General features: G+C 43.1%; 3 protein-coding genes, 1 long non-coding RNA gene, 1 other non-coding gene and 1 pseudogene across 9 annotated transcripts; 3 read left to right on the top strand and 3 right to left on the bottom strand.

Moving 5' to 3' along the window:
• Positions 1-41,140: 41,140 nt before the first annotated feature.
• On the top strand, positions 41,141-44,357 carry CXCR3 (C-X-C motif chemokine receptor 3). The gene is made up of 2 exons (XM_004325425.4): positions 41,141-41,573; positions 42,815-44,357. The coding sequence occupies exons 1-2, from the start codon at positions 41,562-41,564 to the stop codon at positions 43,901-43,903; spliced, it is 1,101 nt and encodes a 366-aa protein (XP_004325473.1). The 5' UTR covers positions 41,141-41,561; the 3' UTR covers positions 43,904-44,357.
• Positions 44,358-46,270: 1,913 nt separating this feature from the next.
• Positions 46,271-68,195, bottom strand: GCNA (germ cell nuclear acidic peptidase). The gene is made up of 10 exons (XM_033849511.2): positions 67,755-68,195; positions 65,639-65,685; positions 65,199-65,235; positions 58,767-58,849; positions 55,069-55,437; positions 53,843-53,918; positions 49,862-50,006; positions 48,527-48,665; positions 47,319-47,523; positions 46,271-47,010 (listed from the first exon to the last, which is right to left on the bottom strand). Exons 1-10 carry the CDS (start codon positions 67,799-67,801, stop codon positions 46,761-46,763), a joined length of 1,398 nt encoding a protein of 465 aa, XP_033705402.1. The 5' UTR covers positions 67,802-68,195; the 3' UTR covers positions 46,271-46,760.
• A 3,802-nt stretch (positions 68,196-71,997) lies between these two features.
• Positions 71,998-109,111, bottom strand: OGT (O-linked N-acetylglucosamine (GlcNAc) transferase). Of its 5 annotated transcripts, XM_073799030.1 has the most exons (23): positions 108,868-109,110; positions 105,857-106,037; positions 104,748-104,991; positions 98,946-99,014; positions 95,553-95,669; positions 93,235-93,314; positions 92,506-92,701; positions 92,106-92,246; positions 91,411-91,511; positions 91,096-91,249; positions 90,896-90,997; positions 90,520-90,699; positions 89,691-89,849; positions 89,453-89,542; positions 84,232-84,357; positions 83,645-83,815; positions 83,415-83,531; positions 83,155-83,325; positions 81,359-81,511; positions 79,228-79,480; positions 78,881-79,004; positions 74,684-74,725; positions 74,085-74,220 (listed from the first exon to the last, which is right to left on the bottom strand). In XM_073799030.1, the coding sequence occupies exons 1-22, from the start codon at positions 108,902-108,904 to the stop codon at positions 74,713-74,715; spliced, it is 2,979 nt and encodes a 992-aa protein (XP_073655131.1). In that variant the 5' UTR covers positions 108,905-109,110; the 3' UTR covers positions 74,085-74,220; positions 74,684-74,712. The 5 variants fall into 5 exon arrangements, 4 of the variants coding, with proteins under 4 accessions (XP_033705825.1, XP_033705826.1, XP_033705827.1 ...); XM_033849934.2 differs by lacking the exon at positions 74,684-74,725 and having other exon boundaries at positions 71,998-74,220; positions 108,868-109,109; XM_033849935.2 differs by lacking the exon at positions 74,684-74,725 and having other exon boundaries at positions 71,998-74,220; positions 105,857-106,007; positions 108,868-109,109.
• TRNAW-CCA (transfer RNA tryptophan (anticodon CCA)) lies at positions 80,080-80,152 on the top strand. Its single transcript has one exon. It is a non-coding gene; the product is annotated as a tRNA-Trp (tRNA).
• A 2,220-nt stretch (positions 109,112-111,331) lies between the features above and the next one.
• On the top strand, positions 111,332-113,563 carry LOC101320964 (suppressor of cytokine signaling 6-like; annotated as a pseudogene).
• A 668-nt stretch (positions 113,564-114,231) lies between these two features.
• LOC141277539 (uncharacterized) lies at positions 114,232-123,005 on the bottom strand. The gene is made up of 4 exons (XR_012329106.1): positions 121,835-123,005; positions 117,887-117,924; positions 116,650-116,855; positions 114,232-114,931 (listed from the first exon to the last, which is right to left on the bottom strand). It is a non-coding gene; the product is annotated as an uncharacterized lncRNA (long non-coding RNA).
• Between the last annotated feature and the right edge of the window lie 21,174 nt (positions 123,006-144,179).

The following is a 144,179-nucleotide window of genomic DNA, read 5'->3' as shown; positions in this document are numbered from 1 at the left end:
TTTTTGATGAGTCTTGCTAATGGTTTATCTATTTTGTTTATCTTCGCAAAGAACCAGCTTGTAGTTTTATTGATCTTTGCTACCGTTTCCCTCATTTCTTTTTCATTTATTTCTGATCTGATTTTTATGATTTCTTTCCTTCTGCTAACTTTGGGGGTTTTTTTGTTCTTCTTTCTCTAATTGCTGTAGGTGCAAGGTTAGGTTGTTTATTCGAGATGTTTCCTGTTTCTTAAGGTAGGATTGTATTGCTATAAACTTCCCTCTTAGAACTGCTTTTGCTGCATCCCATAGCTTTTGGGTCGTCGTGTTTTCATTGTCATTTGTTTCTAAGTATTTTTTGATTTCCTGTTTGATTTCTTCAGTGATCTCTTGGTTATTAAGTAGTGTATTGTTTAGCCTCCATGTGTTTGTATTTTTTACAGGTTTTTTCCTGTAATTGATATCTAGTCTCATAGCATTGTGGTTGGAAGAGATACTTTACACGATTTCAATTTTCTTAAATTTACCAAGGCTTGATTTGTGACCCAAGATATGATCTATCCTGGAGAATGTTCCATGAGCACTTGAAAAGAATGTGTATTCTGTTGTTTTTGGATGGAATGTTCTGTAAGTATCAATTAAGTCCATCCTGTTTAATGTATCATTTAAAGCTTGTGTTTCTTTATTTATTTTCATTTTCGATGATCTGTCCATTGGTGAAAGTGAGGTGTTAAAGTCCCCCACCCTGATTCTGTTACTGTTGATTTCCCCTTTTTTGGCTGTTAGTATTTGCCTTATGTATTGAGGTGCTCCTATGCTGGGTGCATAAATATTTACAATTGTTATATCTCCTTCTTGGATCAATCCCTTGATCATTATGTAGTGTCCTTCTTTGTCTCTTGTAATAGTCTTTGTTTTAAAGTCTATTTTGTCTGATATGAGAATTGCTACTCCAGCTTTCTTTTGATTTCAATTTGTACGGAATATCTCTTTCCATCCCCTCACTTTCAGTCTGTATGTGTCCCTGTATGTGAGATGGGTCTCTTGTAGACAGCATATATATGGGTCTTGGTTTTGTATCCATTCAGCCAGTCTATGTCTTTGGTTGGAGCATTTAATCCATTTACATTTAAGGTAACTATGGATATGTATGTTCCTATTACCATCTTCTTAATTGTTTTGGGTTTGTTATTGTAGGTCTTTTCCTTCTCTTGTGTTTCTTGCCTAGATAAGTTCCTCTAGCATTTGTTGTAAAGCTGGTTTGGTGGTGCTGAACTCTCTCAGCTTTTGCTTGTCTGTAAAGGTTTTAATTTCTCCATGAAATCTGAATGAGATCCTTGCTGGGTAGAGTAATCTTGGTTGTAGGTTTTTCTCCTTCATCACTTTAAATATGTCCTGCTCTCCCCTTCTGGCTTGCAGAGTTTCTGCTGAAAGATCAGCTGTTAACCTTATGGGGATTCCCTTGTGTGTTATTTGTTGGTTTTCCCTTGCTTCTTTTACTATTTTTTTTTGTATTTAATTTTTCATAGTTTGATTAATATGTGTCTTGGCGTGTTTCTCCTTGGTTATCCTGTATGGGACTCTCTGTGCTTCCTGGATTTGATTAACTATTTCCTTTCCCATATTAGGGAAGTTTTCAACTATAATCTCTTCAAATATTTTCTCAGTCCCTTTCTTTTTCTCTTCTTCTTCTTGGACCCCTGTCATTCGAATGTTGGTGCATTTAATGTTGTCCCAGAGGTCTGTGAGACTGTCCTCAATTCTTTTCATTCTTTTTTTCTTTATTCTGCTCTGCAGTAGTTATTTCCACTATTTTATCTTCCAGGTCACTTATTCATTCTTCTGCCTCAGTTATTCTGCTATTGATCCCTTCTAGAGAATTTTTAATTTCATCTATTGTGTTGTTCATCATGGTTTGTTTGCTCTTTAGTTCTTCTAGGTCCTTGTGAAACGTTTCTTGTATTCTCTCCATTCTATTTCCTAGATTTTGCATCATCTTTACTATCATTATTCTGAATTCTTTTTCAGGTAGACTGCCTATTTCATCTTCATTTGTTAGGTCTGGTGGGTTTTTGCCTTTCTCCTTCATTTATTGTGTGTTTCTCTGTCTTCTCATTTTGCTTAACTTACTCTGTTTGGGGTCTCCTTTTCACAGACTGCAGGTTCGTAGTTCTCGTTTTTTTTTGGTGTCTCTCCCCAGTAGCTACGGTTGGTTCAGTGGGTCATGTAGGCTTCCTGGTGGAGGGGACTAGTGCTTGTGTTCTGATGGATGAGGCTGGATCTTGTCTCTCTGGTGCACAGATCCACGTCTGGTGGTGGGTTTTGTGGTGTCTGTGGACTTATTATGACTTTAGGCAGCCTCTCTGCTAATGGATGGGGCTGTGTTCCTGTCTTGCTAGTTATTTGGCATAGGGTGTCCAGCACTGTAACTTTCTGGTCATTGAATGGAGCTGGGTCTTGGCGTTGAGATGGAGATCTCTGGGAGATTTTCACTGTTTGATATTACGTGGATCTGGGAGGTCTCCTGTGGACCAGTGTCCTGAACTTGACTCTCCCACCTCAGGGGCACAGCCCTGATGCCTGGCTGGAGCACCAAGAGCCTGTCATACACATGGCTCAGAATAAAAGGGAGAAAAAAAAGAAAGAAAGAAAGAAGAAGATAAAATAAAATATAATAAAATAAAGTAAAATAAAATAAAGTTATGAAACTAAAAAATAATTATTAAAAAAAATTTTAAGCAATAAAAAAAGAAAGAAAGAAGAGAGCAACCAAACCAAAAAACAAATCCGTCAATGATAAAAAGTGCTAAAAACTATACTTAAAAAAAAAAAAACAGACAGACAGAACCCTAGGACAAATGGTAAAAGCAAACCCTAGGACAAATGGTAAAAGTAAAGCTATACATACAAAATCACACACAGATGCATACACATACACACTCACAAAATGAGAAAAAGGGAAATATATATATATATCATTGCTCCCAAAATCCACCTCCTCAATTTGGGATGATTCATTGTCTATTCAGGTATTCCACAGACGCAGGATACATCAAGTTGACTGTGGAGATTTAATCTGCTCTTCCTGGGGCTGCTGGGAGAGAGTTCCCGTTTTCTTCTTTGTTCGCACAGCTCCTGGGGTTCAGCTTTGGATTTGGCCCCGCCTCTGCGTGTAGGTCGCTTGAGGTCGTTCTTCACTCAGACAGGACGGGGTTAAAGGAGCAGCTGATTTGGGGGCTCTGGCTCACTCAGGCCACGGGGAGGGAGGGGTGCGGAATGCGAGGCAAGCCTGAGGTGGCAGAGGCCAGCATGACGTTGCACCAGCCTGAGGCGCACCGTGCGTTCTCCCGGAGGAGTTGACCCTGGATCACGGGACCCTGGCAGTGGCTGGCTGCACAGGCTCCCCGGAAGGGAGGTGTGGAGAGTGACCTGTGCTCGCACACAGGCTTATTGGTGGCGGCAGCAGCAGCCTTAGCGTCTCATGCCCGTCTCTGGGGTCCACACTGATAGCCGTGGCTCGCGCCCGTCTCTGGAGTTCCTTTAAACGGTGCTCTTAATCCTCTCTCCTCGCACACCAGGAAACAAAGAGGGAAGAAAAAGTCTCTTGCCTCTTCGGCAGCTCCAGACATTTTCCCGGACTAACTCCCAGCTAGCTGTGGCACACTAGCCCCCTTCAGGCTGTGTTCACGCCGCCAACCCCAGTCCTCTCCCTGGGATCTGACCGAAGCCCGAGCCTCATCTGCCAGCCCCCGCCCGCCCCGGCGGGTGAGCAGACAAGTCTCTCGGGCTGCTGAGTGCCGGTCGGCACCGATCCTCTGTGCGGGAATCTCTCTGCTTTGCCCTCCTCACCCCTGTTGCTGTGCTCTCCTCCGCGGCTCCGAAGCTTTCCCCCTCCACCACCCGCAATCTCCGCCCGCGAAGGGGTTTCCTAGTGTGTGGAAACATTTCCTCCTTCACAGCTCCCTTCCACTGGTGCAGGTCCCGTCCCTATTCTTTTGTCTCTGTTTTTTTCTTTTTTCTTTTGCCCTACCCAGGTACGTGGGGGGTTTCTTGCCTTTTGGGAGGTCTGAGGTCTTCTGCCAGCATTCAGTAGGTGTTCTGTAGGAGCTCTTCCACATGTAGATGTATTTCTGATGTATTTGTGGGGAGGAAGGTGATCTCCACGTCTTACTCTTCTGCCATCTTGAAGCTCCGCCCCAGTAAATTTTTTTAGAAGTACATTATGAACAGATATTGACATTTAATATTTATTTTTTCTAAACATGGTTTTCTCCCGTAATCTGATAACGTGGAATGTGATATTACCTTATTTTCTGAAATTAAATCAAGCTTGTATTCCTGGGATGAATCCAGTCACGGCATATTATGTATTTTCCTTTTTTATATCCTGTAGGATTCAGTTTGCTAATATTCTGTTTCTGATTCTTGCTTCTGTGCCGTGAGTGTGTGATTGACCCATGATTTTCCTTTCTCAAACTGTCCTTGACAGGATTTAATATCAAGGTTATTCCATCCTCAGGAAATGAGTTGGGAAGTATCCCACCTTTTTTATTTTTTCTAAGATTTTGTGTCAAGTTGAAAATATTTATGCCTAGGATGTTTATCAGAATTCAGTGGGGAAGCCTGGAGGGTTTTTTGTGAAAGGTGTTTTGACTACTGTTATAATTTCTTTATGGTTACCTGGAACAATTCAGGTTGGCTATTCCTTCTTGAGTCAGTTTTGGCAAGTTATTTTTTTTCTAAAAAGTGGTCACCTTTTCCTAAGTTTTCAAATTGATTGGAATAAAATGGCCCATAATATCCTCTTTTTCCCCTAAATTTTATTTTTGAAAATATCTCTCCTACAGATAGTAGTTGCAAGAAAATTGCACAGAACACCCAAACATCCTTCACCTGGACTCACCTGTTATTAATATTTTGTCACATTTGTCATATTCTCTATTTCTCTCTCTGTCTCTCTGTCTATCTGTCTCTCTCTCTGTGTTTTGTTGAATCATTAGAGTTACTTTAAGACATTGCAGTATATCTTCTCTAAATATTTCAGCATGTATCTCTTAAGAAAAAGGTTAGTCTGCTACAAAATCTTAACGCAATTATCATACTCAGAAAATTTAACTTTGTGACAATACAATTACCTACTATATGATCCTCACTCAAAATGTCCGATTGTCCCAATATTGTTTTTGTACCTGATTTCTTAAATAAATCTTGTTTCCAAATAAAGTTCATGCAGTGCATTTGGTTGTCAATTGTCTTTAGTGTCCTTTAAAGTATAACAATTTCCTAGACATTTTTTGGTCTTGCATGACATTGACATTTTTAAAGATCCAATCCAGGTGTTTTTCAGAAAGCTTCTCGAGTTGGGTTTGTCTGATTTCTGCTTCCTGATTCCATCAGGTTAAACATTTTGGCAGTAATATTACATAGGTGATGTCTTGTCCTTCTCAGTGTGTGGCATCAGGATATTCTTTTTTTTCTTCCAGTTTTACTCAGATATATTTGACATACAGCACTGTATAAGTTTAAGGTGTACAGCATAATGACTTGGCTTACATACATCATGAAATGATTATCACAATAAGTTTAGTGAACATCCATCATCTCATATAGATACAAAATTAACAAAAAAGAAAAAATTTTTCGTATGATGAGAACTCTTAGGATTTACTCTCTTAACCAGTTTCATATATAACATATGACAGTGTTAATTATATTTATCATGTTGTACATTACATCCGTAGTACTTATTTATCTTATAACTGGAAGTTTGCCCCTTTTGCCCACCTTCATCCAATTCCCCTCCGCCACCCCTCGCCTTTGGGAAGGGCAAATCTGATCTCTTTTTCTCCGACTTTGTTTGTTTGTTTTTGAAGTATAGTTGACCTACAACACTATGTTAGTTCCTGTTACACAACATAGTGATTTAGTATTTCTATACATTTCAAAATGGTCAGCATGATAATTGTAGTTACAATATGTCACCATACAAAGATAGTACATAGTTATTGACTACATTCCCTACACTGTGCATATCTCTTTGTATCTATCTGATTATTTTAATAATTTAATAATTTATAAATTATTTTATAATTAAATTATATTTTATAATATATGATTTATAAATAATTAAAATTATTTTAATATTGCTGACCTCTTAAGTTCAAATGCATTTTAACGACCCCGCATTTTTACTCCCCTCCTCATGTTTACTGTTTTTGACATCATATTTTCCATCTTTTTGTTCAGTGTATCCCTTAACTACTTATTGCAGTTATAGATGATTTTACTACTTTTGTCTTTTAACCTTCTGCTTTGTAAGTGATTGATGTACTACCCTTAATGTATATTTGCCTTTATCAGTGAGATTTCATCATTTTCATGTTTCTAGTTGTGTCTTTTCTGTTTTGCTTAGAGAAGTCAGATTTGATGGTAATGAACTCTTTTAGCTTTTGCTTGTCTGTAAAGCTTTTGATCTCTCCTTCAAATCTGAGGGAAAGCCTTGCCAATAGAGTATTCTTGGTTGCAGGTTTTCCCCTTTCACCACTGTTTTTTTTTAACGATTTAATTTTTTTAAATTTTTGGCTGCATTGGGTCTCGTTGCTGCGCGTGGGCTTTCTCTAGTTGTGGCGAGCAGGGCTCCTCTTCATTGCGGCGCATGGGCTTCTCATTGTGGCAGCTTCTCTTGTTGCAGAGCACAGGCTCTAGGGGCCTGGGCTTCAGTAGTTGTGGCACACAGGCTCAGTAGTTGTGGCACATGGGCTTAGTTGCTCCACGGCATGTGGGAACTTCCCAGACCAGGGCTCGAACCCATGTCCCCTGCATTGGCAGGTGGATTCTTAACCACTGCACCACCAGGGAAGTCTGTCCTTTCATCACTTTAAATGTATTGTGCCACTCCCTTCTGGCCTGCAGAGTTTCTGCTGAGAAGTCCCTTGTTTGTAACTTGTTGCTTTTCCCTTGCTGCTTTTAATACTCTCTGTTTTCTTTAATTTTTGCCATTTTATTTACAATGTGTCTTGGTGTGGTCCTCTTTTTGTTTGGGACTCTCTGTGTTCCTGTACCTGGATGTCCATTTCCTTTCCCAGGTTAGGGGAGTGTTCAGCTATTATTTCTTCAAATATGTCTGCCCTTTTCTCTCTTTCTTCTCCTGCTGGGACCCCTAGAATCCCAATGTTTCTATGCTTGATGTTGTCCCAAATGTCTCTTAAACTGTCCTTATTTCTTTTTATTCTTTTTTCTTTTTTCTGTTCAGCTTCAGTGATTTCTGCTACTGTCTTCCAACTTGTTGATCCACTCCTCTGTATCATCCAACCTACCATTGAAGTGTATTTTTCATTTCACTTATTGTACTCTTCATCTCTATTTGGTTGTTCTTTATATGTTCTACGTTTCTCTTAAAAACTTCTAACTTCTCAATTTGTTCATCCAATCTTCTCCTGAGTTCTTTGATCATCTTTATGATCATTACCTTGAGTTCTCTATTGGGTAGATTGCTTATCTCTTCTTCACTTAGTTCTTCTGGGGTTTTATCTTGTTCCTTCATTTGGAACATGTTCCTCTGTCACCTCATTCTGCCTAATTTGCTTTTTTATTCCTATGCATTTGGTAGGTTAACTATGTTTCCCAACCTTGGAGAAGTGCCTTTTTTGTAGGAGACATCCTGTGTGTCTCAGCAGCACACTACCCTTTGGTCACCAGAGCTATGTGCTTTAGGGGTGCCCCCTATGTAGGCCACATGGGTGCTTCTGTTGTGACAGGCTAACTGCTATAAGTGGTCTGGTAGTGGTGGCTGACCCCCAGTCTCACTGGTTGCCAGGCTCTGCCTTGTGCAGAGGCTGCCATCCACTGGTGGGCAAGGTTGGGTCACATGGGGCCCTGAGGCTGTTGCTGGCCCACTGGTGTGTGGAGCCATGTTCTGGAGTGGGTGAGTGCCAGGTCCAGGGTGTCTCAAAGCTGGTGTTTTCCTGCTGGTGAGTGGGGCTGGATCTTGGGGCAGCTGGCTGAGGCATCCAAATTTCTTGGAGCTGGTCTGGGCCTGCTGGTGCACAAACCCTGGTCACAGGGTCTCTGACTGCAGTGCCCTGGTCGTCCCGGGGCTGAAACCAAGCAGGACCCTTTGGGGCTCCTAGGCATGGAAACTTTTCCATGTCTGCCGTTCCTTTTTTGTAGGGAACAAACTCCAACCTCCATGACCTTCCCTGAGTCCCAAAGGACAGATTCAAACAGTTGCTAATCAGGGAAGGGAGGGGATACAGAGACAAGGGAGGAGCAGCCAAGAGACAATAGTGCAGCCTTGGGGCAAGTCCTGGTTCTGCCTCAGGGATACACATAATATCTTTTGAGCTCTTTATAGAACTAAAACCCCCAACAAATGGAAGATGCCAGCATTCTTCACACCAGAGAAAACCACCTGAGGCCAGACTAAAGGAACCAGAGAAGCCCATCAAGATATTACCTGAGACCAGATTAAAGGAGTGCAGGCGAGGCACACACCCTAATCTTGTCAGCAACCCCACCCTTGAACTATTACTATAAAACTCCTCACCAAATCCTCCTGGGTTGGGACACACAATTTTGAGAAGGATGAGCCCACTGTGTAACCCTTTGCCTGGCAAAGCAATAAAGCTATTCTTTTCTACTTCACCCAAAACTCTATCTCTGAGATTCGATTCAGCACTGGTGCACAGAGGCCAAGTTTTCAGAATCAGGGCTAGGGTTGGCACACTGTAATTGGGGGCCAGATCCTGGGCCCTCTACTGGACAGGACTGAGTCCTGGGGACCTATGGGCTCAGGAAGTCTTTAGTCACCTGGCCTGCTGGTGGATGGGGCTATGTTCCCGCCCAGCTAGCTGCTTGGCCTGAGGCATCCCAGTAGTTGTGCCTAAAAGTTGATGGGCAGGTCTGGGCACTGGTGCTAATAAGCTAGAAGGAGGATTCCAAAGTGGTGCTTGCCAGCACCCAGTGTCCACGTGGCAGAATGAGCTCCCCAAAATGGCTGCCTCCAGTGTCTATGTCCCAGGGTGAGCTACAGTTGTTCCCTGCCTCTCTGGGAGTCTCTCCAAGATCATCAGGTGGGTCTGACCCAGGCTTCTTTCAAATAACTGCTTCAGCCCCGGCTCCTGGAGTGTGTGAGATTTTGTGTGCATCCTTTAAGAGTGGAATCTCTATTTCCCACAGCCCTCTGGCTCTCCCATAAGTAATCCACGCTGGCCTTCAAAGCCAAATGTTCTGGGGGATCATCTTCCCTGTGCGGGACCCCTGGGCTAGGGAGCCTGATGTGGGGCTCAGACCCCTCACTCCTTGGGAAGAACCTCTGCAAGTGTAATTATCCTCCCATTTGTGTGTTGCCTACCTGGGGGGTATGAGTCTTGACTATACTACATCTCTGCTCCTCCTACCCATCTCGTTGTGGTTCCTTCTTTATATTTTGATTGTGTAAGATATTTTCTCCTAGTCTTCCAGTCTTTCTCATCAATAGTTGCTCTGTAAATAGTGTAATTTTTGTGTGCCCATGGGAAGAGGTGAGCTCAGGGTCTTCCTACTCTGCCATCTTGGCCACTCCTCCCTGACATCAGGATATTCTTTTATACATATATATATAATTTTTTAAATTTATTTATTTTTTATTTATTTTTGGCTGCACTGGCCTTTCTTGCTGAGTGTGGACTTTCTCTAGTTGAGGTTATCAGGGGCTACTCTTTGTTGCAGTGCGCGGGCTTCTCATTGCCATGGCTTCTCTTGTTGTGGAGCACGGGCTCCAGGAGAGTGGGCTTCAGTAGTTGTGGCATGTGGACTCAGTAGTTGTGGCTCGTGGGCTCTAGAGCACAGGCTCAGTAGTTGTGGCGCACAGGCTTAGTTGCTCCACGGCATGTGGGATCTTCCCAGACCAGGGCTCGAACCCATGTCCCCTGCATTGGCAGGCAGATTCTTAACAACTGCATCACCAGGGAAGTCCCCATCTGGATATTCTTGATGTCAGTTTGTCCCACAACTGGTGATGTTCACTTTGACTGCTCAGGGCTCTGCTCCAAATGACTCCATTGTTATATTAACATGTCCCTTTTTTGTAGTAAACAATTTATTTCTGTGTCATAACTTTGATACTATGAATATTCAGTTGCCTCATAATATCCTCTTACTATCTTTTAAATTTACTTCAATGCATTTTTTGGATGTACAAAAAAGTTTGTATTATATATGCAAGTTTTTGAGTCTTAAGATAAGTATACATCTGTAAGACCATCACCACAGTCTATGCCATTAACCTATACATCACCTCCAAAATGTTCCTCCTTCCATGTTATTTATTACTGCATTTTTTTGTGATAAGAACTCTTAACCTAAGATCTACCATTTTACCAAATATGGAAACAACACAAATTTCCACTTTCATGCACTGGATCAATAAATTGTGGCATATTCATATGAAGAAATATTATTTTATCAGCAAAAATGTACAAATTTCCACTACAAAGAATAGGCATGAATCTTACAAATTTAACACTGAGTGAAAGAAGCAAGAAACAACACAGATATATTTAATACTTCCATTCATATAACTGTAAATAACTGGCAACACTTACCCATACCATTTAAAGACACATATATAGGATATAAAACCTTGAAGGAAAAGGGAAGAAAGGGAGGTCACAAAAGTAGGAGTGTGGATATTTTCTTCGGAGAAGGAATGGGACTAAGATAAGACAGGGAAACTTCAGGAGCCTTGGGGGAAGCTGACAGTATCCTCTTCTGTGACTTGGGGGTGTACACTCAATAACCATTTATTAAACTACGCATATATATTATGACCTTTTCTCTATCTATGTTAACTTTCACTACAAATGGAGAAAAAATAATGCTAAGGGAAATAACATCCCAGTATAAACATATTGTAATTACGTTCTAACCAGAAGTAGAACCAAAATTATTTCCTTTATTTATAACATATCTCATTGAGATTAGTAATCTTATTTCATTTATATTAATAGTCTTATTTTCAAGAACTCACAGATTTTACTAAAAATAATAAGAATGATGCTTACATACTTATAATATCAATCTCAATTTTTAATAAATATTCCATATTTGGGTAGTACATTTTCATTCAGAATTTAATTGTGAATTTGTGCTGAAACCCACAGAGGTGTTGCACTTTGGTTACAATTTCTCAGAGATTTCTCCCCTCCCCATCCACTTCCTCTCAGAGGTGGAGCACCAAGAGCCTGAGAAAAAGAAACGAAGGCAAAAAAAACCAGGGCAATGTGTCTGCATTGTAATACCCCTATTTGACCAGCAGAGGGAAGTAGTGTTTAAGGCTGTTTGTAGGGAAGGGCCAGATGCCATGCCTTTGGAGTTCTCCTGTTCTTCGTGATTAGCCAATTAACCCCTGGGACTGAGGTAGTTATTTGTACCCATAAAGGTGGTGGTGATGGTGGTGGCGGTTTTGATGGGCTGCATCTCCTTTGCCTGTTTGACGCTTCTATCTTAACACCAACCTTCACCCCTGCTCCCCCAGCAGCAACTCTTTTCTTCCTCTTTCTCCTCAGACAGAAACTGAGACCATTGATGTGCTAGACTAGGTGTGCTACACACACACACACACACACACACACACACACACACACACACACACACACACACACACACACTGGCAGAGAAGCAGCAGGCAGTTGTGCGCAAGCCCTTCCCCTGTTCTTTGTGGGAAGCAAAGCTAAAAGAATTTTCCTGAAATGTTAGCTTCCACCCCACAGTGAGTGCCCCTGCTTTTGTTTCTAGTCTTGTATTCCCCCAAGGGAAGGCTCCACACTGGTTTGTGGCATTGACAGGGTCAATAGGAAGAATGTCATTTTTTTAAATCTCGCTGATTGATGAAATGAAACAAAAATGATTCTCTGGGACCAGCCCTCTGCCTAAAGATAAATAGCATTTCCATTACAAATACTGCCCCATCCTCTAACCTCATTGTTTAAAACTTCAGCTATCATAATTCACCTCCCTTACTTAAAGATGGGCCTGCAGCAGAAATTAAGGAAGCATTTACGTTGAAACTTAAATATTTAAAGGATCTTCTCAGATTCTTTTTTTTTTTTTTTTGGCCCGGCCATGCAGCATGCAGGATCTTAGTTCCCCAACCAGGGATTGAACCCGCACCCTCTGCAGTGGAAGTGCGGAGTCTTAACCACTAGACCACCAGAGAAGTCCCCTTCTCAGATTCTTGTTGGGGATTTTTCATCTCTTTAAGCTACATTTGCTTTATTGCTAATTCTATTATACCATTAGAAGACATTTTGAAAAAACAATTATTTTGACCATAATTCTAGAACCCAAATGCCTCAACTGATCTTTCCCCCCATGGTTCCTGCCCCAGAATCATAGAAGTACAGAATGGTAGAGTTAGAAGATCTCACGGAGAAATCTAATAGGTCTACTCCTGAGCAGTGTACAAATGAGGAATCTGAGAGTAGAGGGACAGTGCCACGTGCAGGCCACCAGACAGTTCAACTGTACCTCTTCGGTCCCCGCTTTTTCCTTTATCAGAACAGAAGTGCCTCCGTCTCCTCACACTCAGACCTCTTGTGGACATATGTCGAAGTTGGTGCAGTTTCTTCCCAACCTCCCGACTAGTTCGAAGCACTGAAATCTGTCCCATTTGCTGTCAGTTACAGCTAGAGGCTTGTTAACTCACGTGAGCATTCCAGGTGAAGTGACTATCCCCGTCACTGTGTCCACAGGATCTGTGGTGTGCTGGTGCTGGGGTCACCACGGATTGTTGACCTAACAGGCTTAACAGAAGTCAGAGTAAGGTAGGGCAAGCACTAGATGAGGAATCAGGAGACCTGGCTCCCTCCTAACCTGCTGAAAAGCACTTCCCCTTTCTGAACCCTGTTTCTCCATCTGTGAAAAGAGGAAGGTGGCCTAGAACAGTGGTTCTCAACCTGGGATCCAAGAACTTCCTGAACTTGTGTGCAGAATTATGGGAGACAATGTATACAGTCTTCTTGGGAGGGTGTACAGAGGTTTCATCAGATTCTCAAACAAGTCCTGCTATGGACTGAATTGTGTTGCCCCAAAATTCCTGTCTTGAAGCCCTAACCCTCAGTGTGACTTATTTTGGAGATGGAGCCTTGAGGGGGGTAATTAAGGTTAAATGATGTTATAAGATTGGGGCCCTAATCCCACAGGACTGATATCCTTATAAGAGGAAGAGATACCAGAGCTCTCTCTCTCTCTTTCTCCCTACACACACAAAGGAAATGTCATGTGAGGAAACAGTGAGGTGGCCATCTGCAATATAAGAAGAGAGCTCTCACCAGGAATTGAATTTCCTGGCACCCTGATCTTGGACTTCCAGTATCCAGAACCATGAGAAACTAAATGTCTGTTGTTTAGGCCACCCAGCCTGTGTTGTTTTGGCAACTCGAACAGACTAACACAGGTCTCATAACCCAAAAAAGATTCAGAGCCACTGGACCCACTTGTCCCCAGAAACCCATCCTGGACATTCATTTATTAATACAACATGTTTTTAGATATTTTGAAGACTTCTTGAGTTTCTGCTCAGAACTGTGCATCTTTTTTATTGCAACATACTTCATTTTCAATAGTTGCATAACATAGGTTTAGATCTGTATAAACCCAGAGACCAGAGTTTAAATCCTGATTCCACCACCTACTAGCTGTCTGACCTCGGACAAGTTATCACATGTTTGTGCCTCATATATAAAATAGGGATAAGGTTATTATCTACCTCACATGGCTGTTGTGAGAATCAAATGAGATAATGTATATAGAGGGCCTGGCACATAGTAAACTTTCAACAGGTATTAGTGGCTCTTGTGGTTGTCATTGTTGAACATTTAAGTTGCTATCGGGGTTTTTTGCCCTTATAAATAACACTGCTGTGAACAAACTTCCTTATACATAGAGAATTTTTTTCTTTAAATGATTTCCTCAGGCTAAATTCCTGAGAGTGTTGTAACAGGGTCAATAGTTAGGGTTTTTTTTTCCTTATCATTTAGATTTTTTTAATCTTGTTCTTATTGAAAGATCTCATTTACATTTATTTAGGTGTAAATCTCTTGAAAATACACAGAAAAGCAAAATAAATCAGTTATTTATTTGTAACATTTCTGGAAGTTCTTTATATTTAGTATAGAACTTTTATGAGTCCTTTTTCAACTCAGAGTACTCTGTGTTGCTGGTTTTGCACGTCTATGCAATTCTTTGGTGGGACAGCATTTATAAAGAGCTACTGAGATCCCATCTGCACCCTTTCAATGGAGACTCTTTCTAAGGGGGTTTCATGTATGTACAAGCAATGACAACTACATCATAAAACTGCCAGATGGCCAAAAGACATCACTGACTATCAAAAGTATGCTGATTTCAGAGACATGAAAATGTAAAAAAAAAATGCCTGTGTTAGAATCAATGAAATATGCTTACTCACCACTACTGTGAATCCCATCTTCTTCAGATAATTTTCTTAAACTACATTTCCCAACATCCATTGCACGCCTGTGATCTGGTTCTCACCAATAAGGTACATCCGTGGAAGGCTTTGATTTGGAAATGACATGAGAAAACAGCTGGGCAGAGGTCATCGGTTTCCCTGGCATGGATGGCAACAGAGGCAGTGTTTCTGAGGTTAATCAGACAAATTAAGCAGCAATGTTTCTGAGAGCTTTGCCTAGAGCTTCTTCTATAGCCCTTCTAACAATTCTGCAGGGGATAAATTCCTTTCTGCCCCAACTAGTTAGAGTTGCCCATGAGATCTTTTCTTTCCTTCTTCCTCGTTAACAAACCCTGATTTTGTTGGGGGCAGCAATATGTTCCAGCTAAAAAGCTACATTTCCCAGGCTTCCTCAAAGAGGGATAAGCACATGACTAAATTCTGGCTAATGAGACATAAGTGGAAGTTAGTACATAGAGGTTTTGGGAAAATTCCTCAGGAAGCAGGGTGATCTCAGTATGTCCCACAAAGTAATGTCCCGCAGGTGGGGTGGTGTGTGTCAGCTCCTCAAAGCTAGAGGGTTTTTTTTTTTTTTTGGCTATGTTGGGTCTTCGTTGCTGCGTGCGGGCTTTCCCTAGTTGCAGCAAGAGGAGGCTACTCCTCATTACGGTGGCTTCTCCTGTTGTGGAGCATAGGCTCTAGGTTTGCGGGCTTCAGTAGTTGTGGCACGTGGGCTCAGTAGCTGCGGCTCGTGGGCTACAGAGTGCAGGCTCAGTAGTTGTGGCACACGGGCCTAGCTGCTCTGCAGCATGTGGGATCTCCCCGGACCAGGGCTCGAACCCGTGTCCCCTGCATTGTCAGGCGGATCCCCAACCACTGTGCCACCAGGAAAGTCCCCAAAGCTAGAGTTTTATTTTATCATTGTTGTTAAGTGTAAGCCTAGGGCACATATTCATTTTGCAAAATAAAAATCACGCCCAGAAATGCATTTGGATTATGATAAAGAAACAAAGATATGAAACCTAGACCTCCATTGTATACTGATAATTCCCACAGGATGGAGAATGCTCTTTCAGCTCTGTACACAGCATGTACATAGCGTCATTTTACCTGAACCCCATTCAACATGCACAAGGAGTCACTAGGTAAAAATTGGCCAGATCCTTCTGTAGATAATGTTAGTGCAGGAAATATTTGACAAGCCAGAACGAGAATCTATCACTTTGCCTTCATTTCAGGTAAAATTTTTATTACATGACCAAAGATTTGGATTTTATTTTGTATTTACAAGGTTTGCCACTGAATAATAATTAATGTCCATCTTATGATAAGCTCATACTTATAACTCAACAGATGTTAATTTTCTTCTTGTTTGCCCTACATTCTTTTTCTTACCCTCAGAAGTTGATTTTGTTTTTCATCATGGTCTTATTTCTTAGTGTTTTCAATTGGAATGATCCTAGTTCATGAAGCTTTAAATTATTATTATAAATTCCTTTGCAGATTGAGTGTTCTTTGTTTAACATTTGTTTCGATGTACCACTGCCTATTCCACACTGGATATATCATTCTTTGACATTATACTCTGCTGAACCTAGCAGTGAAACCTGAGTATCATCTTTCCTACCTAAAAGTACCTAAAAGATTATACAAATATATTTTATGGCAAAGAAACATGGGTGGGGGAGTTAAATCAACTGACCAATCTCCTTTTGCCCTTACCTTCTCTTCCTCTCTGCTGCCTTGAAGGCAGATGTGAAAGCTGAAGCTCAGGCAGCCATCTCGTGAAGGCTAAATGACCATATTCTAAATTTGAGCAGAAATACAAAAGGAGTCTGAATTTCTGAAAACATCATGAAGTACCATTTCAGCACTTGATTGCCCATCTTCAGACTTTAGCTTAAGCGGAAAAAAATTTTTTTAACTTAATTTGCTTAAGCCACTGTTTTTGGAGTCCCAGTTACTGGAGCTAAATTCAGATTCTAATTGATTTAGAATTTGGTACCTCAAAGTGCAAGCTGCAAGTTACAGAATCTAAAGTTTTAGAATCGGCTGACTAGAAAGGGTTGGGCTTGGAGCCATAATGGTAAAGCTATGGCAGGCTGAAAAGTTGTCACTCTTAGGTATGTGGTAGTGAAACATTTGGTCAAATTATTGTCTGTGGTACTTTAGAAAGTGGGTTCTGTGCCAACCAAAACTGTAGGTTAGGGCAGTTAGGTTATTTTTAAACTTGTATGTGCTTTTTAATCTTTCTTCATAGAAAGGTTTATCATCCAAGAGGATACAAGGAAGAGAGGCAGAGACAGAGACAGAGATGAAGGGAAGATACCCTCACCCACACAGCTGCCCACTATTGCCCTTGCACAGCCATCTCAGGTACTGGGCCCCACTTCAACAAGACTGGAAGACTTTCCCAGATAAGCAAAAGCTGAGGGAGTTCTTTACTGCTAGACCTGCTCCATGAGATGGGCTAAAGGAAGTCCTTCAAATTGAAACAAAGGGATGGTAAACAGCAATGTGAAGCCATGTCAAAATATGATTCTCTGGTAAAGGCAAATACATGCACGAAACACTATGGTAATTTGGGTACACAGAATTAAATGAAAAAACATAAAAATAATTATAAACCTGTGTTAATGGGTATACAATATATAAAGACGTATGTTATTAATACCATAAAGGGGGGTGGAGCTGTGAAGGAGTACAGTTTTTATATATAATTGAAGTTGTTTTTATCCATCTAAAGTAGAATGTTATAACTTTAAGATGTTTTATGTAATTGCAATGGTAACCACAAGGAAAATATCTATAGAATATACACACGAGGAAATGAAAAAGGGATTAAAACATATCACTACAAAAAATAAAGCCAACAAAACAGGAGGGAAAGCAATAAGAGAGGAAAGGAGAGACCAAAAAAAATACTACAAGACATATGGAAAACAATTGACAAAATGGCAATAGTAAGTCCTTCCTATAAATAATTACTTTAAATGTAAATTGATTAAACTTCCCAAGATACATAGATTTGCTGAATGGATTAGGAAAAGAAACAGGATCCATAGACACTGTCTACAGGAAATTCATGTTAGATTTAAGAACACACATAGGCTGAAAATGAAAGAATGGAAACAGATTTTCCATGCAAACAGAGAACAGGAATGGCTATACTAATATCAGATAAAATGGGCTTGAAATCAAAAACAGTAACGAGAGACCAAGGACATTATATAATGTTAAAAGGGTAAATTCATCAACAAGATCTAACAACTATACAAACGTATGCACCAAACCTTGGAACTCCCAAATATAGGAAGGAAATTTTGACATAACTGAAGGGAGAAATAAATTGCAACACAATATTAGTAGGAGACTGCAATATCTCACTTTCAATAATGGATAAAATAACCAGACAGAAGATCAACAAGGAAATAGAGGACCCAACAATGCTATAGACCAGTTGGACTTAGCAACATATGCAGAGCACTCCACCCAACAACAGTGGAATATATTCCCATGTGTAAATGGAACATTCTCCAGGATAGACTACATGTTAACCCACAAAACAAGTCTTAAGAAATCCAAGAAAAGTGAAATCACACAAAGTATCTTTTCTGATCATAGTGGAATGAAACCATAAAGCAATAGTACAAGGAAGACTGGAAAATCCACAAATATGTGGAAATTTAACAACACACTCTTAAACAACAAATGGGTCAAAAAAGAAGTCACAAGGGAAGTTAGAAAATACCTTGAGACAGAAGAAAATGGAAACAAAACATACCAAAAGTTATGGGGTACAATGAGAGCAATGCTGGGAGTTATAACTGTAAATGCGTACATTAAAAAGGAAGAAAGATCTCAAATCAACTACGTAATTTTACACCTCGAGGAGCTAGAAAAAGAAGAACAAACTAAACCCAAATCTAGCAGAGGAAGGAAATAATAAAGATTAAAGCAGAGATAAAAGAAATATAGAATAGAAAAGACAACAGAAAAAATCAACAAAACTAAGATTCGGTTTTTTAAAGATCAAAAAAACTGACAAATACTTAGCTAGATTAACTAAGAAAAAAAAAGAAGACTAAAATAACTAAAATCAGAAATAAAAGAGGGGGTATTACAACCAATGCCACAGAAAACAAACAGGATTTATAAGGGAATATTATGAATAATTGAGTGGCAAGAAATTGGACAACCTAGGAGAAATGAATAAATTCCTAGAAACACACAATCTACCAAACTGAATCAAGAAGAAATAGAAAGCCTGACAGACCAATAAAAACTAATGAGATTGAATCAGTAATCACAAACCTCCCTGCAAAAAGACCAGGAACAGATAGCTTCACTAGAGAATTCTACCAAACATTTAAAGAATTAATACCAATCTTTCTCAAATGCTTCCAAAAAACTGAAGAGGAGGGGGAACACTTCCAAACTCATTTTATGAGGCCAGCATTACCCTGATATCAAAGGCACCAAAAGAAAAGAAAACTACAGACCAGTTTCCCAGATGAATACAGATGCAAAAATCCTCAACAAAATACTAGCAAAATGAATTCAACAGCACATTAAAAGGAGTATGTGTCATCGCCAAATGGGATTTATCCCTTGGATGCAAGGATAGTTTAACATACAAAAATCAATCAATGTAATAAAACACATTAACAGAATTAAGGATAAAAATCACATGATCATCTCAATAGATGCGTAAAAAGCACTTGAAAAATTCAACACTCTTTCATGATAAAAACACTCAACAAACTAGGAGTAGAAGGAAATTACCTCAACATAATAAAGGCCATATATGAAAAGTCCACAGCTAACATCATACTCAATGGTGAAAAACTGAAAGCTCTTCTTCTAAGATAAGGAACAAAGCAAGGATGCCCACTCTCACCACTTATATTCAACACACTGGAAGTCGTAGCCAGAGCAGTTAGGCAAGAAAAAGAAATAAAAGGCATCCAAGTCAGAAAGAAGTAAAATTATCTCTGTTTGCAGATAGCATGATTTTGTACATGGAAAACCCAAAAGATTACACACACACACACACACACACACACACACACACACAAACCTGTTAGAACTAATAAATTCAACAAAGTTATAGGACACAAAATCAACAAACAAAAATCAGTTATATTTCTATACACTGTCAATGAACAATCTGCAAAGGAAATTAAGAAAACAATTCCGTTGACAATAGCATCAAAAAGAATAAAATACTGAGGAATAAACTTAAGCAAGGAGTTGAAAGACTTGTACACTGAGACTTCCCTGGTGGTGCAGTGGTTAAGAATCCACCTGCCAATGCAGGGGACACAGGTTCGAGCTCTGGTCCTGGAAGATCCCGCATGCCACAGAGCAGCTAAGCCCATGCACCACAACTACTGAGCCTGCGCTCTAGAGCCTGCGAGCCACAACTACTGAGCCTGCACACCACAACTACTTAAACCTATCTCCCTAGAGCCCGTGCTCCACAACAAGAGAAGTCACTGCAATGAGAAGCCCGTGCACCACAACAAAGAGTAGGCCCCACTTTCAAAATGATTTGAAAGCAGAGTCTCAAAAAGATATTTGCACACCAATGTTCATGGTTGCACTATTCACAATAGCTATGAGTTGGAAGCAACCCAAGTGTCCATTGATGAATGAATGGATTAAAAAACTGTTGTAAATACATACAGTGGAACATTATTCAGCTTTTAAAAAGAAGAAAATCTTGTTATATGCTACAACATGGATGAACTTTGGGGTCATTGTGCTAAGTGAAATAAGCCAGTAACAAAAAGACAATTACTGCATGATTCCACTTATATGAGGTATCTAAAGTAGTCAAATTCATAGAAACAGAAAGTAGAATGGTGGCTACCAGAGGCTGTGGAAAAGGGGAAAAGGGGGGCTGCTGTTTAAAGGGTATAGTGTTTCAGATTTGCAAGGTGAAAATTTCTGGAGATGTTTCACAACACTGTCAATATATTTAACACTACTGAACTGTACACTTAAGAACTCATGGTAAATCTTACGTTTTATGTTACGTGTTTTTTACCATAATACAAAAATGACCTAAAAAAGAAAATCCCAGACTGCATCATGGAGCCTGCCTTGGATGGACACAGAGACTGGAGACAGGGATTCCAGTGAGGGGGCTGTGACAATTGTCCACAGAAAAGATGTTAAGGGTTTGGACCAGGACAAATTAAATGGAATGGAGAAGAGATGAGGTTTTCAAGAGGTGGTTAGGAAGTAACACTGCCAGTAGTTTAGCAAGGGAGGAAAAAGTGAGAGGTGGCTGAGATTTTGAACTGGGTGACTGAGAGAATCATGACACCATTAACAAAAATAGGGGATTCAGGAAAAAGGAAGTGATTTGAGGGAGATGAATTTTGTTGCGAACACATTGAATTTGAGGTGTGTGTGGCATAGCAAAGTATAGGTGTTCGGTAGGTAATTGGAAGCACAAGTCTGGAACTCTGGAGAGTTCCCTCCAGAGAGGTGGGAGCTGGAGGTATTGACTGGAGAGTTTTCTGCTCAGAGATGGTGATTGAAGCCAAGGGTTAGCTATAGCCCACAGACCAAATCAAACCCACAACCTGTTTTTGTACAGCTTGTGAACTAAAAACAATTTTTACATTTTAAATGTTTATGTAAGTACCCACATAATCGCTTTGATTTTTCCCTTTGGCCCACTAAGCTGAAAATATTTACTCTCTGACCTTTAAGAAAAAGTTTGCCAGGGCTTCCCTGGTGGCGCAGTGGTTAAGAATCCGCCTGCCAATGCAGGGGACACGGGTTCAAGCCCTGGTCCGGGAAGACCCTACATGCCACGGAGCAACTAAGCCCTTGCGCCACAACTACTGAGCCCGCATGCCACAACTACTGAAGCCCGCATGCCTAGACCCCGTGCTCTGCAACAAGAGAAGCCACCGCAATGAGAAGCCCGCACACCACAACGAAGAGTAGCCCCCGCTCGCTGCAACTAGAGAAAGCCCGCACGCAGCAACAAAGACTCAACACAGCCAAAAATAAATTTTAAAAAAAGAAAAGAAAAAGTTTGCCAATGGCCGGTTGAAACCATAAGAGTTCAGGTGCTCACCAAGCGAGTGGTGTCAAGGGAAGAGCATCATGGGTAAGGAAGAGAATAGACAGAGGGAAAACCATAATAAAGCAGCAATGAAGATCAGTGAAGGAGAGTGCTTCAGAAAAAGACAGCTAGGCCAGAGTGTCATGTGCTGTACGGAGAGTGACAACTGCCATCTGAGTTTGGCAGCTAGGAGACTATTAGTGGTCGTTAGGTTGGCAACCAAATAGAGCGGCGGAAACAGAAGTCAGATTGTAAGGGGTTAACAAGTGAGTAGGTGATGAGCAGGTAGGGAGCTTGCATAGACTATCATTTGAAGACGTTTAATGTTGGGAGGGACTGGCGTAGGGTGGTATCTGGCATGGAGGGCGAGAAGATGGTTTTAGAATGGAGGATATCCAAGTGTATTAGATGCTGAAGGGGAGATGTAGAAATGCAGAGGTAAATGAATGATACAGGGGATCATTATTGGAGCAAGGTCTGGAGGAGACGATATGGGGTAGGAGCCAGAGTACCCGTCAGAGGAGACTGTTGGCAAGGAAGGAGACGATTCTTCCCCAGCCATGGCAAGAGATCAGGGAGAAGCAGACAGACTTCCCGGTGATGAGTCTTCTAGTCCCATAGCATAGGATTAGAAGACTCTTTCTCCTGCAAATTTGGACATTTGTAAGCTACAACAGTAAGCAGACAGTTACCCAGGGCCCAGAGGTCAACCAGAGGAAGGAGTGTGGAAATGCAAGGTGGAGGTGAAAGCATGGTGATATGGCTAGCCATGGGGGTCTGGCTTGGCAGAGAGGTGACTGAGACCGGACCAAAGTGGCCTGGGAGAATTAGGCTGGCTTGAGGGGCTAGAAGCCGAAATGAAGACAGACTGACTCTGGTACAAGAAAGAGAACTGAAAGAAACAGAGGTTATACTCAGAAAAGTGGATTTTCAAGTTTAAAATCTTGAAAATGAAACTCTGGTAGAAGGCATCCTAGGTGTGATTAAATGTGTGGGAGGCTGAATAAGAGTAGAGATGGAGATTACTGAAAACGAAAGGAACAGTTACATGGTCTTATTTATTCCTCATCACATACTTAGCAAATAGAAGATGAAGAAACTGAGGCACTGAGAGCTTAAGTAGCCAGCCCCCAAAACATGCAACTAGGAAATGGCAGAGTTGAGATTTGAATACAGATCTGTGACTCTACTATCCAGTTGACCATGTCATGGGAGAGACATGATGCTTTTCTGTCACTGGGGATAGAGTAAAAAAGATGGCATGGAGAGAGGAAGACAATGCCCTACGGGTGAAGGCAGAATTAAGCACGTACTTAGTTTGAGCAGTGGCAATGGAATAAGGAGGGTTTCATATGTATGAACCAGGTGCCTAAATTAGGGACGTAATTTTTTATATCTCTTTTTTTCTGTGCCACTTTGAACTAAAGTGGTCCTTTGGGAGTTATTAGCACATGACTTCATCCCTCAGTACCTTCATGACAGTCTCTGAGGGTAGCTATTATTATTATTATGTCCATTTTACTGAGAAGAAACAGGCTGGAAAGGTACGATTTGCCCATGATCACATAGACAGTGACAGATACAGGCATGCAGTCCAGATATTGGCTTCTTTTGTTGAGCCATCAAGGTGAAAGTAGGATTTACTGCCCCCCACCATCTCACTGGTATTGAGGAAATCTCTAGCTCCAGCACCTCCAGCCTGAGGTGGCCTTGGAGAATGAGGAACCCCGCGTGCCTGAAACCATATCCTCAGAGAGAACTACTGAGAATCTTACTAAATGTCAGAAATATCGAGATAACAGGCATCCGTGGAGGGGAAAGAATTGTTTCTAAAATAACAATCCAATATACTAATTTACGTTCCATCCTGATGCACACTGTACCGTGGGAGCCCAAGGGAGAAGCAACTACTATTACATAGGGCATTCAAGGCCAGCTTCTGAAAGGAAGAGCTTCCCGATTGGTAAGGAGGCAATTGAGTTAGGGCAGAGCAGATAGGAACAGCATGCACAGAGACACAGAGAAGGGCCCGTTGACCCATTTGGTGAATGAACTTTGCAGCATGATTGGAAAGTGGGGTCGCTGTTAAGGAGCCAGGTCATGGGGCCTTGCGTGGCAAGCTCGGAGCATCGGCCTGTATACAGAGGGCAATGGAGAAGACCATCGTGCAGTTTTCAACAGAGAAGTAATATGATTAGGTTTGACTTCTGAGCAGTCTTTCCATAGAGAGGCAGGACTGGGCACAGGAAAATCAGATAGGAGGCTGTCACAGTGGGCCAGGTGAGAGATGCCAGCTTGAGCCCTGGGAAGAAGGCTAGAGAAAAGGAAACCTATTTGAGAACACCTTCGTGCGTAGATTTCTGAGCACTTGTGCTTCTGGGGTTGCTGATTCATAGAAGATGCACCTGTTTTCTGGATACTGCCCAATTGCTCTCCAAAAAGACTAGAAAATTTTATGTAGGCGATGTTCGTTAGAGTACCCCAAACATTTTCCATTTTCTCAGTCTTCCTATAACGCTATTTCATATAAAATGCTCCATACAGGAGATTGTATTCTCTGATTGTGGATAAAACCTTCATTTTAAGCAAAACCTTCATTTTAAGCATGTGATTTCCGAAGCAATCGCGTGGCTCCCTTCTGCCTTCACTCCCACCACGCCCAAGCTGCTCAGCAGATTGAAAGCTGTGTTTCTTTCTTGTTATCAGTCCCAAGCCATAATTGTAGGTATGCAAGAAATAGTGCCTCTCTTTAGTGTTTTTCTAAATCAACTTAATTTCGATTCTTCACCCCATCTCAGCAGAGGGTTGGGAAATTCTACCTGAGTCATTCTTGCAGTTCCTGCCTCCCTGAGATCAAAACAAGATCTTGGAACTTTCCACAGTGTGAGACATCTGACAGAGCCCCATCTGGTCATCGATTATCTGTAGTATGTAAGCTGCCAACAAGCCACCCATTGTCCCCTTTCCATTGCTGCTTCTGTAGGAAGCTGAGGAAATCTGCCAGACGGCTGGGAGCCCTGGTGTTTCTGGATGAACCAGGATTGGTGGGGGCACTCCACTTTGGGGAATTACCAGCTCCTCAGAGCACTACTAAGAAGCAGGGTCTAGGGATTCCCTGGTGGCGCAGTGGTTGAGAGTCCGCCTGCCGATGCAGGGGACACGGGTTCGTGCCCCGGTCCGGGAAGATCCCACGTGCCGCCGAGCGGCTGGGCCCGTAAGCCATGGCCGCTGAGCCTGCGCGTCCGGAGCCTGTGCTCCGCAACGGGAGAGGCCACAACAGTGAGAGGCCCGCGTACCGCAAAAAAAAAAAAAAAAGAAGCAGGATCTACCGACCCACAGTCCTCTCTCTCCTCCCTCTACCAGGCTATTACCTCCCCCGAGGCAGTAAAGTGCAGAGTTGGCTTCGTTTGGGTCAGATGTGGGGAGAAAGGGGAAAATACAAGAAGGAAAAATACAGCCTTCAGCCTATAGCACCTAAAGGGATGAGCTGCTGAGCTAATGATCTACTGAGTAGGTTTATTAAAACTGACATAATATCAGAGTAAAGCAATCTTAGAGCTTACGGTTAAAAAATAATTTGGAAATGGCAACATCCAATCTAACTTTAAAACACTTAAATGGGGCCACAGCCCCGCATCGTGCATTCACGGGGCATCTCCCAGGTGATGTTGACACTTTTGTTCCTAGGATGGAGACTCTTTTCCTCCTAGGCCTGTGCGGTGGGCAGAATGATTCCCCCACCACCAAAGATGTCCACGTCCTAATCCCGGAAATTGTGAATATGTTATATTATATGTCAAAGGGTAATTAAGGTTTGGAGATGGAATTACAGTTGCTGTTCAGCTGGCTTTGAGATAGGGAGATTCTCTTGGACTACCTGGGTGGGCCAGTATAATCACAAGGGCCTTTGTAAGTGGAAGAGGGAGCCAGAGTGAAAGAACCAGAGAGATGGCAACCTGCGAAGGACTCAGCCTGACATTGCCAGCTTTGAAGATGGAGGAAGGGATCATGAACCAAGGAACGCAGGCAGTGTCTAGAAGGTGGAAAAGTCAAGGAAACTGACTCTTCCCTAGAGCTTCCAGAAGGAGTGCAATCCTGCCAATACCTTGATTTTAGTCCAGTGAGACCCATTTCAGACTTCTGATCTCCAGAAATGTAAGTTAAGCCACTAAGTTTGTAATAATTTGTTACAGCAGCAATAGGGAATGAATACAGCCTGACAGAGGAAAACAATGCTTTTGAATGTCCTGGCATTGTTTCCAGTGTAACTGTTTCCATCCCAGGGCTCGAAGGTAGCACTGGGCAAGACTAGAATCATGTTTGCTGCTATACTTGGATGGTAGAGGGTGAGTAGAACAGATGACCCACCTCTGGCCCTGGCCACGTGGGTCCTGAGAGATCAATATCTTCCCCTTGCCCTCCAACCCATCTAAAAGCCAAGTCTTGACTAGAGATGAGTGCTGAAAGCTGCTGGGTCTACAAATGGGTCCTCCTTCAGTCACATGGCCAAACTGCACTTCTCATCCCCATTGAAGTTATACGTGGCCATGTTGCTTGCCTTGGCCAGTGAAGCTTTAGGACACAGTGTGCAATTCATCTTGTTCTCATCCCACGGCTGTGGTGACCATGAGAGCGTGTGCTGAGATGGGGCCACCATCAGCCTTGGTCCTCGAGTGACTACAGTGAGCCAAGCCCTTGCCAACCCATGTTGCATGTCTAACGTGAGTGGGAAATAAATAAAGTTCTGTTTGGTTAACCTCTGAAGTTTGGACATTTTTGCTGTCGCCAACACATAGCTTAGTCTAGCCTGCACTGACAAACCTGGGTCCTGTCCGTAGCTCTCTCTCCTAGTCAATCTCTTACTCAAGTGGCCACAAGAGAGGTGGAGCCTTAGCCTTCTTCACTTCAGGCATGAACTTGTGCAACATGGACTCTGGCCCCAGCCTCATGCCCTTTGTCTCACTTGACACTAACTGATCTCTGCTTTCCCGTGGTCTACTCTGGGATACCGCATCAGTGAGGAAGCTTTTGGCTGCAAACAAAACAAGATAGGGATTTTTTTCATCTCACTTCATAAATCCAGAGCGGTCCCGGGGATTATTCAGGAGCACAAAGACTTCTCATCAAGGACCCCAGACATTTTCTATCCTTCCGGTTTGCTAAGCATGTTGACATTTGTCCTCAGGTTTGTCACATCATAACCATAAGATGGCTGCTTCACACAGCCATGTCCAAAGACAAGAAGCTACAGGAGGAACACTCCTCACCAATTTCTTTTTTTATGACAGGGAACCCTTTCCCTGAAACCTTCTAGCTGATTTCCCCTTACGTATCGTGGTTCAGAACTCAGCCATCATACACGACTACTCCTACCTGTAAGGGAGGCTGAGAAACTGAGTCCCTGGCATTTCCAACCTCTTTTGTGGGAGAAAGGCTCTTCCCGTGGGAAAGAAGGGGAGGGGCATGGCTGTCAGGCAGACAACCAACAGAGGCTGCCAGAACAACTGTCTGCCCAAGCTTCAGCCTGCCTCTCACCCGCACCAGCGCTGACACTTGGATTCACTGGGTTGTGGGTTTGCCCCTTCCGCTCCTTCCCAACACTCCTGGTGAGATGACTGCCTGGGTTACGGCATAGCTGAAACACAAAATGGAGTGTGACTTGTGGCTGAAAGACCACTTGAAGGTTTAATACCCGTCCTTAGGGAATTTTGATTCCTCTAACTTTCGTGCTTATTGAAGGGGCTGGCTTTCCTTAGAAGCAGGCAAGAAAGATAGGGTTACCTTCAGGGGTTTTCCCACATGCTTAGATGCAAAGGAGTTTTCAAAAGTGTCATGTAAAGCTTTGATGAGGTATTTGCTTTCTAAATGTCTGACAGCAGCTGGGGGGATGAAAGAAGTGAAGGCCATACAGCTTGTAAGAAACTTGCTTCTCAGACCTAGCCTGGGCAGAAAATTGCAGGCAGGAACTTGCCTGTCTCTTTCTCTCTCCAGCTCCTCCTGGGGACTTAGTGGTGATGCTTATTCAAGAATAAACGTGCCCTGTTGGAGGCCAGGGTGTCAGGAAGCCCTAGAAGGCAGGACACAGACTAGGAGAGGAGAGAGCCCAACATCTTCCTTTTGGTAAGAAACAGGCACAAATGTCACCCAAGCAGAGGAATCTAGCCATCTGGCCCCTGGGGCTTGTGCAAGGTAAAGAAAGGGCCTTCTCCGTGAGAGTCATTACTACGGGGGCCCGTTCCAAGCTCCCAGGGAGTGTGAATGGCCAGCTCCCAGGGTAGCAAGGGCTCTTGGAAGGGTGGAGAGCAGGGCAACAGTCTCTTTGGAGCCTGCCTAGCCCAGCCAATGAATAGGATTTGGGCCAAGCCAGCATTTGAATCCTGGCCCTGCCACTTATTTGCTGAATGATCCTTTCTGAACCTCACTTTCCTCTCCTGCAAAATAATAATCCCTGTTCATAGCGGCATTATTCACAATAGCCAAAGGGTGGCAACAACACAAACATCCACTGATGGGTGAATGGATAAATAAAACGTGGTATATCTGTGCAACGGAATAGCATCCAGCCTTAAAAAGGAAGAAAGTCCTACAACAGTTATAACATGAATGAACCTTGAAGACATTATGCCAAGTGAAATAAACCAGTCAAGAAAGGACAATACTGTATAACTCCACTTACATGAGGTACCTAGAGTAGTCAAAGGCATAGAAACAGAAAGTAGAGTGGTAGTTGCCAGGAGCTAGGGGGAAAGGGAATGGGAGTTAGTGTTTAATGGGTACAGTTTCAGTTGAGAAAGGTGAAAAGAGTTGTAGAGATGGATGGTGGTGATGGTTGCACAAAACTTCAAATATACTGAATGCCACTGAACTGTAGACAAAAATAATTAAGAGGGTAAACCTTAAGTTATGTGTATTTTGCCACAGTTTTTAAAAACTGCATGCCAGCTGCCAAACTAAAAGCACTTACGTTTAAAATAATGTGTCTAAATTAAATGAGTCAAAACAAAGAGTCTGAGTCCACACTGACATACCGTTCTTACTCCATCCCATTACTGTGGGGGGAGAAGGCTGAGAGTCAGACATAAAATGCAGTAAACACTGTATTCTTCCTGATACTTAGAATTATTCAGAATAAGTTAGAACTTTAAAGTTTACAAAAGGCAGCTTCAAAACCACCATCTCATTTTATCCTTTCAGTAGACTGAAACAATTTGGAATTTTGAGGCTAAATATGATAGTCTATATGTGAAGAATCCATCGCCTATCATAAAAATGTATCTGTGATTCCTTGTCCCCAGCAATGGTTAAAATGGTAAGCTTTATGTGATGTCCATTTTAGCACCATTTTTAAAATGAGAAAAAATTAGCAGTAATGCCTGCCTGGCTCACCTCCCCAGAGAGCTAGGGGGGGTTAAGGAGATAGTGGACAGAAAAGCTCTGGATAAGACCCCATGGAGTGCTAATCAACTATACTCCAATGTAAAATTTTAAAAAAAAATTTTTTCAGAAAAGACCCCGTGGAGAAAGGAGGTATTCCTTTTTGGAAGCCGCAACCTCAGAAAGGTTTAGTCCATCATCGTGAGGCCTCATACCAGGTGGCTTGAACCTCAAGAGCCATCAGGGCTGCTGAAAGACTGCCCCCCGCCCACCTTGGCCTCCGCAGTCATGGCAAGATTGCCCCCTCCAGCTGGGCCAGAAGGGAGTAGAGGCTGGGTCCAGACCAAGGGCTTTCCCTTTTTTTCATTAAATAAACACCACCTGGGCTTCCCTGGTGGCGCAGTGGTTGAGAGTCCGCCTGCCGATACAGGGGACACGGGTTCGTGCCCCGGTCCGGGAAGATCCCACATGCCACAGAGCGGCTGGGCCCGTGAGCCATGGCCGCTGAGCCTGCGCGTCCGGAGCCCGTGCTCCGCAACGGGAGAGGCCACAACAGTGAGGGGTCCGCGGACTGCAAAAATAAATAAATAAATAAACACCACCTTCTCTTTCTTCCCGGCAACTCTTGGCAGCTCTCTGCTGGGTCCCTATGTCCGGCCAGCCCCGGCACTGTAGACTCTGGCTAGGCGCTGAGGCTCTCAAACATCGGTGGCTCCAGCGACGATTTCTGCTTTCTATCTGCACCTCACACTTGCTGAGCATCTCCCCACCCTCCCCGCACAGAGGCAGCCAGTGTTCCCAGCCGTTATTATCTCCCTGAAAAGTTCAAGAGGATTAATTATGGATATAAACATTATGAACCTTGTAACTACTCTTAAAGATAATGTTCACCAACAGCTGTATTTTGACATTCTCACCGCCTCGACACTATTGTCCAAGTGGTTTTCCACTCTTGCTATGCATTACAGTTACCTGGAGAGCTCTTGAAAACCACCCATATCCAGACACCCTCCCCAGCCTAATTAAATGAGAAGTACAGCGGCACTCATTACTCTCCATCAGGGGTAATTACCTCTCCATGTCTTTGTATGCAGTGGGTCCTAGTCCTTGACACACAAAAAGAATCAGCAGGAGAGCTTAGTCAATAGCCAGCCCCATTCCTCCCACCCTGAGGAGGGCCTGACAATTATAGCATCCTTTCACATTTTCAAGAAGTTTTTTCTTTCTGTACTCTACTCCCATCTCCATCCCCATCCTTTCTAAAAACCCATTTGTCTCAAGTCACCATTTCTCAAAATAGTAGGGGAGTTGTGGGAAATAGGAAAGATAGTGACTGTGGTTGGCCGATAACGGCCCCCAAAGATCTGTCCATTCCTAGACCCCAGAACCTGTAAATGTTATCTTGTTTGGAAACAAGGTCTTTACATATATGATTAGGTTAAAGATCTTGAGATGAAGAGACAATCCTGGATTATGTGGGTGGACCCTAAATGCCATCGCAATTGCCCTTATAAGAGAGAGATAGAGGGAGATTAGACACACAGAAGAGGGGGAGGCCACATAAAGATGGAGGCACAGATTGGAGTGATGGTCACAAGCCAAGGCATGTGAGCCAGCAGCAAAAAGATGCAAAGAATAGATTCTCCCCTAGAGCCTCTGGAGGGAGTGTGGCCCTGCCAACAGCTCGATTTTGGACTGCTGGCCTTCAGAACTATGATGGAATACATTTCTGGTGTTTTAAGCCACCCAGTTTGTGGCAATTTGTTACGGCAGCCTTACGAACGGAATATGGTAACCAAATGAGTTTGGCTACTCTTGTCTTTACAGCAGGACTTCCCAAAAGCTTTATGCTAATAGGCATTGTTTCCCAAACACAGGCCCTAGAAAAGTACTCCCCAGAACACACATTGTGCTAGGTCACATGCTTGACAGCAGCAATACCCCAGACTTACAGCGTTACAGGTCGTATGCATGAGAGAGAGTTACAGCCATACGTATGTATCCGTTGGGTATCTACCCTTTCAGAACCCACTAGCCATTCATTTATAACTCAGTAAATATTTATGAGCACCTACTATGAGTCAGAAACCATTCAAGGCACTGAGGATATAGTAATTAAGAAAAGAAAATTATATCTCTAGTGAAAAGTATATTCTAATGGAGTGATCGGTCAGTAAACAAATAAGCAAGTAAATAGCAGGTGGTGATGAATATAAAATGAGCTAAAGGGATAGAGAGGGATGGGGGGTGGCTACTTTAGAGTGGGTGTCAAAGAAGGTCAGGTATTTCACCAGGTGATTTTCCTAAATTCGTTTCATGTAATCCTGTCAACAATCATTTCATCCTTGTCATATGAGGTAGGTATTATCTCCACTTTGCAGATGAGGAAACTAAGGCTCAGGGAAGTGAAGTGATTTGCCCAAATCATACAGCTGTTGAATGGCCAATACGAGATTGAAACCCAGGCCTGTCGGACACCAAACAAAGCTCATTTGCTACCACCATGCTGCACGGTTCCTGTCTTCAGTAGGACTCCCACTGAGATCCTCCAGAGCCTGTCTTGGCCTGTCTATACTTGTTCAATGATCCCCAGTGGAGTGAGTGGTTCTAAGGGGAAGAAGGCTGAAGGCGAGAGATCAGATGGCAAAGGATACTTCTAGTCAGAGACTTGCCCCGCAGAATAACTTCAACCCATTTCTATCTTTGGAAGGTAGTCAGAGGGTACTGAAACTTCCTGCTTCCTCCCCTGGGTCTTCTCACCTCTCCTTTCTGTCTGCCTCATTGGCTAGGGCCCTCAGGGCAGAACCATGGGGTCCAGATAAAGGGACTTTGTAATGCCTTCATGGCTCTGAGCTGTACCTCTGAGTCCTAGACAGTGGGCAGGACTCAGGTAGAGACCAGCCAAGCACTGAAAACTTGGGGTATGCTTGCAACAGTGTGAGGCTCAGTTTGGCTACCATACAGGATGCACAAAGCAGAGAGGAGAATCAGGCTGGGCAGGAGGCTGGGGCCAGATCACGGAAGGCCTTGAAGGCCAGGCCAGGAGAATAGCCTCCATCTCTGGGCTGGTGTTTGCCAAAGTGTGCCCTGCAGACAGCTCATGTTTGGAGCTAATAATAGCGGGCACAAGAAGGGGTGTTATGGGAGAATGTGAAGTTTCCTTGTCACTAATTTGGAGTTCAGAGGCTAAACAGACCCCTTTTATGCCAAACTTCCCAGACCTGACATGAGGGCAGAGGACAAACTGAGGGGCCGCAGTGGATGCCATCCTCATGGCAAAGATGGATGGAAACCCATGAGAGGCAGACTGGGCTGGGGGTGGCCAATCAGTGCTGTGGATTCCAGCTCTGAATCAACTTCTCTCTCCCCTCCCTGCCGCCCCTGCTACCCACACTTCAGTGAACACTCTCCCTCCCTTTAACTTGTCTCCTTACGCCTACCTGCCCCAAACTCTCTCCCCTCTTCCAGTTCTTTCCCTCACCGCACCACCCCCTTCCTCCTCAACCATCCTATGCCTCTTCACACGCAAGCACTTCTCTAGCTGTACTGTACACTACAGTAATTTATAAATCCTCTGGGTAGTTATGTGAAAGACTGCTACTCACTAGCAAATAGGCTAAAAATTCATCTGAGTTCCACAGAGGGTTTGTCCTAAGCCGTTCTCCAAAAAATATAGAATTTTTAAAAATATCATTTGCTTTTTTTTTTTTTTTCTTAAGACCCAGACAGGCTCGGCTTGGAGCTTTACCACACTGTTGGTTCCCATGGTAACCACCGCGCGTTCCTAACTCCCGTCCTTCACTTCCGTCCTGGCACCACCGGCTGTGAAATATGCCTGAGGAGCACCTCAGGCATTGTCGGGCACCTCAGGCGTTGTCGCAGGGCCGGCCTTGCTTTGGTTTCCACCGCAGCCCCCCCACCCCACCCCGCACTGGCCCAGACGCTCTGGAATCTCCGTTGGGGTTGGGGATTTGCATAAAGAGCAGCGCATCCATCCCGGGCCCAGAGGCAGCTCACCTTCAGGCGCCTCTGCTTCTCTTTAAAATCACATAATGGCCTTTTCAGACTCAAGACAGTAGAGCAGGGTGGTTAAGAGTGTGGATTTCGAAGCCAGACCGCTTGGTTTGAAAGCCAGGCTCCATCACTAATCAGCTGTTTCACCGGGCGAGTTACTTGACCTGAGTCTGTTCCCTCATCTTCAAAACAGGAATAAAAATAGAACCTCTCAAAGACTTGTTAGGAGGATATGTATGTGTAAAGGTGCTTCAAATGGCATGGTAAGTGCTACATAAGCGTTACTGACTAAGTGTTATTGTTGTTATTGTTTTCTGTCAGTCCCATCATCATTTTGGCTGAGTCAGCAATTAAAGTGGTATTCTGTGAGTGAGGAACTTGTGGCTATCACAGGGGAAAGCATGTTTTCAATTTGGTGTGTCCTCAAACTCCTTTTAAGTCTTGAGCCCCAGAAGCAAGGCTCAACTTCTAGACCCAGTCCCCTCTGTAGCCGCAGGACAGAGCAGACAGCCCACCCAGCCGGGCTCTGCGTCTGGAAGGGACCTCTCACCCCATCACCCATGAAGACCTGGGCACAGGGATAAAACTGTCGTACAGGACCCACAGCCAAAGGCATCAGCACTTTGACCAGTTCGGCAATTCAGGACCAAGGCTTAGGCTTTCCAGTTTGGGGTGTGCAGTACCTCAATGCAAATGAAGCTGCCCCTGGACATAGAAAACAAACTTATGGTTACCAAAGGGGAAAATGGGGTGGGGCGGGGTGGAGGGAGTTTGGTATTAGCAGATACAAACTACTATATATAAAATAAACAACAAGGTCCTACTGTATAGCGCAGGGAAATATATTTAACATCTTGTAATAAACCATAATGGAAAAGAATAAGAATAGTTATATGTGTATAACTGAATCACATTGCTGTACGCTAGAAACTAACAACATTGTAAATCAACTATACTTTTATTTATTTATAAAAACGAAAATAAATAAAAACTTTTAAAAATGAAGCTACCCCCGGGGGTGTGCCCAGTCCTGGGAGGATCTCGGCAGCCACAGGGATGAGGGTAGCTAACGATTCAGATATAGCATTGACCACGTACCATGCCTTGTCTGGAGCATCTCGACATATACAGCATACTGACTCTGTTCATCCGGAGAGGGAAACCAAAGCACAGAGAGGTGAAGTAACCAGTGCAAGGTCACACAGCTAGTAAATGGCAGAGCCAGGAATCCAGTTCAGACAGCCTGAACAGCAGGCTGCTCCAGAGTCCGCGTGCTGACCTGCTCTGCCTGACTGCCTGGCATGGGGCCAGTTCGGCTCTGGCCAGACGAGCCCCAATGCCTGTGCCTGTGCACATGACTTAGTGCCTAGTTGGAGAAATATGGGCCCAACAATAATGGAAGGCAAGGCCAGGGCTATGGCAGCACAGGACATGTAGACACAGCCCCCCAGGCCACCGCCATACCCTGCTGGGATTTGGGGAAATTCGTTTAGCTGGCTGAGGAATTTTCCAGAAGGCCAGAGAGTCCAGGCAGGAAGAGTTCAGACCAGAGTCAGACCCATCAGCAAGGGGCCTTGTGCAGGGTCCTGGGAGGCCAGTTTAACGCACAACTGGGTTCCCTTCGAGGTAAGCACGCAGGGAGGGACACCATCACTCAGCAGCTCCTGCTCACTGGAGCACCTTAGCGGCAGGCAACGTGGTTTCCAGCATGTGCCTTTTCCTCTTCGTGGGATCCCAGAAGCAGCCAAGAACCCCTGCCCAGACTGCCGGCTCTTCAGGGAGAGCGGCCTCCCAGACAGGGACCTCACCCAACTTGGCAGGTCCACTTCCATTTGGAAACAAGAACTCCAGGCCCTCAGCTGGTGACACACTCTGAAGGACGCAAGCCCCAATCCCTTCTCTTCAGCCAGTCTGAGGCAAGAATGGGGTCACCCTGAGAGCCTCAGGCACGGCTTGTATTCTTTGAGGGGCCCTGAGGGGCTTGGAGAAGGAGTGCTTGGGCTGCCTGTGCCTTCCATCTGGGAAGCAGGCAGCGCTTCCCTTCCTGCTTCAAAAGGCAGAGGGGAAAGTTGGGAGGAACTCCAGGCCAAGAGGCTGGAGGTAGCCAGACTGTGGGAAAAGGGAAGAAGCCAAGAGTCCAGAAGTAAAGTGAGGCTGGAGGGGAGAAGGGGAAGGGACTGAGTCATGGGAGGGAGCTTCCTGGGGACGAGGCCAGAGGACACAGCCAGTGAGCATTTGTTTCCAGACCACCTTGGTCCCATCTTCTTCTCACAAGACCTCTAAGCTGGTCCTGGGAATAGCGTCTGACACCAAACCCATCCTGCGTGAGAGAGATCCTTTCAGTAACTTTTGTTTTGATATAGTTTCAAACTTACAGAAAAGTTGCAAGAATAGTACAAAGACCTCCTTTATACCTTTTCCCGGTATCACCTAACTGGAAGGGATAGCATGCTGCCCCATTGCCTTTATCCTTTGTGCATCCTCTCTCACTCTGCGTATCTCTTTTCCAACTCATATGAAAGAAAGCCGCAGATGTGATAGGCTTTTACCCATAAATTCCTGAATCATAATTTCTACAAACAAAGACATTCATTAGAAAAATAGCATGGATATAAGGTTTTTATCTCATCTCCAGGCCATGTTCAAATTTCAGCGATTGTCCCAGGTTTTTAGCTTAATTTTATTTTCCTTCTGGATGTTTTTTTTTTTAATCACAGCAAATACGTGAATCCAATCTCCTTGTAAAACATTACAAAGAAGGCCAAAGCCATCCTCTTTGAACACCACGCTCAGTCCCAGTCCCTCTCACCTTAAAAGTCATGATAGCATAATAGGTGAGAGCAGGAGGTCTCTGCCACTTGCTGGCTACGTGGCTTTGAGCAAGTTCCTTAAACTTTCTGTGTTTCTGCCATCTGATAATAGTAACGATGTCATAGTTACTACATAGTTGTGAGTATTAAATGAGTTCATCCCAGTAAAGCTCTTAGAATAGTGCCTGGCGCATAGTTAAGTAATCAATAGATGTCAGCTATTCTTATTGTCCCATTTGACCTCACTCTGTGGGGATGACCCAAGGAAGTGCAAGAAGCAAACGCTGGGCCTGCCAATGACTTCCACGGGGCAGCCCAGCCGAGCAGCGCAGGGGGACATCCTCCCCCTGTTAACTGAGGGAGTGATGGGGACTCAAGAATCCATCAAGGTTACATGCACCCCAATGTTCATAGCAGCACTGTTTCCAATAGCCAAGACATGGAAGCAGCCATCAACAGATGAATGGATAAAGAAGATGTGGCACATATATACAATGGAATACTACTCAGCCATAAAAAGGAATGAAATAATGCCATTTGCAGCAACATGGATGGGCCTAGAGATGATCATACTAAGTGAAGTAAGTCAGACAGAGAAAGACAAATACCATATGATATCACTTATGTATGGAATCTAAAATATGATACAAATGAACTTATTTACGAAACAGAAACAGACTCAGACATAGAAAACAAACTTAGGTTGCCAAAGGGGAAAGGGGTGGGGGAGGGATAAATTCAGGAGTTTGGGATTAGCAGATACACACTGCTACATATAAAATAGATAACAAGGTCCTACTGGTATAGCACAAGGAACTATATTCAATATCTTGTAATAAGCCGTAATGGAAAAGAATATTTTTAAAAGAATATATATATGTGTGTGTGTGTGTGTGTGTGTGTGTGAATCACTTTGCTGTGCACCAGAAACTAACACAACATTATAAATCAACTATACTTCAATTAAAAAAAAAAGAATTCATCAAGGTCAGGCTTCCATGATAGAACTTTTGTGCGTTGCCAGTGTTGCCACCTGCACCTCTGGAGAGTCTGGACAGGCCCGAGAGCAGAGGTGGTGTCCCAGGGACCGGGGGGTGGGGGATGAGAACAGATGCACACCAACCGCAGAGGTGGGGAATTTTCCAAGCCAGGTCTTCAGGAGCCTGTGGTGGGAGGGAGACTTCTGGAAGCACCACAGATCCTCCTGGAGGCATCGCAAAAGGGGTCTGGCACTCGGCGGAGTTTTGCTTGGTCCTCCAGGCTCCTCGTCCTGGTGATTCTGACATTTCTTCTCCCTAGTAAGTGAGGAGGAGCACGGCAGAAGAATGGGGATGTGGTGAGGTCTACCAGAGCTCCCTCTAGGGCACAATCCCCGCCAGGTGAGCACCTGCCCTCACACAAGATGCCTGCTTGGGGCGGCATGGTGAGTAAGGTGTGGCTCCTGAAAGATCAAGTCCTTGGGTGGCAGCATGATTGCGGGGGTTGGGAGAGCACATTAGAAAGCAGCCTGGGTAGGAATGTTGTCACAAACCCTGCTGGCTGACTAGCCTAGGACAGGTCACTTCACCTCTCTGAACCTCTGCTCCATTCTACAAAATGCGTACAGCAACCTCTGGCTCCCCGGGAGGCTTAAAGGTTTAAAGAAGATTGTGTGTACGAAAGCAAGGGCTTGCCAAGTGGAAGCTATTGTTATTTACTGGTTCCCAGGCACTGCTGCGGACAGGATGACAGGAAGGTCATTGTGTTTGGTGGCAGGGCTTGGGTCCTGAACTACTCTCCAGCCCACTCCATCCCCCTGCTTTCATACGTACCCTCTTTTCCAACCAGACTGCCTGCTCCTGGGCTGACAAGCTCTTCCTCGCTACCTGGCCTTGGCACCTGCTGGTCCCATGGCCTGACTTGCCTTGTCTCCCTTCGCCACCTGACAGATGGCAGCAACATCCTCCTTCCCTGGTCCCCAAAAGAATGAGCACGCCCATAGCTTGGGGGCTCAGTCCCACGGGCCTGGACTTCTGAGGTCCCAGCCCATGGCCCCAGCACTTGGAAAGGACTTGCCTCCCTGTAGGGCTCAGAGCTGCAGGGAAAAGGACAGAGGAAGGGGCACTTCCCAGTCCCTGGGCATCCCTGTGACTTAAGCTCTCCTTCTCTTGTGAAATCCACAGCCGACAGAAGGAAGCACAGAGTCCCAGCAGTGTCTGGGGCAGACGCACACCCCCTTCGTGGGGTTAGGACTCTTCATTTTGTGTAAGAAAGGCTCTGTCCCAGTCTGGACCACCACCTGAGACCCACGGAAAGCTTGGGCCTCGCTGAGCCTGCCCCCCTGACAGCTGGGGGCTAGCAGCCTAGTCTAAGGGGCTTTGGGAGCAGGGCTCCCGGGGGCATTCGGAGAAGCTGCGAGAGAGGCTGTGAAACACTGAGAGGATGGAAGAAGAGGAAGTGGCCCCTTCCCTGCTGGCCTGACAGACAGCTGTGGAGGCCCTCCTTCCTGTGAGGGACCGGGCCCAGGGCTCAGACCTTCAAGCCTCCCATCTCCCCAAACCACAGCCCAGAGGTGTGAAAGACAGAAAAAAAACAGGGGGAGGGGTGGCAGAGAAGAGACAGGTGCACATTTCACACCTTGACCACAGGTGGGGCTCGGAGCAGCTTCACTCTGACTAACTTCCTTCTGAAGCTTCCCCACTTGGTGTCTCGGGAGGCCAGAAGCAGAAGGGTACAGCTACCAGAACTTAGGGTGCAGGCTCCTGGCTAGGTGGGTCTTCCCCAGGGCTGGGCCTGCTTGGAAGCTGGTCTGGGGGCTGCTTGGGATAGGAGAGGGCCGAGTTAGTGGGCCAAACAAGGTTCTTGTCTCGGCACCTTCTGAGGCATGTGAGCTGTGAAAGACAGCAGTGGCCAACTGCAGACCTGACCTTCTGTGGCCTTGGGAGGGGCTGGTCTGGAAAGTTACTAGAAGGGGAGGAAACTGCTGCTAGCTGGGTTCTTTACCCTGTGCCATATATATCGTTTACAGTTCACAGAGCAGCCCTGACACAGGTGGACTAGCTTTATCCCTACTTTTCAAATGAGAGAACCAAGGCAGAGAGGTAAAATGATTCGCCTAAGGTGACACAGTGGGGCAGCCAGAGGATTCGGCGAGGACTGGCCAAACCCTCCCAGCTAAGGCATGGCAGCCTTCCCGAAAGATCCGTCCTCCAGCCACGTCCACAGGGCAGCACACTCCGTCCCAGGGCTCCCCTGACATGGAAGAGCTCCCAGGGACTCTGGGTTTGTGGCCAGTATCCCTCACACTCAGCATTCTCAGATATGCTTCTACTAAGGGCTGAGCCCTGTGTGGAGACCTCACAGCCCTGGTCATCTCAGATGACCTGTTTTACAAATTTATTTATTTTTGGCTGCGTTGGGTCTTTGTTGCTGCGCGCGGGCTTTCTCTAGTTGCGGCAGGCGGGGTCTACTCTTCGTTGCGGTGCATGGGCTTCTCATTGCAGTGGCTTCTCTTGTTGCGAAGCATGGACTCTAGGCGCACGGGCTTCAGTAGTTGCGGTGCGTGGGCTCAGTACTCGTGGCGCACGGGCTTAGTTGCTCCGCGGCATGTGGGATCTTCCCAGACCAGGGCTCGAACCACTGGTGGCGCAGTGGTTGAGAATCTGCCTGCCAATGCAGGGGATTCTCAACTACTGTGCCACCAGGGAAGCCCTCAGATCATCTTATAACACCCCTGCTGAGACCAGCTCAAAAACGGTTATGTCATAGGTCCAAGGTCACACATCTCGAACAGGGTGGAGTCAGGGCTGGAGCCAGACAAATTCAGCATTTTTCCCATTCTTCCCACTGCAGCATGGCCACACCGGGAGCAGCAGGAACAGTCCACCCCACAGCCCAGGCTGGCCTCTCAGGATATGGCCCAATGCAGAAAGGAAAGCTCTCTGCACCTTTCCAACACTCTTAGCTGACCTCCTCTCATTTCTCCTTTCCAGCAACCCAGGAAGGTGGGGATCTTGGTCCCCATGTGGCAAATGAGGAGACTTGGACACAGGAAGGAGACCGGAGGTCCCTAAACTTAGAAATTTCACATGTATCTGGAGGACCCACACTGGGTTGTCAACTCCTGCTAACACAAGATGCTATCGTCACCAACATTTCATAAAGAGAAGATCCTTTTAATACCAAAAAGGGGATAAAGGCCATAACTGCAGAATACAAGAACCTCCTTTAAGTTGAACAAATAGAGCTTTTTGTTTTCCTCCTTTCTCTCACAGGTAGAAGCCCAGTGAATGGAAACTCTTCACGGACCAGCATCGGAAGCTGTGCTCCTGGCTCCCACCTGTCTTCCTCCACCTGCAGGCAAGTCACCTGCCAAGTCCTACCTATCCTAACTGCTGTGGCTTCTGGAATCCCCCCAGGCCCCTCCACTTGTGCTGCTCCTGACCTCCTCCAAGCCCTTAGTTCCCTCTGGCCTGGATTCTGCAGGTGACAAACTGCTTAGAGCAAGGACAGTCACATCTTCTGGCCACAGGAGGCGGGGAAGGACCTCGCTGCCTCACAAGTGTGTGTTTTGTCCATTAAGTTTGAGCTGAATTCAAGACCCAAGCCTGGAGGCTCAGGTGACGCATTCTGGCTGAAAACTGGACCCCAATGCCATAGCCTCAGTCTCTCTCTCTCTCTCTCTCTCTCTCTCTCTCTCTCTCTCTGCTTTTCACCTATGAGGAGAGAGGGAAACTGCTTGGGAGAGGCAAGGGGCTGCCTTTTCCCTCTGATAATAAGAGCAGGGCAATAGGGAGATCCCCATGTAGTCTTCCCCAACCCTATTCCCCTTCTCCTCACCCCAGAAGCAACTGCTCTCATGGATGTGTGGTGTGTCCAGTCCCTACTTTAAACTTCTAGGACAAATAGCTGTATCCAAAACAACATGGTATTGTTTTGTGTGTGTGTTTTTTCTAATTTACCTAAGTGGTGTCAAACTATACACAGTATTCCCTAACTTGCCTCTTCCACCATTGGTCATTGGCTTTTCTAGATGTGTCCATGTTAAAATATATAGCTTTTAGTTCATTTGTTTTTAACTGTGTGAATATATCATTGTTTATCCATTAGAAAGCAACTGAAGGCAGTGTGAGGAGTGGTAAAAGGAGAGTCAGACAGCTGTGGGTTCAATCGTAGCACCTACCCTTGCTTGTTATGTCTGGCGAAGGCCTTTCCCCTTTCTGGATTAGCCATGGGGATGCCGCCCACCCCCCGCCCCTACAAGGGACTTGTGTGGTTGGAATGAAGCAGTGTCAGAGAAAACGCCTAAAGCAACACCCAGCACACAGCAAGTTCATTACTAGCAGTTCCCTTTCCTTGCCCCTGTTGCTTAGCAGGGAGGGGCAATAGTAAAGGACTAGAATTAGTGTGATGGATTGCTTTCAAATATTTTCATTTTTTAAGAAGGTTCATCTCCTTTATAGAGTCAACACGTTTAGCTATCCAGTCCACAATCGTGTGAGAGCAACTCCAGCCCAGGACGGATGAGCAGCAGTTCTTACCCCTGCCCTTGCCAGCTGCCCTGCTTCTCCTTCAGACCTCTCCCCTCAAAGCACCTGCTCCTGCCCTTCCCTCGGCCCCAGGCTTTCTGGTCCCAGGCTTGTGTTCAACTCCCAGAGCAGCTTCGCCGGGCCAGCGGGATGTTGGGGTAGGAACCCCGTGGCCTTGGGTCTAGGGAGTTCTGGTATAGATCACCCCTTGGAAGAGGTTGCTGCCGAAAACCGCGTGAAACCCTGACTTCCTCTGTGTAGCGCAGGTTCCCGACCACAAGCACCAAAGCAGAGGGGCAGGCAGCACACGGCCAGGCAGCCAGAGTACCAGCCCAGCCATGGTCCCCGAGGTAAGTGCCGCTGTCCAGCCAGGCCAGACCACAGCTCCAAGTGGAGAGCCTAGGACACTAGGGGAACGTCAGGACTGGCCCACAAGCCAGGGCCACCAGAGGGTTGGGTGAATAGGTAGAGAATGCAGGGGTTGTGTAGAAGGAGCACTCTGGACTCCGGGAGCACTCCGGGAATTGGGAAACCACCTTGGCCACTGACTTGTGAATGACCACAGGCGAGACCCCTCCCCTTTCTGGCTTTGGTGCCTCATCTGCGAAACGCATGAGCTTGAGGCTCACCCCTCACGGTCCCCAAGGCTCCCTTCAGCTCTGACTTGGAACTTTGATCTTCCATGCCGGACTGAATTGGCCCCTGGGAGGCCCTCAGCTATGGGGTGGTTTGCAGGGGAAGGGGGTAAGGAATGTTTCTAATAGAGCTTGCTGGGCAAGTCCCCGGCGGGTGGCAGGCTTCAGTGTAGGGGAGGGGAAGGACAGGGGCAGAAAGCATGTGTTTGGGGGCTGCAGTGATTTGTAGAGGGGCCCCATGGGGTGGGGGGCAGGAAGTTGGAGTCCCCAGACAAGGGCTGAGGAGGGAAGAGGAGGGCCAGTGACTAGGAGAGGGGACGGCGAATAGGCGCCAGGGGACGAAGGTGGTGGAACTAGGCGTGGCCAGGACACTGAGGACCATAAGCCATGAAGGAAGGGCAAGGAGAGAGGAGAGGGGGCCGGGAGGGCTCTGGGCACAAGATGGAAGCTCTCCCTCCAGTCCACAGTCCCTGGGCCGATGGGATGACCCAGAAGGGAGAGAGAGAAGCAGCCTTCGAGAAGGGAAGTTACCAGCCCAGCACCCAGGGCGGGCACCTGGAGCTCAGAGGGCGTGGTTTAAGAAGAAAGGCAGGACAGTTACAGGGTACAGCCCAGGCCTCCGGGCCTGCCTTACAGAGGAGTTGCTTCGAGAAAGCCTCCTCAGACTAAATCTTGAAGGAGTGATGTTTTTTAATTGAAGTATAGTTGATTTACAATGTTTCAGGTGTACAGCAAAGTGATTCAGTTATGCTTACATATATATCTATTCTTTTTCAGATTCTTTTCCATTATAGATAACCTACAAGATATTGAATATAGTTCCCTGTGCCCTACAATAGGCCCTTGCTGTTTATCTATTTTACATGTCGTAGTGTGTATCTGTTAATCTCAAATTCCTAATCGAAGGAGTGACTTTTAAGGCCTTCACAGGCTCTGTGCCCTCCCTCCCTCCACAGATGAGTGAACGCCAAGAGTTCCAAGTCTCGGAGCTTGACTTCCTCCTGGAAAACTCTTCCTATGACTATGGAGAAAACGACAGTGACCCCTGCTGTGCCTCCCCACCCTGCCCGCAGGACTTCAGCCTCAACTTCGACCGGGCCTTCCTGCCCGTCCTCTACAGCCTCCTCTTCATGCTGGGGCTGCTGGGCAATGGCGCCGTGGCGGCCGTGCTGCTGAGCCAGCGGGCGGTCCTGAGCAGCACCGACACCTTCCTGCTGCACTTGGCCGTGGCTGACGCACTGCTGGTGCTGACGCTCCCGCTCTGGGCGGTGGACGCAGCCGTCGAGTGGGTCTTCGGCTCTGGCCTCTGCAAAGTGGCGGGTGCCCTCTTCAACATCAACTTCTACGCAGGGGCCCTCCTGCTGGCCTGCATCAGCTTCGATCGGTACCTGAGCATCGTGCACGCCACCCAGCTCTACCGCCGGGGTCCCCCGACCCGCGTGGCCATCACCTGTGTGGCGGTCTGGGGGCTCTGTCTGCTCTTTGCACTCCCGGACTTCATCTTCCTGTCCGCCCACCACGACAAGCGCCTCAACGCCACCCACTGCCAGTACAGCTTCCCGCAGGTGGGCCGCACGGCCCTGCGCATTCTGCAGCTGGTCGCCGGTTTCCTGCTGCCGCTGCTGGTCATGGCCTATTGCTATGCCCGCATCCTGGCTGTGCTGCTGGTCTCCAGGGGCCAGCGGCGGCTCAGAGCCATGAGGCTGGTGGTGGTGGTGGTGGTGGCCTTTGCCCTCTGCTGGACCCCCTACCACCTGGTGGTGCTGGTGGACACCCTCATGGAGCTGGGGGCCGTGGCCCGCAACTGTGGCCGAGAAAGCAGTGTGGACGTGGCCAAGTCGGTCACATCGGGCATGGGCTACATGCACTGCTGCCTCAACCCTCTGCTCTATGCCTTTGTGGGTGTCAAGTTCCGAGAGCGGATGTGGATGCTACTCATGCGCCTGGGCTGCCCCAACCAGAGGGGCCACCAGCGGCAGCCTCCGGCTTCCCGCCGGGATTCATCCTGGTCTGAGACCACAGAGGCCTCCTACTCAGGCTTGTGAGGCTTGGGATGGGGGATCCCCCTTTCCCACGCAGCCCAACTCCCCCATTCCAGGCTCCTCCCTTGCTCACTCCCCAGACACACACTCCTTGGAGTCCCCGATGGCCCTGGTACTGCCGGGTCTCCCAGGGAGCCGCCCTCCTGGCTCTGGGGGCTGCCCCATCACTGCTCCTTAGCTGCACAGCCCCCATCCCGCCGCTTCAGAGGTGGCTGCCTTCAGGCCCTTCTTACCTTGGCCGCTCGGAACCCCACCACCCTCCTAATTCAGTAACTAGGCCTCAGCCTTCCCCGTATGCAGGGAGCATGAGGCAAACAGCATAATGGCAGCGGCCTTGGCCGGGCCTCCTGTTCCGCAGTGACTATGGCTGTGGTTCCCGAGACCTCTGTGTTTGCTCACTTTGATTTTTATGTCTAAAACTCTGCTTCAAACTTTTCAATAAACAAGCTAATCAGGACCAGGGTGTGTTAGTGCATCATTGCAGCCAGCCCTGCCCAGGCTCTGGGGATGCACTTCCTGCTTCTCCTTGTCTGGCCCTGGTCTGTGCCAAACAATGCTGCCTCTGTCTCTGTCTCCCCTCCTCTCTGCCCTCCTGGGCACACCTGTCCCTCACAGGGAAGCACCCAGGGACATGGGTGCAGGGTAGGCAGTTAGCCAACCCGCTGGCTAGACACTGTCTAGGCATAATTTGGGGAAGGGGCCTTCAGACATAAATAAGACATAGTCCCTGCACTACAGAAGCTTAGGCCAGCAAGGAAAATGTATAGGTGACAATACCAAGCAGTCTATGCCACGAGGCAAATGTGCAGCACATGTTCAGAGCACTGCGGCTGGAGCCATTTGGGAAGCCTTCTTAAAGACAGAGAAATGAGTAAGAACTTAAGGGGCAAGTAGTATTTCCAAGGGCAAAGAGAAGGAAAGATGGTATTTCCAGGCAGATGGGAGGGCAGCAGCAAAGGCGGGAAGGCTGGAAACAGCAATGCTTATTGGAGGAATGATAACTGGTCCCAACTGGCTAGAATTAAGGGTTCAGGTAGAGAAAGGGTGTAAAAGACTGAACGTTAAGTTTGGGATCAGGTGAGGGTATCATAGGTTACAAGGCTGTAGTGGTTATTCATGTTAGAGGTGACGCAGGCTCTTACTAAGGAGATACAAGTAGGACTGGAAAAAAAGGAGATCGGACGACTTGGCAGTCATTAGCACATAGGCCACCTGGAGGCATGTGTGGGCTGCAGGGAGCATCTTCCCATGGCTATAGCTGGGGTGGAAGTGAGTGGGGGAAGTGACCAGGGCTACTGAGGTAAGGCAGAGGGCTGGACCCTCCCTTTGCAGGGGTGGAACCACTGCATTGTCAGTTCTCCCTAATGAAGTCAGCAATGGGCCATGATCCAGTTTCACAGGCCAGCTGGGCTTTGCTAAGATTGCAGATGTGGCTGGAGGTGGGACTGGAGAAGAGGGACCCAAGGATTTAGCTGCGGGAGCGCATACCACCCTGTGTACATACCCGATCCCATCTATACTTGTGCTTAGGCTTCAGTTTGTGGCCACTGAAAGAACACTCTCAGCATCTGCAAAATGAAGGAAAGATGGAAGGCAGATGACAGAATAACACATCCTGCCTATAAAAAAGTATCAGTGATGCTAGACTAGTAAAGATGTTTGAGGCAGGCTGAATAACAAGTCCCCAAATGTCCACACTCTAATCCCTAGAACTTGTGAATATGTTAATGTTACCTCACATGGCAAAAGGGAATTGAGGTTGCTAATTAGCTGACTTTAAAATAAGATTTTCCTGGATTATCTGGGTGAGCCCAGTGTTATCACAAGGGTCCTTAAAAGTAAAAGAGGGAGGCAGAAGGGGAGATAGTCAGAGAAAAGAGATGTCACTGGCTTTGAAGATGGAGGAAGGGGGCCACAAACCAAGGAATGCAAGCAGCCCCTAGAAGGTGGAAAGAGAAGGAAATTGATTCCCCCGCCCAGGGCCTCCAGAGAGGAATGCGGCCCTGCCCACTCCTTGATTTTAGACTTATGAGGTCTGCGCCAGACTTCTGACCTCCCGAGCTGTAAGATAATACATTTGTGTTGTTTTAAGTCACTAAACTTGTGGTAATCTGCTTTGGCAGACTGTTTTGGCAGAAACAGAAAACAAATACAACGTTGATTCCAGTCTACATCCCAGACAGCTCCCAAAAGTGGGGAGGTTGTTGAAGTGCTTATGGGCAGTCACAAAAATCCAAGAGAAACCCTAAACGGAGGCTGTTCTTCCAGACACATCCTGGAGAGCCTGAGAGGTCCGGGGGCTTAGACAAAGACCCAAGGGTTTGTTCTGCTCTGGACATGGGTTGTCAATGAACAGACTTTGCTAACAAGTGAGCTGCAGAAAACATTTGTTTATTTTTATTTTATGAACAGTCACATTGTTCAGGTGGCTTCATACAATGTCAAGAGCAACTAAACTCATGAAACATGTCTGTATTTCACTTCCAGGTAGGTGTAACAGGTTACATCTGACAGCAGCTCTGGTTTTGAAGTACTGTCTTTAAAACTTGTTCTCTTCTCAGCATGCCTCATTCTCTCAACGTGCCACTCTCCAGACATCATTTCTCTTTTGCATTTTGCTCTACATGTTAAAACTACAGCATCTAAATAAGACCCAAGGTAGATCAAAAGTGCTTTTGGGTATCAGCACAAAATGGTTAGCAACAGAACTCTTAGTGAAGAACAAACATCATTAACAAAAGGAAACTTTTAAAGAAGGATTTAAATTCTAATATTCATAACTTCACAGCATCAAAGATATCTTTCTAAAACTCCTTACCAATAGATGATTCACCTCACACAAATACATTCTCAGATAACCTCAACGAACCTGGCTTTGTTTTTTGGCAGTAAAATCCTTGCTGAGCTTTCTCATCACATCCCCATGACCTATCCCTGCCGTCTCCTTCCTGACTATTCTGTAATTCTCCTGCACATACTTGGCAAATGGTCTCACATGGGGCTCAATGGGGGTTCCATCTTTACGAGTTAATGGCAGAAGGACCAGAGAGCCGCGGCACCTGGCACAGATGAAGCGCTCGGTGTCCAGTGATCTGGTGTAGCGGCCGACCCTAAGGAGGAAAGAGACACCACACAGCAAACAAATCAGTCACTGTACGTCCGCATCTTCTCAGAGCTGCTGCCCCTGAGCCCACAGCCAGACTTCTTCTGTGGGATCTCAGCAAGTGGGGCACCAGGCAGTGGCCGTGGTCAGGCTGGCTCAAAGCAGAAGAGAATGGAGAAAGAAGACATGGAAAGGAGTAGAGAAGTTTTACTCCTCAAGTCAGATAGCCATGTACTTCCTGATAAAACCACTGAAGACTACGTGGAGGCCATAGTAAAAACGTAACTGGAAAAAGTCTGAGGAGAAGGGTCTTACCTGAATTTGCACCGAGTACACTCATAATGAATCCTGTAGTTAATCTTGTAGTTATGGCAACGGGTGACCTTGGGCAGCTCCGGGTGCACCATATTCAATTTTCGGGCATAATACTTCCATGCATCACCATGAGAATCACGGACGCCATCGAGCAGCCAGGAGGCTGCGTGGCATATCTCATGGACCAAAGTATCCCGGAGTCGGTCTTAGAAGAGGAATGAAATGATATCATGAGGCTTAAACCGATTCCCTTCTGGTCTGTTACCCAACCACCCCTAGACTCTCCACCCCATCAGACACATAAGCATATGTGGGCAGGCAGGAGTGTTATCGCCCCAGGATTCTGAAGGTGAAATTTCTACTGAATTCAACCCGATTTTATTAATGGCAGAGAGCCTCAGCGGAGCAAGTGTTTTTGGAAAAGCTCCAATGTGCTCTTTTTGTGGGACACTGCTAGAAATACATCCAGCTGAGACCCGGTCGCCGCCCTCCAGGAGCATAAAGTGGGGTTTGGTCAGGAGAAGCTCCGTGGAGAAGCTGGGATCTGAGCTGGGCTCAGATCAATTGACTAGACTGGCAAAATTATCAAGGTCTTTCTAGGTGTGGTAGAGAAGGTGAGCCAAGGTTGGGGTCAAGAAAGCATGTGGTCCATTTTGAAAGCCAGCGTGAAGAAAGCCTGGCTGGAGCACAGGTGGAGTAGTGAGAGACAAGACTGGCCACATGGAGGGGGGCAAAGTACGATGGCCTCGAAAGCCACACTCGAGGCACTGGCAAGCCCAAGGTTTCCTAGCAAGAAACTGCATGGAGCAGGGAGAGAAGTGAGGTGATGAGGGTCCATAGCTAGGCAGAGGCAAAGACAGAGAAGGAATGATGATAATAGGAGAGTCATTATGAACATCCAGTGATTGGCTAGATATAGGGGACCTTGAACCTCGGTTACTGGGAGGATGGAGATGCTGCCGCTGGCAGTGGGGAGCTGCAGAGAGAAAGTTAGGCCCGGAAGAAATATGGACGAACTGGATTCTTGGTGGTGGTGAGACATCCAATAATAATGTCCTCTAAGCAACACACAGTAGGCCTGTCCACCCAGGAGTGACAGGGAAAGCTGTGACACAGGCGGCCAGAGAACACCAGCACCCAAGAGTAACCTCCCAGGCGCCATATCGGATGTAAGTGCAGCAGGGGAGCTGCCCAGCTCCTGCCATCACCTGCAGAATCGCAGACTTTCTGAGAAATCTCAATCTTAGCATAACGCTGCCTCTTCGGGTATCGAGTCTCGCCAGTGGTGCATAAACCAGCAGTTCTCAGCATCTTTTTATTCCAGCCGATGTCAATTTTCTCCGGCATCTGAGAACAAAAAGCAAACAAGAGCGAATCAGAAAGTGGTTCTAAGCAGACCAGAAAATATCAACTCAAGAGTTTTGCAAATACTAACATTCTGGGGAGAATAAAACCTAAGCTGAAGCCCACGTAAAGATGAGACTGTTGCAAGCACGTGAATGCAGGCTCTGTGCTCCCCTGTATGGAGACAAAAGTCAGGGGCAGCCAAGGAGAGAAGGACACTTCTGCTGGGCTAGGAGATGGAGCCCGCGCATGAGAGCCATGAGGCACAACTAAAACTGCAACTCAGAACACTTAAGGTTCCACTCATCAGAGTTATCTGATGTAACACCACTGTCATCAGAAAGGGCACCAAAGGCTGGGGAACCTTTAGAAAGATCTAAGAACATTCCCTGCAGGAAGTTTTGTCACCAGAGTCAATAAACTCTGGAAAACCTCATGACCGCAGGTCTCTCTGCCTCCAAATTCTCTCCGATCCAGTCCACACCACAGGCTACTGACAGAACAACTTCTTTCAGCAGGCACTCCACGTTACATCCCATCCCTGGGCAGTGGTGCCTACTGATTTCAATTTAAGTTCCTCCAACCCGACTCCCAAGGCCCTCCATTAACCAGCCCTACACTAGTTAACATGTACTGCTCACTGTGTCATAGGCCCTGTTCTAGGCACTTCAGGGGCATTCACCTATCCAGGCCTAATGGTAATTCTGTGAAGTAGTAGGTGGTAGGGACTAGGGTACTAGGACTGCCCCTATTTTACAGATGAGCAAACAGGGGCTCAGTAACTTGCCTAAGGTCCCACAGCTCTTTCCTAGTATCCTTCAACACGAACCCTCTCTTCCAGATAGTCAAGCTTCAACACTTGCCCTCTCCTCCTCCACTGTTGTTCTCGCCCCTTACCATCCTTCAAGACCCAGAAGAAGTCTCACTCCCTCCAGGCAATCCTATTTCCCAACCGCTCAGGCTCTCAGTGATTTCTCCCTCTGCTGATCACCTGTGGTAGTAACAGTCTGGACCATATACTGTAACCCACAAAACATTCTGTGTCTTTCACGTATGCATGTCTCAACTCCCCTCCCCATCTAAACTGACACTTCTCAAGGGAAGGAAATATACAGTTAGTACATCTGCACACCTTCCAGCTCCCAAGAGAGCTGGGCATACAGCAGGTGCTCAGTAAGTGCTTATTTCATCGAGTCTACCTTTTTATCAAAGACAGAGCTGTTACACAGAGCGTAGATTTTCTGAACCAGTTCATCCTTATTTTGCTTGAAATTCTTTCCAGAATACTGCTTTAAGTTCTCAATGCCACGCAAGAAACACCCAGGTATTTTGCACTCAGAATGCCTGCAAAGGTAAATTCAACTGAGTTTTGTAGAGGGAAAGAAATCAGTAGAAGAAATGCATACATACAGGTCATGTCAAGAGAGACTTAGGGAAGACTTGCTGGTCCCGCTTCCTTCCAGCTCCTGCTACAAGGGCATCTCCTATAAGATTCCATTCATAGCCTTTTTCTCGTCACTCCCCGCACACTGTCAGAGACATGAAGCCCATGGTTCCAACCTCAACAGGGGTGATCCCACATCTGGATCTGCAGTCTCCACCTCTTTCCTAAGATCTGCGTTTACAACTGCCCAGTGCAAATTTCCAACTTACTAACCGGAGTATGTCTCCTGCTAAATGTGTTTAATGGTTCAACTTCTGTTATAACAGGCTAAAAACCTCAGAGACTTTTTAAATTCATTTTTCCCTCACCCCACATTCAACTAGGCACAAAGACAGACCACTGTCTCCTTCACATCATCTCTTCCAGCCAGCCCCTCCTTTCCACCCTGCTGTCACCATTCTAGGTCAAGTTCCTGTCCTCCCCTCTATGCCTTGCTACTACAGCATCCCGCTGTGTTCCTCACCTCCAGGCTCTTTTTCTTCTAATCCAACCACACACACACACACACACACACACCTCTGCAGATTAATTTTCCTAGGCCATGTTCCAATGATGTCCCTCCCTGGCTTTTCACTGACTGTCTGGCCTAACATTCAAGGCCCAGGTCAACCTGGTTCCAACCTCTGTTTCCAGCTATCATTTCCACTCTGGCCAAACTGGGCAACCTAAATGTTCCCTGGACATGAACCGATTTGTCCATGGCCTAGAATGGCCACACCTCCACCTCTACTGAGACCCACCCTCTGTGGAGCACTTCATCATTTGCTAAGAACTTCCTTTTGCATCATCGTATTTAATCCTCACGACCACCCTCCAAAGAAGCTACTACTATTCTTACCATCTCCACTTTGCACATGACGAAACTTAAGTTCAGAGGTTAAATGACTTGCCCAAATTTCACAGACACTGAATCTTTTGACCCAAATCTCACGGTATTTCCATTAGACCACTATTGCTGCCCCATCTTTCAAGGCCTAATTCAGATGCACAAAGAACACTGCCGAGCCCATAAAAAAACTCACACATGTAATATCTATTTATTTAAACGGAAACTTTTTTTTTTAAAGAAGATGTTGGGGGTAGGAGTTTATTAATTAATTTATTTTTGGCTGTGTTGGGTTTTCCTTTCTGTGCGAGGGCTTTCTCTAGTTGTGGCGAGTGGGGGCCACTCTTCATCGCAGTGCACGGGCCTCTCACTGTCGTGGCCTCTCTTGTTGCAGAGCACAGACGCGCAGGCTCAGTAGTTGTGGCTCACGGGCCTGCTGCTCCACGGCATGTGGGATCCTCCCAGACCAGGGCTTGAACCCGTGTCCCCTGCATTAGCAGGCAGATTCTCAACACTGCACCACCAGGGAAGCGCCTAAACTGAAACGTTTTTATCTTGGCTGGAACAATCCACGAGTCCAAAGAGATGAGCCCACAGAGCTGAAAAGATGATAAACCAGTAGCAAACAGAGGGAAGTGTTTCTGACCTGAAACCCTGAGACTGAGATTTTGCCAAGACGCTCATTAACCCTTAAGTCACAAAATAAAACCCTATGAGAGTTGCCCAGGGTGGAGACAGAGGGAAAGTACCAGAGAAGATATAGGCAGCTAAAGTAACGGACTTCTGCCCCACAGTCTGATAAGGGTGACTAATATTTCTGCCTCCAATTATTTAGTCCTGAAAGCAAATTTGCATCAGAAAAGGTGGCAGATAAAAACCTAAACCATCTGCAGACCTCAGCAGAGAGCGTGATGCCTGCGTGTGTCTATACTCACATCAAGCAGCTTGTGGCTTAGCAAGCCTTCACTTCAGTGGTAATGCTGCTTTACTGCAAACTGAGTATCTCCACATCAGAGGAACCAACAAGACCCCAGACGCATGCATCAGACACCATGACCAGCAAGCAGCCTGCACAGGAACAATGCTGAGCACAACAGGAAGCCTACAGACTGAAACAGGAAGCAGCAAGGCAACAGAGAAGAGCCCAAACAGGCCAGCCTCCTGATATGAGGCAGAGGACAATGACACAAAGGAGCAGCTTCTTCCTTCATTTGTCACACTCTACCCAAGACACATGTCCCTTAGAGGCAAAGCAGCTTAAATATGGATCTAGGAATCCAGAGAACAAGCTTTGCTGCAAGGGGACGCATCTAAGACATGACACGCCGAACCAAAGAGAAATGCAGAAACAGAGAGCCTCTCTGCTCAAGTCCAAGTTTCTCTGTTGCCCCTACGCCTGACACATCATTCTTCTTCTCCCCTTAAGATGCAATTATTGGAGTTCCCTGGTGGTACAGTGGCTAAGAATCCGCCTGCCAATGCAGGGGACACGGGTTCAAGCCCAGGTCCAGGAAGATCCCACAGGCCACGGAGCAACTAAGCCCGTGCGCCACTACTACTGAGCCTGCACTCTAGAGCCCGCGAGCCACAACTACTGAAGCCCGTGTGCCTAGAGCCCGTGCTTCACAGAAAGAGAAGCCACCGCAGTGAGAAGCCCGCGCACGGCAACGAAGAGTAGCCCCCGCCCGCAGCAACTAGAGGAAGGCTGTGCGCAGCAACGAAGACCCAACGCAGCCAAAAATAAATAAATAAATAAATTTCTTAAAAGGAAAACACCATATGTTTAAAAATAGATGCATTTATTGCCCCAAAATACAGGTAAAAAAAGAAACGTACAGTCCTTCAAATATATCCCTTCTTTTGTAAGATAACTCAGATATAAGTATAAATTACTCCTGAATGCACAGAAAAACAAAGAAAAGTATGCTCACTATATCATATTTTTAAGAGAAAAAGTGAGAAGTTCCTGGAACCTAAGTGAGAAAATCCATTTTTTTTTTGCTTCCTTTGAGCATTAACATGTCTGTGGTCTAAATGACCTGTTGTTTTCAGTATCAATATAATATCTAACATATAGCTTAATAAAGATAAAGAGACTATTTATTTCACCTTAACGTTTAAGCTTTAAAAATTTGCAAGAAGGAGCTTCCCTGGTGGCGCAGTGGTTGAGAGTCCACCTGCCGATGCAGGGGACACGGGTTCGTGCCCCGGTCCAGGAAGATCCCACATGCCGCGGAGCGGCTGGGCTTGTGAGCCATGGCCGCTGAGTCTGCGCGTCCAGAGCCTGTGCTCCACAACGGGAGAGGCCACAACAGTGAGAGGCCCGTGTACCGCCAAAAAAAAAAAAAAAAGAATAAGGGTCCATCCAGAACACTAGAAAACCCTGGAAGACAATCTTGACTGCCTCCCCCCAATTCCAATGGATGGGAACACATCTGTTCTGCCTTCTCACCATTCCCACCGCCTTTGCTTTTAGTTCAGTGCAAACTGGTGGCCATGAGGCTGTATCTGGCCTGAAAAAAAGGATCTTTAGCTACACATCATTGTTTAATCTGAGTGGAAGGACAAAGGAAACCTCAGGGGCCAGAGCTCCTGTGGCGAGGGGAGGGTAAAAAGGCTCCAGTCTGCCCGGAATCGCTGAAATCTGTGCAGAGTGCCCACGCCCCGGCTCTGTTGGGGGAGGGGGAGGGAGGGCACCGAGGCTCCTCCCCCCCCTTCCTCCTCTCCTCCTCCTGCCGCTTCTGCCCTCCCCATTCAGGGAGGTAAAACTTGTGCCGCCCCCCCCCCTCCCCGCCCCAGCAGACTTCTTCATCCCCTTGAAAACCCCCACACGTGACCAGTGGACAGCTTTGCACGTGACAACTATGCAGTCAACTCCTGTGCCGTTGACCGTGAGCAGTACATACATACCCAGGCTCGCATTTTTCAAATTCTGCTGCTCCGGGTTTCTTCTTTAAAGTCCCATGCTTCTTTGCTCTTTTAACAACTGAAAAGAGAGTAGTTTGTTTGTACCCTGAAAACTGGTACCAACCAGCAACTCACAGAAAGGTAATCTCAGGAGGAGCCCTCACAGCCAAGCCCAGAGCAGCACATATACACTCAACGCCTCTCTCGGAAGTGGGCACCCTCCTCCGTTAGTCTGCATGAAAGATTTCACCTACGCGAGTAAGCAGAGTAAGCGGGATAGGATTCTGTCCTAGGCGCTGAGGACTATTATGAGGCTACATGAATATGCCTTTGGAGGTTAGACTGTGGGGGCGACTGAGGCACGTGCAGTACCAGGAATGGTGTGGCATAACTCACGCACTCACTCTGAGGAAAAGGCCCCCATCCTAGGTGGCACCTTCATCCAATGTGCAAGCCAAATCTTTCCCCTTTTGTCTAGCACCCATACTGCCGGTTGCTCTAGCCAGAAATTCACGTATCAGGAGTTAGTGCCCTTCATTCATTTATCTAAAAAACTTATTAAACGTCTAGTACGTGCCAAGTACCAGGCTAGACTCCAGGAGAGACTAAAGGATGAGTGAGAGCCCTCCCATCAAGAGGCTCACCATCAGGACTTCCCTGGCGGTCCAGTGGTTAAGACTCTGTGCTTCCACTGCAGGGGGCACGGGTTCGATCCCTGGTCAGGGAACTAAGATTCCGCATGCCATGTGATGTGGCCAAGAAAAAGAAAAGGCTCACTATCTACTGGGAGGACAGATTCAGAAACGTACTTAACACAGTTGTGTAAGTGCTTTACTAGTGACAGGGCCTAGGAACTTTGGGAACCTGGGAGGGAGGAGCACCTCGGACTTACGGCTTTCTACAGCAAGTGGCAATTGGGCTGGATCCTAAGAAAAATGGGATATCCTCAGGACAAAAAATTGCAGGGAAAAAGCACTGCCAATGGATGGAACGGCAGATACTAAGACACTGGAGCATGAGGACGACACAGGTGTTCCTCGCCCTTCCCCAGAAAGAGCCTTCTCACTGGGATGGCTGCCTCCCTCGGCCACTAGGAAGCTGCTGAAACATAGCGGAGGGTTAGTAGACAGGACAAGCAGACTCGACAAGACAGACGTATACGGGGGAAAGGGCACCCACTTGTGGCGCTAGCCTTAGTGGGACAGGCATACTTGGTTTGATTGGCTTACCAGGTGTCACAGGTATGTGTCTGGTTTTATTTTTCCTTTTCCTTGGTTTTGCCACCAAACGTACAGGCTCTTCATCACTTGACAACTTTCCAACTGAAATCTCTAGCTCAGCCTTAGGATCATCACTTGGTGGCTGGCAGACATTTTCCCCAAGATCCTGCTTACCAACATCATAAGATGGTTTGTGTAGGGAGATAGCAAACTCATTCTTCTTTTTCTCATTTGAGGGAGTTTGGTCCTCATCACACGAATCATCTTCTATTAGCACAGGGCCCTCCAAATCATCATGATCATCATCATCATCAGTGATAAGTATTGGAGACTCCTGGGATGGCTGCTCATCGGTATCAGACACTTCCAGAATCTCATCTGAAATTCAAGAGACACAATGATGTATAAACATACTCCCTCCACCCCCACACCCTCAACTCAAGTTCAGATTATTGAGCACAAATTAAACAAGTCAGGGGCTTCCCTGGTGGCACAGCAGTTGAGAGTCCGCCTGCCGGTGCAGGGGACACGGGTTCGTGCTCCGGTCCAGGAGGATCCCACATGCCGCAGAGCGGCTGGGCCTGTGAGCCACGGCCACTGGGCCTGCGCTCTAGAGCCCGCGAGCCACAACTACTGAGCCCACGTGCCACAACTACTGAAGCCTGAGCCCGTGCTCCACAAGAGAAGCCACCACACTGAGAAGCCCACACGCCACAATGAAGAGTAGCCCCCACTTGCCGCAACTAGAGAAAGCCTACACACAGCAACGAAGACCAAGTGCAGCCAAAAATAAATAAATAAATTTTTTAAAAAATTAAACAAGTCAGGAACTGTGATATAATGAATCCTAGGTAAGAATCAGTTATTTAGACGATTTTACCTCTATTACTTTTTTATTTTACTGAGAACAGTGACAGATAAAATAGCAATCCAAACCCAGAGGCAATTTTCAAATCACATTTCTCTGTAGGTGCTCAGGGGTTCCCACAGGTCCGAAACTTGTATATTTTCACTGGGCCAGAGCAAAATATGAGAAATCAGAATAATAAAGTGGGTTTGTTTTTCTTTTTCCCCTATCAAGCTAGCTTTCTATAATTTAAAGGACTGTCCTTTATTTTGAGATTATGTCCTGACTAAACTTTTGGTGCTCTTTACCTTATGAAATTATGGTGATAGATGGTAGTTGGAGTTTATTTCCATCATTAGACAAATTAAAAATTGGCAACTCTATGTTAGTCACCAAAATTTCATTTTTTAACTAGTCCATAAGTCTGAAGCTCTCAAAACCACTGATGTGAGAGTAAGGAGTTAAGTTCTGATGCCAGCACTGAAAGGCCTTGGGAACACTGAGACTGTCCCTGCCCTCACTGAGGATCCATCCCTTTATCTGGATACCAGGGGCAACGTGCCTAAGACTCAAGCTCTCTGCAGTCTGCTCAGGGTTCAACTTCTAGGTTTCTATGATTCTGGATGTAAAAAATATAAACCACAGCATGAGCAAGTTGTGAAAATATCTTTATGGTGCAAAAAACTCTGTATCCTAAAATTGCAGATTTGGGATAATATATTTTGAGTCTCATCTATGATTTAAATTAATTATCAAAAAATTTCAGATATGCAATAAGGAAAGAGAAAGCAGTGGGTGTTCCTATGGTAAAAAGTCATCCTTCCTAGAAGAGTTAAAGTTTTCCCACCTGCAGCTGAAATTCTAAGCAGTAGGGACACAAATGAACTCATTTACTAAACAGAAACAGACTCACAGACCTGGAAAACAAACTTCTGTTTACCAAAGGGGAAAGGTGTTGGGGGGAGGGATAAATTAGGAGTTTGGGATTAACGTATACACACTACTATATATAAAATAGCTAAACAACAAGAACCTACTGTATAGCACAGGGAACTATATTCAATACCTTGTAATAAACTATAATGGAAAAGAACAGAAGAAAGGAATATATATATATATATATATATATATATGCATGTGTGTATAACTGAATCGCTTTGCTGTGAAACTAACACACCTGAAACTAACACAATATTGTAAATCAACTCTACTTCAATAAAATATAAATAAATAAAAAGTAGGGACACACTGCTTACAATCTGTAAAAAATGACTCTGTACATTGACAAAGGTTTCAAGTGAGGTTGGAAGTATGTGTTTAAGCTTCTTGGGCCTTTTTTCCTGTAAAACTGCCTAAATTCACTACCATAACAAAAGAAATGGCATGTGGAGAACAGTAAAGAAACATACAAAGACAGTCCTGTTGAAGCATTCTTCATCCCACTACTGGGATGGATGCTACCGGTCAGAGCAGCCTTAGTTGAAAGTTCATCCTCAAAAGACGATGGATCTTCTGATTCAAGGAGTTAGCAACTGGTGGCCTATGGTGATAAACTGGCCTCTGGCTTTGTCACTCAGGCCCCTACTCTAAAGCTACCTCCCTCGGGGCTCCCTCTGCATTACAGTAGCTTGTCATGTTATACCCCCTACTCTGCACCTGGACCTCTGTCCTGCTCAGGCAATCCACTCAGAGCTAGAGAGGAGGGAAAAAGGAAATGAGAGGGGACAGGTGGTGAAACAGTAGGAAATGCAGGTTCCAAGCCACCTCTCCTTTCCCTTCTCTGATATCAGTGGTATATCTGAGGTAGTTATCAAATAAGTAGCCAGTATTTTTAAGGGTGCCAGTACTTTAAGTAGGTGCCTGTGTCTCATGCCCTACACCAGGTACTTAGCAAACAGAGATCAATAAAATACTATCCCGGGCTTCCCTGGTGGCGCAGTAGTTGAGAGTCCGCCTGCCAATGCAGGGGACACGGGTTCGTGCTCCAGTCCAGGAAGATCCTACATGCCGCGGAGCGGCTGGGCCCGTGAGCCATGGCCGCTGAGCCTGCGCGTCCGGAGCCTGTGCTCCGCAACGGGAGAGGCCGCAATAGTGAGAGGCCCGCGTACCGCAAAAAAATAATAATAATAAAGAAAGAAAGAAAGAAAAATAATAAAGAAAAATAAAATACTATCCCAAAGGCTTAAGAAGCTCCTAGTCTTCCTATGTCTCACACCCACTGAGCAGGTTCTGAACTGCGAGTAAAACTCCGTGCCTCCCGAAAGGTGATGAGGGCCTCTGACTCCTAAGAGGCAAGGACCTGCTATGGGAAACAGGCTCTAAGAAAAACAGGACTCTCTAGAAAATATAAAGGGGGTAGCAAAAGGCAAAGACAAACAGCTAGACAGAGAAAACAAGCATTCCTCTGAGAAGTCACTGCCAGCTGGCCCATAAGCCTCACACATGAGCCTCCATCAGGCTGGAAAGAATGCGCCCCTGTCTCTTACTCCTCCTTCCTCCTCTCTGTCATCCCCACATACAGGGAAAGAGGAAAAGAGCGGAAGGCAGAGGAGCAGGGCAACCTTCACGCTAATCAGGCTGAGTTCCTGACTTCCCTCTGCTCCCGCGATGTAACGCTGGGTAGCTAAGAACTCTACTGAGGGCGATGCCTGGGGTCTAAGGCAGCAAGAACAGTTGCTGCTATGTTAGGAAATTGACCAGGCGGTGCGGGGAACCCAGCCATATCCACATCCAGCACATAGGAGGAAAAAACAGTGGCACTCACTACGAAATTATTCAGCATAGAACATTTGCTGACTTTCATCCTGAGATGACTGTGCATGGTGAGGCTGCATCTTCTCTAAGTTAGTAGTATACTTGCCTTTGCAATGTATTTCAGCTATCTTAGCTCTCTTTTGCTCACAGAGGTTTTCATCGTCAGAGTCTGAGTTGATCACCACGTAGCTGAGTGATGAGACAGGGAAAAACAAAAGAGAAGCATGAATGCAACATTCTTCTTTTCATGGCATTTTCTACCTTTGTTCCAATGAGCATAATCACTTTGAAATGACTTGTTGGTTTCCCACAGTAACTCTGTTCCCCTTCTCCGGAACTCCTCAATTGTTATTCCTGATTTTCCATCTTTCCTATCTTCATACCAAATCTTTCCATCCGTCTCAATCCTTTCAAAAGGAGGAATGTGTCAAGTACTGAGAGACTGAAGTGGGCTGTCAGACGGTATGTGTTCAAATAGTTTTGGCGCAGGGGGAAATTGATTAAGGAAAGGTTTATTTAATTGCCATTTCTCTTTATCCACGTTGAGATCCCCCTGCCACAGATACAGAGAGGCAGCCTCGGCAGGGAGATTTCTCCTGGGCGCCACTCTTTGCAGCCTGAAGCCAGCACCGCCCTCTCTAATTGATGGATTGCTTTGGCAGGAGTCCAACTCAGCAGTATCCCTGTGCCACCCAGGATGCCGGTGGTGAGCACGCCTCTGGGACCGTCGTTCTCAGCTGGCCCAGGTATTTGGGTCAGAGGTTCCAGAAGGCTGAAATTCTCCACCTTTCTGTATTTCCCAAACAGTGTACAATAAGTGTGATATACCTTTATGATGAGACAGAAAACTACTTAAAACACTGCTAGAGGACTTGTCTGTACCAGTTACAGGCACAAATCTATTCATCCATTTCCACCATATTCACCACTTTTTTTTTTTACATCTTTATTGGAGTATAATTGCTCTACAATGGTGTTAGTTTCTGCTTTATAACAAAGTGAATCAGTTATACATATACATATGTTCCCATATCTCTTCCCTCTTGCATCTCCCTCCCTCCCACCCTCCCTATCCCACCCCTCCAGGCGGTCACAAAGCACCAAGCTGATCTCCCTGTGCTATGCGGCTGCTTCCCACTAGCTACCTATTTTACGTGTCCTAGTGTATATATGTCCATGCCTCTCTCTCGCTTTGTCACAGCTTAAGCTGCCAAGTTGATGGGCCTTTGCTCTCCTGTTGACCATTCATTCCATCCTTAAAATTCTCTCTTTTCTTGATCTCTGGGATACTGTTTGGTTTTGGTTCTCTTCTCACCTTTTTTGCCCACTCCTTCTCACTCAATTCTCTTCCTCACTCGTTCCCAGGCTTTATCCACACCCCTTTCATGCCAATCCAATTAATTCCTAAGGATTGGGTAAACATTATCCATCCGCCAGCCCAACTTTGCTTCTAACTTCTCGCTCCACAGTGCCAGCTTCCTACCTGGATATCCTGTGGGGAGGGCCGATTTTTAGTCAGTCTCCACAGGTACAGCCTCACCAACTGTTTTACTGATGGTGTCTATTCGAACCAGTCAGGCAGCCATCCTGACTAATCCCTGTTTGTATCTATTGACTGTAAATGTTTTGAATATCAGCCCTGCCTATAGGCCCCTCAATTTCAGCATACCCAAAACCGAACTCATCACCTCCTCCCCAAATTCACCCTTCCTACAATATCCCATATACAGAAGCCTCCTGGGTCTGGACCAAGATCTGTGGGCACTCCTGGCAGACCCATTGAAATGGATTTTCTTTACATATTTGTTCAACATCTACCTAGTGGAGGAAGGAAGAAACCAATTTTTCTACTTAAAAATTGGATACTTTTAAATTTATTATTAAACAAGGGCTCTATAATGTATAATATTGTAAACCAGAGTATTTCTAAGGATCCATGACATACCATTTAAAATGTAAGGGGTGGATCGTAAAGAAGATGGCAGAAGAGTAAGATGTGGAGATCACCTTCCTCCCCACAGATACACCAGAAATACATCTATACGTGGAACAACTCCTACAGAACACCTACTGAACGCTGGCAGAACACCTCAGACCTCCCAAAAGGCAAGAAAGTCCCCACATACCTGGGTAGGGCAAAAGAAAAAATAATAAACAGAGACAAAAGGATAGGGACGGGACTTGCACCAGTGGGAGGGAGCTGTGAAGGAGGAAAGGTTTCCACACACTAGGAAGCCCCTTCGCGGGCGGAGACTGAGGGTGGCGGAGGGGAAAAGTTTCGGAGCCGCGGAGGAGAGCACAGCAACAGGGGTGCGGAGGGCAAAGAGGAGAGATTCCCGCAGAGGATCGGTGCCGAACGGCACTCACCAGCCCGAGAGGCCTGTCTGCTCACCCGCCGTGGTGGGCGGGGCTGGGAGCTGAGGCTTGGGCTTCGGTCGGAGAGCAGGGAGAGGACTGGGGTTGGCAGCGTGAACACAGCCTGCAGGGGGTTAGTGCACCACGGCTAGCCGGGAGGGAGTCCGGGGAAAAGTCTGGACCTGCCGAAGAGGCAAGAGACTTTTTCTTCCCTCTGTTTCCTGGTGCGCGAGGAGAGGGGATTAAGAGCGCTGCTTAAAGGAGCTCCTGAGACGGGGGCGCGAGCCGCGGCTAAAAGCGCGGACCCCAGAGATGGGCATGAGACACTAAGGCTGCTGCTGCCGCCACCAAGAAGCCTGTGTGCGAGCACAGGTCACTATCCACACCCCCGCTGCGGGGAGCTTGTGCAGCCCGCCACTGTCAGGGTCCCGGCATCCAGGGACAACTTCCCCGGGAGAACGCGCGGCGCGCCTCAGGCTGGTACAACTTCACCCCAGCCTGTGCCACCGCAGGCACGCCCCCCACTCCGTACCCCTCCCTTCCCCCGGCCTGAGTGAGCCAGAATCCCCGAAGCAGCTGCTCCTTTAACCCCGTGCGAAGAACAGACGCCCTCCAGCGACCTACACACAGAGGCGGGACCAAATCCAAAGCTGAGCCCCAGGAGCTGTGAGAACAAAGAAGAGAAAGGGAAATCTCTCCCAGCAGCCTCAGAAGCAGCGGATTAAAGTTCCACAATCAACTTGATGTACCCTGCATCTGTGGAATACATGAATAGACAACGAATCATCCCAAATTGAGGAGGTGGACTTTGAGAACAAGATCTATGATTTTTTCCCCCTTTTCCTCTTTTCGTGAGTGTGTATGTGTATGCTTCTGTGTGAAATTTTGTCTGTATAGCTTTGCTTCCACCATTTGTCCTAGGGTTCTATCCATCCGTTTTTTTTGGTTTGTTTTTCTTTAAAAAAATTCTTTTTTCTTAATAATTATTTTTTATTTTAATAACTTTATTTTATTTTACCTTACGTTATTTTATTTTACTTTATCTTCTTTCCTTCTTTCTTTCCTTCCTTCCCTCCCTCCCTGCTTTCTTTCTTGCTTTCTTACTTACTTACTTACTACTTTTTCTCACTTTTATTCTGAGCCGAGTGGATGAAACGCTCTTGGTGCTGCAGCCAGGAGTCAGTGCTGTGCCTCTGAGGTGGGAGAGCCACCTTCAGGACACTGGTCCACAAGAGACCTCCCAGCTCCACATTATATCAAATGGCGGAAATCTCCCAGAGATCTCCATCTCAACACCAGCACCCAGCTTCAATCACTGACCAGCAAGCTACAGTGCTGGACACCCTATGTCAAACAACTAGCAAGACAGGAACACAACCCCACCCATTAGCAGAGAGGCTGTCTAAAATCATAAGTCCACAGGCACCCCAAAACACACCACCAGACGTGGACCTGCCCACCAGAAAGACAAGATCCAGCCTCATCCAACAGACACTCGTCCCCTCCACCAGGAAGCCTACACAACCCACTGAACCAACTTTAGCCACTGGGGACAGACACCAAAAACAATGGGAACTACGAACTTGCAGCCTGCAAAAAGGAGACCCCAAACACAGTAAGATAAGCAAAATGAGAAGACAGAAAAACACACAGCAGATGAAGGAGCAAGATAAAAACCCACCAGACCTAACAAATGAAGAGGAAATAGGCAGTCTACCCGAAAAAGAATTCAGAATAATGATAGTAAAGATGATCCAAAATCTTGGAAATAGAATGTACAAAATGTAAGAAACATTTAACAAGGACCTAGAAGAACTAAAGATGAAACAAGCAACCATGAACAACACAATAAATGAAATGAAAAATACTCTAGATGGGATCAATAGCAGAATAACTGAGGCAGAAGAACGGATAAGTGACCTGGAAGATAAAATAGTGGAAATAACTACTGCAGAGCAGAATAAAGAAAAAAGAATGAAAAGAACTGAGGACAGTCTCAGAGACCTCTGGGACAACATTAAACGCACCAACATTCAAATTATAGGGGTTCCAGAAGAAGAAGAGAAAAAGAAAGGGACTGAGAAAATATTTGAAGAGATTATAGTTGAAAACTTCCCTAATATGGGAAAGGAAATAGTTAATCAAGTCCAGGAAGCACAGAGAGTCCCATACAGGATAAATCCAAGGAGAAATACGCCAAGACACATATTAATCAAACTGTCAAAAATTAAACAGAAAGAAAACACATTAAAAGCAGCAAGGGCTAGTGCGAAGCAGCCGCATGGCACAGGGATATCGGCTCAGTGCTTTGTTACCGCCTGGACTTGAGGATATGGGGAGGGGGAAGGGTGAGCTGTGACAAAGCGAGAGAGTAGCACGGACATATGTACACTACCAAACGTAAAATAGCTAGCTAGTGGGAAGAAGCCGCATAGCACGGGGAGATCAACTCGGTGCTTTGTGACCACCTAGAGGGGTGGGTTAGGGAGGGTGGGAGAGAGGGAGACGCAAGAGGGAAGAGATATGGGAACATATATATAACTGATTCACTTTGTTATAAAGCAGAAACTAACACACCATTGTAAAGCAATTATACTCCAATAAAGATGTAAAAAATAAATAAATAAAAATAAAATGTAAGGGGCAGTGATGGAAATTCTGCATCTTTGACTGTGGTAATGGTTACACTACCACATACGTTTGTCAAAACTCATCAAACTGTATACCCAAAAAGGGCTAATTTTTCTGTATGTTAAGTCATTCCTCAATAGACCTAACTTTAAAAGTATAAATAATAAAACTGATCGTTTCCAATAGATAGCTTTATACAATGCATTATTCAGTTCCGGTATTTCAGCTGACTGCAACTGCTGACTTTAAATCACTTTCACACATTGGTGTCAAGCTTGGTGGCTTGCATGTTGCAAAAATAATCAACAGAGGTAAATCAGAACTAGCTAGAAAAACATTTTCCCACTTGACAGCACTATTTCGCCTTGGGTGGGTGGGTGGGGGACAGGAATGGTCAATTCATATTTCTACAGGAATTCAAGGAGTTGATGTGGAAACCACAGTTATTACAGTTTTATTCCAGGAATTTTTTTTTTCTTAGCACTTCCTATAGTTTGGCACCTGGGCAACACCCCTTCATCTAGCAGAGGGCTCCTAAATAGGAAAAGTAGTAGATAATGCTGACAGTTAGGTTAGAGCCGGATCACAGAGGACTTTACCTAGTGGGTTTACCAGTTTGATTTCCCTATGATAAGCAACTTGAATAGAGAATTAGTATGATCAAAGCAGTGACTCAGGAGATTAATCTGGAAGTGCGATACAGACTGGATCAGAGAAGGAAGAAATCAGGGTGAGGAGCCCACTTAAAAAGCTCTTGCACGGGAGCTTCCCTGGTGGCACAGTGGTTAAGAATCCGCCTGCCAATGTACGGGACATGGGTTTGAGCCCTGGTCCAGGAAGATCCCACATGCTGTGGAGCAACTAAGCCCGTGCGCCACAACTACTGAGCCTGTGCTCTAGAGCCTGTGAGTCACAACTGTTGAAGCCCGCACACCTAGAGCCCATGCTCCGCAACAAGAGAAGCCACCGCCACGAGAAGCTCGCGCACAGCAACGAAGACCCAAGGCGGCCAAAAATAAATAAATAAAATAAATAAATTTATTAAAAAAAAAAAAAGCTCCGCACAGATACAAGAGTAAAAACTGATAAAGGCCTTATAGTAGAGACTGGAAGTTAAGGGATGGTTCAGAGAGACTTTTTTTTTTTTTTTTTTTTGGCGGTATGCAGGCCTCTCACTGTTGTGGCCTCTCCCGTTGCGGAGCACAGGCTCCGGACGCGCAGGCTCAGTGGCCATGGCTCATGGGCCCAGCCACTGTGCGGCATGTGGGATCCTCCCAGACCGGGGCACAAACCCGCGTCCCCTGCATCGGCAGGCGGACTCTCAACCACTGCGCCACCATGGAAGCCCCCCAGAGAGACATTCTGAAGAAACTGCCCAATTAAATAATGGGCCATGGATAAGAAATATATTTTGAACCCAGTTGTGAGACCAAACACCCATTATGACCATGAACATAGGATTCACAGAGAAAATGTGATGTTTATTCTTAAGTCATCTTACCAGGAACATTGTTCCTTAAAAAAGTCAAATTTCACTAATTCTCCTACTCACCTGATGTTCCTTTTCTGCAGGTTCATTCCAGATACAACTGACACAGAGAAAGAAACAGGGCATCAGAAAGCATTTGAAGCATAATCAAATCTGGTTACCCATGTCTTTAACTCCCTAAAACCAAAGTCCATAAATTACAGCTAGTCAAAATTTATGGTGGACTCTTACATCTCCCATGAGAGAGAAGAAATAAATGTAAGGAGACCTTGAATGAAAAAAGTAAAGGAAGCAAATTGGAAAAGAAGCACAAAGAACTTCCTCTGCTCCTCATAGTAGGAAAATAAACTTTGCTTTGCCAATCTAGAACCAACCCTAGAGGAGACAAACCTAGGACAGCTTACATCAAATGTCCCAAATCACATTTTAGTCATCTCTACGGAGACATGGCTAAATTATGCTTTAAATTGTAAATTACTGCTCTTTGAGGGGACTCTACTTACAGTAATCAAGTTCTTCATCACTGCTTGAGTCCACAGTAAGAATGCAACTGCAAAATAAAATACATTCTGTTTTAAAGAAAGGCTACTAACGTCATAAGCAACCAAATGTCAAAAATCTCAAATGGAAAGAACCATCAATCAGAGTTTCTGAAATGCAAAAAGGTTTTAAGGGCTTATGAAATGAAGATCACAATAGGGTAGGAGAAGAAAAATTAGAAGGCACAAGCTGCTCAGTCCGTACTGCACAAAGACCGGACAAGAATGTTAGTTGAGTATCATTAGCTATCAGTGAGAAGCCTGTTTTTTGCCAAGTGGTATATTTCTATTTAAAGATATGAAAGTGAATTCTGAGAAAGGGACCACAGGGGAAAGGACTTGAGGATGCAGAGTTTACAGTTAAAAATCAAAAGGGCAGGGCTTCCCTGGTGGCGCAGTGGTTGAGAATCCGCCTGCCAATGCAGGGGACATGGGTTCGTGCCCCAGTCCGGGAAGATCCCACATGCTGCGGAGTGGCTGGGCCCGTGAGCCATGGCCGCTGAGCCTGCGCGTCCGGAGCCTGTGCTCCGCAACGGGAGAGGCCACAACAGTGAGAGGTCCGCGTACCGCAAAAAAAAAAAAAAAAAAAAAAAAAAAAGAACATGTACGATGCAACCACATTTTTGCACTTACGTATATGTATACAGAAATTAAATAAAATTGTCCTAAAAATGAAAGAAAAAGTCCTAGTAGTGAAATTACTGGGCCAAAGGACATGGGCATTTAAAATTTTGACATTGCCAGATTGCCCTCCAAAAAAGGTTGCACCAATTTATAGTCCCACCATGACTGTATGAAATTTCCCTACAAATTTGCCAACACTGGGTATTATCAAAAATTTTTTTTAATCTTTGCCAATCTGATATATGAAAAATGGTATCTCACTCATTTAAAATTCTTTCATTTCTTTAAGTAAAATAAAATTAAAAGTTGAATAAATTTTAATGTCTGTGGGCCATTTGTATTTTTTTCCCTGAGAACTACCTTCTAAAACTTTTGCTCATTTTCTGTTTGTTCACCTTTTTAAATTGTTGCTTTTATTTATTTATCTTTTGGCTACACCACGTGGTTTGTGGGATCTCAGTTCCCCGATCAGGGATTGAACCCCAGCCATGGCAGTGAAAGCCCGGAATCCTAACCACTAGGCCACCTGGGAACTCCATAATTGTTCCTTTTAAAAGTTCTTTGTAGATTAAGGAAGATAGCCTTTTATCATAAGTAATAAAAATATTTTTCCAGTTTGTTGTCATTTTTATGCTTTTGTTAGATATCAAATTTAGAAAGACCTTCCCCACTCCAAAATTACTGGAAACAAAATCCAGCTATATTTTCTAGCATTTTTAATGGTTTCATTTTTTATTTTTAAATATTTTATCCAAGTGTAATTTATTTTGGTATAAGGAGTGATGAGGTAAGAATCCAATTCTTATTGTTTTCCAAATGGTCAACCAATTATCTTCGAATTATTTGTCAATGAATCCATCTTTTCCCCAGTGATTTGAAATGTCATTTTTTTCATCATGAACTAAATTTTCATATGTATTTGGGTCTATTTCCAGACTCTCTAGTCTATGGTCTCTACTTTCTCCCATACCAGACACTTATCTGTATGCTTATCTTACCTGTGAAGGAGGAAAACAGAGCAGTGTTCTGGGAGAATGAAGACTTAGAGGAGATGAGGCAACTATCCTAAAATACCTATCCCAGAGAAGAAAAATACTTCACCTGCATACCTCAAGAGGGCAGCACTGCGAACACTGGGAGTAACAAAAGGACAGATTTGAAGTTCACCAGAATGAAGAACTTTCTAGAAATTACACATATTCAACACTGCATTGTGTTGCTTCATGAAGTTGTACACTCCTGGCCACTAAAAGAGCTGTTATACAGAGGATTCATGCATTGGATAGAAACTGGACTCCCATGATTCTAAGCTCTCTTTTCACAATTCTCATTTTATGACTAACCAAATTATACACTCTGTAGACTCTAAGTGACATAAACATATACTTTTTGAGAAAGTCGTTTTGCCAACAGAGTAAGACTAAACTAAGAGAAAAGAGAATTTTTCAAATCTCACCAATCATCATCCTGGTTCTTCCAACGCCCATCCTCTGCTTTGGACATGTCCACGTCTGTAGTCAGGACAAGGATATACGTTTGAAAGGAAACCAGAACCAGTTAGATGTTTCTACGTTCTGCATTTACCTTTGAGCAGCTTCTTCACCCCAACTTAAAGCCAAAACTTTGCTCTATGAAATGAGAAGTATTTAAATTTGTTTATTGCTGACCTTTCTCCCACCTTGCCCCACCAAGGTTCTTCGTTGATCCATTAGAAAGCCCAAAGCCCATAGCGGCCCCTGATGTTAAGCCGCCTCAACCACCACCTGTTATAGAGATGTGCAGGGAGGACAATCGTTCATTTATCAACCCCCAGATCAATTTTCTCCCCACTGTAAGGCTTTTAGCATGTACTACTCTGTCCCCGGCCCAATGCTCTTCTGACCCTAAATGTATTCCCACCACCCCCTACATCACCACCGGCGCTCCCCTCTCCCCACATCTTCATTCCCCCTACTTCCGCCTCATGCCCCAAGGAAGTCTTCCATCAGGCTTTCACACGCTCCCACCCCCCACACCCCGCCACCCCCGTACCCTCCACCACCTCCCTACTCCTGCTCATAGCCAGGCTTACACAGACCAGGCCACACCCTGACACACACCTCAATCCAACTCACACTCTCCCCACCCCCCTACTCGCACGGGGAATCAGGTCACCTTCCCCCCACGCCTCCACGCCTCCACCAACTTCCAACTTCCGCCCCAACGGGGCCTCAAACTCTCCTCCTCACTCCGCCTCACCACCCCTCCGCTCCACCTCCTCTCTAAGCCCCCTCCACCTCTCCACCTCTTCCCTGCCCCCAACCCCCCGCCCCCCACCAGCTTTGCACCAATCAAGCCTAGACCCCTCCCCCCTCTTGCTCAGACCTCAGACACCTCCACTCACCCCCCCCACACACACACCCCTCCATCCCCTTGCTCCCGTCTCCTCTCCCCAGGAGGTCTTACACCAACAGGCCTAGGCCCTTCCCCCACTCCGGCCTGGAGCCGGTTTTGCACCATTGGGCCTAGGCCCCTCCCCCATCTCAGCACCCCCAGCCAGCCTTGCACCAATCAAGTCTCGACTCCTCTACTCCTCCCCCCACTCTCGCCTTCTCTCCCCAGGAGGTCTTACACCAACAGGCCTGGACCCCTCCCCCCTCCTGGCAGCTTTGCACCATCGGTCCTAGACCCATCCCCCCATCTCGCCTCCCAGCGCCCCCAGCCGGCCTTGCACCAATTGGGCCTTGACTCCTCCGCTCCCCGCTCCCACGCCCGTCTCTTGCCCCTAGCTGATCAGGCATCGACCGCCCCCATGCACACCCCTACCCATCCTCCACCTGCCCCTACTTCCACACATTACTCCAACCTCTATCAGCCTGCTGGCCTTCCACCACTCAGGCCTAGAGTCCCCCCTACAACTGTACGCCACCTCCCAGGCCTCTACTCCCTAATGCACCAACTGGTTACCTCTGCCCCCCATCCCCCGGAGTTAATATCACTAACACACACAAAAAAATTCCTTCTTCCAAAAGCTTAAAGTGGAAACGGGCAAAATATTTTGCCAAAATCTCAGTCTCAAGGCTCACGGACAGTGTCCAGGGCTTATGGTGGTCCTGACTTTAAGTCAGCTCAACTAGGACGAGCGTGAAGATTGTTTCTGCTTCGGTACTCTCCCTTCACCTACCTGCTTCTGCTGCCTCTGGCCCAATCGAATCGCCGCCGCTCTCCTCTGGGAGTGGAAGGTGTGCAACGCCCCGAGCAACTGTGAAACACGCTGCTTTTATAGAGCCCAGGCTCAGCGGGAGATAGGAACTGACGTATTCCCGCCCTCCCTGTACCCACCTATCACAGTGCGGTAAACCAGGCAATTTTCGCGGTTATGAACTCAAACTTGGCGCCCATTTATAGTGCTTCCGGAATCAAGCTTATCACTTCCACGAGGTATCCCTAATTTTACCGGAACGTACCATTTCACGCACAGGGTACAAGCCCATTTTTGTAGTTTGGCAATTCCTAAATTAATTTTTGGGGCGACAGGGAAAAACCGAGTCGAATCCTCCCGAACAAAGTTTCATCCTTGTGAGAACTTGGATAAGCGAGCCCCATTCCTTGCTTGAACTGCCCAACTAAGTCCATTAGCCCCCCTCCAAACAAAGCGGAGGCGCAGGGAGGCGCAGGGAGGCGCGGGGAGGCGCGGCGAGGCGCGGGGAGGCGCGGGGAGGCGCGGGGAGGCACGGAGAGGGGGGTGGAGGGAGGGGTGGGGGAGGGGTCAGACCCCCTTAATAAGAGGGAGGCAGCAACTCAGAAGTGCCAGGCAACACTGAACTATGATGTTTGCTTCCAGACCCCTCCGAACTCCGGAGATAAAGAGAAATTAGTTACTTAAAGCTTTCTGGCACTCACTCCCGACACACCAAGAATAACAAACGGGGGCAGCAAAGGCTTTCTAGATTGTGCCCGTTTCTCTGGCAAAAACCCATACATCTCATAATTTAAGCATTTGGCCAACAGAATACATATAAAACGTCCCTGCATTTAAAAACATTAATGACACTGAGCTTATTTCATGCTAGGTTCTGTTCCAAGTGTTTTTATATGAATTTAATCCTTACGACACTTTAAAAAAGTAGGCAGTGTTAGCACTCTCATTTTACAGAGATCACATGGCTAAAAAATGACAGGGAGCTAGAATGCAAATTCCAGCAGCACTAGTTAGTCTTAAGCACCAAACTGCCTACATATAAAAAGGTACTTTCTGGGGCTTCCCTGGTGGCGTAGTGGTTGAGAGTCCGCCTGCCGACGCAGGGAGCATGGGCTCGTGCCCCGGTCCGGGAGGATCCCACATGCCACAGAGCGGCTGGGCCCGTGAGCCATGGCCGCTGAGCCTGCGCGTCCGGAGCCTGTGCTCTGCAACGGGAGAGGCCACAGCAGTGAGAGGCCCGAGTACCGAAAAAAAAAAGGTACTTTCTGAGTTGATGGGGAATGGGATAAGGGCTTATCATTATAACCTTATCACTTACAACAAACTTGCAAGTTTACCTCTACAAGCCTATTCCATAAAAATGGGACTTACATAACTGTGTGCCTCAGAGGTTTGGGCAAAGAATCTGAACATTAGCTGTAGTTAATACTGTTAAGAGGCATGTGCTTCAAGTAAAGAGTGGGTTTAGGACTGGAATCAAATGGTAAGTTACACAAGTTTATTCAAGGTGCACAAGCAACTCCTTTAGACCGAAGGCAGGAGGAGCTGAAGTAGACTGGAAATAACTGATGCACATTCCTAATAGACAGAAGAGGGTGGGGGTAAGAACTTATTTATGGGGACTTCCCTGGTGGTCCAGTGGTTAAGAATCCACCTTCCAATGCAGAGGACGCATGTTCGATCCCTGATAGGGGAACTAAGATCCCACATGCTGTGGGGCAACTAAACCTGCACGCCGCAACTACTGAGCCCACGCACTCTAAAGCCCGTGCACCACAACTAGAGAAGCCCATGCGCCACAACGAAAAGACCCTGCGCGCCACAAGGAGAAGACCCCACATGCCGCAACTAAGATCCGATGCAGTCAAATAAACAAACAGATATTAGAAAAAAAAAAGAACTTATGACTAATCTATTGGACATCTTTCTTGCCCCATCTTCCAAGAAACAAACACTAACCCACATTAGGGCTTTGAGGGTCTCAATCCACAGAACTTGGGAGGTAAATTACCTAACATTTTATTGAAAAAAAATTGGTTCTCTCTCTGAGAAAACAGGCAGCTAAACAGCCTGTTCTGGTCCCTGATGCATGGATATCCTCCTCCCTCATACTGGTGGTTGAGTTCAATCACCATACAGAGTGGGAAGGAATAGTCCACATAAAGAATGAGACTACAAGGGTAGATGAAGAAGCCAGAATGGTTATAAGCTGAACAGGAACAAACACAAATGCGTGTGCTGGGAGTCTCAGGCTTTGTTAAGTCTTAATGGATCATACACCAACCTGACCCATGCTCCACCACACTTGGCTGAGAAAACAAAATAATTCTTACTATCATAGCTGCACTGTAGGGAAATCTGGTCCTTCTGTTGTTTGGAGCTGTTCAAATATAGATTTCATAACTGGAGGACCCTATTGTTCCATCCAATGCTCAATTTAACAGAACACAAAATACATCAGCCATATTAAGGGCAAATCATTCATTTATTGTTTAAAGATTGCAAGACAACATCTGAATTTCTGTAGCACAATTTAAATGTTTTACTTTTTTGATAAAGCAGAGTATAATAGAAAAAACAATTAGTTTCCAGTAATATCTATATCTCTATTCAGAATTAAGTCTTCCACAGACATGTTACCTGGAAACAAAAGCCTGTTACAATAAGCAAAGCTTCAACCAGAGCGGCTACTTTTCGGGCCAGGGAAAGGTTCACCCCTATAGGAGGATGATGTGCTATGTAAAATGGCTGCAAGGTCACAGCCTTGAGGGCGCTGGAAGTCTATTATCCTATTCCACATTAAGTAGTTTGGTGAACTTCAAACGTCCGTTCATCTGCAACCAAGCTGGCAACCTTTAACTGATATTTCAAGCAGGTAAAAAATAAATTAAAAGAAATCCCTACACTGATGTTCCTTGATTTACACTGTTAAATGTTTCATTAACATGTAATTCTGGCTAAGAATTACATTTGAGACTCCTTGCTCAGATTTTGGTTAACAGTACAAATCTTTCAGAAATTCAAGTTCTTATTAATCAATTTGTCAGCTAGGATACATTCAGGCATCAGCTGCAACTACAGAATAGGTGCACTGCCTCAGCACTTTGGAAAGACATAATCTAGAACACTACTAGCAGACAAAATATCTGTTACTAGACAGCATATGTGCAGTACAGCAAGACAAAAACATATATTCATATGTTGGCTTGTTTAAGCCTCAAGCCCTCGATCCTTTGTTGAAATACAATAATTTTATTCCTATGGTTTTCAATACCAAAAACTCAACCTCCAGGAGGGCTAAAGTCTAATTTGTACTCCAAACCAAGTAGCAGTGCAGTTCGCTACTACTGAGGCTGAATCCATAAAGACTTCAAGACCACGTCCAGAAGACAAGTTATTATATATAATACCCTGGAAGGTCTGAAACATAATTATCATATACATAGCTGGTCCTTCAGAGCTTTTTACCTATAAAATGTTTTTTGATGAAAGTTATTTAATGTACTGGAGATAACTGTGACTTACTGATCAAATATTTGAATACTTATACTTACCTGGGATTTCATTTCTGCTGAAAGAAAAAGGAAGAACAGGACTCACTTAAAAAAAAACAAACTTTAGAAATGAAAGTAAAAATCGTATCACACACTATCACTGTTGGAAGCAGCATAGAGGGGCAGTCAACGGTAAAACACTGGTGAAATAGGTCAAAACTCTAGGCCAAAAATCCATTATTATTATCATCAGTGACAGTACCACAACTGTGCCCTTCAGAATTAATAATCACTCCTAAGAATCTTCATTTGGCACCAGATGATGTGTTTAAGAGAAACACTCTGGGAGGTTTTGAATCAGACTTGGGTTTTTGTTAGCCAAGTTACAGGAGAATTTTTAAAGTGAGGGGAAGGGAAGAAGGAAACGGACCAGAAAAAGAATTTAAGCCATCATCTATAAACCAACAAAGCACTGATAGTTCCAAACATTATGTCAGACACTAAAATGACTGATATAGGCTCAAGTGGTTTATAAAACCTATAAAAAGACTACACCAGCAAAGTCCCCATTTATCTGTAGAGTTCAGAAACTAAAACAAGGAATATTTTAGCTTAAAACCTTATCTCAAGAGAATTATATATACTTCACATGAATAAAAATACCTGAAACCAAACATTTTTAAAAGCTCCAATACCCAAAATATAAAGAAAAAAATTCAGAAGACTCAATCAATCCATGACAATCACAAAACGGCTGGGCAATCTCTATCTCCCTTCCACACTAACCATCCATCCCATGGAAGACCAAGGGAGATCAGACCTTCCAGACTTATGCAACACCTGGCTGCTGCAAAATTCTATGGAGACTCCTTGTGGAACAGCAGTTTCCCATCTCTTGTGTCTCTCCCTATCAGGATCATGCAGGAAGCAAGTCTGGCTGTGCTATTTCTTATCATTGTCTGTCACCCATCTGCAACATGATATTGTACAGATAAGTAAAAAGTAGTTCCCTTTCCCCCAGAAGGTTGAGGCTCAGGTACAGGGGTAATTCTCCTGTGCACACAGTCATTATTTAGGCCGACTCAGTGACTTCAACAGGCTTAATCATGTGATCAGGTTTGTTGCCAGCTGCATAATGCTCCCACATCTGTAGATAGAGCCGCTCTAGTTCCATTGTGTATTGTTTGGTGTTGAACAGAGGGCTAGATATTCTCTGCTTCCAGACTTTGCCACGAATTTTCTTCAGGCTGAATAATAAAAAGAGATCCAAGTTTACAAATCAGAGCAGAAACTCAGAACTAGCCCCCATAAACACCTAGACACCTTTATGGTAAATTACATAACCAAACTTTCTCTTCTGATTGGCCCTCCCTTACCTCAATGCTAAAAAAGTGAAAGGTCACAGCTAACATAATGTTAAACACTTATAATGGAGTTCATCTCCACATCCCCTGAAAACACTGTTCTTTCCTAAATAAGCATATCCAAGAGACACCATGCTTTCTCCACTTCATCTTATTTCTACCTTTAAAATAAAAATAACACTTGGCAATGACACGTCTATTCCTACGTACTACTGGTTAGAACATAAACTGTTTACCCTTTTAATACGCAACTTAGCAATGTGTCTATTAGAACCATAAATGTTCATAACCCTATGACCTATCAATAACTTTTAAATCTATTCAACAGAAATAATCTCAGACATACCTGACCATGCAAAGATGTTCACTGAAGCATCATTTACAATAGCTAAGGCACAAACATAAGATGGAAGTATTCATTTTATGAATGTTTTAATGAAATAGGAAAACACTCAAGGGGAAAAAATACAGTACGTCTACTGCTTTAATTTTCCCCTTGTACATGAACTGAGTTGTTTATTTAGATATAAAAAAAAAAGTGTTCCTAATATCACCAAGACTATGGTTCTGTTCAGAAACAGGAAAAAAAAAGCAATCAATTCTTCTGGGGAAAGAAGATAGAATTCTCTCTCTCCTCCTGTTGTGAATATATCATTTGTCATGAGACTATTCTTATACAGAGAGAGTTATTACTTTAGAACCAGAAGCTGGAATACTCTTGTGCATTTTAAAAAACAATTAATAGAAAGGTTGTTTTAATGTTTTTTTTGTGCCAGAACTAGTAAAACAGCTATGCATATCTGTTGGCCTCAACCCAACCATGATCATATTAATGTTACCTTCCAAATAAAAATACCTTTGTGTTATTTTTAAAGTTCTGTATGTCAGCTTCCCTGGTGGTGCAGTGGTTAAGAATCTGCCTGCCAATGCAGGGGACACAGGTTCGAACCCTGGTCTGGGAAGATCCCACATGCCGCGGAGCAACTAAGCCTGTGCGCCACAACTACTGAGCCTGTGCTCCAAAGCCTACGAGCCACAACTACTGAGCCCGTGTGTCACAACTACTGAAGCCCGTGCACGTAGAGTCCGTGCTCCGCAACAAGAGAAGCCACCACAATGAGGAGCCCGCGCACCACAACGAAGAGCAGCCCCCGCTCGCCGCAACTAGAGAAAGCCCGCGCGCAGCAATGAAGACCCAAAGCGGCCAAAAATAACTAAAATAAAATAAATTTAAAACTAAATAAATAAAGTTCTGTACGTCAATAGAATGGTTAAACTGTGGTACATCCATACACTGAAATACCACTCAGCAATAAAAGGGAATGAACTACTGATATGAGCCAACAACACGGATGAATCTCAAAACATTATCCTGATTGAAAGAAGCCTTCAGAGTACATGCTGTATGGTTCTATTTGTATAAGGTTCTAGAAAGGCAAGACTAAATAAATTATGGTGGAAAAAAAATTCAGAACAGTGGTTGTCTCTGAGGGTTGGTGAGGAGGACCAACTGAGAAGGGGTGTGAAGGAACTTTCTGGAGTGATGGTAATGTTCTACATGCTGTTGGAGGCCTGGGTTATAAAGGTATTTCTCAAAACTCACTTAAGATTTGTGTATTCCAATTTGGGATTAGCAGGTACAAACTACCGTAGATAAAGTAAACAACAAGGTCCTACTGTACAGCACAGAGAACTATATTCAATATCCTATAATAAACCATAATGGAAAAGAATATGAAAAAGAATATACATGTGTATATAATATATATATATAACTGAATCAACTTTGCTGTACCCCAGAAACAACACTGTAAACCAACTATACTTCAACTAAAAAAGTAAAATTAAATTAATTTAAAAAAAGATTTGTGTATACACTGTATATAAATTCTGCCTCAAAAGACAAAAGAAACAAGTATTAAACTCTAGTTAATGATGGCCATTCTGAAGTATTTAGGGAGAATACTGATATCTGCAGTTTACTTCAAATAAGATGGATTTCTAAATGGATATAGGAATAAACAGATGGAATGTGATAAAAGTACAGTAAAATTATCAGTGGCAGAAGCTAGGTGGTAGGTATATAAGTGTTTATTATAAAATTGAACTTTTTCATAATAAAATGTTGGGAAAAAGTAGTGTATGAAGTCAACTAAGTTCCAAAAAGAAAATACACTAAATTATTTACTGTAGTTATCTCTGGGATGATGGACATGTAAATTAATTTTTTAATGCCTGGGCTCAAAGTTTTCACTAGTTTTTCTTAGCTGTATATGATGTTCAGGGGAGAAAATTTTGAAAATGATAAATAAATGCTTAACATACATCTGTTGAATGCTTACTATGTACCAAGAACTGTTGTTAAGTGCTTTACGTGGAACACTTTTTCTCTTTTTTTAAACATCTTTATTGGAGTATAATTGCTTTACAATGTTGTGTTAGTTTCTGCTGTATAACAAAGTGAATCAGCTATGTGTATACATATATCCCCATATCCCCTCCCTCTTGCGTTTCCCTCCCACCCTCCCTATCCCACCCCTCTAGGTGGTCACAAAGCATCGAGCTGATCTCCCCCTGTGCTATGCGGCTGCTTCCCACTAGCTATCTATCTTACATTTGGTAGTGCATCCATGTCAATGCTACTCTCTCACTTCGTCCCAGCTTACCCTTCCTTCCCCCTCCCCGTGTCCTCTAGTTCACTCTCTACGTCTGCATCTTTATTCCTGTCCTGTTCCCTAGGTTCTTCAGAACCTTCTTTTTTTTTTTTTTAGATTCCATATGTGTGTTAGCATACGGTATTTGTTTTTCTCTTTCTGACTTCACTCTTTATGACAGTCTCTAGGTCCATCCACCTCACTACAAATAACTCAATTTTGTTTCTTTTCATAGCTGAGTAATATTCCATTGTATATATGTGCCACATCTTCTTTACCCATTCATCTGTCAATGGACACTTAGGTTGCTTCCATGTCCTGGCTATTGTACATAGAGCTGCAGTGAACACTGTGGTACATGTCTCTTTTTGAATTATGGTTTTCTCAGGGTATATGCCCAGGAGTGGAATTGCTGGGTCATATGGTAGTTCTATTTTTAGTTTTTTAAGGAACCACCATACTGTTCTCCATAGTGGCTGTATCAATTTACATTCCCACCAACAGTGCAAGAGGGTTCCCTTTTGTCCACACCCTCTCCAGCATTTACTGTTTGTAGATTTTTTGATGATGGCCATTCTGACCGGTAACACTTTTTTTTAATCCTCACATCTCTGCAAGGTAGGTACTATCATTCATCCCCATTTTGCAGATGGAAAAACCAAGGCACATAGAGACTAACTTGTCCAAAGTCACAAAGCTTGTGAGAGAGCCTGGATTCAAACCCAGGAAGTCTGACTCAAAGAGGGTGCTTCTTTAAACTTCTACATAATATGCTACTTGTCAGAAAACACAAAGAAAAAAAAAATCACATGTAATACCCAAAGAAAAATCTCATTTAAGAGATAAACACTATTTTATTGTATGGATAAAGCATCATTTATTTAAGCATCATCTCTCTAATTCCCACCCATTTGGGGGCATTTAAGTCATGCCCAAATATTATCACAAGGATATTCTTAGGGTCAAAGGTCTAGCTTTTTTTTTTTTTTTTAAGGGCTCTGAAAAGACTACCAATTTACTCACCAATGTATGAAAAGGTCAGCACCTCAGTGCTCCCTCATCATTGGTATCATATTAAAAATCTTTTATTTTATAGGTAAATAATGGGTGTACCTCAATGTTATTTTATTTCTACTAGGGAATTCTCTGGTGGTCCAGTGGTTAGGACTCCACGCTTTCACTGCCAAGGGCGTGGGTTCAATCCCTGATCAGGGAACTAAAATCCCACAAGGCAGGTGGCAAGGCCAATAAATTAAAAAATAAATATTTATTTCTACTACAGAGGTTGAAACTTTCTTGTTAACCATTTGTATTTCTACTTTAGTCAGTTGTCATTTCTTTGCTTACTTTCCTATTAAGGGATTTAAAATGTAAATATTCTTCAGTCTTTATATAGCCAGGCTATTAATATTTGACATTAAGGAACAGATTTTTTTCCCTCGTTTGCCTTTTAATTTTCTTTTTTTTATTGAAATATAGCTAGTTTACATCTTTTAATTCTCTTGACTTACTTTTATTCAGCATTTACTCTACATAGTGAAACCTAATGATCACTTTATTTATGGAAGTTTAAAAAGTTCTTCTCAGGACTCCCCTGGCGGTCCAGTGGTTAAGACTCCATGCTTCCACTGCAGGGAGCACAGGTTCGATCCCTGGCCGGGGAAATAAGATCCCGCACGCCGCATGGTGCGGCCACAAAAATAAATAACAAGTTAAATTAAATTAAAATAATAAAAAGTCCTTCTCCCATCCAGAGAGCATACAACTAATTCATTTATTTTATATTACCCTTATTTTATGATTTCACTTCATAACACCTATATTCTCTCTAAATTTTTCTTGTTTCCTTCACCTCACCATATAATTTGTTCATGGAAAAGTTTACTTACTATTCTAGATCAGTTCCCAGTTTCACAGCTATGTCTTCATATTCTTGTCTATTTTTAGCAATAAGCTCAAGACAGCCTAAACAAGTGAGCTGGGAAGCTGCAACTCGGGAAGCAAGAGTCTCTCCTGCAATAAGAAAGATAACAACTGCACATCTGAGAATGCAAATAGCACACAGTTATTAATGTTATTTATGTTAAATATCCACACGATGCAGATGAAGAGTGTTCAGACTTGAACAAGTCTCATTTTCTATCATCTTGCCCTAAATGTTGCTTCTAGTACATATGATTTCACCTGGAAGTGTCTCTCCCAAGGAGATTTTAAAAAGAACAAGGAAGCAGCTCACCTGGCATAGTCACCATGGGTGTCCCTGCCCAAAGGACATCCATCCCTGTGGTGTGTCCATTACAGAGTGGAGTGTCCAAGCAGACATCAGCCAGCTGGCCTCTCCGAACATGTTCCTCTTTAGGAGCAACAGGTGAAAAAATGATACGGTTCTGGGGAAGGCCCATATTTTGTGCGTACTGTTGAATGTTAGGTTCTCCTACTGCTGGAAAACGCAACAGCCACAGTACACTATTGGGAACACGCTTCAGAATCTAAAATAGGGAAAACAAGAGCAAGTATTAATAGCAGCTCTGCCCTTCTCAAGAAAGGCTCCCATAAATTTCTAGTAATTCTACCATACTCTATTCTTTTCACCCAGATAGCAGCCTACCGTGAACTTAAGTCTTTCTTTCACATAGATGAATTAGATCAACTGAGCTATAGGTTCCTGTTCTGCTTAGCTGTCCCCAAAGACAGTTCAAAGAAAGAGGAGACTGATGCAAGAAGACAAACAAGTTACTAATTGGCAAAATCTGAGGCAGCTATGTCCTGTGGGAATTGATACTAGGAGTGATTTTTGTCCATGAGATAGGAATTTTCCATTTCAAATTTTAAATCCCCCACCATGGTACAACAAATAAAGTTAGTTCACACCTGCCAAACTTTATTTGCCTAATCTAGATCAGGGGTCAGCAGACATTTTCTGTAAAGGACCAGAGAGCAAATACTGTTGCTTTTGATGGCCAACATGGACTGTGTCATAACTATTCAATTCTGCCCTTGTCACTGGAAAGCCATAGACAATATGTAAGTAAGTAGGCATGGCTGTGTGTCAATAAAATTTTATTTACAAAAACAAGCAGCTGGGACTTCCCTGGTGGTCCAGTGGTTAGGACTCCATGCTTCCACTGCAGGGGGCTCAGGTTCGATCCCTGGTCAGGGAACTAAGATTCCGCATGCCACACTGCCAAAATAAAAAAACAAACAAAAAAACAAGCAGCGGACTGGATTTGGCTCATCGGCCATAGTTCGCCAACCCGATTTAGACCTACATCTACTCAATGTATCATACAAGTTCACCATCCCATCTCTGAAAGCCATGAGAACAGATGGATTTCAGAATTTAGAATATTTCAGATTTTTAAGAAGTAGTACAGTATATATAAATTACATAACACTCTCAGCGGCAACTCCCTGCAAACCAACATATTAGTATCTCTGCATCAAGATGTAGGAATATTCATACTAAATGGAATAAATAAAGAATCATAAATAGCCTAACATCAGTTCAGGCAGTGTGGCTGCCAACCAAATAAATGTACCACAAACTTATGAAGATGCTTTTGGTTTTCAGGTTTTTTGAAATGGGGAAGTGAAGATTCAGGGATAGTAAACCTGTACTCATCTGCTTCCTCTTCTCCACCCTCCCTCGTCCTTTAAAAAAAGAAAACAGACCAAAAAACCCAGATATTAATCAGAAAAAAAGTCAACCAAGAACTATCTCCATTTTAGGCTCTATGGAAAAAGAGGCAGATATGGATAGCAAAGTTTAGAAGCTTCAGAGGTCCTGCTTATGCAAACTGGTATGATGAAATGACTGAGAAGTAACGGCATAAGCCAATTCCTTCCTGGTTCTAACTCTACAATATTGCAAGAATGATGTAAAATGTGGATGAGTATACGTAACAGCTTTGCTATCAGCTTAGACCATGGGTTGGCAAACTATAGCCTATGAGCCAAATCTGGCATATTGCCTGTTTTTGTAAATAAAAACTTATTGGAACATACCTATACTCATTCATTTATATAATGAGTATGGTGTTTTCTTGCTACAATGGCAGAATTGAGTAGGTGTGACAGAGAGTATAGACTGCAAAACCAAAAATATTTACCACCTGGCCTTTTAAGAAAAAGTTTGCTGATCCCTGCGTTTGAACACATAAATTTTAAAAGTTCATTATATGATATTTAGACACTTGAAGGACAAATCAAAAATTGCTGAAATCTACAGCTCTTTTGAAGATTATCACAATAATCTAGCACAACAGCTCCTGAATGGGAGGATGGGGTGGCAGCCTCAGCAAGACGACCTATATACAGAATCTTTACGAGAATCTCTGGACATTAATAATGAATCTACACACACTCACATTTGCCCACATCTGCAAAGTAGATGGGTCAATTTTATATAACTGATTAAAGTTACAGTACACAATGGCATCTTCTGGTAACCCGTACTGAGAACGTGTGGTTACAATAATGGTACGGGGAACCTCCTCTCCAGTGGCAGCCTTATTGTTGATCTAGAACAAGAAAAAATATATGATTATATTTAAAGTAAACATGGTCCGATATTTTTCTTTTCTTTTCAATATTTGTTTATTTATTTATTTGGCTGCTTCAGGTCTTAGTTGTGGCACGCAGGATCTTCGTTGCACCATTGCAGCATGTGGGGTCTTTAGTTGCGGCATGCGGGATCTAGTTCCCTGACCAGGGATCGAACCCAGGTCCCCTGCATTGGGAGCACGGAGTCTTAACCACTGGACCACCAGGGAAGTCCCCAGTCTGATTATTTTTCAATCAATAAACAATCCTTACGATGCAAACTGGTATAACCATTAAAAGTAATGTCGTTGAACTATAATGAGAATATATTCATGACACATTAAGTTAAAGGAAAAAAGTTAGAGCATTATCTTAATTTGGGAGGGACTGCACTATGAAACATCTCACTCTAGCCAAAAAGTTCTCTTCAAAACCCTATTAGTCCAACAGCAAGCTTTTGCTCACTCTTTTCTCCATGTACGAAATATCCTTTTCTAAATCACACCCACCTTTCAAGACTAAACTTAAATTACTGAAAAATCTCTACTAAAACTGCCTCTCCTCATTGTTCAGCTCTATTTCTGAGCATCTACATACACAATTACAGTCTTATCTTGCAATTCCCACACATCTGGGTAGTGCCTTACCTTGTTATGTAACTATTCCAGGTGTGATAGACATCTCATACATTACGGGCATTGTGTTGTTCTACACTCAAAATTCTTTGTACCTGTGCAGTTCAAGAAGTATACTTTTTTTTCCTTGAGTCAAGCATGTCTGCCCTATTGTTTCAAAGGACAGTTCAGGCCTAATACACATTACGGGTGATTAATTCCTTTACCTTAATTCATTTCAAGCATTCTTTGTATAAACTGCTATACCACTAAAACTGTTAACTCCTAAAGAGGTCAGAGATCCTTGCCTTATGATCTCTTGACAGAGTTACATATTCACTTATTCAAGTATGCAATATATAATATTGGGTTGGCCAAAAAGTTCATTCGGATTTTTCATACAAGCTTATAAAAAAACCTGAACGAGCTTTTTGGCCAACCCAATATTTACTCAGCACGTATTTCATTATTGTGGCTAAGACACGGACCCTAAAGTAATTCAATTCAGTGGAGAATACATACAAACCCAGGGAATTATAATGTGTTGTGCTGGATGTAAAGATATATCCCAAATACTACAAGAACAGAGAATACAGGTACCAATGGAGCAGGGAAGGAGAGGTCAGGGATATGGACAGAAACAGATTCCTGGCGGAGTTGTCTGAACTGAAAGTCTTAAAGATGAGTAAGATTTAACTGGGGAAAGGATGAGTTACAGAAGCAAGACACTGTATGATGCCTACAGACAGTTCACCGTTGGTAAGAGTAAAGCCACAGGCAGAGAATAACAAGGTATTAACACAGAAGACTCTCATTAAGTAACCTGCTGGCTGAATCCAAGAGACTTTTAAAATCAAACAAACCTATATAAGATGCCAGTTTCCACTGAATTCATTTCCTCATCTATAAAACGGAAGTAATGATGCTTACCTCCTAGAGTTATGAGATGTAAAGAAGATAAATGTATACTTGGTGGTAGATAGTATGTTCTATTATTCTCTTCTCACCTGGGTAGTTGCCAGTCCATTGCTAATACTGAATCCATTAATTGTTATCTGAATTTGTCCTCTGTTAATCATTTCAATAACTGCTTCTGCAATAGTATTCATAGGAATGACAGGCATATTAAGAGCTGTATTACTGCTGTCTGCGTTGTCTCCTCCATCAGGACATTTCATCTTAAAATAATTACACAAAATACATCATTAGGGAAAGATCCCAAATGCAGATAACTTAATTTCAATGACAGTATTGACCAGGTTCTGACCTTGACAATTTTCACATCTGGTAGACTATCAAGAAATGCTTTGAGGTCGATGCCATTCAGCACAATCCGATTGTCATAAATGTGCCCATTGGACTTAAAATCGATGACTGCTTTTTTCTAATTGAAAAAAAAGTTTCAGACATATCTTTTAGGATGCACAGGAACAGCAGCAAGGAAATAAATGACTACAGTTCTTTGCAATTCCCCTATAGCACTGTTTTTCTACCTACCTTCAGGTGAGGGAACATATTAGCATGATCACCAATAAAGAAAGTATGGGGCATATAAGCCAGTTTCTCAGAATACTGCTCAGCAACTTCAGCAGGTGAAGTTTCCTGATCAGTGATGATATAATCCATGAAAAGCGCGCCACTAGTCCCAGGGTACCCCAGCCACATTGCCTAAAAGAAAAAAAAAAAAATCAGACCAAAAACTGACTAAGAACCTTCAGCAAATAGCTTAAAATTAAATAAGTAAACAAACAACCAAGGAGGGTGGACTTCCTTAGCCAAGAGCAATCAAGTAATATTTTAGACTAAACTTCTAAGTGCTAAACCGTTTTTCCAATTTACAAGACAGAACAACGGTTTACATCCAACTACAAATTGCATGTCTCCATATACATGTTCCTGTGGGCACTGTGTTCTCACTCAAAATTCTTTGTCCCTGTTCATTTTCAAGAACTACACTTTTTTTTCATAAGTCAAGCATGTCTGTCCTATTGTTTCAAAGGACAGTTAACCAAAGAGGGGAAAAAACCTATCACTGTCTTCTTAGCCCAATAAACACTGTGAGTAATTATCATTATTTCCTTTACCTGAATAGGAGCTGGCCTGAGAGCAAAGAGTTCATTTCGAGCACCCTTGGTATAACCATTCATATTTACAAGGATGTGTATACCATCTTGATGAATGCGATCAGCTGCTTTTCCATTGCATGGAATCTATGGAATAAAAAAATAAGAACTTATACTATGTATAATCTAAAACTGATTCAATTAGTGTTAATGGCATTGAACAGAATTCAAATTCCCAGATGCAAAAGTGGTAACAACACAAATTACATTAATGCAGGGTAAAAACATGGTTAAGTACCATTAAAATGGGCCCACAGCATTATACAAACAGGATACAGAGGAAGGAGAGTTTACCTCTAGACTGAACGTATGAACAACTAGGCTTGGGACTTGCCTGGTGGGTCAGTGGTTAAGAAACCGCCTGCCAATGCAGGGGACACGGGTTCGAGCCCTGGTCCGGGAAGATCCCACACACTGCGGGGCAACTAAGCCCGTGTGCCACAACTACTGGAGCCTACATGCCTACAGCCTGCGCTTTGCAACAAGAGAAGCCACTGCAATGAGAAGCCCGTGCACTGCAACAAAGAGTAGCCCTCGCTCGCCAAAACTAGAGAAAGCCCGCACACACCAACAAAGACCCAACGCAACCAAAAAAAAAAAACTAGGCTTCATAGAGGAGTTGATATTTGAAATGGGCCTTCAAAGATGGATAGGAGGACTTCCCTGGTGGCGCAAGTCATTAAGAATCCACGTGCCAATGCAAGGGACACGGGTTCGAGCCCTGGTCCGGGAAGATCCCACACACTATGGGGCAACTAAGCCCATGTGCCACAACTACTGAAGCCCGCGTGCCTAGAGCCCATGCTCGACAACAAGAGAAGCCACCACAATGAGAAGCCCACGCACCCCAACAAAGAGTAGCCCCCGCTCGCCACAACTAGAGAAAGCACACGCACACCAACAAAGACCCAATGCAGCCAAAAATAAATAAATAAATAAAAATTTTAAAAAGATGGACAGGAGTTTGAGGAAGCTGGACAGAATACAATCTCAACAGAGAACTGTATGAATAAAGAACCAGAGTAAAGTGCATGGTAGGTTTAAAAAATGGGTAGATCACTTCTATTTGATATAGGGTATAACTGAGGGCTAATGATGGGTGAAAAGCTCTGGCAAACAAGGTTGTTTGTTTAGAAAGGTTGCGAAGGCCACACTGAAGAGCTTGGACTTCATACAGGCACACCAATGTTCACTGCAGCACTATTTACAATTGTCAAGATATGGAAGTAACCTAAGTGTCCATCAATGGATGAATGGAAAAAGAAGATGTGGTATATATACACAGTGGAATATTCCTCAGCCATTTAAAAGTTGCCAGAGGGAAGGGAGGGAGGGGGCAAAATAGGTGAACAGGATTAAGTAGTACAAACCTCCAGATATAAAACAAGCAAGCCACAGGGATACAACATACAACATGAGAAATATGGTCAATAATACTGCAATAACTTTGTATGGGGACAGGTGGTTACTAGACTTATCATGGTGATTTCATAATGTATGCAAATAACTATGTAGTACACCTGAAACTAACGTAACACTATACGTCAACTACATTTCAATTTATATATATATATATATATATATATATATATAAAATTAATAAATATATATTTTAAAGAGTTTAGACTTCAGTCAATAAGCAGTGAATCCTAAAAGGTGTCAGAGGTGGAGGGCCATATGCTTCTTGGTCAGAGTCCAACCCTACATCAAAAATGGTCAGGTATATTTCCAAAGCAACAGCCATAACACAAAAGACGTTGGTAGAAATTATTTATGAAATGACAAGAGGCTCACAATCCTTCTGCTAGGACTTCAATGATTCATATATATGAATTACTGGGTATACCATACATACCTCTGTTAGTCACCAAAGTGGCCAACAGCGTCTATAAGAAAAAACTCTAGTCCATACCTGCAGCAAATTCATTCCCTCACAGGTTTCAATATTAATTTATCATAAAACTTTTGCTCCTAGAGGAAACAGCAATGGAGCAAGTATAAGAAATAAAGAAAACCAAAGGCAAAGGCCCTTTTTTTTTCCCCCTCTCCCGTCGCGGAGCACAGGCTCCGGACGCGCAGGCCCAGCGGCCATGGCTCATGGGCCCAGCCGCTACGCAGCATGTGGGATCTTCCCGGACCGGGGCGCGAACCCATGTCCCCTGCATCGGCAGGCGGACTCTCAACCACTGCGCCACCAGGGAAGCCCGGCAAAGGCCCTTTAAATGACTTTTTTGTTCTTCTTCCAAGCCACCATTTTGTTCAATTTATTCAGGTAATATTAGGTATCTACTGTCACAAGTGCTAGCTCAATCCGCAGAGAAGTTTTACGACCACACACAAATACACCATATTTCTATTTCATTTGCAAACTCAGCAAAAATCCATGCTGATTATAAATGCAATGTAATAAATGTAAACAATCAAGGAAATAAGATCGAAGCAATTGCCCACAGGTATGTAGTAGCTGATGTTAAATATCTGTCATGGAAAATACTGAGGATATGGGCTTCTCTGGTGGCGCAGTGGTTAAGAATCTGCCTGTCAATGCAGGGGACACAGGTTTGAGCCCTGGTCCGGGAAGATCCCACATGCCATGGAGCAACTAAGCCCGTGTGCCACAACTACTGAGCCTGCGCTCTAGAGCTCACGAGCCACAACTACTGCGCCCACGTGCCACAACTACTGAAGCCCACGCGCCTAGAGCCTGTGCTCCACAACAAGAGAAGCCACCGCAATGAGAAGCCTGTGCACCGCAATGAACAGCAGACCCCACTCACCACAACTAGAGAAAGCCCATGGGCAGCAATGAAGACCCAAAGCGGCCAAAAATAAATTAATTAAATTTAAAAAAGAAAATTGAGGATACAAGCTACGCACCAACAGTTTTATTCACTATTTGCTCAAAATAAAAAGTTGGAAGTACAAGCCTCTAAGATAGCCTCAACCACCAGAGGGCAGACAGCAGAAGCAAGAATCCTGCAGCCTGTGGAACAAAAACCACATTCACAGAAAGATACACAAGATGAAAAGGCAGAGGGCTATGTACCAGATGAAGGAACAAGATAAAACGCCAGAAAAACAACTAAATGAAGTGGAAATAGGCAACCTTCCAGAAAAAGAATTCAGAATAATGACAGTGAAGATGATCCAGGACCTCGGAAAAAGAATGGAGGCAAAGATCGAGAAGATGCAAGAAATGTTTAACAAAGGCCTAGAAGAATTAAAGAACAAACAAACAGAGATGAACAATACAATAATTGAAATGAAAACTACACTAGAAGGAATCAATAGCAGAATAACTGAGGCAGAAGAACAGATAAGTGACCTGGAAGACAGAATGGTAGAATTCACTGCTGTGGAACAGACTAAAGAAAAAAGAATGAAAACAAATGACAGCCTAAGAGACGTCTGGGACAACATTAAACGCAACAACATTCGTATTATAGGGGTCCCAGAAGGAGAAGAGAGAGAGAAAGGACCAGAGAAAATATTTGAAGAGATTATAGTCAAACACTTCCCTAACATGGGAAAGGAAATAACCACCCAAGTCCAGGAAGCACAGAGAGTCCCATACAGGATAAACCCAAGGAGAAACATGCTGAGACACACAGTAATCAAACTGGCAAAAATTAAAGACAAAGAAAAATTATTGAAAGCAACAAGGGAAAAACGACAAATAACATACAAGGGAACTCCCATAAGGTTAACAGCTGCTTTCTCAGCAGAAACTCTACAAGCCAGAAGGGAATGGCATGACATACTTAAAGTGATGAAAGGGAAGAACTGACAACCAAGATTACTCTACCTGGCAAGGATCTCATTCAGATTTGATGGAGAAATCAAAGGCTTTACAGACAAGCAAAAGCTAAGAGAATTCAGCACCACCAAACCAGCTCTACAACAACTGCTAAAGGAACTTCTCCGAGTGGGAAACACAAAGGAAAAGGACCTACAGAAACAAACCCAAAATAATTAAGAAGATGGTCACAGGAACATACATATCGATAATTACCTTAAACGTGAATGGATTAAATGCTCCAACCAAAAGACACAGGCTCGCTGAGTGGATACAAAAACAAGACCCATATATATGCTGTCTAGAAGAGACCCACTTCAGACCTAGGGACACATAGAGACTGCAAGTGAGGGGATGGAAAAAGATATTCCATGCAAATGGAAATCAAAAGAAAGCTGGAGTAGCAATACTCATATCAGATAAAATAGACTTTAAAATGAAGAACGTTACAAGAGACAAGGAAGGACACTACAAAATGATCAAGGGACCAATCCAAGAAGAAGATATAACGATTATAAATATATATGCACCCAACATAGGAGCACCTCAATACATAAGGCAACTGCTAACAGCTATAAAAGAGGAAATCGACAGTAACACAATAAGAGTGGGGGACTTTAACACCTCACTTACACCAATGGACAGATCATCCTAACAGAAAATTAATAAGGAAACACAAGCTTTACATGACACAATAGACCAGATAGATTTAATTGATATTTATAGGACATTCCATCCCAAAACAGCAGATAACACTTTCTTCTCAAGTGCACATGGAACATTCTCCAGGATAGATCACATCTTGGGTCACAAATCAAGCCTCAGTAACTTTAAGAAAATTGAAATCACATCAAGCATCTTTTCCGACCGCAACGCTATGAGATTAGAAATCAATTACAGGGGAAAAAATGTAAAAAACACAAACACATGGAGGCTAAACAATACGTTACTAAATAACCAAGAGATCACTGAACAAATCAAAGAGGAAATCAAAAAATACCTAGAGACAAATGATAATGAAAACACGATGATCCAAAACCTATGGGATGCAGCAAAAGCAGTTCTAAGAGGGAAGTTTATAGCTACAATCCTACCTCAAGAAACAAGAAAAACCTCAAATAAATAATCAAACCTTACACCTAAAGGAACTAGAGAAAGAAGAACAAACAAAACCCGAAGTTAGCAGAAGGAAAGAAATCATAAAGAGCAGAGCAGAAATAAATGAAACAGAAACAAAGAAAACAATAGCAAAGATCAATAAAACTAAAAGCTGGTTCCTGGAGAAGATAAACAAAATTGATAAACATTAGCCAGACTCATCAAGAAAAAGAGGGAAAGGACTCAAAACAAAAAAAAGAAAGTTGTAAGTATAAGAGTTTCACATACCTGAGAAAGATCAATGAAATGATTGGCTTCTGCCATCACCTTCACTCGGAAGTTTGTGCCATCATCTGGGCTCAGGGCATAACAGAATACCTGAAAGGCAGCACATAGTATATTTAATAACCTTGGCTCAAATCTTTCCAAAAGACACTGGGCTTAACACCTAAAGGTGACTATAAAGCTACCACTGTGGGTTTGTTTGGTTTTATAAATAGCGACTCTAGAGCAACACTAGTCTTACCTCAAATTTATCAGGATTGTGCATGCCTGGAATAGACTGCATAAGATGAGAAGTAGGATGATTCCCAAAGTCAGAACTCACGTATCCTACACGCAGTCGACCATCACTGAGCTTCAAGTCTTTCGGATGTTCATATGGTGGTTTATGAAGGACATTTATCTACCAATGGAATTCAGTGCTTGTTAGTAAAGTTGAGTCTATATGTAAATTTTCATCTAGGAAAACTGACTAAAAGCATACCTGTTAGGAATGGTATGCCCAGAATACTTCTTTAATTCATATAACCAGTCTAATACAACCCTAGCAATTTGTATAATATGCTTCATACTTTGACCTGTTCCTGAGGCCTATGAAGTAGCCCAAGCAAGTTAAAGTTGTAGGAAGGAAGCAGAGTGGGAAGAGCATGACAAACCCTGCATTTTAGAAAATTCTGTAGGGAAGCATTTTTTAAAAACACAATTACACCTAGCACTCTGCTCTATTCTGCTGAGAAAATTCCCACCTTTGATCAAGTACTGCTCTAATTCCCAAAGGTGAGTAGAAAATACCAAACACTTTATAAAAACTATGGTTTCAAAATTAAAGGAAAACACCATCAGCCTACTGTTAAGTATTTCAGTTAAGGATTCCACCTTATAGAATGGAAGGGGTTATGATCAAGACAGGACACAATGGGAGGGGGGCTTCTGGACTGGCTCACGAAGCTTCATTTCTCAACTTGGGTGGTAAACACCTTATGATAACTCATTAAGCCATAAATTTGATTCATGTAGTTTTCTGTATCTGTGTTTTACTTTACGACGAAAAGATTAAAATGAAAGACTCGCACCTTATCCAAGCAGAGGTTCCCATGCCTCTCAGCAATAGCCTTCCTGAAGCCATGAGAAAGAGGATATAGCATACTATGATGAGGATGCACAGAAGGCAACCTATTCTTCTCTAACTGGTCAGCCACAATGCTGACCAATTTCTTCATTCGCTCATCATAGTCTGTCCAATCACAGACAATCTAGAGGAGGCAAAAAGAAGTTATTATCCAGAAAACCTTACTCCAAGACTTAACATCCTATGTGTCTTTGGCCTAAAGTAATGTCAGATAACCCATTAAAAAACAGTGTCTCCAGCCAAGCTTGGATTAATATGGCACATACAATTAAAAAGTGATTACAACCCTGAAAGCCAATTACTGGCCCATTATTCTTTACCTGCAGGCAATGAGCCAAATTACAATAGGCGTCAGGAAAATCAGGTTTAAGCTTCAGAGCAGTGCGATAAGAAGCAATTGCTTCTGGAATATTCCCTGAATCCTGGAAATAAAGTGGGATGGTTAAATTTTTTCCTAAAATTAAAAACATTAGGTGCTAAGATGCATATATTGTAATAAAATATATATAAAAAATAGTACCTTGTGAATGGAAGCCAGATTGCTGTGGGCATCCGCAAATGCAGGGTTAATCTGAATAGCACGAGTATAACACTGCAAGGCTCCCTGAACATCCTGCATCTCCTTTAGAGTGTTTCCCATATTAGAGTAGGCATCAGCAAAGGTAGGACTGATTCTAAAGGAGAGGACAAAGATTTTATTTCTCTAGTACAAAAACCTTTAACCCCCTGTAATATTAATTTAGTCTGCTATTATTAAAAGTCCCACATACCAAATGTGCCAAATGCCAAACATTTTAAAACTCAGAAGAAAAAAATAAGGCTGTGAGTCTCTTACCGAATAGCCTCCTTATAATGCATCAGAGCTTCCTGCAGTTTTCCCTGCTGCTGCAATACACTTGCTAAATTTGAATGGGCAGCAGCAAACTCTGGGAAGACCTATAAAGATTCAAGATGATAACTGAGGTTTAAAAAAAAAAATAACTGCTAAAAACAGCAGTAATAACTTACCACAACAAGAACTTCGCTCAAGCACCTTTATATCCCTACACTTCTCTCCACCTTCTCCAAGTCTACTCATTCTTCAAAGCCAAGTAGTTCAAATTCTACCTCTTCCTTTCTTTTATACCTCTCCGTGTTTCAAAACATAATGAGGTAGACCTCTCCTCATCTTAGTTTATGCTGGTAACTCTAGCATCTCTCTTCAAAACTCCTACCACACCTACCAACCAACATTACAGCCATCAGGTACTGAAATTATATATTTACTGGTAACGCTTCTTGAACTCTAGCTTACTGTTTAAATTTTTTTGTGCCAATCTTATCTACCCATAAAATAACAAACTCAATGTTAAGGATTTTCTTGAATGTCACACAGGACCTCACTCATACCTTAGGTACTCAATTACTGGTTCAACGAATGATTTGCCCACTATCTACTTTTACAAAAGAGGTGGATGACATGGCAAACTTAACTGCCTTCCCTCTACTATCACACAGACAAAATACCCAGCCACACCACCCTCAACATACTTCTAATGCTTTACGATACAAGCGAACTGCCTCTTCAATGTTTCCCTGTTCTCGTTTGATATTGGCTAGGTTATTCAGAGAGTCTGCATGGGTGGGACACAGCCGGAGAGCTGTATTGTAACAATCTTCTGCTTCGGCAACCTAAAAAACAAAACAAACTATTCAAAAACCTACACAGAGGAATCACAGAGTCGCCACTGATATTATTCTAACAATTGCTTAGTTAAGCCTAATGGCTGGTAATATTCCAGAAAACAGGTATTTTTGCTATTCTTCCTCTCACCTATAATTCCAAAATTAAACAATTTACCACCTCAATATTTAATGACAATATGTACAAAAATGACTTTTTTTTAATGCCATCAGGTAACAAAGAAAGAGACTGAATAAAAATCCTTACACTGCCCTTCTCTTTGAGAGCGTTGGCTAGGTTGCAGTAAGCATCAGGGAAATGTGGTTGCAATTCAATAGCTCGCCTGTAGGTGTCTATTGCCAGATCTATCAGGCCTTGCTCATAGTATACACAAGCCAGGTTGCCATGTACCACTGCATGATTTGGGCTCAAGCTTAGGGCACGAAGGTAAGCTGCCACAGCTCTATAAACAGAAACACACACACACACAATGCAACTAACTTTTAATGGATGCTTTGTTACAATTATTTCATTCTATCAAAGTATATCAATTATAACTAATTACAATTAATTCATGCCATACTATACTTAACCTCAAAAATCAAAGTTGCACCTTTATAAAACGTATTTTTACACTGAAAAATTTTCTATACCCCCATAAGAAACAGACTTTCCTTTGACAACAGCAACAAAAAGTTAAAAGTCAGGATTTACTTAGCTTTCTGAATCAGACAGAAGGAATAATTTAGTCTAAAAGATAACCATTTCAATAGTTTTACAATAAAGGAAATTTCAACTAAACTCCTAGTGAGAAGGATAATGGCTTCGTGAAAAGCCAACAATGAAGTCAGGCAACAATAAACCTATAATAAAAGGTAATACAGCAGACCTGAGCCGGGAAAGTAACAAAAGGAAAGTGTATTTCAATGACCCACTGTGATAATTTCAGTCCAAACTCTCAAGTGTTGATACAACAAAAACTCCAAATAACCTCACCTGTCAAAAATCCGTGCCTCTTTCAAGACATTTCCTAAATTGATATAAGCATCCAGAAAATTGGGGTCAAGGGTGACAGCCTAAAAATTGCAAGACAGTTACTTAGAGCAAGTTAGGATTTCAGATTAACTTCCCAATTACAAGTTTTTAGTCTGAGATAATTTTAGACCTCCAATTACATTTTCTAGTATAATTAAATCTTATTTCTTTCATTTTTAAAACCCAATTATTTTAGTACCCACTCATTATTCACAAATCTCAATGTTACCAAAATAACTTCCCATGTAATGTAAGAGCAAAATGTGTCCTGAAGGGAAAAATTTTAAATTGGGTCTGCTCCAATTTTATTGAGCTGAACACTTCTCATGGTTGGCCCCATTTTATTCTCAATTAATCAGCCTAGCTCTTCTAAAAAAATAATGGCAGGAAGAAGCAGCAAGCTCTAACTGAATAAGGAAATACATACCTCAGTAACTACAACTGTATACTCAGACCTTAGTAAGATATGTAATTAGAGCTGTATACTCAGTAAGATACATTACTTCAAGGGGATACTAACCATTAAATGGTTCATTCAGATAGTTCTGAAGCTGTCTTAAAATATGACCAGATATATCTACAGCAGTAATTCTCAACACTGGCAGTATATTAGAATTCACCTCCTAAATGGAGCCTGGGTTCCATCACAGGCCAGTTAAATCAGACCCTCTGAAAACGGGGCCAGGATATCCATATCTTTTACAAGCTCCTCATGTGCAACCAAGGAGAACCACAGAGCAAGAGAGTAGGTACTCCTATAGTGTAATGAATGGAAACCTGAACTGAAATACTGAAAGGTAAAGGTAATGAGTAACTGTGAATATATTTAAGACTCATTAAGAACATTCCTCTTCACTTAGATGGCAACTCTGTTGCACTTAACTTACTTAGATTGTCTATAGTAATAGATGTCCACCCCCAAATTTTTTTATTATGGAAAATTTCAAATATATACCAAAGCAGAGGAGTATAACCTCCAAGTCTCCATTACCCAGTTTCAACAATTAAAAAATCATATTCAATTTTATTTAATCTATATTCCAACCTAACTCGCCCTCTTCCCAGATCATTCTGAAGCTAATCCCAGACATATCAGTTCATTTGAAAATTTTTAGGGACAATACAGGAATACTTTTTCCTCCTAACATAACTACAATACCAATATCACACCTAAAAAAGTGACAGCAATTCCTTAGTATCATATATCCATTCAGTGGTCCAATTTCTGATTAACTTTGATTGAGGATCCAAATAAGACCCATACAATTAACATGTCTTTGTGAGTTTCTTTAAATCTTTTAAATTAGAAGTTTAATTTAAATCTTCATTTTTATTCCTGTAATTTGTTGAAGAAATCAGATCACTGTCCTATACAGCTTCCCATAGTTTGAATTTGCTGACTGCACCCCTATGGTGTCCTTTAATGTGCTTATTATGTTTCCCTGTCCCATGTATTTCCTGTAAATTGGTAGAACTACAAGCATAATCAGATTTGGGTTCTTTGCTCTTTTTGCAAGGCTACTTCACTGGTGGAAGTACTTACTTCTATCACAAGGTACAAAATGTCTGGTTGTGTCTCTTTTTTTTTGCCACTGATAAATGCCTAAATTTATTATTGGTTATACTCTGATTCTATCATTCCTACTTCATTTATTAGCTGGAACACTTGTATAAAGAGAAACTTCCCCCATCAACTACTGGGTTACCCTGATGTCCAGTTCATACAGGAGAGAGAGGACAACTGTTTAACCAGTTCTCAAAATGAGTTGCTCCTTATCTTCCAAAGATGACCCATGAATTTCTTCTTAGTATAATTATACTCATGAACTTAAACGTATTTGATAAGTTTCAATATATTTCAGTTATTATTCCCATTGATGCTCAACTCCCATCTTTAGCCAGTAGGAGCCTCTTCCAGTTGCCTCCTGAGTCCTTTTGACATAAATATATCAAAACTTCCTTGCTTTCTGGCACAACAAGGCACTCCAGATTATTTTTGTACATTTCCTGCCCCAGATCTGGAATCAGTCTTTTCACCAAGAAACTCTGCTTCTTTACAGTAAAGCTGCCCGTTTAAAAAAAGAATTTTTAATTACTAAAGTACATTTTCAATGCTAAACTGGAAACTGCCATATACCATCCAGCAAATGCTGCAATACTGTCAGAGAAACAAAGATATTATGTGACTGATTAAGTAAAGGCCTATTATTTAGTTCTAGTAGAAACACCCTGCATACATAAGCACTTCAAAAATACCAATTATTAATTTAACGACTAACCTTTTCAAAGTGATGAATTGCAAGCCAAATCTCCCCTTGTGCATTGAAAACACAGCCAAGATTACTCCAAGCTACTGCAAAGTTCGGTTGCGTCTCAATTGCTTTCAAATAACATGCCTTAGGAGGGGTTAATGAAAGAAGATGGGAGGGGAAGGAGGTAAAGGGAAAGGGGAAAATTTATAAAGGGGAAAAAAAAAGATTGGGGGAGGGGGGAAGAAGGTGATATCATTATTCCTTCTCTGACCAGCCAAAAGTGACCCTGCAGCATAGGCTCGCTTGCGCCAAAACTAATGCGCTGCCACAGCTGGCTGCTCCTGCGCCTGCGCCACCAGAACCCAGGTGCAAACCACCATGTTCAGTTCTGCCAACCAATGACCAACCCTTACACTGGGACTTAACCGGGAAGTCAGTTGCCTTAAGACTCTATGCTGGACTTCTCTTATCTGAACACCTAAGGGCTCTTGCTCTTGTTTTCAAGTGTTATCTGGAAGGTGCCACTTAAGGCTAAGTTCCTCCCCCACCCAAGTTTCCCAAAGTCTGTTCTACGATGTGTTAATAGTTATCACTGGAAAAAAAGATTTCACGATCAAATAAATTAGGAAAACAGAAAACAGGTTTCTTGACTACAGGACTTCCCTAAGCCTTTAATAGTATATACACGGTTCCCTGAACTTAGTTGACCATGGACCTCTTCTTTCATTGGACATTTTATGAGAATACCTATAAAACACATTTGGGAAATGCTGCTCTAAATAAACAATAATGTTCCTCACTAACATCAAAACTATGCTACTGAGGAGGAAAATGTTTTTCTGACAAGCCAGATATCATAAGGCCAGGCTATAAGTCACATCCTCACAATGCCCGTCTCCCAAGGAGGACTGAAGCTGAAACCTCATATGACAGGACTGCACCTAGGTTGAGGTCCCTGTAATGCGAGCGCAAACATCGCTTGCGCAACCTAACAGCATCGCACTGCGCAATCGCTGCGAACTGCTGCGCTACATAGAACACCCCTAGACGCAGCAAACGGCCAACCAGATCCATTAATCTACTAGACAGGCCCATAGAGAATATTTGTTTAATGAGATTAGTTGGACTCGAGGTATGTTAAAACCCAATTTTATCCAAAAAGGCTACAAAATAGGACTGAGGGAGCCAGTCAATCAGATTACTCATCTAGTCAACCGTTCACAGGGGCTCATTCGCACGCATTGCGCATTAACGCTGCGCAGCCTTTGCGCTACTGCAGGGTCACAGCGCATCATCAGAAGAGCAGAATGCTGCAATCCAAACAAAGAAGAAAAAAGGAAAAAATGAACAACAAGAAGAGTTAGAAGCTTTTACTAGTAAATTATCTCTAATAATTTTTAATATCAATTAACTTTTACTTATCTTTGACAGAATTGTGGCTATAGTATAAAACATTCTCTTACATAACTTGCTTGTAAATAAAATTATTTTAAGCTGTTTCTGAAGCCACAAGACAGAAGATTCAGGCATGGAGGCAAATTGTTTTGCTGTGGCAGTTACAAACCCGTTACCATATTTCTCATCATGTGACTTTTCGGTGCGTTCCTTGCTGGAAGAGGAGGAGGTGTGTGTCTGCCCTAGATCCAGGCCTCGAGCTCCCTTCAGCGAGGCACCTTACGCATGGAATAGGAGGTTTCACCCACCTGAAACCTTCTAAATACAATATCAATGGTGAAAAACCAAAAACAAGAGAGAAAATAAAAACAAGATCATTAGTAAAAGTTCAACAAAGCAATTGAAATTCTTTGGATGTCTATTACAAATGGGAATGAGGACAGTCTCAAGTCTGTAATATGGGAAACATGCAGAAGGGAGAGGGTTAATCAGGGCTATTGCATACAGCAGGGATTTTTGCTGGAAGAAAGGCTCTTCATTTTCTACAAAGACAACTTAATTTTGCTTCCATCTACTAGGAATATGCTGGCTTGAATTTTCAAATGCACTGATTACAAAAGAAATACATTGCATTTCACTCAAGAGTATTTTCTTGTTCACTAAGTTCTCACAAAAACAGAATAACATTTTTCAAACTAGGTGTCTCCAGAGCTCTGAAATAAAGAAGTCAGCAACCTAAGGCAGGCGCAATGTCTCAGCCTAAACCGATCTCTAAAGCTGCAGTGAAGTGCAATTCATGTTAGCTGTCCGCTTGGTGGGGTGACAATTAATAGAAGCTTATCAAATATTTGTTCTATAAATTACCAATTAGATTTATCAGCTAAGACTGAAATCAATTACAATCCATTAGCTGGAAACCTACATAAGGTTAATCCAAAGTGTCAGTAGAATTTATGAGCTATGCACTTAAAACTAGTGCCTTTTAACATCAGATGGTGCTGAAAAGCCTTCTCCCTCCCTGGATGAAGCAGTCAAACAGACAGCTACGCTGCGCATACACTCCACGTATTAGCATGCGCGTGGGGCTCAGAGCAACAGGTGGGAGTTTCAGAAGCATTCTGGTTTCTCCCCACTCCTCACCCCTGCAGCGCGGTTGCGTAAGGTGGCTTGTAACAAGACAATTTCATTTATAAATTTAATTTAAAATTATACCAAAAGCTTTAATAACCCAACCTGGTGTTCAAATTCTTTATTTGGAAACACAGAATGCTAAAAGCCACCTTTCCACTTGGGCAAGTTTTCTTTCGATCAGTCCATTTCCCAAACAAACCAGCTTTGTCCTTCTGACTTTTTTTTTTTAAAGGAGGTGGGATGGGGAGGAATAAAAGAAGGAAGTAAGAAGAAAAGAAGGTAGACAACTAGGATTGGAAAAGAGGAAAAGGAACTTGGGGAAGGGAGTGAGGACAAGAAGGGGCAGGATGTTCCAATTATTAATTTGCAATCATTTAACAGCCTTTCTTCCACTGTAAAAAGGGTGAGGAAGATGAAGGGAGGAAGGTTAAATAAGAATTTTAAATGCCAGTATTACAGGGTAACATTTGGATGAAATTCTTCTCCACTTACAAGCCACAAAGGACTTAGAAGAGCAGCATTTTCAATGGCACCTGCATCATATAGGAGTCTTGAGCCAAATCACAGGCGCTCTGCTTGTCACCAGCAGGCAAGCCTCAGATTTGAAGGAATGTTATTTATTCCCACATAAGATCATGACGGAGCCCACTGTTATAAAGATGATCTAGCTCAGCAGAAAGGCTCCAAAATGTTCAGGTTCTTGCTTTACCCCCAGATTTAGAACAGATATGCCAAATCCTGGCCCTGCTCTAGTCTGAGGCGATTCATGCCGTCAGTTTTCCTCAGTTTCATAGGACTGTTTTGTGAAGATAGCTCAATGAAGAGTTGAAGACTTGGCAAAAAGTACAAGTATCCGTAACACTGATGTTTAAATGTGTTCTATCAAACACCTACCTTGGCTTCTTCCAAGCGACCCAGGGCTTTGAGCAGGTTCCCCAGGTCACTGCGAACACAGTACAAATCCTAGAAACCCAGAGATACTCTGTCATTAATTATACTCTGCTTTGTCAACCAAAGATATCTTGAAATTACTTTTACGCATCTAGCTCCATCATTTTATTGTCAACTAGAGAGACTGCTTGACAATTTAAGAACAGGAACACAATCCCCTCCATCCTCAATTCCAAATTCCAAAAAATTTTAAAAACTCATTTGATGATTAAATCTGACTTGAACTGGCATGAAGTTATTTACAGAATTTATTGATCCCACTTAATGTGAATATGCATACCTTCTGCTGCAGAAATATAAATGTGTTTTACTAGAAGGTGCGGCTCCAGACACACCTGGGAGTCATATATGGTATTATCATCTTTCTAATATCCTAAAAACTCTGAATTTTATGATGCATTTGATCCCACCAGTTTCAGATAAAAGACTATGGGCCTTGCTATAGCTTCTCCTCTCCCCAAATGTTAGTCACGTTAAAAAAAAAAAAAAAAGCATCAAATGTTTGTTCAAGGTTATGAACCACTACTATATCGAGGGTCAAAAATTTTCCATAGTGGAAAAAAGGATTTAGCTGTGATTAGTTATTGGCAAACCTACCCTTAGGCTGTCAGACGTATAGTAGAAAACTTGACTTCATTTCACTATTAGACAAAAGGATTACCATCCAACCAAAGCTTTAATCCTGGCACCTGGCACTAGATTACTCATTAGTATTAACTGCCATTAGAGTTGAGTGGGCGAATAATGAAAAGCAGTCGACTCGGCTTTTTATTAGCAGCACAATTGTGTTGCTAGTCATCTGACTCACCAGTCCGTTCATCAGTATGAAAGACACATCAGAACAGTGAGCTTAAATTTTTATTTGTCCTTGGTTTGCCTTGTCAGTCAACAAGCAAAGACAATGGCAATAAGGAGTAAGCTTATCATTCCAAACTGTTCCACGTGTGGAAGAGCCTTACACTAAGTCCTAGAAAGTGAAATTTTGTCAACTGTGCCAAAGTATCATCATATATACTATTCTATGTGCAACTGTATTATGGTTTCCACAATCAGGTGATTACTGATAAACAGCTTTTGTGATTGTATATTATCATCCATCCAAGTGAACAAAAAGTCAGCCAGCAAAGAATAGGCTGCCACAGAACACCCTTACGGTTGGCCATACTGAGTCAGTTCCATGAGCTACCTGATCTGTCTGTCCATGGAGCAATGACTAGTGTTTTGGGAGAAAGTGGTGGTCTCCTGTGACCTCAAGCACAAAAGGCTAATACTAATCCTCATAGGTATCATTAATCTTATTACAGACTTAGCATCCTCTAATGAGTCTAAGTATTTTTCAACCCTATTTATACTCTCAGAAGTAATGAATTCTATAATCTTGCTATCTACTTTGTATGATTTTTTTCCCCTAAACTTTAAGGGCTACCGTTATGTTTTGGCAGACCATGACTGAACAATCCAATCTGTTCAAACAAACTCCTTCTACTATATCTCATTATCGTGGTTATACATCTTTGGACTTTTACCAGTTCCTATGCCTTTTCTGAGCCATAATAATCAGAAGTCTTGCAATAATTCTCCAACAATGACCCTAATGGGTTATACATCTTAGCCAACTGTTGCATAATTTTACCCTCTAGTTTCTATAAACTCTTGGATGCATGCCATCCAAGTACTGACAGTGTATATATCTATATTTAGTTATATCATCTAGACCCATTACAGCATACTAAATCAAGTTAACACAATGCCCACAGTTAAAAATAGATTATCTTCAAGATCACTATAAAATAATCAATAAGGCAGTTTTAGAAAAAGGTAAAACATATCATATTAAATATAATAGTGAAATCCAATTCTCCCACTGGAAATCCAAACCTTCATGCATGAATAACTAATTTCCAGAAAATTCAAGGATACCACTATTCTCCCCAAAGTTCAAAACCTGAGACATCAGTTCTGCTTCAGTAGTCACATCTAAACAACATCTGCTAAGAGAATCACAATTCTCAAACCCGGCCCATGTACCCATTCCTAGGTTAATATCTTCTATGCAAACCTTTATTCAATTCAACAATATGCCTGGAACTGTAGGGAAATAAATTAATAGAATCCTCATCTTCAAAGGGCTTACAACCTATGTGGAAAGACAAAACACATACATACTAAATAGCCACATAGTGGTAAAGAAATGAACTCAAGGAAGAAATTTTAAGCCGGGCCTTAAAGGATGAGTATGGTTTTAACAGACAAAGGAGGCGGACATTGCAGACAAGGGAAAATAGTATGAATAAAGGTAAGGAGATGCAAATGAGTAAGAATCTGCTGTATAACAACCCTTCCTGAAATAGCATTTATTCCCGCCTTTCCTCCTAGAGTCCCCCCACCCCCACCCACAACATCTACATACACACACGAAATAAAATCAGGTTGATTAAAGCCTACAGTAGTTCTCAATTGCCTCTCAAATTAAATTCAAACTCCTCAGCCTCTATTCTTTCTCAATCTTCCAATTGACTCTCCTCTACTACGCTCACTTCTTGTTACTACTTGACTCACCACTTCAGCCAAGGAAGTCTACTTGCTATTTACCTTCCTACAGAATGCTTAGGTTATAAGCATCCACTCGAGAAAATCTTCTGATTAATACTCCCTAAGAATAATCATCTGAGGAGCTTACACCTTTTTTCCTTTATGGGTCAGGTCCTGTCTCATATTATAATCCACAGCTGCCCCCACAACACATCTCCCCAATTCCTAACAAAGCACTGTACACACAATAAGCACTCAAGTATTTAAATGTGACATTTGCACAGCAAACTTACAAAAAGCAGAGCAGAGAGGGACAGAAATACAGTTGACCCTCTGCATCTGCAGATGCAGAAACTGTGGACTCTGAGGGCCAACTGTACTACACCACTGTTTATAAGGGGCTTGAGCACCCACAGATTTTGGTATCCGTGGGGGGGTCCTAGAACCAATTCCCCACAGATACCTAGGGATGACTGTATAAGGTTTTCTACAGTTTAGCTGTATGACTGAGACTCATTAACAGTAACAAATAACATGACAGTAACACGTGATGGTCAGGATGCCAGTAGCTCTCAGTGCTATGCATCCACAATCAAAACAGAAGCAATGGTTCAAAAACCTATAGACTCAGAAACAGAGTTCCTTAGAGCAACTCAGTATTATAGCCATCTTACAAAGAACATTTTATACATAATTCATAAAAGGGATTGCCAAGCATGGGCAACTCTAGTGAGTTATCATGTGAAAGATTACCAGCTGCAACAGCACCTTCAAATACAATGGACTAATATTTTAGTGAAATTATTAAATCACCCAATATTACAGAAGCCAATTCAGAATGTAAAAATATGAAACAGCTCTACTTCTTAAAAGTAATTTCTATAATCAAGTGACAGAATAACTTCTCAACTGACATACCATTAACTTAAAAAGACAAACACTATTGAAAACAGGTTGCCAAGACTACCACCTTAACATTTTACTTTTTCACTACTGCAAAACCAAACTAACCTGAGTTTCTTTAACTATTTTTCATAGAATGCCAACTACATCTGTGATTCAGGCCAGCAATGCACTGCCAACAAGAGCACAATCTAGGAACAGACTCAAGATTCTCTGTCAGTACTGAATTGACACAGGCATTTGACAGTAAGCTTAAATCTAGTTAAGACTAGATACCCTGAAATGAATTAAAACATGATCACTACGGTATATTTAGGTGAAATCAAGGCAGTAGGCACAGTCCCTTTTTCATTCTTACTGATAAAGACAGAGAAATACAGCAGCACCTTCCACTAGAAGAAACAGAACCAGATGGGAATGCACAGATGTTCAATGCCTTCAAGGGGTAGTCCCATGATTTATTTTAGTATTATCTTACTTCTTTGGTAGGGCACAATGATAAGCTTCCTCTTAACAGGTTAGATATTGAAAAGCATGGTTCTGTCTCCCACTTTAGCTTTCCCTTCTCATCATACTCCTACAGTTTGGTATACTGTCAGCAGCAATGACTGCTCTGCGATACATGTAGGCAACTGGAAACCTGAGCAAAGGGGATCAGAGTTCCAAGATGTTTGGGCCCACGGCTGTGTAAGAGGGCACAAGTGAATGTATACGTAATCAACAAGTGAAGGATGGAACCAACCTTAATTAATAAAGGGAAAGAATTTACTGTGACAATTAGGTACACAAGTGAGCCCTGAGCCTTGGCAAGAACAAGGTCCAAGCCCCAGTGGCAGCACATACAGGGTTCCCTAAAACTTTCTGTAACTAGCTAGATGGTACTGCAATAAAAATTACAAAAAGTCACTCAAATTTACATATATATGCATTGAGTATCTCCAAAAGGATACATAAGAAATTAGTTTCATCAGCTACCTCCAAGAAGGGTAGCTGGGAGACTTTTCACTGTATCCATACAAAAAGCAATAAATAAAATTTAACAATCAAAATTAATGGAAAAAATAACTGTTAATAGATATGATAAAAAGTGATTTCAGATCTTTGCATAAACTACTATATTAAGCTTCAGTTTCCCATCTGTAAAATAACGATAAGGGACAGCAGAATGGTTTTCAAACTGTGCTCAAGGGCTGCGTTGAGGGGTGGATGCCCTCTGGGTACCCAGATAAAAAGGGCTTCCTTTATTTCTTCTCTCTACAATGTTTGCTTTCAAGATATTCAGACTCAGGTTTTAACATCCACTTCACCATTACTAGCTGTTTGATCCCAAGAAAGTTAACATAACCCCCCTGAGTCTGTTTTTAAGTGGTAAAATTGGAACAGATACCATCTACTTTGAAGGATCACTGTGAGCATTAAGAAAGACCAACGTCTGATTGGCACAATGTCTGAGCACATAGTAGACTTTCAATAAATGGTAGCTATAAAAGTTAATTATTAACCACTTCAAGGGTTGGTGCAAAGCTAAATGTTGACGACGTAGCTCAAAAACATATTCTTAAATTTTTTCTGGATTCCTATAATCTCCCTTTTATCACTTTCCTGTTATGTCTATCTTATTTCCCTAACTACATCAAAAGTTCTAAGGGCAAGTCTTACTTTTTCTGTGTACCTTTCAGAAACCCTAACACATGGTGAACTTAATGTCTGCCAACTGGGCCTCACTTGTTCCCAGGAAAACATCTGCAATTTAGACAAAAAAATTTTTAGAACTAATCAAAAGCCTGGTGTGCATACTATCACCTCTATTCTACCACTTCTAATTATGTAGAAAGAAAAGAGAATAGAATATTGAGGAAAAAAATTTGCAGCCTAGTTTTCATGTCACGGATCCATACATTGACATCTTAACTATTCTATATTACAGATTAACGCCCTTCTTCCACTATTCCTTGAAAATCAATTAACCGTTGCAAACATGTTATAGCAGAAATTATCCAAATTTAATCAAAAGAGCCCAAAGAAACAATGTCATGTGTTCTGTACTTTTACAGGCATTATAAAGATAGATGTAGAGTTTCTTGCAATAAGGATAATTTTTATACTCTCAAATAACTTGCTAGATAAAATAAATTTTTTTTAAATATAACACAGACCTGAGTCAAAGCAATTTCACCATTTTAAGTAGACAAAACATTGCCAAACTCTTGACTTTTTTCCATGCAAAAACCTATTTGTGTCTAAAGTATCAAACTGTTTCTTTCTAGGCTTTTGTGAAGGGAAAATAATAACAATTAAAATTATACTCACAGGATTGTACTGAAGAGCAGAGACGTAAGCTTGTACTGCCCCTTCCATGTCTCCTGCTGCTACCAAAGCGGCTGCCAGGTTAATATAACCATCGATGAAATCTGGTTTCAGACGCAATGCATGCCGATAATGCTCAATTGCTTCCTGCAACTGCCCTCTTTCCTTGTACACATTCCCCAAATTCGAATAGGCTTCTGCCAGAAGAGGGTTCTGTTTAATTGCCAGAGTACTAAAGTGGGCAGATCTGGAAAAGGGGGAAAGTATTCCTGCATGGGTATGCATGTTACAGAAAGAAGGTATGGCCCATATGCAACTCAGTTTCTGAAGATCCTGTGTATTGCTCATTATATAATAATACATTATCTTTTAACTAGCGCATAGTAGGAAAAATTTTGGAAATCAAAGTTTTTCAGAAGTGGAGGCATTCCAGATTTCAAATTGGAACACTCTTTTTTCTTATGAGATAAAATTCTTAACTAGAGTCTCATTACCAAACTGCCTCATTGTAAACCATGATCGTTAAGATGAAGAATAAAAATGCTATGTGCGTGAGTCTCATTTTCCATTTCTTGAAAAGATTCAATTACGCACACCTTTAAATGTCTAAATAAGCCAAAATGACAATTTATTAAAAGGATAAGAACACAGATTCTTCCCTTTTGATTAATTCAATTGATTAGCTAAAAGTAGCACATCATAATGACTTGATGGCATCTGCAACTTGAACCACATATGCACCTCCTACCACAGCATATACACCATCACCTCTGAGCATTTCTGTCCCTCAAGCTGACAAATCTTACAAAGGTGAGAGTGGATGCTCAGATGTATACTAAGAATAATTACCTGAACAGAGTTTTAAAAAAGCAGCAGACGTAGGTGGAAAGAACTAGAAAAGGTCCCTAGTCATACTGATAATATAACCACAAAAGGAGGGAAGAAAAACTGGCAGCTGGGCATGTCACAAGTGGGCAAGAGAGCAGATGTGCGTTGGTGGCTCCAGGTGAAACCCAGTACTGGAAAAATTTCAAGTTCAAATATTTAAGTATCATTTTTCAAGCTTAGCACCCAGAGGCAGCAATCACCAGCATCACCCCCACATCTCCTACCTGTCCAGCCTTCGACACTGGAAGTGTATAGATGAAAGTAATAAAAGTACACCAGTATTGTCTGGCTCTTGTCTCCAGAGCTGCATGCAGTGTCTCTCAGCTGCCTCAAAATCTCCTGCCTGATATTCTCGATGTGCCAACTCAGCTAACCCTTGGAAGGAAAGCATACGTTTCGTTGGTTCTGGAGAATCATCAAAACATTTGAGGGAAGGGGGGGGGGGGGAAAAAAAAAGTTAGAAATGCAAACAAAAAAATGTAAAAATATGGTATATTAAACTTAAAGATGAAAATGCTTGAAACTATGTAAAGCACTAGAGTGTTCTGCACGTTACTGATACCCCCAAGTTAATATCAAGTGCAGAACTGGCATCTTTAGAATTCGCCCATTAACTTTCTTTCCCAGACCAGACAGAAATATTTACTTAAAAAGGAGATTACATAATGACAAAAAATACTTTGTATCTTTAAATTACAAATCGTAAGTAGCATCTAAAGATTTACGAAACATTATTCCTCATACCTTAGGTAACACAGAAAAACAAAATATAAAACATGTGATTTGCAAGGTCACATAGATTTAATAATGTCAGAATAACCTGGGAAACTTAATACTTTGTCCCATGTTTTAGGTTGGATCTGTGGGGGGTGGGGTACTGGTAACTATCTCTTAACCTGGGTTGGGGGCACCATATGCGTAGTGAACTCAATTATATTGTTTTGTATATTTCACAACTTAATTTTTTAATTACTTTAAGGGCAACACTAGAAACAAGCATACGGGAAACAAAACTAAAAGTCAAGGTGCTATTTTTAAAACAGCTGGTAAACAAGATGAATTCATCTGTCAAGAGCCAAAATATTTAAAGGGATCATCAAACATTTTAAATAAAGACCCAAGATTACATTGCTCCTCTACCATCCCAAACTCACATTGAGACCAAATTAGCTAAACCCCACCTACGCTGGTTTAACACTAGCATTTTCCAAAGACCTCGGATACTGACTAAAGGATTAAGACACTGCAAACAACCCTGTGTAAACCAAGCAGTTACCTACAACTGCAATGATTTTTTAAAATGGGAAAACACTAAAATATAAAACCATTCGATAAAGCGCAACAGAATAACAAATGAAAGCACTTTGCTGTGTGTAAGTGACTTCATTCAGATACATAAAGATAAAGGGTATACATCTAAAGCCCAGAGAGGGAAAACAACAACAAGCTACCTAAGTATCAATTGTAAATACTTACTTAATAATACATTACTGGGAATTTGACCACACCACTTTAACTAGATAGCGTGGGAAACCTTGTACAAATTACTTAAATTCTACCAAGGTCAGAGTGACAAGCTCAAATTTGAGCCTTAGACCCTCAATCATTAGAGCTGGCAAGCGAACTGTATTCACAGGAACGCAAAGTAAATTTCCTAACAGAATGCACAGCTAGCTGACCACTAACATAAGAGCAGAGAGACCTGCATCCAACTCTGGGGGCGGTTATATCTATGAGAGAAACTAGAAAATCACATTTTAGACAAGTCTCTAGAACTTCCTAGCTCCTTATTTTAAGACATTATTAACTTTTCAAGGCCGCCTGCTATTTTAACGCTCGAAATGACAACTTCCTCAAACAAAATAACACGTAGAAAAGGGCAAGCTAGTACAGGAGAATCTAGGACAGAATCTTAAATCTTTAAAAATCCCTGAGAGGGAGGGGAACACAGACTAATAACTAATCCCACTACCTACAATCATGGCTAAGACAATTGAAGATTCACTTCTTAGTGCACAAATGTTCAAAAACAATAAAACCCTTGACACATCTCAACTGAGAAATCAACAAAAAAATAACCTCGTGGGAAACCTTAGAACCGCAGCCCAATCCCCCCTCCCTCCCGCCCCAAATAGCCTCAATATGGAAAGGCAGCTGAAGGACACTCCTATAATTTGGTTGTTTCCTTATTTTTAGTACCAAATACTCTCGACTAATTGTCTAAAAGGGCAACCGCCTTGCACTTGTGCAGCTACACTCCAGTTGCTTTACAAACTCTTCAAGCAGGGATGAAAACTTAAAAAAAATACACCCCCTATGAATAAAGAGATACCGGGCTAAAGAATGGGGATGGAAGACCCAGAGGCGGCGGCGGCGGAGGAATACAGGGAGAAAGTAACACAAAGCGAGAAACTGGCGGGCAGGATGGTCAACGCCAAAACCCCAGCACCAGGGTGGTTTCTCCCCAAGGGTAGGAAGTGGACCGCAGGGCTGGCAACCTCGCGAAGGAAAGGGTGTGGCTGCCTGCGGGAGGGGAGGGAGGAGGACAGGGTGGGAAATCCAGGCTGGGGGCAGCGGGTGGAATTGAGCGATGGCAAAAGGAACCCCTGGAAATTTCCAATCGAAACCGGGGCCACTCAACCGAAGACACAGCAGAAAGGCGCTGCCCGGGGGGTGCTGCTTCAAAATCCTCTCGTCGAGGTTACTCGAAGCACACCCAGGAGCTTGTGCCCGTCCTTGGGGTGATACAAAGTGAGGATACGATTACCTCGGAACGGCACCCGCGCCCTCGATTGACAGAGGACCACCAAATCGGGCTAAGGGGAGCAGGGTGGAGGAGGACGTGGAGGGGGAAGAGGAGGGGGCGGTGAGCTGAATTAGGAGAGAATACGGCGGGGAAGGCAAGTGAAAGGCAGCGAGAAGGGCAGGGATTCCAATGCAGTCCATTCCAAGACATCCTAAGCGCGCACGTGTGGAAGAAGCGTCCCGAGAGAGTAGAAGGCTAGAAAATGCACAGGATTACAAAGCAAGAAAGGAAGCAAAAAACAAGCAAGCGAGAGGAAATGTTTAAGGAACGGACGACAGCAGAAACCGCGATCGGATGCCGGTAGACGACGAAAAGCTCAGCGATGCCACTGATGTAATGGGGATGGCTAGAGGGAAGGGAGTGATGAGAGGCAAAGGACGGCGCGAGACCCCAAGGGGGCGTCTGCCAAGGTAGAACAGACACCGGTACCTGTGCTGTCGGCCACGTTGCCCACGGAAGACGCCATCTGGAGCTTCTGGAGGGAGTGCGAAAAGGGGGTAACTGAGTCCCGCTGCCGCCACTACTGGCAAGAATGTTTCTAGAGGTAGCAAATACGAGGGCAGCAGCCGTACCACTGCTTTGGCAGGCTTAAGCGGCGGCAACAGTACAGGCACCGAACCTTACGAACTCTGGTTGGCCATCTACCTCTCACGGTCTTGAAATGGCGGCGACGGCTCCTCGGCCGAGACAACACGGACCGGAACTACTTTCTGTTACAATCAAGTACCAGCGCGGAAGTAGCGCGGTAACCACTTATGTGATCAAAATGACTATAATCAAAGTCACTCTTTCCTATGTAGCCTTCCGCACAGGGCCCATTGCGACAAACACGATTTGTGTCGAGAGCGCATGCGAGCAACCCTGTCAACCCGACTCGCGGCTAGGGCACTGTCTGGGGCAGGACCGTCCAAGTTTTCTACTAGCGAAGCGGAAGATGAAAAAGAAACATACACATGATGGCTACATTTTTGGCAGAGTGGTAAAGTATAGTCCACTACCCAGCCAAGAACATAGATTTTAATAGAAATACCAAAGGCATCTACAAAAGTTTCATCAACTTTATTCGTACAAAAAGGGATAGTTACAAGGTTGATGAATCAATTCTGAGCAAGTAAATTTAAATGGTTATATTTCAAAGGCTGGAATTCAAAACGATGGCAGAGAGGGTTCCAATTAGAACACGTCTTAATTCTGATTCCAGCCATTGATTTAAGCACTTTGATGAAAAAGATTGAGAGTTTCACAGGGCCAAGTGAACCCAAGCATCTCAGATTTGGGCCATATAGCCCGAAATTTCCAAATCCTTTTGGTGTTCAGGATAGTTTTGCCCACAGTATTATGGCAAATGCTTCATAACTCGGGGACATGCTGAGAGTTTGCACTCCAAAGGCAGCAGCCATAAAAATGTTAAAGACGATTCATATTCCTCAAAATCCATGACTCTTCTGAGTTGTGACTTCATTTCCACCACGTAGCTCTGCAGAACGGTACAATCAGTGATATGTAACTCAAGGGAGCTCAACAATGATAAATGGATTCATTTGCCATCTACCTAAACCACACGTCGAGATTGAAACTAAATTGCCTCCACTTATTGAACAAATCAATTCTTTATGATCTCCTGCAGTTTCAAGTCCACTGTTCGGACATTTTGTCACATTGGTATTAATTTGTATCTCATCTCTTGTTCCAGGAAGGATTTAAGGTAGCTTGCCACATCAGCAAGAAATTATAAACCAATGGAGGCAACAAGTTGTGTCTCTCGGAGCCTTCTTTTTTCCAAGAAAAAAAAAAAGTCCTTGATCTAAGAAAGCAAGTCAGTGAATTTCTTCAAAATGTTTCTACTACCTAGCCAACTGCCTACACACACACACACCCTTAAGTCCTCAAATTTTGCTTCAATTTCTTTGAGACAGCTCACATACTGTTAATTATGGATATGGGCACAGAGGAAATTTGTAATATTGATCATTTCTTCTATCACATCCATAATTACGAGTCAGATGCAGTGAAAAAGACGAAGTTCACTACACAAACTCTCCTGGAAGTTGGGCACCAACCTCTTCTCTTAATTTGATTTAACTGGTAAAACCTTTTTCTCCCCGCTCCCCCCCTTCCCCGGCAGAAGTGCTCCATCTGTGGTGAATAAAATCAGCTTTTCAACTTTTAGAACGGACTTCTCAGATTCCACTGGCAGATGTTTAGGCCTTACTGATTAGTGGGTGCTAGCTAATTAAGTAAAACTCTTCTTCTTGTTAAATGCCAGATTATGTTCCCAGCCAGGCAGGCTATTTGGCCCATCCATACTTGTGGTCTAAGTTTCCTTATCCTGAGAGGAGTCAAAGGACGCTGCTGTGGAAAGCTGGGTGGTGGGGCTCACAGTGATTCAATAAGGAAAAACTCCTGTTGGAGTCTCAAGAACCCCCTCCAGGTACCTTCCAGCAGTAGCACCTGGAGGGTTTAGTTGGAAGGACTTATCAGATAAATGCATCTTCTTTGGCCAATCAAGTAACATTTACTAGAGTGCAAGGCACTGTGGGAGACACAAAAATCAGCAAGACAAGATCTTTGCCCTCGAGGAAATTGAAGCCCAGTTAGGTAGACACAAAAAGCCGCTAGAGCATAAAACAGAAGAGTATTATTAAGGTGATAAAATACATCACTGTCTATAAATATCTGAGGAGGGAACAGTCACTTCAGGCTGGAGGAGGGTGACCAAGAAGGCCTGACCTGGGCATTGATGGAGGTGCTTTTGTGTGTTCTCTTTCACACTGATTTCTGTTTGTTTGTTTTTCTCCCTTTTGTGGGCAATTGTAAATTCAGAATCACCTAAAATAAACCAGCCGCTTCTTCCACCGCAATCCCAAACTTTGCCACCGTAATCATACCGCTAATGGTGTATTCGTTTTCTGTTACTGTCTCGCAAATTGCCCACCAATTTAGCGGCTTGAAACAACGCACACTTCAGAGCAGTCGCGCCAGCGCTCGGCGAGAGAGCCGGAGACACGCTCTGGCCGCCGCCGCCGCCGCCGCCGCGCAGTTGCCGCTGGAAAATGGCTCCAAAGGTTCAGTGAAGCTGGAAAAATACCTAGATGTAGCGCCACAGGCTCTCCAGATGTTTGGGGATAATATTCCAGAGAGAGATCGACCCCCACCCCCCGGAGTAGCTAACCACTCATAACGAAGAAAATTCGTTTTAAAACCTTCCGGAAATCTTTGAGCCCGAATAAAAGTAAAGAAACTGATTTCATGGTAGCACAGCAACCATCACTAGCCAGTGAGTTTGGAAAAAATGATTCCTTATTTGGTAGCTGCTATGGTAAAGACATGGCCAGCTGTGATATCAACAGGGAAGATGAAAAAGGTAGAACAAAATAGATCAAAGACTGAAAGCCTAATGGGTACATTAAAAAGGCGGCTTTCTGCAGAACAAAAGCAGAAAAGCAAGGGGAGCACACCCTCTGGGAGCTCTGCCAGATGAGGATACGTTTTCCTCTCCTCAGCACCAATAGTCTTTAAGGATGCGAGAGCTCAAAAGACCAATAAGGTCCACTTTCCTCGTCAATCATCACTATAGTCCTACCCCTTAGTCTCTTGACCTACAAACTCTGAGGAGCAGTGTATCAAAATGGAGGAAGTGAGATTCAAAGCCCTGGTTCATTCTTCCAATCCAAATCCAACACGTAAGGATGTCTGAAAAGATTTTCAGTCTTCAGCCTGAAACTGTGTGCCGAGAACAAAATAATTCATTAAAGAGTTCAGAATCTCAGAATGGAGATTTGCGTCTTCACCACAATGAACACGTGCCTGTAGTTATTGGACTTACCCGTCAAGACTGCGTTTGGTATTCTGTGCCTAGAAATGAGGGGGATGTATGCTTTGGAAGCATTGCCTATTGTCTGGACAGTTTTTCCATGGAAGTTTCTGCAGTTGCTTCTCAAGCGGGAGAGAACTCTTTCTCCAAAAATGAAAACCAGGACCTAGTCGTTGCCCCAGAGATCTTTGTGGACAAGTCTGTATATGGCTTGTTCATTGGCACCTCAGGTGTCACACTGCAAAGCCCAAGAGTGAGTCATGATGATGTCCCTCCACACTCACCACTGCCACCTCCAATGCAGAAAAATCAAATCCAAAGGAACGTCGGTGGACTTACCAGCACAGATGTCCATGTGTCCGAAAGTATACGTGCTATCATTTGAATTTTGATCCTGACTCTGCTCCTGTGGTTGCAAGAGTTTCTTTCTTTTTTTTAGTTTATTCATTTTTAAAATTTATTTATTTTTGGCTCCATTGGGTCTTCGTTGCTGCGTGCAGGCTTTCTCTAGTTGCAGCGAGCAGGGGCTACTCTTTGTTGTGGTGCACGGCCTTCTCATTGCAGTGGCTTCTCTTGCTGCGGAGCACCGGCTCTAGGCGCATGGGCCTCAGCAGTTGTGGCTCACGGGTCAGTAGTTGTGGCTCGTGGGCTCTAGCTCTAGAGTGCAGGCTCAGTAGTTGTGGCACACGGGCCTAGTTGTTCCATGGCATGTGGGATCTTCCTGGACCAGGGCTCAAACCCATGTCCCCTGCATTGGCAGGTGGATTCTCAGCCACTGCGCCACCAGGGAAGCCCAAGAGTTTGTGACTCAGTGGAAAGTAGTGGTCTTATGGTTGTGACAAGCTTTGCAGAGAAGCTGAGAAAACTTGTGAAATAAGGATAGAGCTGGGGACAAATCACATGCTGGGAGACAGAAGGAAATCTAGCAAATGTGCCAGATGGTTCTTTTCTTGCTCCGGCTAGTTCTGATGACTGTTATCTTTTAAGCTCCAGCTTTTGCTTCCATGGTAAACACTTCACACTAGAATTGAGCACTCAAATGTTAGGTTTTGCTTTTATGAACAACCAGATGTGGATGGACAATTTGCTGATCTAATTAAACATTCAACCAGGGACTCTGGAAATGGAGCTTTTTGTTATTCAAGGTCTCGGTTGCCTGGATATGCAATTTACCCTGTCAGACTCACCAACCAAGTATCACGATTCCTGCAGGTGCTATTTGTTATATGTCAGTATATCAGAATAGACTTATTTCAAAAACTGCCTTTGCCAAACAAAATGAAGAATTATTGACAGGAGAAGCATTACTGAAAGATTAGGAGAACCCTGCATCCTGCACTTTGGGTTCCAGAAAAAGAGATTGAAATATAATTGACAAACTTTCATTACTATCAAAATCTTTGGCTGCCATAACTGTTAAAGATTTAGGTGAAAAGAGTAATCAATTTGTTTAGGGGTGGGGCAGTATTGCCAACGTGTCTTGAGTTTATTTTTGGTTCTTTAAAAAGGAAAGTCTTGGGCTTCCCTGGTGGCGCAGTGGTTGAGAGTCCGCCTGCCGATGCAGGGGACACAGGTTCGTGCCCCGGTCCGGGAAGATCCCACATGCTGCGGAGCGGCTAGGCCCGTGTGAGCCATGGCCGCTGAGCCTGCGCGTCCGGAGCCTGTGCTCCGCAACGGGAGAGGCCACAACAGTGAGAGGCCCGCGTACCTCAAAAAAACATGCAGAATTTATATATACACTAAAAGTGATTTTTAATCTCATACTTTAGAAAGATTTAGAATTATGAATTGACATAGCTTGGGTAATAGAATGCAGATCTGCAGTATATCTTTTTTGTTATTGTTATTTCAAGAGAGTGATATTTTAATAATCAAATAGTACATACAAAGAAGTTAAGATTTGTGATATCACACTAATTAGATATTATTATTAAAAATTTATATCATATGTAAAGCATTCTTAAAATAGCTAAGTTGACTTTTGCTATGATATTAGAAATGGAAATATATATAAATAAAACATGTATATGTAAAACATATTAGGAATTCTGTAAAATTAGTACCTGGTGGTATATAATAGGGCATCATGGAATGAGAAGAAAACAAAGTTTTTTTTTATTTAGCATGATTAAACAAAGTGGAAATGTAACTGAAGTATACAAGCTCATTGACCTATTTTAAGAGTAATTTTATTTCTTGGGCTTTTTTTTTGTATTTGCCTCAGTTATTTGGAGACATAGAGGTAAGCCAAATCACTATCTGGGTATATACCTAGATCCAGGTGAGTATAGGAGTGAAATAATGGTGTGAATTGTGTCACATTTCTATTGTAATTATGTATGCCTAAAAAGAGATGGGGACTTTTATTAGAAATTTTTTTATCTCCTAACAAGAAAAGTGTAATTTAAAAAATTTTTAATACAAATGTATTTGCGTTCATTTCTGAAAGTAAAGGAAGGTTATACAAAGACAAACCACATGCATACAAACATTTTTTTTTTGACGGTAATTAAGTTAAAAAACACAATAAGGGCTTCCCTGGTGGCGCAGTGGTTGAGAGTCCGCCTGCCGATGCAGGGGACACAGGTTCGTGCCCCGGTCCGGGAAGATCCCACATGCCGCGGAGCGGCTGGGCCCGTGAGCCATGGCCGCTGAGCCTGTGCGTCCGGAGCCTGTGCTCTGCAACGGGAGAGGCCACAACAGTGAGAGGCCCGCGTACCGCAAAAAACGAACAAACAAAAAAACACAATAAAATAGCACAAAATGAACTGAGCTCCTATATATTTTTAAGAGGCATGTAAATCACACAGGATCTTGTGGTGGTTATCAATAAGCTACACTCTATGAAATACTTGTCCTATATTACCACATACACTCCATTTTACCCTGCATCCTAATGCTGCTAAAATATAGTAGAAAGCAGCAGCATAGCACAGGGAGATCAGCTCGGTGCTCTGTGACGACCTAGAGGGGTGTATCTTTTACAACATTCTTTTCTAAATTATTTTTAAGGTTGTGCTAATTTTTTGGTTATGAAAAGTTGAATTTTTCTGTTGCCTTCATTTTCATCTAGTGGTTTGTATATTTTGTAAAAATGGCCTTAGAGGCCAGACACTATAAAACTCTTAGAGGAAAACATCGGCAGAACACTCTATGACATAAATCACAAGCAAGATCCTTTTTGACCCACCTCCTAGAGAAATGGAAATAAAAACAAAAATAAACAAATGGGACCTAATGAAACTTAAAAACTTTTGCACACCAAAGGAAGCCATAAACAAGACGAAAAGACAACCCTCGGAATGGGAGATAATATTTGCAAATGAAGCAACTGACAAAGGATTAATCTCCAAAATTTACAAGCAGCTCATGCAGCTCAATATCAAAAAAACAAACACCCCAATCCAAAAATGGGCAGAAGACCTAAATAGACATTTCTCCAAAGAAGATATACAGATTGCCAACAAACACATAAAAGAACGCTCAACATCACTAACTATTAGAGAAATGCAAATCAAAACTACAATGAGGTATCACCTCCCACCAGTCAGAATGGCCATCATCAAAAAATCTACAAACAATAAATGCTGGAGAGGGTGTGCAGAAAAGGGAACCCTCTTGCACTGTTGGTGGGAATGTAAATTGATACAGCCACTATGGAGAACAGTATGGAGGTTCCTTAAAAAACTAAAAATAGAACTACCATATGACCCAGCAATCCCACTCCTGGGCATATACCTTGAGAAAACCATAATTCAAAAAGGGTCATGTGCCTCAATGTTCACTGCAGCTCTATGTACAATAGCCAGGACATGGAAGCAACCTAAGTGTCCATCGACAGATGAATGGATAAAGAAGATGTGGCACATATATACAATGGAATATTACCCAGCCATAAAAAGAAACGAAACTGAGTTATTTGTAGTGAGGTGGATGGACCTAGAGTCTGTCATACAGAGTGAAGTAAGTCAGAAAGAGAAAAACAAATACCGTATGCTAACACATATATATGGGATCTAAAAAAAAAAAGTGGTTCTGAAAAACCTAGGGGCAGGACAGGAATAAAGACACAGACGTAGAGAATGGACTTGAGGACACAGAGAGGGGGAAGGGTAAGCTGGGAGGAAGTGAGAGAGTGGCATGGACATATATACACTACCAAATGTAAAACAGATAGCTAGTGGGAAGCAGCCCCATAGCACAGGGGGAGATCAGCTCAGTGCTTTGTGACCACCTAGCGGGATGGGATAGGGAGGATGGGAGGGAGACGCAAGAGGGAGGGAATATGGGGATATATGTATATGTATAGCTGATTCACTTTGTTATACAGCAGAAACTAAAACACCATTGTAAAGCAATTATACTCCAATAAAGATGTTAAAAGAAAATGGCCTTACATTAAAAAATCTTGAAGAGGGCTTCCCTGGTGGCGCAGTGGTTGAGGGTCTGCCTACCGATGCAGGGGACGCGGGTTCGTGCCCCGGTCCGGGAGGATCCCACATGCCGCGGAGCAGCTGGGCCCGTGAGCCATGGCCGCTGAGCCTGTGCGTCCGGAGCCTGTGCTCCGCGGCGGGAGAGGCCACAACAGTCAGAGGCCCGCGTACTGCAAAAAAAAAAAAAATCTTGAAGAAATGTAGCCCACCAATTTAGAAATTGTTGCCTTTTCTGCCTTTAAACTCTGATACAAATTGGCATAATATATAAACAACTATGGAACTAGAACTATTATTAAAGAAATATTACATGAACTTAGATTCCTATGATAGCAATTTTCTGCATCTATACTTTCCTCTGGCAAACGCTTTACCTCAATTTCTTCAGTTTAGTCATATTTTCTTGGGTAGAACTTGACTGTACCACTAATTTGCATAAGTGGATTGGCGGATTCTCTTGCAACATTCAAATTTACATTAGGTTTTGAGTTGACTTAGATAAAAAGAAAACATTGTTTTGCAGTTGGATTTATATTTTTCTTTAATGTAGTCGCTAGTAAAATATGCTAGATTTGACCCCTGCCCCCACCAAAGACTCTAGCTGGAAAAAAATGTGGAAAGTGTGAAGCATTATGTGAGAAAAATATTAAACCATATCAGATATATGGAAGTCTTATTGCCTATCATATGTACTGCCATTCTTTAAAGTTTTTTATTTGTTTATTTTAAATTTAGCTAAGTCTTGAGTAATTTGGAATCATTAGTTAAGCATTTTATGTCTAACTCAGTAGTCATGGGGGTGGTTATCCCTAATATTTTTAGTTATTTTGAAATGCAGAGTGTTTATTCATTGCACAATGCTGTAATGTAGTGTTTTGAGATTGCCCTGACCAGAAGGTGTTTCCAGTTACACAAGAAAACTCTTTCTATCTAAGATGAAACCTGTAATTCGAGATGTTTCTTCCTTTGTCACTTAGTTTTCCCTACCCTCATTTAATCACAAGGGTAAAAGTCCTAAGTAAGTCAAACTTAATGGCTTTGTCATTCAAACGTAACTGTATCCCCACTTTTTTCTCTATTTGTTTTTTAGGGTCAGAATTGAGATATTACCAAGAAAAGGCACAAAGCCATAATACCATGGCACTATTTCTTTTGACTTAAAGGGGAAAAAGTACTGAATTCTAGCCGGTGTCGATCGTACCTTGTGGAGACTCCTCTCATTTTCTGATATGTTTTCACCTAATAAGAAGATGGAGAATATGGAGAATATTATATTAATATCATCTGTGTTCACTATAAGCTATTTGGATTTAGAATTATTAGAGTTGTAAGCTTGTTATCAAATTAATGTAATACATTTAAACTACTCTTTTGCAAAGTTATTTATTTTTAAACAATTTAACATATATCTAGGGTGAGTTAAAAGTCTTGTGCATCTATATTAGATGGCAGGTATTGTCAGAGAGCCACTGTATATTAATAATAACTGTTGAAATGACTTTTCCATGTTTCTAGAAGCATTTACAAGTGCTTTGTGTGAAACCATAGTGCACAGAGGCCTTTGGACTGCCCTGAAACCCATTTTATCACGTGTGCATAGCTTGTTCCCCACGTTTTCCTCGTGTGATACTATGTGTATAAGATCTAACTATTCAGTGTCAAGTTCAGATTATTCTGATTTTCATCTAAATGTTTTAAAACTTTAAAAAATTTTCACCCGGTGAGCTTTTATTTTATTTCACTATTTTTATTGAGGTATAGTTGATGTACAATATTATATAGGGTTTCAGGTGTACAATATAGTGATTCACAATTTTTAAAAGTTACATTCCATTTATAGTTATTATAAAATATTGGCTATATTCTCTTGCTGTACGATATATCCTTGTAGCTTATTTATTTTATACATAGTACTTTGTACCTCTTAATCCCCTACCTGTATCTTGCCTCTCCCCCGTCCCTCTCCCCAGTAGTAACCACTAGTTTGTTCTCTATATCTGTGAGTCTGTTTCTGTTTTGTATGTTCATTTATTTGTTTTATTTTTAAGATCCCACATATAAATGATAACACGCAGTATTTGTCTTTCTATCTCTGACTTATTTCACTAAGCATAATAGCCTCCAGGTCCATCCATGTTGTCGGAAACGGCAAAATTTCATTCTTTTTTATGGCTGAGTAGTATTCCATTGTATATCTGTATACCACATCTTCTTTATCCATTCCTCTGTAGATGGACCCTTAGGTTGCTTCCATATCTCGGCAATTGTAAATAGTGCTGCTATGAACATTGGGTGCATGTATCTTTTTAAATTAGTGTTTTCATTGTCCTCAGATATCTATCCAGGATTGGAATTGCTGGATCATATAGTAGTTCTACTTTTAGTTTTTTGAGAAACCTCCACACTGTTTTCCACAGTGGCTTCGCCAATTTACATTCCCACCAACAGTGTAACATTCCCTTTTCTCCACATCCTTGCCAATGTTTATTTGTGTTCTTTTTGATGACAGCCATCCTGACAGGTGTGAGGTGATATCTCATTGTGGTTTTAATTTGCATTTCCCTGATGATTAACGATGTTGAGCGTCTTTTCATGTGCCTGTTAGCCATCCGTTTGTCTTCTTTGGAAAAATGTCTATTCAGGTCTTCTGCCCATTTTTTAAATGGTCTGTTTGCTTAAATGTTTAAAAATTTTATTTTGTGTCATTTTAGAGGGCAAACGTTAATACTGTTCTATTCAGAAAGACAATTTTAATGTGCCTTTGTGTAGCCATATTATAAAATACCTTGAAATATGCCCTGTTATAATGCAGTCTGAAATTAAGTTCTGATTGTATATCAATAAAAATAAAAGTATTTGCCTTAATTAAATGTATAAACATTTAATTGTATAAACATTTAGAAAGAAGGAGGTATTGCAATATTTTCTACTTTTGTATATAAAGAGAGCCATTAGACATAGGTAGCACAACCTAATGTGAAAGGTTAATTTTATATGATACTCAAAGAGTCTAGTTAAAAATGGAAGGTAGGGAATTCCCTGGAGGTCCAGTGGTTGGGACACTGTGCTCTCACTGCCGAGGGCCCAGATTCAATCCCTGGTTGGGTAACTAAGATCCCACAAGCTGTGCAGGGTGCAGCCAAGAAAAAAAATGGAAGGGAAAAAAGAGAGATAAAACTTTAACCCATAGTTTGGCCTAAATAATTTTGATAATATTTTTGGATTCTATTAAATGGCACTTGGAAAAACCTGTACTTGATTTTTAAAATATGTGCTTCTAAAAATCTGAGCTCAAGACAAAAAAAGGAAAACAGGAAAGCTGTGTCCGTTTGCCATACTAAATGGATCAAAGTGGTTTTTGTCAAATGTTTCATCACAAAACGTGATGAAGGCCAGAGCTATTGTCAGGCTTATTAGGACTCTACTATGAATTTTTACAAATAATAAGCTATAGAAGGAATTTGGAAATTTTCTGTGTGTCCCTGATTCTGTCTCTCAATCTGTCTAAGAGAAACTGTTCTCTTTCTACTTGGAGCCATAATCTGAAAATGCAGAAGGTCAAAATATTTATTGCAGGAAATGATCATAGAACTAAAAAATAGGTTTTAAGGAAACCAGCTACACAGGGCAACCATCTTGCTCTTAAAGAAAATCATGTGCCAAAAGCCGCATGGCCAAACAAATAAAAAACAGTATACATTATAATTTTTTTTGTTTTTGTTTTTTGTTTTTGCGGTACGCGGGCCTCTCACTGTTGTGGCCTCTCCCGTTGTGGAGCACAGGCTCCGGACGCGCAGGCTCAGCGGCCATGGCTCACGGGCCCAGCCGCTCCGCGACATGTGGGATCTTCCCTGACCGGGGCACGAACCTGTGTCCCCTGCATCGGCAGGCGGACTCTCAACCACTGCGCCACCAGGGAAGCCCTACATTATAATTTGAGCCAGCATTCAAAACTGGATAAAAAGATAAAAGTTACTAAAATCTTAAATAGGTTATGTGCAATGTCTCTGCTAAAGCTGTAAGTCTAAACATTTTGTTTAAAATGCCTTCAGAAATTGCGATTTTAATTATTATACATTTCACGTGAGAAATAATGCTTTATGAATGATTTAAAATACCTATTATATATATATTTAAATCACAATGGCTTTTCATCAAATGTGAATTTTTTTTTCTTTATTGGCCTCACCACGCGGCTTGTGGGATCTCAGTTTCCCGACCAGGGATTGAACCCAGGCCCTCGTCAGTGAAAGCCCAGAATCCTAACCATTAGGCCACCAGGGGACTCCGTGAATTCTTTTTTTTAAATTGAAGTATAGTTGATTTACAATGTTGTGTTAGTTTCAGCTGTACAGCAAAGTGATTCAGTTATACATATATATACATATATATATTCTTTTTCAGATTCTTTCCCATTATAGGTTATTACAAGGTATTGAATATAGTTCCCCGTGCTATACAGTAGGCCCTTGTTTTTCAAGTGTGAATTCTTAATTTGAAAATGAAATCATACTATCAGCAATAGACAGTTTTGTTGAATAGTCTAATAAGGAACAATTGCCGGTTCCATAAATAACTTTATATTTCTAAAATAAAGTGTTGGTACACTAGTAATCACAAATTTGGTTTCTTTTAATACTTTTTTTAATCCTGTAAAGAAAGTATTTTTATAATCATCCTTTTTATTAATCAATCATGACATGGCAAAATGTTTCGTTACTGTTTCTGGAAAGTGTTACAAATTCTACATCCAGAGATGATGAAAAATTCTTATAGAATTTGTGATAAGTATATATGTTGTGTTAGAAATTTTATAGTCGTGCTGGAGTGTCATGAGATTAATACTTGCAGTCCAGACTGCTGTAGTTTATACTTTTTCTGTATGTTTCAATCAGGTATGTAAAACCATTTGTACTTAGAAGCTCAATTGAATCATCCCAAGTCCACTGATTGTAATATGTGGTTTGGTTTGTAAACAAATAATAGCAATGTCTTGCATATTTCTGGAAATAAATTGTACAAGAATTTATGTATCTACTTATATATACAGAGTATAAATAAAATTTTCATTTAAAAACACATACCAAACACACACACACACACACACACACACACACACACACACTCACACACACGTTTATTTTCTCACCGTTTCTATGGACCAGAAATCCAGGCACAGGTTACCTGGGTCCTCTGCTCAGGGTCTCACCAGCTGAAATGAAGATGTCAGGCTGCAGACTCACCTGAGGCTTAGGATACTCTTCCAAACTCATGTGGTTGTGGCAGAATTTAGTTCCTCATGGTCATAGGACCGAGGTTCCCACATCTTTGATGTCAGTCAGCTGGAGGCCACTCTCAGCTCGTAGAGGCAACCCACATTACTTGCCACATGGCCCCCTCCATCTACAAAGTCAGCGACGGAGAATCCCCCTCGTGTCAAACTCCTCTCACAGTTTGAATCTCACCAGAAAGAGCCCAGTCCCTCCCACTTTTTAAAAATTGTGATAAAAAATAACATAAAATGTACCATCTTAACCATTTAAAGTGTACAGTTTGGTACTGTTAAGTATATTCACACTGTTGTGCAACAGATCTCCAGAACTTTTTCATCTTGCAAAACGGAAACTCTAGGGACTTCCCTGGTGGCGCAGTGGTTAAGAATCCGCCTGGCAATGCAGGGGACACGGGTTCGAGCCCTGGTCTGGGAAGACCCCACATGCCGCGGAGCAACTAAGCCCCTGGGCCACAACTACTGAGCCTGTGTCCTAGAGCCTGTGAGCCACAACAACTGAGCCCACATGCCACAACTACTGAAGCCCGCGTGCCTAGAACCCTTGCTCCGCAATAAGAGAAGTCACCGCAATGCGCCGCAACAAAGAGTAGCCCCACTCGCCGCCAACTAGAGAAAGCCCATGTGCAGCAACGAAGACCCAACACAGCCAAAATTATAAATAAATTAATGAATTAATTAATTAATGTTAAAAAAAATTGAAACTCTAGATTCATTAAACAACTCCCCATTTCCCCCTCCCACAGCCCCTGGTAACCGCCATTTTACTTTCTGTCTCTATGAATTTGACTACTTTATTTTTTAAAATAAATTTATTTATTTAGTTATTTATTTTATTTTTGGCTGCGTTGTGTCTTCGTTGCTGCGCACGTGATTTCTCTAGTTGTGGTGAGCAAGGGCTACCTTCGTTGCGGTGCGCGGGCTTCTCATTGTGGTGGCTTCTCCTGTTGCGGAGCATGGGCTCTAGGCACATGGGCTTCAGTAGTTGTGGCTCGTGGGCTCCAGGGCACAGGCTGGGCTACAGTGCACGGGCCCAGCCGCCCCGCGGCATGTGGGATCTTCCCAGACCAGGGTTCGAACCCGTGTCCCCTGAATTGGCAGGTGGATTCTTAACCACTGCGTCACCAGGGAAGCCCTTGACTACTTTAGATATGAGTGAAATCATACAGCATTTGTCTTTTTCTGACTGAAGAGCCCAATCCCTTTTAAGAGCCCAGCTGTTTAGGTCAGCTCCCTTAGGATAATATCTATTTTTTAAAGTTAGCTGATTTGGGATCTGAATTACATCTGCACAATCCCTTCACAGCAGCACCTAGATTAGTTTTTGAGTAAAGAACTGGGAGAAGGTGTGTATTCACCAGGTGGGCAGGAATCCTGGGGGCCATGTTAGAATTCTGCCTACCACAAATGACAGAGTAACCCTGAAAAGGAGGCAGAGTACTAACTAGGGCCTGTCAGCCAGCTTCACATACTGAGTTCAACTCTCATATACCGTACTAGCCCTTCCAATTTGCCACATGTGTGCTCCAGGCAACAGAGCACTGAAAAAGAGTGAAACAGCCTGATCCCATAACGTTCAAGGTATCAAATTCTTGCCTCAGACTAACTGAAGGATTTGGTAAAGGGGGAAAAAAGCAAGTAAAGACAAGTAAATTAGCTGAGACCAAAAGCCTTTGATAAGTGCATCCCCTGCCCTATCCAGTGGGCAAAGTGGAGATATAACTGATAAGGATCCCATTCTCAAAGGTCCTGACAGCTGCTTCTGGGGTGAAGAGCTGGGCCATAAAAGCATAAACTGAAAGGATAAAGCTACCAGGCTTCATACTGCATATGCTGAAAATAGGTGAAACGGTATAGAGCTGCAAAAACACGTGTGATATCAAAATAGCTCTGGAATTCATCTTCCACCTCCTCTGCCAGTGCCACTTCCCTGGTATTGGCCCAGGCAACTGCGAGAGCCCTCTAACTGGTTTCTAACCCTACCTGACTCTAGTTTTCCACAGTTAACCTTAGAAAATCTAAAATACAAATCAGAATGATGTCTATGCTCTGCTTAAGACCTCTCAGTGGCTGTGCCTCCGATGTCAGTTCCATCTGCTAATCCAGCCTCATCTGCTGGCACATCCCTGTGCTCACACTCATACTGGTTTCAGTTCCCTGAAAAGATCAGGCTGTTTCACACATCCAACCATGCCTTTCTCCAATCTGTTCTATCTTGAATGGTCATCCTTCCATCCCAGTCTGCCTAGAAAATTCTTATATATCCTTCACTCCTCCCTCCTTAAGTAAGGATACTGGCACCCAGCCCATGATTTCCCACTCCACCCTAATTCCTGGTGCTCATACTAGGGGATCTCATTGTCCATGGAGATGACAGAACCAGCAACTTCTGGGTCCCATGATTCTCTCAATTACCTTCTCCATTCCGTTTCAGCCACCTGCACTCAAAGCACCACATCTTGAACTTTACTGAGGCCCAGAATTGCTTACCTCTAACATCGAACCCTTCAGTATTCCATTTTGAGACAAGCTCCTCTCCTACCTGCTTCCTCAGGAGTAAGGGTCTCACAGGACACTGGTTCTTTTACCTCATATGGACCCCTTCAGTCCTTTGAGCCCTCCATTTTCTCCCAGTCTCCCAGCCCCTCCTGGCCTCTTTTCCTTCCTTTCCCAACCTTTCTTAATGTCATGCTTGATCACCAGAACTACTCTCTCGCCAGCAGCCTCAATTCCCTTTGTGTTCCTGTCTGCCAAACCACCCCACAAACCTCTCACCCTGTGTTAGTACTACCAACCACCTTTCTCCCCTCCTTCACCTGGTTGTTTCCACCAGGTGTCTAATCTCTTCTACAAACAAAGCTACATTCACACTCATCCTTGTCTCCATTCCATCTTCCTGTTCAAGATCACCCATCCACTTGGGCCCTATGTGCCATCTTTTTCAATCATCTCCTTTAGAAACTTGCTCCATCAATTAACGCTTCTCTCTTTGATTTCAATCTGTGGTGCCTCTTCTCCTTAAACATGCTTAGGCCTCTCCTGTTTAAAAAAACAGAAAACAAAAATAAAACTCTCTCTTGACCCTGAATCTTCATCAGGTGCCAGTTTCTCTCCTTACTTTCTCAGCTTAAGCTTCTCCAAATAGTAGTAGTCTATGTTTGCTGCCTCTACTTCCTCAAATCCATTCATGCCTCAAACTACTGAAAAATATTTCCATTGAAATTTATTTTGGCAAAAGTCACCAGCGGGCTTCCCTGGTGGCGCAGTGGTTGAGAGTCCGCCCGCCGATGCAGGGGACATGGGTTCGTGCCCCGGTCCAGGAAGATCCCACATGCCGCGGAGCGGCTGGGCCCGTGAGCCATGGCCGCTGAGCCTGCGCGTCCGGAGCCTGTGCTCCACAACGGGAAAGGCCACAACAGTGAGAGGCCCGCGTGCCGCAAAAAAAAAAAAAAAAAAAGTCACCAGTGACTTCCAAACTGCCAAAGCTTTTCGGTCTTGATGTTATTGGACTTCCCTATGCATTTTTAAAAATACTTATTTGGTTGCACTGGGTCTTAGTTGCGGCAGGGGGGCTCCTTAGTTGCAGCTCGCCAGCTCCTTAGTTTGGCATGTGAACTCTTAGTTGCAGCATGCATGTGGGATCTAGTTCCCTGACCAGGGATTGAACCCGGTCCCCCTGAATTGGGAGTGCAGAGTCTTATCCACTGTGCCACCAGGGAACTCCTGGACTTCCCTCTGCATTTGACACTGCAGATAATTGCCACCCCCTTGAAACGTTCCTGTTCCTAGGTTTCCCGTTCCTAGGTTTCCAAAGAACATATATATATGTTCTTTTTTAGATTCTTTTCCATTACAGATTATTACAAGATATTGAATACATTGCCGTGTGCTATACAGTAGGTCCTCGTTGTTTATTTTATATATAGTAGTGTGTATCTGTCAATCTCAAACTCCTAATTTATTCCCCCCTCCTTTCCCTTTTGGTGACCATAAATTTGTTTTCTATGTCTGTGAGTCTATTTCTGTTTTGTAAATAAGTTGTTCATTTGTATCATTTTTTAAGGTTCTACCTATAAGTGATATCATATGATATTTGTCTTTCTCTAACTTCACTTAGTATAATCATCTCTAGGTCCATCCATGTTTCTGCAAATGGCATTATTTCATTTGTTCTTTTTAATTTTTTTTATTTTTGGCCGCACTGCGTGGCATGCGGGATCTTAGTTCCCCAACCAGGGATCAAACCCGTGCCCCCTGCAGTGGAAGCGTGCAGTCTGAACCACTGGAACGCCAGGGAAGTCCCCTGTTCTCTCTTTTTAAAATCTCTTCCTCCTTCCACCATTTAAATGTTCATGTTTCCCAATGTTTTGTCAAGAGCTGAAAGGGGTCTGAGATGTTACCCCACTTGCACAGTTATGTACATTATATGTATGGATACTAAAGAAACACGAGACACCTGGCTCAGGGAAAAGAGGGTTATTTTTGATTAATACTCACAACCAGATCAACAGCCAGAGTAATATTGCCATGTTGGTCCCCCACACCCAGACCCACAGGTGACAGGGTGAGAACTGATGGAAACTTTCTATGTGAGTGGCGGGTTTCACCCCAAAGATGAGAGAGAACAGTGGATTTTCTCCATTTATATCTGGGAGACAGCCATCCTGCTCCCCTCCGAAAGGAGAGATAAAAAGCTTTGCTCCTCTAAGAGGGGCTGGAAAGGATCCCGGTTCTTACACCAACCTTTTGTAATGTTAACATGTCCTTCCAAGAGCCAGGTAAATCCTGTGTCTCCAGCTTTTACAGCCTAGAGATGTCTCCAAAGTCTGGGCTTTATCCGTTTTGAAGTGTTAATACTTAGGGAAATAGAGCTCAGTCTTCCTGGAATCTTGGATGCTTCACCTGGGGACCTGGTCTCGGCTGTAACCATTTGGAGCTCTTGGAAAGATAAGAAAAGTTTTATTATCCCTTTGGATCAGAGCAGTGAGCTAGACAAATGACTGGAGATATCCTCATGGTATGTGAAAAGTGAAATGCAGGGGAAGTGAAAGCAAACATTCTCCATCTTTATATTGTGTACATCCCCGTGTCCCAGGTGGCTGGGTCATTTTACAGGAGCACTGAGAAATTCAGGGAAGTTTTATTTTCCACACCAGGATTCTACCTTCTGTCTTCTTCTGATCTCACTCTACATGCTCTCCCTGGACCATCCCACCTCCTCTTGTTGTTTTAACTGCTACCTCTATGCTAGGACCTTCAAATATCCCACCACCGTCCAGACATCTATATGTGAGTGTTCTAACCCCACATGTTCAAAATGGAACTCATCACCCTGCCCCCAAACTCTTGTATCCTCTACGTCAGTTGGCAGCAGCACCATCTGTGTCATACTTGCGGCTGCCCTCATTATTGGAATAACCTTTCCATACACGGAAGATTTTCCACGTTATGAGCTCCGCCCCCCCTCGTGTAAGAGTCAGAACTATCTGCCGGCCTCCTTCGTAGCTAGAACACGGTCCCAGGACTTAGGCTCCTCCACTCAGACACACCTGCATGAGACTGATTCGGAACTGAGCACCATGAGGAAACCAGCTCTACGCAGAGCTTCCATTTTTTGCTATCAGGGAATTCCCAGTGTTTTCAAGGTTGACTTCTTGCAGCAGCAGCGGTAGCAGTTTCCTATTGGGCTCTGGCTGGGGGCACCTGTAGCATCCGGCCGCTCCTGCAATGGTTTGGGGCTTTGACAAATGTATATGACACATCCACCATTACAGTATCATACAGTATTGTTTCACTGCCCTAAACCCCCCTCTCCCTTCTTCCCCAGAACCTCTGGCGACCACTGATATTTGTATTGTCTCCAGAGATACACTTTATTTTTTAGAGCAGTTTTACATTTGTAGAAAAACTAAGATGATAGTACAGAGAGTTCTCATATACCCACATCCATCCCTATTATTAACATCCTACATTAGTGTGATACATTTGTTACAATTAATGGACCAATATTGATATGCCATCATTAACCAAAGTCCACACTTTATTCAGACCTCCTTAGGTTTTTTTTTTGGTTTATTTACTTATTTATTTATTTATTTTTGGTTGCATTTTGTCTTCATTGCTGTGCGCGGGCTTTCTCTAGTTGCAGCTGCGAGCGGGGGCTACTCTTCATTGCGGCAGGCGGGCTTTTCATTGCGGTGGCTTCTCTTGTTGCGGAGCATGGGCTCTAGGCGCGCGGGCTTCAGTAGTTGTGGCACGTGGGCTCAGTAGTTGTGGCACATGGGCTTAGGTGCTCCGCGGCATGTGGGATCTTCCCAGACCAGGGCTCAAACCTGTGTCCCCTGCATTGGCAGGCGGATTCTTAGCCACTGCGCCACCAGGGAAGTCCCCAGACATCCTTAGTTTTTACCTAATATCCTTTTTCTGTTCCAGAATCCTATCCAGGATGCCACATCACATTTAGTCATCATGTCTTATCTTAGGCTCTTCTTGGTCCTGATAGTTTCTCAGACTTTTCTTGTTTTTGATGACCTTGATGGTTCTGAGAAGTGCTGGTCAACTATTTTGCAGAATGTCCCTCAATTGGTATTTTTCTGATGTTTTTCTCGTGGTTAGACTAGGATTATAGGTTTGGGGGAGAAGACTACAGAGGTAAAGTGCCATTTTCATTGCATCATAGCTGTGATACATAATATCAACACGATTTTCACTGTTGATGTTGAACTTGATCGCCTGACTGAGGTAGCATTTGTCAGATTTCTCCACTATAAAGTTACTCCTTTCCCCCTTTTGCACATTGTACTCTTTGAAAGGAAGTCACTGTGCATACCCAATCTTAAGAAATAGAGAATAATGCTCTACTTCCTTGAGGGCAGAGTACGTACATAAATTATTTGAAATTCTTCTGCATGGGAGATTTGCCTCTTCTCTTCTACTTATTTATCTATTTATTCAGTCAATCGTTTATTTATGTCAGTATGGACATATATTTATTTTATACTCTGCCCGCTCTCACTTTTATGTTCAATCATTTTTACTTTCTTTTTATGCAATTAACAGCAGTCTGGCATCAACCAACCAACCAACCAATAATAGTTCACTCGACAATGCTAGCACACTGTTCCTCACACTGGGAACCTTTCCTGGCACCTGAAGAATGGTTTCCTTCCAATCAGAGGCAACGATGGCCCTCTGTAAGTATTTACTGAAGTCGATCTTCCCCCTTGAGGAACAGATAAATGAGTTTGGGGAGTGCCTCCCTACACTTGTCAATGAAATGAGGACTTCCCAGACTGGATGGAGAAAATACTTTGAAGGATGTATCAGTCAGAGTTCAACCAGAGAACCAGTAGAAGATATATATTAAGAGATTTATTGCAAGAAATAGGCTTACACAGTTGTGGGGGCTGGTTAGGCAAGTCCAAAACCTGTAGGGCAGTCCATCAAGAAGGGCAGGCCAGAACCCCTGAACAGGCTGGAGCTGCTGTTCACAGGAGGAATTTCTTCTTCATCAGGGAAGCCTCAGCTTAAGGCCTTTGAACTGACTGAATCAGGCCCACCCAGATTATCCAGGATAATCTCCCTTACTTAAAGCTAACTGCTTATGGACTTCAATCACATCTACAAAATACTTTCACAGAGATACAAAGATTAGTTTGATTCAATAACTGGGGACTGTAGCCTAGCCAACCTGACAAATCAAAAACCATCACAGGGACTTCCCTGGTGGCGCAGTGGTTAAGAATCCACCTGCCAATGCAGGGGACGCGGGTTCAAGCCCTGGTCCGGGAAGATCCCACATGCCAGAGAGCAACTAAGCCCGTGTGCCACAACTACTGAGCTTGCGTGCCACAACTACTGAAGCCTGTGTGCCTACAGCCCATGCTCTGCAACAAGAGAAGCCACAAAAATGAGAAGCCCACGCACCACAACAAAGAGTAGCCCCCACTCAACGCAACTAGAGAAAGTCTGTGCGCAGCAACAACAACAAAAAAAAAAAACATCACAAAGGAGAAAGAGGAAGAGGGGAGAAGTGGAAGAGAAAAAGAAGAAGGGAAAGGAGAACAAGGAGGAGGGAGAGAAAGGGGGAGGGGAGAAAGAAGTGTAGGAAAAAGAGGAAAAGGAGAAGGAACATGCCAGGAGGTCAGCAGAGGGTTTCCATAACCAAGGTTATGATGATAAGTAGAAAAATGTGAAAAGAAAAGCAAGTAGAACCAGCCACATTACACCACATATATGAAGCATTCTCCATGAAGGCTTTGCACAGACCCACTAAACAAGATGTTTTATCACATACTCCACATAAGAAGAGGGAGGATTCTGTAAGTGGAAACAAAAGGAAGTGGAAACAGTTGCCCTTGGCAGCAGTAGCAGAGATTGTGGAAGTGGATGGCTTGCTGCCACAGTGTTCAAGATATCACTGGAAAAAGCCTCCTCACGGCCAATCAAAAGTGATAGTGCCATAGTCTGATCTAGAAATTCCACTTCAAGAGATGCATTCTATAGCTACTTATTCTATATATAGTCTATATATTTATTCTACATATATTCTATAAATATATGTTTGAAATGACACATGTAGAAAAATATTCACTGAAACGTTGTTTGCAAGAGCAAAAAGTTGGAAGTAGCCGAAAAGTCTGCCAGTGGGAAACTGGTTAAATAAACTATGGTATAGCTAGCAGTGTAATACTACACATTTGCAAAAACAATGAGCAGCTCTCTATGGACTGACTTAGAAAGATCTTCAGGATATAGTGTGAAGTGGAAAAGGCAAGGTGCAAAACTGTGGGCATATTACGCCACAATTTGTGGTTTTTAAAAAGGAATATATGGATATACGTGGATAAATGTATAGAATCTTTCTGGAAGAATAAACAAGAAACTGATAACTGTAGTTGTCTCTAGGGAGAGCAAGTGAATTGGGGATAGAGGAAGAAGGGAAACTTACTCTTTATCACGTACATTTTTGGAGATTTTAATTCTTGTACTATACATTATATATACAAAAATTAAATATTGTATGCCAAGTAATGTTGAAAGGGGATGAGGTGCTGTCTTCCCACTGTGGATCTGGAGTATGTCATAGAATCTATCAAACTTTCTGACCTCTATCTGCTCCGAGGAGGCAAGTCACTTGCAAAGCAATTCTCTGCAATGATGCTTGGGCAAAAGCTGAAGACCTTGGGAGCAAAAGGGGGCATTTCCATTTCTTCATCCAACTGAAAGAAGGGCTCTGGGAAGAGTGGGGAGGAGTTGACAGTGTCAGAGAAAGCAATTTGGGCTTTTGGACCAAGCCTTAAGATATTAGAATAACACGGTGTTTGCTACAGAGAGAGCACATTTCATGAGGGTTTGAGAGAGTATTTCCTTGGAGACATGCCAATCTGATCACATGAATTTTAAACAGAAAGCAAAGTAAGCGTTAGAAATATGTTCAAGTGAAACTAAAATCGGTTGTAATGGGGCACATTAAGAATGGTATTAAAAGAGAATGACAAAAAAAAAGAGAATGACAGGACTTCTCTGGTGGCTCAGTGGTTAAGAATCTGTCTGCCAGTGCAGGGGACAGGGGTTCGAACTCTGGTCCAGGAAGATCCCACATGCCGCGGAGCAACTAAGCCTGTGAGCCACAACTACTGAGCCTGCACTCTAGAGCCCATACTCCGCAGCAAGAGAAGCCACCGCAACGAAGAGCAGCCCCCGCTCACCCCAACTAGAGGAAGCTCGCGCGGAGCAATGAAGACCCAACGCAGCCAAAGCAAAACAAAAAAAAAGAATGACAGCAGAGGAGGTGTCACCACCTTTCTAAGACTGGAAAAGAGGTGAAAACTGATATTAGAGCCCCAGATGCTCTGTTTCCTCCACATACACCTGCAACCTGTTTTTGCCACCACTTGCTTTTCTCAGAGCCCTTTGCACTGTGCCTTCTGGAGCTCCTGTTCCAGGAGAAAGTAACTGCCCTACGCACTGGCTTTCTTTGCTGAGCTTTTCCTTCCAGCCCTTGTCTTAACTGATTGTGGCTTTCTCCTGAGGCTCCTGTTTTCCCGCTCCTCTCCAGAAGGAGACTGCTTCTTCTCTCACAGTCTGACCACCACAAAGTTGAGGAGGAGTTGGGGGAATGAGGGAAGCTTTCTCCTTGCTCCCTGTTGCCAAGTCCACCACTCGTGGGTAAACCATTTTTGTTCCTTTGAGACTTGTGGCATCTGGTTTTGTAACTGTCTACACAACCTTAAAACTATGATCCCAGCCTCCTTTATTCAGTAAGAATGTTTGAATCTAGTTATCAGTTTTCTTTCCTACCCCATGTCATCAGCTAGACGACTCCAGAATTAATCTGGATGACCATCTGACTCCCTGGCTTCCCAATTTCTTGACTTTCTCAATTGCCTTCAAGAAAATATCCAAATTCCTTAGTATGGGGACTTCCCTGATGCTCCAGTGGTCAAGAATCCATGCTCCCAATGCAGGGGGCCCAGATTGGATCCCTCGTCGGGGAACTAAGATCCCACATACCGCAACTACTAAGCCCGTGCGTTCTAGTGCCGCAACTAGAGAAGCCCACATACTGCAACGAAAAGCCTTGTGTGCCGCAATGAAGACCCAGAACAGCCAAAAAAAAATTCTTCAGTATGGCAGACAGCACCTTTCAAATATAGTCACCGGTCTACTTTATTTCCTGGCATGGCTTCTTGGGTACTTTATATTCCAGCTAGAAGAAATATTTTACGGTTCTCCAAAACCACTGTTAATTTATTCCTTCAGGCCCTTTGCCATCCTCCTCCTTCTTTCTGTAACGCCAGTTCCACCCCCACCTAGTTTGCCAGTTGAGCATCCATATGAATGACTCATTTAACAATCCAGCCTTCCAGTTCCTATTCTGCCTTTACTCCAGGAACTTTGATATCCATCCCATTTCAGCCTCCACTCACAGAGCCACATCCTGGACTTCTTCATTGCCCAGAAAAATAGGACTTCTGAAATCTCACACCCCAGTCTCACAAAAAGCCAGAGGGGACTTCCACTTGTGGCCAAGATGGAATAGTTTACCCTCCTGGCCCAAAGAACAACAAATGGACAGACTCTATTAAACAATAGTTTTCAGACACTGGACATCAGGTAGCACATGATAATGATCACAGAAAGAGGAGAAACAAACAAGCTGAGTGCCCTAGCATACTGTCAGAAGAGAGTTTCTAGGCCACAGTGCAGAGGGGTGGAATCCAAGCAGAGTCTAGCAGCCTTTGTGAGCTGAGAAGACAGAGTTGGGAGTCCAGGAAGGCCAAGGTAGCTAAAACTCACAGGACAGAATACTAGAGAGAAGAGGGCTGCACAGAGAGAAAGCTCTGGAGATATGCAGAGGATGCGCCTTGAGTCTTCCATCTGAGTACTGGTTAGTGAATACATGTAAAGAAACTACCTAAAGCTGGAGAAAGAACCACCTGAAAGGACTGGAGGGGAAAAATATTCAAAGCTCGGGATTTCCCTGGTGGTCCAGTGGGTAGGACTCCACACTCCCAATGCAGGGGGCCCGGGTTCAATTCCTGGTCAGGGAACTAGATCCTGCGTGCATGCTACAACTAAGAGTCCACATGCTGCAACAGAGTAGTCCACATGCTGCAACTAAGAAGTCCGCATGCCACAACTAGGAGCCCGCATGCTGCAACTAAGACCTGGCACAGCCTAAATAAATAAATAAATATTTTAAAAAATATATTAAAAAAAAAAGATTCAGGGCTTCCCTGGTGGCGCAGTGGTTGAGAGTCCGCCTGCTGATGCAGGGGACACGGGTTCGTGCCCCGGTCCGGGAAGATCCCACATGCCGCGGAGCGGCTGGGCCCGTGAGCCATGGCCGCTGAGCCTGCACATCCGGAGCCTGTGCTCCGCAACAGGAGAGGCCACAACAGTGAGAGGCCCGTGTACCGCAAAAAGGAAAAAAAAAAAAAAAAAAGATTCAAAGCTCACACAGGGACCAGATAGTTTGCGTTCCCACAGCCTGAGTGGGATATCTTCATAATTCATAAGACAGTGGGTAAAATACTGAGGAGGGTTTTGCCTCAGTAGTAGAGTGAAATTAGCCTGAGACTAAAAGGCTGCTTTGATTCTGGCTTCTAAAAGCTAGTCTCAAAAAGATCAAACTGTTTCCAAGTAACAACTTCCCAGAAAAAAGCTTTAAGCACATCTATAGTAGTACAAAAATATCGAGCATCCAATAAGGTAAAATTCACAATGTCTGGCATCCAATATTGTTAAGATGACAATACTACCCAAGGCAATCTACAGATCAATTTAATCTGTATATTTTGCAGAAATAGAAAAACCCATCTTAAAATTCATGTGGAATCTCAAGGGGCCCCCAAAGAGCCAAAACAATCTTGAAAAAGAAGAACAAAGCTGGAGGTCTCACACTTTCTGGTTTCAAAATTTACTACAAAGCTACAGCAGTCAAAACAGTGCGGTACTGGTATAAGGACAGACATGGACCAATGGAACAGAATAGAGAGCCCCAAAATAAACCCTCATATATATGGTCAGTTGATTTTTGACAAGGATGCCAAGACCATTCATTGGGAAAGGACAATCTCATTAATAAATGGTGTTGGCTCCCTCCCAGAGCTCGTTCTTCCCTGGGAGGGTGACTTCAGGGCTGGCCACCCCCCTCCCCCCCATTCCCGATCCTCAGCTGAAGTTTGATGAATTGAAATTGGGCCTCTATGCTAACTGGTTTCCTTTATTCTCAATAAATGTTGGGTTTGGTTTTTAAAAAAATGGTGCTGGGACAACTGGACATCCACATGCAAAAGAATGAAGTTAGACCATTACCTTACACCATATACAAAAATTAACTCAAAATGGATCAAAGACCTAAACTTTAAAACCATTAGAAGACAACAACAACAGCAACAACAAATTCAAAAATGGGTAAAGGACTTGAGTAGGCTTTTCTCCAAAGAAGATATATAAATGGCCAACAAGCACATGAGATGATACTCAATAGCACTACCCATGAGAGAAATGCAAATCTAAATGACAATGAGATACCACTTCACATCCATTAGGAAGGCTATTATCATAAAAGAAAAAAAAGGAAACTAACAAGTGTGGTCAAGAATGTGGAGAAATTAGAACCCTCGTGCATTGCTGGTGGGAATGCAAAATTGTGCGACTGCTGTGGAAAACAGTTTGGCAGTTCCTCAAAAAGTTAAACATAGAATTACCATATAATCCAGCAATTCCACACCTAAGTACACACCCAAATGAATTGAAAACAGGGACTCAAATAGATACTTGTACACAAAATCATATCAGCATTATTCACGATAGCCAAAAGGTGGAAACAAATCAAGTGTCCATCAACAGATGAATGGGTAAATAATATGTGATATATACATACAATGGAATACTTTTCAGTCATAAAAAAGAATGAAAGGCTTCCCTGGTGGCGCAGTGGTTAAGAACCTGCCTGCCAACGCAGGGGACAAGGGTTCAAGCCCTGGTCCGGGAAGATACCACATGCCGTGGAGCAACTAAGCCTGTGCACCACAACTACTGAGCCCGTGCTCTAGAACCCACGAGCCACAACTACTGAAGCCCACGTGCCACAACTACTGAAGCCCGTGCGCCTAGAGCCCGTGCTCTGCAACAAGAGAAGCCACCGCAATGAGAAGCCCGCACACTGCAACCAAGAGGCGTCACTGCTCGCCGCAACTAGAGAAAGCCCGCGCACAGCAACGAAGACCCAATGCAGCCAAAATAAAAATAAATAAATTTATTAAAAAAAAAAGAATGAAGTTCTCATACATGCTCCAACATGGATAAACCTTGAAGACATTATGCCAAGTGAAAGAAGCCAATCACAAATGGACAAATACTGTATGATTCCAGTCATATGAGATACTCAGAGTACTCAAATTCATAGAGACAGAAAGTAGAATAGAGGTTACCAGGGAAGGGGGAAGGAGGGAATAGGGGGTTATTGCTGAATGGGTACAAAGTTTCTGTTCGGGGTGATAAAGGGTACTGGAAATAGTGGTGATGGATGCACAACATTGTGAATGTAGTTAATGCCAGTAAATTGTACACGTAAAAATGGTTAAAATGGCAAATTTTATGTATGCATGTTAACCACAATTAAAAAAACACACATGCCACAGCACATCATAATCACATTGTTTACAACCGGTGATAAAGAGAGAAATCTTAAAAGCAGCCAGAGAAAAAAGATATGTTATGTATAGAGGAATAAAGATAAAAATGGCAACAGGTTTCTCGTGAGAAACGATGTAAACCAGAAGTCAGCTGAGCAACATCTTTAAAGTACTTAAAGAAAAAAAACCCTGCTAACCTAAAATTCTATGCTCAGGGGCTATAAAAGGGTAGCATGAGCCATCCTGAGATGGAACTGCTCTGTGTTTTGACAGTGGTGGTGGTTGCACAAATCTACACATGTGATGAAACTGCACAGAACTAAAGACACACATACAAACACACAGGTTAGCATATGGAAAGCTGGTGCTATGATAAGGTCTATGAATTGTATCCATGTCAGTTTCCTGGTTGTGCAGTGCACTATGGTTATGCAAGATGTTTCCACTGGGAGGAACTGGGTGAAGGGTGTTGGGATCTCTGTATTACATTTTTTTTAACAACTGTGTAAATCTACAGTTAAATTAAGAAGTTAAAACAAAACCATACATTTATTAAAAAATAAAACAAAGAAAGGAAAAAAAATTTTAGAATAGAAAAAAACCCAAACCATCCATTTATCACCTCACTGTCTCCTATGGGTCAGAAAACTTGGCACTGCTTACCTAAGTTCTACAGGTCAGGGTCTCTCACAGGGCTTCAATCAAAGTGTCGGCCAGGACTGCATCCATCTCAAGATCTACTTTCACATTCACTCGGTGGTTGTTAGCAGGATTCAGTTCCTTGTGGGCTGTTGCACTGAGGGTCTCAGTTACTTGCCGTTTTGGCCCCTCCACAAGGCAGCTCACAACATGGCAGCTGGTTTCCTTAGAGCAAGCAAGCAAGAGAGAGCAAGAGAGTGCCAGCCAGATGGAAGTCATGGTCCTTCGTAACTTAGTCTTGGAAGCAACGACCCATTACCTTTGCCATCACCTTTGCTGTATTCTATTTGTTAAGTCACAAGGTCCAGCCCACACTCAGGAGGGGACTACACAAAGGCATGAATACCAGGAGGTGGGGATGACTGGAGGCCATCTATCTTCCACAGCAGCCAAAGAAAATACTTTAAAGGATGAATAATAAGGCCATTTGGCCCACCAGATATAATTAAATGCATAGTAATTAAAAGTTTTATAGTGGCCTAGAAATAAACAGAAAGATTAAACAGAACGGAACAGAGTCCAGGAGACTCAAGCATTGCTAAGAGCAAAAAATTGGAAAACTAGATGTCTACCAGGGACTTCCCTGGCAGTCCAGTGGTTAAGACTCCACACTCTCAATGCAGGAGCCTGGGTTTGATCCCTGGTCAGGGAACTAGATCTCACATGCATGGCGCAACTAAGAGTTCACATGCCACAACTAAGACCCAGTGTAGCCAAATAAATAAATAAATAAATAAATATTTTTTTAAAAGTGTCTATCAATAGGTTAAAAAATAATGATGCAGGGCTTCCCTGGTGGTGCAGTGGCTAAGAATCTGCCTGCAGGGGACACGGGTTCGAGCCCTGGTCTGGGAAGATCCCACATGCCACAGAGCAACCAAGCCTGTGTGCTACAACTACTGAGCCTGTGCTCTGGAGCCTGCGAGCCACAACTACTGAGCCCGTGTGCCTAGAGCCTGTGCTCTGCAACAAGAGAAGCCACTGCAATGAGAAGCCCGTGCACTGCAACGAAGAGTAGCCCCCAATCACCACAATTAGAGAAAGCCCATGGGTAGCAACGAAGACCCAACGCAGCCAAAGATAAATAAATAAATAAATAAATTTATAAAAAAAATAATGAGGCAAACTGGAAAAATCTGAAAAAGATTACTGGGTTGCATCAATGTCAATATTCTGGTTGTGATGTACTATACTATAGGCTTGCAAAATGTTACCATTGGGAGATACTGGGCAAAATGTGCAAGAGATCACTGTTATTTGTTACATTTACCTCAATGAAAATGTCAATTAAAAAAGAATGAGGTGTGTGTGTGTAGAGAGACATTCACAATAATTAAGTGTAAAAAGAAATATAACTCCCATCTAACACACACACATGTACACACACACTTCTAGATCCTCACATCCCCCTTGAGATACTGTCTCCTTTCTCTGCTCCCCTTAATAGCAAAACTCCTCAAGTATCTACACTCACTGTCTCCACTTCTCACCGCCGATTTTCTCTTTATTATTTTTTTACATCTTTATTGGAGTATAATTGCTTTACAATGGTGTGTTGGTTTCTGCTTTATAACAAAGTAAATCAGTTATACATATACATATGTTCCCACATCTCTTCCCTCTTGCGTCTCCCTCCCTCCAGCCCTCCCTATCCCACCCCTCCAGGCGGTCACAAAGCACCGAGCTGATCTCCCTGTGCTATGCAGCTGCTTCCCACTAGTTATCTACCTTATGTTTGGTAGTGTATATATGTCCATGCCTCTTTCTCACTTTGTCACAGCTTACCCTTCCCCCTCCCCATATCCTCAAGTCCATTCTCTAGTAGGTCTGTGTCTTTATTCCTGTCTTACCCCAAGGTTCTTCATGACATTTTTTTTCTTAAATTCCATATATATGTGTTAGCATACAGTATTTGTCTTTCTCTTTCTGACTTATTTCACTCTGTATGACAGACTCTAGGTCTATCCACCTCATTACAAATAGCTCAATTTCATTTCTTTTTATGGCTGAGTAATATTCCATTGTATATGTGCCACATCTTCTTTATCCATTCATCCGATGATGGACACTTAGTTTGCTTCCATCTCCTGGCTATTGTAAATAGAGCTGCAATGAACATTTTGGTACATGACTCTTTTTGAATTATGGTTTTCTCAGGATATATGCCCAGTAGTGGGATTCGATTTTCTCTTAAACCAACTTTAACTAGGCTTTCACTACCACCACTCCACAGAAACTGTTCTTGTCAATAACACAATTACCTTCATTTTGTCAAATCCATTCTGCCTCAGTTCTCAGGCAACATCCTGCTGGAACTCTCAGCAGCATTTTATATAGCTGATCATGACTTACTATTTTTCTTACTGAAGTATAGTTGATTTACGACGTTGTGTTAGTTTCTGGCATACAGCAATGTGATTCAGATATATGTGTGTGTGTGTGTGTGTGTGTGTGTGTGTGTGTTCTTTTTCTTATTCTTTTCCATTATGGTTTATTACAAGATATTGAATATAGTTCCCTCTACTATACAGTAGGTCCTTGGTGTTTATCTATTTTATATATAGTAGTTTGTATCTGCTAATCCCAAACTCCTAATTTATCCCTCCCCTCCTTTCCCCTTTGGTAACCATAATGTTATTTTCTATGTCTGTGAGTCTATTTCTGTTTTGTAAATAAGTTCATTTGCATCATTTTTTTTAGCTTCCACATATAAGAGATATCATATGTTATTTGTCTTTCTCTGTCTGACCTACTTTACTTAGTAGGATAATCTCTAGATGACTTCCTTATTTTAAATTCCTTTTACTTGGCTTCTAGGTACTGTACTCCCATCCCTTAATTTTCTTCTTACTTCACAGTCTGTTCCTTCTTGGCTTCCTTTAATGAGTCCTCTGCATCTCCCTGGCCTCTGTATTTGTTGGAGGACCTCAAGATTCGGTCCTTTAATCTCTTCTCTTCTTTGCACTCAATTCTTAGGCCATCTCTCCTAATCCCATGGCTTTAAACACCATCTACATAGTGATGATTCCCAAATTCATATCTCTAGCCCCAACCACTCCCCTCAACTCCAGACTCATATAGCCAATTGCTTATTCAACATCTCCACTTGGTTGTCTAAATGGCACCTCAACCTAATATGTCAAAAACGGAACTCTCTTTTTCCCTTCAAACCTTTTCTCTCAATGTTCTCCATTTCACCAAATAGCATCTCCAGCCTTCCAGTCTCTCAGGCTTGGGAGTCATCCCTGACTCCTCTCTTTATTTCATACCTCACATGCAATCCATCAGCAAATCCTGTTGGTTCTACCTTCAGAATACAACCCTACTTTTAACTACTTCTTACCATCTCCGTTACTACCAACCTCATCCAAGCCACCACCATCTCTCGCCTGGATTACTACAATTGCCTACTAACTAGTCTCCCTGCTTCCACCATTGCCCCCTAGTATTTACCACAAAGCCTAAGAGATCCCTTAAAACACAGAAATAAAAATCATGTCACTCCAAGCCTAAAACCTTCTAATGGTTCCCCATACCACAAGGAGTTACATAATCTGGCCCCTGGAAACCTCTCTGACCTCATCACCTTCCACTCTCTCCTTGTTTACACTGCAGCAGACATGATGGCCTCCTTGCTGTTCCTCTAACATGCCAAGCACCTCAACTGTCTCGGCATCCTTGTACTTGCTGTTCTCTCTGCCTGGAATGATCTTCCCCCAGATATCCACATGATTTATTTTCTCACTTCATTAAGTTCTCTGCTCAAATGTCACCCTCTCAGAAAGGCCTTCCCTGAACAGTCTAATAACCCACCCACCCCCAACTCCCTCTCTATACCCTTACCTTACTTGTTTTCTCATGTACTTACCACCACCGTCCATATACAGTCAACCCTCAATATCCTCGGGGAGGCGGGGGGATTGGCTCCAGGACACACACACACACACACCAAAATCCCTGGATGTTCAAGTCCCTTATTTGCGTATAACCTATGCACATCCTCCCATATACTTTATTTATTTATTTATTTATTATTTCTTTATTTGGCTGTGTTGGGTCTTAGTTGTGGCATGCGGGGTCTTAGTTGCGGCATGTGGGATCTAGTTCCCTGACCAGGAATCGAACCCAGGCCCCCCTGCATTGGGAGTGCAGAGTCTTAGCCACTGGACCACCAGGGAAGTACCCCTCCCATATACTTTAAAGTTTATTTTGTTTTATTTTGTTCAGTGCTGTATTCCCAGCACTTAGATCACTGCCTGGAACAGAGTATTCACTCGCTCAATAAATATTTGTTGAATGAATAAATGTATTAATGATTTAGCTCTTAGATGAACAGTAACTACATAATTGAATAAATGTATCTCTGTACTCCAGGGCCCAGCATAGTACCCTGTACCTAGTTGGTATCAACAAATTTTTGTTGAATGAATGAAAGAAGCCTGTAAATGTGCTCATATCTTACAAGTATTTAAAAAATCTTCTGATGATCCCATTTCTCCCTCTAGTTATTACTATTATTCTCCTTCCCTTCACAGCCTAGATTTCTCACCTTCCAATCATTATTTCTTAGCCTAAAAACTTTTATGAAACGTATCACAAATACAAAACAATATATACATACTCTTATGACTTATTTAAATCATATATACAAATAATAAAATCATATGTATGTGATTTAAAGAATAATAAAATGAACACTCATGTAACCCACCAATCAGCTTCAGAAACAGAACATTACCAGAGCTTCTGAAGCCCTCTGTATGCCCTTCTGCATTGCATTCCTCTCCTTTCTCACAACATATAACTGCCCGCAGGGATTTTGCTTTTCTTTATTGCTTTCTCACCTGTTTTTGAACTTTACATACATAGAATCATACCGTATGAACTCTTCTGAACTTGACCTTTCTGTAGATTGTGTTTGCGGGATTTATCCATGTTGATATTGTAGATGTAGGTATTCATTTTCACCAATGTGTAGTTTTCCATTTTATGATTATACTGCAATTCATTAAGCCAAATGTCCTGCTGAAGGACATTTGAACTGTTTCCAGCTTTTTGCTATTAAGATCAGTGCTGCTATGAACACGCTTGAACTCCTGTACATACTTTCTGGTACATTTCTGCAAGAATCTTTCTAGTGCTCATAGCTGGGGTAAAATTGCTGAGTCAGAGAGTATGATCATGGGTACTTTTCAGTTCTTACTTGACTTCTTTGTTGCATTTTAAATATTGATTATTGGGAATTCCCTGGCGGTCTAGTGGTTAGAACTCTGTGCTTTCACTGCCAAGGGCCTGGGTTCAATCCTTGGTCGGGGAACTAAGATCCCACAAGCCTCATAGCCAAAAAAACCCAAAAAACCATCTTCTGATGGGAAAGAGAAAGAAAGGAAGGAAGGAAGGAAGGGAGGGAGGGAGGGAGGAAGGAGAAAAGAAAGAAGAAAGAGAAAGACTGATTATTCCTTCATTCCTCACTTTCTCTTCCCCCTCTAACTTCTGGATTACACACTTGCTGACTGTTCTTTTGCAATCACCTTGCTGACTCCCCTACCTTTGGTCACCCATTAAATGTTGGATCTTTTCCCCAGAGTTCTGCCCTTGGCCCTCATCTCATTTCCATAACTTCATCTGCCACCCATAGGCTAACGACACAACATGGCCTCTCTCCTAAGCTCCATTATTTCCAATTACTTCCTGAACATCTCCACTTGGATGTCTTACAGACATCTCACCAAACATGACACAACTCCTTATCTACCTCAACCCAAAGCCTATTCCTTCTTTTAAGTTACTCCTCTATTATTCTCCACCCCCACTCCTAGCTTCCCAAGACAAAAACCTGGAAGAATTCCACTCTCCCCTTTGGTCATTACATTCCAAGTTGCTTTACTCAAGTTGCAACACTTCGGTTCTTCCAATACACCAACCTCTTTTCTGCCTCAGAGCCGTTGTTCTTGCTGTTCCCTCTACCTAGGATGATCTTCCTGTGGCTCAATGCAAGGCTAGCTCTTTCTCATCTTCAAGGCTTAGTGAAAATGTCACCTCCTCATTAGAGACTTCTGCTGTCTATCTTACCTAAAGTAGGTCCACAGCCACCCCAACCTGGCCGCAATGACTAATATTCCACCTTCTTTTATTTCTAACACAGTTTGTGTTTCCTTGTTTACTGTCTCTTTTCCACTCAGGTATAAATTCCATGAGAACAGAGATTTATTTCCATGTTTTTCACTGCTACATCCACAGAGTCTAGAACAGTGCCTGGCACATAATAGGCACACTATAAAGATTTACTGACTGAGTCCTATAAGCCTCCTTATTTCTTGCCCCTCTAACAATTAGTCACCAAGCATGGTTAAGTCTACCTCCTAAACATCTCCCAAATCTATGCCATCTACTCCAACCCAAATATCATTGCTCTAGTTGAAGTCCACAACACTTCTCACCTGAACAAATGCAATCGCCTTGTAACAGGTACTCTTTCCTCCAGCCTGGCCTCTTCTCTAACACATTCACTGGAGTGAAGCCAGAGTTAATCTCTTTAAAACCAACCCAAATCGAATCACATCCTTCACCTTCTTCATTGTCCATCAAGATAAAGTCCAAATTCCTCACTGTGGTCTACAACCCCTTGTGGGATCTGTTTCATAATCTACTCTGCCTTCCCCACCTTTCCCCTACCCTCACTTGCCCTCCCCACAGGCCCAATGCTCCAATTCTGCTGGACTACTTGCAGCTCTGCAAACATTCGACGCTGATTCTAGGCTCTGGCTTTTGGATATGTACTATCTGTCTGGAATATCCTCACCCCACCTCACCTGCCAACCCCTCAGCAGCCATTCAAATTCAGCTCAAAGGTCTTTTGAACTGTAAAGCTTTTCTTCACCCTCATCACTGGCCCATAACTTGCAAAATTGATTACTTTTTCCTCTCAACTTTCCCTTTTCCTTTCACATGCTTCCACTGCATTGATCACACTGTACTGTACTCTTGGGTTTTGCTTCTCCTGTCAGTCTGGCTTCCTATGATGCAACAGAGCAGATGCTGTATCATTCTTCTTCGTAACCTCAGTTGTCTCCTGTAGTAGGTGCTGGAACGGTTATTGAATGAATGAAAATAGGCAAAAACAACTTTTTTTTTTTTTTACAACTTTTAAATAACATCTAAAATTGACAAAGTTATAGTGAAATTAGTATGTTCACATAGGATGGGTACAAACTTTTGGAAAGCAATGTGACATTACATATCAAAACCCATAAATACCTTTGTAACAGATAAAAGTGGTTGCTTTGGGGAAAGTGAGTGGAGAAGAAAAGGGAAGTGTGGGTAGGGAAGTTGCTATTCATTATGAGCTCTTCTGATTT

This window comes from Tursiops truncatus, chromosome X (genome assembly GCF_011762595.2).
Source record: "Tursiops truncatus isolate mTurTru1 chromosome X, mTurTru1.mat.Y, whole genome shotgun sequence".
NCBI classification, from domain to species: domain Eukaryota; kingdom Metazoa; phylum Chordata; class Mammalia; order Artiodactyla; family Delphinidae; genus Tursiops; species Tursiops truncatus.
The sequence above is the reverse complement of the archived record's forward strand: the minus strand, read 5'-3'. Positions and strand labels throughout refer to the sequence as shown.

What these genes read in the sequence shown, in the direction of transcription:
- GCNA (XM_033849511.2), bottom strand. Translation starts at nt 67,801, where the DNA reads ATGTCCAAAGCAGAGGATGGGCGTTGGAAGAACCAGGATGATGATTG. An exon ending in TGATGAAGAACTTGATTACT is followed by an intron (nt 65,236 to 65,638) that starts GTAAGTAGAGTC and finishes TCTCTGTGTCAG; the next exon opens with TTGTATCTGGAATGAACCTG. An exon ending in GAAAGTCTGCGATTCTGCAG is followed by an intron (nt 47,524 to 48,526) that starts GTGATGGCAGGA and finishes TCCTCTTCTAAG; the next exon opens with ACCGACTCCGGGATACTTTG.
- OGT (XM_033849934.2), bottom strand. Translation starts at nt 108,904, where the DNA reads ATGGCGTCTTCCGTGGGCAACGTGGCCGACAGCACAG. An exon ending in CAACGTGGCCGACAGCACAG is followed by an intron (nt 106,038 to 108,867) that starts GTACCGGTGTCT and finishes ATGATTCTCCAG; the next exon opens with AACCAACGAAACGTATGCTT. An exon ending in CTCTCAAAGAGAAGGGCAGT is followed by an intron (nt 92,247 to 92,505) that starts GTAAGGATTTTT and finishes TTTGTTTTTTAG; the next exon opens with GTTGCCGAAGCAGAAGATTG.